Source organism: Pezoporus flaviventris, unplaced genomic scaffold (assembly GCF_033815535.1).
Source record: "Pezoporus flaviventris isolate CSIRO_AGI_PZ_B2104156 unplaced genomic scaffold, CSIRO_AGI_Pfla_v1 ptg000006l, whole genome shotgun sequence".
In the NCBI taxonomy this organism is placed as follows: domain Eukaryota; kingdom Metazoa; phylum Chordata; class Aves; order Psittaciformes; family Psittacidae; genus Pezoporus; species Pezoporus flaviventris.
In genome coordinates this window covers 13,977,651-14,110,842 of record NW_026892554.1, presented here as the reverse complement: position 1 = coordinate 14,110,842, position 133,192 = coordinate 13,977,651, and the positions used below count along the sequence as shown (strand labels likewise).

At 40.0% G+C, this 133,192-nt stretch overlaps 7 protein-coding genes across 22 annotated transcripts; 6 read left to right on the top strand and 1 right to left on the bottom strand.

Moving 5' to 3' along the window:
- Nucleotides 1-13,796: 13,796 nt before the first annotated feature.
- Nucleotides 13,797-29,032, top strand: PYGO1 (pygopus family PHD finger 1). Of its 2 annotated transcripts, XM_061447016.1 has the most exons (4): nucleotides 13,797-14,107; nucleotides 18,491-18,576; nucleotides 20,336-21,314; nucleotides 28,564-29,032. In XM_061447016.1, the coding sequence occupies exons 1-4, from the start codon at nucleotides 14,059-14,061 to the stop codon at nucleotides 28,629-28,631; spliced, it is 1,182 nt and encodes a 393-aa protein (XP_061303000.1). In that variant the 5' UTR covers nucleotides 13,797-14,058; the 3' UTR covers nucleotides 28,632-29,032. The 2 variants fall into 2 exon arrangements, with proteins under 2 accessions (XP_061303000.1, XP_061302998.1); XM_061447014.1 differs by lacking the exon at nucleotides 28,564-29,032 and having other exon boundaries at nucleotides 13,801-14,107; nucleotides 20,336-27,245.
- A 1,068-nt stretch (nucleotides 29,033-30,100) lies between these two features.
- DNAAF4 (dynein axonemal assembly factor 4) lies at nucleotides 30,101-38,743 on the top strand. 3 transcript variants are annotated; one of them, XM_061447012.1, is made up of 9 exons: nucleotides 30,101-30,293; nucleotides 31,534-31,681; nucleotides 32,076-32,209; nucleotides 33,221-33,461; nucleotides 34,222-34,367; nucleotides 35,014-35,123; nucleotides 35,657-35,810; nucleotides 36,686-36,791; nucleotides 38,099-38,743. In XM_061447012.1, exons 1-9 carry the CDS (start codon nucleotides 30,195-30,197, stop codon nucleotides 38,206-38,208), a joined length of 1,248 nt encoding a protein of 415 aa, XP_061302996.1. In that variant the 5' UTR covers nucleotides 30,101-30,194; the 3' UTR covers nucleotides 38,209-38,743. The 3 variants fall into 3 exon arrangements, with proteins under 3 accessions (XP_061302996.1, XP_061302997.1, XP_061302995.1); XM_061447013.1 differs by having other exon boundaries at nucleotides 30,177-30,293; nucleotides 31,562-31,681; XM_061447011.1 differs by lacking the exon at nucleotides 30,101-30,293 and adding an exon at nucleotides 30,810-30,965.
- Nucleotides 38,744-42,699: 3,956 nt separating this feature from the next.
- Nucleotides 42,700-67,168, top strand: CCPG1 (cell cycle progression 1). Of its 6 annotated transcripts, none has more exons than XM_061446997.1 (11): nucleotides 42,700-42,864; nucleotides 47,501-47,572; nucleotides 51,202-51,316; nucleotides 52,268-52,347; nucleotides 52,535-52,742; nucleotides 53,752-53,847; nucleotides 58,282-58,536; nucleotides 59,390-59,401; nucleotides 61,230-61,351; nucleotides 63,059-64,467; nucleotides 64,753-65,058. In XM_061446997.1, the coding sequence occupies exons 2-11, from the start codon at nucleotides 47,513-47,515 to the stop codon at nucleotides 64,847-64,849; spliced, it is 2,454 nt and encodes an 817-aa protein (XP_061302981.1). In that variant the 5' UTR covers nucleotides 42,700-42,864; nucleotides 47,501-47,512; the 3' UTR covers nucleotides 64,850-65,058. The 6 variants fall into 6 exon arrangements, with proteins under 6 accessions (XP_061302981.1, XP_061302978.1, XP_061302982.1 ...); XM_061446994.1 differs by lacking the exon at nucleotides 64,753-65,058 and adding an exon at nucleotides 66,421-67,168 and having other exon boundaries at nucleotides 42,701-42,864; XM_061446995.1 differs by lacking the exons at nucleotides 42,700-42,864; nucleotides 64,753-65,058 and adding exons at nucleotides 42,917-43,173; nucleotides 66,421-67,168.
- PIGB (phosphatidylinositol glycan anchor biosynthesis class B) lies at nucleotides 67,163-76,096 on the bottom strand. The gene is made up of 12 exons (XM_061447010.1): nucleotides 75,951-76,096; nucleotides 75,749-75,881; nucleotides 75,457-75,577; nucleotides 74,752-74,856; nucleotides 74,442-74,572; nucleotides 73,660-73,800; nucleotides 73,208-73,259; nucleotides 72,570-72,781; nucleotides 71,250-71,314; nucleotides 69,125-69,335; nucleotides 68,198-68,378; nucleotides 67,163-67,657 (listed from the first exon to the last, which is right to left on the bottom strand). The coding sequence occupies exons 1-12, from the start codon at nucleotides 76,066-76,068 to the stop codon at nucleotides 67,526-67,528; spliced, it is 1,602 nt and encodes a 533-aa protein (XP_061302994.1). The 5' UTR covers nucleotides 76,069-76,096; the 3' UTR covers nucleotides 67,163-67,525.
- Nucleotides 76,097-76,111: 15 nt separating this feature from the next.
- On the top strand, nucleotides 76,112-76,807 carry LOC133266001 (protein PIGBOS1-like). Its single transcript, XM_061447009.1, has one exon. It carries the CDS (start codon nucleotides 76,359-76,361, stop codon nucleotides 76,521-76,523), a length of 165 nt encoding a protein of 54 aa, XP_061302993.1. The 5' UTR covers nucleotides 76,112-76,358; the 3' UTR covers nucleotides 76,524-76,807.
- Nucleotides 76,686-111,221, top strand: RAB27A (RAB27A, member RAS oncogene family). Of its 8 annotated transcripts, XM_061447003.1 has the most exons (8): nucleotides 78,086-78,262; nucleotides 78,889-79,022; nucleotides 101,880-101,914; nucleotides 104,294-104,466; nucleotides 106,108-106,193; nucleotides 106,934-107,037; nucleotides 107,783-107,906; nucleotides 110,479-111,221. In XM_061447003.1, the coding sequence occupies exons 4-8, from the start codon at nucleotides 104,314-104,316 to the stop codon at nucleotides 110,675-110,677; spliced, it is 666 nt and encodes a 221-aa protein (XP_061302987.1). In that variant the 5' UTR covers nucleotides 78,086-78,262; nucleotides 78,889-79,022; nucleotides 101,880-101,914; nucleotides 104,294-104,313; the 3' UTR covers nucleotides 110,678-111,221. The 8 variants fall into 8 exon arrangements, with proteins under 8 accessions (XP_061302991.1, XP_061302987.1, XP_061302990.1 ...); XM_061447002.1 differs by lacking the exon at nucleotides 101,880-101,914 and having other exon boundaries at nucleotides 78,094-78,211; nucleotides 78,913-79,022; XM_061447000.1 differs by lacking the exon at nucleotides 101,880-101,914 and having other exon boundaries at nucleotides 78,115-78,262.
- A 5,408-nt stretch (nucleotides 111,222-116,629) lies between these two features.
- RSL24D1 (ribosomal L24 domain containing 1) lies at nucleotides 116,630-124,561 on the top strand. The gene is made up of 6 exons (XM_061446993.1): nucleotides 116,630-116,788; nucleotides 118,801-118,914; nucleotides 121,262-121,334; nucleotides 122,104-122,167; nucleotides 122,669-122,754; nucleotides 124,170-124,561. The coding sequence occupies exons 1-6, from the start codon at nucleotides 116,708-116,710 to the stop codon at nucleotides 124,241-124,243; spliced, it is 492 nt and encodes a 163-aa protein (XP_061302977.1). The 5' UTR covers nucleotides 116,630-116,707; the 3' UTR covers nucleotides 124,244-124,561.
- The last annotated feature ends 8,631 nt before the right edge of the window (nucleotides 124,562-133,192 follow it).

Here is a 133,192-nt window from a genome sequence, read left to right as displayed (position 1 = left end):
ATTTTTTTCTCCAGCACGTAGTTGAACAACATTACAGTATTAAACAAATTATTTTTGAACAGTTTTTTATCTACTTGCTGAAGAAAAGGAAAACCCTTTCACCAAAGATTTATTTTTGGTCTCGTCAGACAGAATGTTTAGTGTACAGCAGAGTACTGTTTCTAGTTAGGTAAAGTGTGAATTAATCAGAACTAGATTAAGAATGTGTAACTGTAGCATGAAGTTTCACACTTCATCTTTCAGAGTAGCCTCTTTTGTTAGTTTCATTCAGAAAGAGCCGATATGCAGAGATGGTAACTGCTTCTCCAAAGACTTGTTTGCTGGAAGTACTGATAATCAGATATAATTTTATGACCATCATTACAGGTAAATACTATAAATCTGAAACTTTTTCTTCCAGACACCCACTCTAGTTTAACCCATGGATAATTTGAGAGAAATAGACTCCATATAAAATCTGTCAACCCAATATAGATGCTCTAACAGTTTAAAATATCCAGTGTATTACAGCTCAGTGCATCCAGAACTTAAGGTTTTATTAAAGTACTTTTTATCAGCAAATAAAGAAAACCAAAGATATTTAAGGTTACCTCAGCATATAGGCAAGCTTAGTTAGACATTAATTATTCTGTCTTTTTCTTTACTTTTATGTTAACCAAATATAGTAAGTTTCTCCAGAACCCAGTCTACATTCATGTGCTTCCATCGTCACAGTCGTGATTACTACAGAACAAAAACAGGCTCTTCTCAAAATTCATGACATCAGTAGTCTATCACAAGATTTTGCACGAGAAAATTTGTCTGATGATTGAAAACTCCACCAGTGTAAGGGATCTCCAAAAAACTGTGTAGAAATGGATACTTTCTCTCTCGAACTCAATAGCAGAATCAATCTGTCATGATTGTAACAGTGCAAAATTGGGCTCAAAGTTGAAATACTTTGTATCGTTGAAGCCAGCACCTGTAATTGTAGATACAACGTTCCAGCTACTCATTTCCTTAAAAGTTTATACCTGTGGCCATGGAAATCAGTTTCTCGTGTGTGAACTTTGTTCACTGCATTTGCCTTGACAGAGCTGACAGAGCACAGCAGGCAGGATGGCTGCAGGTTTCCCTGTTTTTGTCTTGGTAATGTCTGTAGAAACTGGGTCCTGGAGGAAAAAGCCAATATAATTTTTCAATTATGAATATTACTTAATGCATTCTGGAAGATGAACAGGAATGTGGAATTTAGTGTTACACTATGTGGACTGATTTCGTTTAAGTGTTGTAAGAACTAAGGAGCCATGGCTGGTGTAATGAGTGTATATGCAACCCTTGTGCTTTAAAAAGAAAGCAAAAATGTTACAGTTGATGTCACTTGAAAAGCATCAAAACTTACAGAGGAAATCTTGAAACTGGCCTATTGTGCTAAAGTGTTTCCAAGGGAGGACTCTGCCCTGTAATTGCAACAGCAATGCCTATGCCTGTTCTGCAGGACCTTGGTCCAAACTGTGGCCTCAATCTGCCCACAATTACACTTGTGTACTTTCTTCATATTTAACAAACAAAAAAATATTCTTATCTTTCAGGAGTTACCCAGGAGAACTGGGAATCTGTGTGCTGTGTAGAACAGGGCCTATCATTTGGTTGTTTTGGTTTTTTTTTGATAGCTCTATTTCTGTAAGAGAAACTTGAAAAGTCAACATATCATTTTTAATAATTCCCTATATTAGCTGTGCATTTTCTATGTAACTTACGAGATTTTAGCAGAAAAGGGAGTACTGAGAGACTTCCTCACCTGCTTTTAGTTATTCTTCATAGTTCATTGTGTCTTTGGTTTTATTCCCTTGCTTGAGACTGTGAGCTAAATCTTGTTTCTTTATTCACATCAGGGTCCTGATCCTGTTTCTTTTAAAGTCATCGAGGGAATTAATTTTTATTCCAGTTTGCAGAGCCTGGACAGACAAAGTCAGCTTTTTGGGGGTGTTGGGTTTTTAAATCTTCACAGTATTACTCTTTCTAAAGGAAGAAATTCTTACATGGTTAAAACTCACACTGGCAAATGTGGTTTTGTAAGGTAACAAGATACCATGCATCAGAGGTACATCGGAGGTCCATTGTAACTCTCCATGCATCCAGCCTTAGCCTGTAGTAAATACTGAGTATTTCAGGTCAGTTTACTTCTTTTTCATTGCAAACTAAGTCAACTTGAATGACTTACCACTTGCTGCCACCTGCACGTACACAGGCATAGTTACCATGGATTGCTATGTCTCAGTAACATGTTACTTAGAACACACTTGTCAGCCCTAAGACCAGAAGCTCTGGCTCATTTTATTCATTACAGAATGAAGTTCATGCAGGGTAAAGTCCCTCTCCGAACATGGAGAATGTTTGTAGGCCCCTCCGTGTTTAGCCAGAAATCTCATTCCCACCAGCTGGGAGCTGCACAGGTGTAACTCTGGTGCTGTTTCACAGAAATGAATTGGTTTCTCTGGTAAAATTGAAAGCAGAATTACACCTAGTAATTGCTGAAGAGGTCGTTTCTAGTTTGAACTATTGTTACACTTAATAGTTGCTGCAACTGCAGCTCTGCTAATAGCAAGCCATTTCTGAAGTGGAAGAATTTGCAGGAAAAATGGAGCACCTTTCTATAATAACGTAAGTTTAAAACGTATTATTTATATAAGTGTGTATTTTGGAAGATGTGTTTCAAAAACTGCTATTCTTCAATACAACTCCAAAACCAATTTGCTTTCTGTTAATAGAGGCCCAGGTGAAAAGAACACAAATTCAGTTTTGCTCGAATGTGAGTTTCTTTCTTTGTAATTCCTCTAGATTTACACTGAGAGTGGTGCTCATCAACTGCAAAGGGCTGTAAACACGTGCTGTGTTGGCCCCTCTGGCTCCACTGCGAGCTGTGCTCCTTCTGGAAGTTTTCAGCTTTTCATGGTTGCATATACCCACACGGCACCCGCCTGGTGTGTTCTCAGTAAGGACTGACTGTATATGAAAAACGGACATATACAAATGTTGCTTTTTGATTGTTTGGCTTTTGGGTTTTTGTAAAGTTTGAATGAACTGCCAGTGTAGGAGCCAGGTATGTATCTCACATTGTGGTGTTCTGGGTCCTTTCACTCCGTGTGCCATTTTCTCCTAAGGGCAGCAGTGGCTGACTGGCTAATGGAGGATGGAGCTGAATTGTATTAATTCTATATTTGTCTCAGGGGATCAGCTCTGTGAATTCCATTGCATGAGGGAAGCTAATGTTTGCCCTGATTTGAATGTAACTTTTTAATGTCCTTTAAAAACTATTTTGTTTAATAATGTGGATTTCTTTTTCTAGCATTCTAGTAAATGTTACCTAGTGTGTTGGTTCATTTTTCCCCTCCAGGGTTGTTTATATACTACCCCAAGGTCATGCCAAAAAGTAATAGAAGTTTAAATGCCAAATGTTTATGAAACTGCTGTCTAAATACTGGTTGATTGCACAGTTGAAATAAAAGTTTTCCTTAGTAAAAGTGCTACTTGTTAAATATTTTATTTCCAGTGTGTCTGACAAGTGGCTAAAACCAAGGGAGATGTAAGTGCAGCACCTCATTGGAGGCTGAGCACCTAGGGAGGTGCTGGCACTTCAAATCATAAAAAGAACATGCGTTATCACTGAAATTCATAGAACTTCCCAAAACATGTGTTCATGTGTCATTTATATACCTGGAATTACTTCCCACCTAAAAACTCTGTCTGTGTCCCATCACAGTCAAACACCCACGTAAGATCTCTGTGTTGATTTGTATTGCTGGGTATGGAAGATGTGGTTCTCAGTGCAGTTGTTCTCAAGTCTGGCAAGCTGCAGTCCCGATTTTTTCCCAGCAGTTTCACATCTGCTAACTGTTGAACCGAGTATTCCAGTGCGTGACAAGACTATGAACGTGTCGTTGCTGTTGGTCAAAAGGCAAACTGCTATTTTTACGCAGGACTACGTTCTAGACAAGAGTCAGTCAAGTTAAATCAGCGAGGAAATGATGTCCTACGGGGATTAAAAGGTTTCTGTTGCTAGCAGGTTGATTACTGATTGCCACTTGAAAGCAACTGAAAAATTGGCCAGGTGGTTTAGAGAGTTATGTACAGAGCTGGATTTAGAGTGGTGCCCATGCAAATCCTGCACTACTGAAAATGAAAGCACAGCAATTACTGCTGTTATTTACAGGGTCTCTAGGGAGAATAAAGAAAAAACAGCAATGGAATTTGAACTCTTGCAATACTTCGGTAGGTTTGACTTTGCTTTTTCATCTGTATTGTTCCCTAAAAGATTAGAACTCTTCGCTGGCACTGACTATGCTTAATGGGAAAGAAAAGGTATTTCACAGGTATTTCAAAGCTTTGAATCACAGTATTGGGAATTGAAGATTGGAAATAAATGTTCACTAACTTTCTTCTATGTCCAGGAAATGACTGTTCCTGAATACATTTATTTTTACTTCCTATTCTAACCCTCTCTGAGAGGCACGTGTCCTGTCATTTACAGGTGCCCCTCAGAGAGAAGGTGCGCTGTGAGCACGAGGAGACAGCCTTTCTGCCCTGGCAGCATCTCACACTGATGGGTCAGGCTGCCCAGGTTCTACACTAGAACCATCATGTCTGTTTTTCCTTTTGAATTCTTGGGAAGCAAAGGAAATCCAAAAAGCCTCATCATACTTCTTTGTGAATCACAGCTGCTCTTACCTGCAGAGTCTATATAAAACAGTTCTGTGTGGTTGGGTAGCTTATATGACATTTATTGCTGGGGGTATTAGAGCACCAGCTGTGGTAACTATTTATAAAACAAACTCTAATCCAAAATTCTTTCCTCCTTATGTTCAAATTTAGGAACACTGAAATATGGTTACTCAGAGGTCATTGAGAAAATAAGACCAATGCTGAAAAAATAATGCAGTATTTTAACAGAGATACTGTAAAAAATGGATAAATCTTAACATGTTGTAAATGAATTAATTTTTAAAAGATAATAAAGAATTTTGAATAGGCAGGACGCACTCGGTCTTGGACTGTCCAGTGGTAAGAAAGCTCTACCAATGGAGTCCACCAGAGATGCTGCTCTCTCTCTCGGCGAGAACAGGAACCAGCTGCAGTTCCTGACTATGTTATTGCTGGTTGGTGTGGGTACATTTTACAGTCCAGTGTCCTCAATAGCAATAAATAAATACTGAAGTCTCATCCTCCAAGGAGTTATTATTGTAAAAGAAAGCTTCAAAACTGCCCTGGTTGGTGACCTGATGCTGTGCTACCTGCCTGCATTCTGACGCCAAGACGCACCAATTGAAATGACAGCATTGCTGTGTCTTTGTTTAGTTTATCAGTGACATCTTTCTACAGACCTTGCTTACCTGTTTTTTGGAGAAAAGGACCAATACCTTGGAACTGCACTACAGCAGGTGAGCAGCAGTTCTCTGTGGGTTAATTCCTCTCCCTGTCATCCTTTCACTCAGCAAGTAAAACTGGCATCTGTTAAGAAGGGAGTCTGTGCCTTAGTCTTGCTGCTAATAACGTGCAGAGCACCGCACATCAAAGGAACTGACCCCAGGGTCTAAACGGAATACGTGCATCTTGAAAACCAGCCCAGTTCTCCACCAAATCTGGAGCTGTGGTGACAGCAGATTTGCGATCTCCTTTGCACATAAAGCCAGACTTTGCGTTTTGTTACAAATGAAAACAGACATCTGCTCTTCTTTCCTTTATTCCTTATTTCATTTAATATTTACAAGTAAATCCAGTTGAAATTTGTGTTTGGGGGTGCATATGCATTTGTTATCAGTACGATTAACCTATGCTAACTTATTTGTCATTGTCATCTTGTCATGTTGTCATTGTGCAGCCCAGTGTGTGTCCCCTTTTTCATTCATCTGCAATCATGGTCTCAGGATTGGTGCTGGACTGTGGAGCATTTCCTCTGTCATTAAGAGAGAAGCTGTAGGTGCTAATGCTGTTGTTGTCCATGTTGCAGTGACCTGCTCTTTCTGTAATTAATGTATTAAGGCCTGGCTTCACCTCTTCTCCCCACACAGTGAAGAGGATGGATTTGAACCCTCCTCTCTGCAGATAACTGCATGCTAGAGCCCCAGCTAAAAGCTCAGATTTGACAAAGAGATACCATATTGTTTCTGCGTTAAAGTGGAGAGTAAGCTTTATTTAAAACTCATTTAAATCCTATTTACAGAGGAATGCCCCATTAAGACATACAGAAAATGCAAGAAATTCAGAATGAATGATACACCATGCCTGGATGTCCCTGGTCCATAGGATCTCCCTTGGCTGGGAACAGAGGTCGGGGGCTGGCAGATGTTTGGATGCCAGCTGCTCTTTCAGAGACTTCTGCCCTTACTGTCAGGTGGGTGAAAACCACCAGCCAAGGTGGTTTTCCAGCAGTGCTGCAAATTGGTCCAAGTTCTTCAGGGTTACTCTGGATTGATGCTGAGTATCACTGGAAGTTGATGAGCACTCCAGGTGGGTCCAGGGAAAGCTGGGTACTATAATAATCCACAGGTTTAGGGACGAAAATGTATTTCTGTGGGTGACTGAAGATGTGTTTCCCATTATACTGCTCCACAGGAAGTTTTAAATCAGTGCCCAAAACACTGGATTCTGCTTTAGCTGGAAATAGACTGGGGACTCCCCAGAGGTCATGTTAATAGAATGGTTTTGAATTCCCTTTTATCTGCATGGCAATACACTAGGAAAAAAAAATGCCCAACTATTTTAATGAGTAAAGCAGCAGATTTGTGGCTAGGCTGCCAGGCGGTCGCACCACATGAAAGCAGGAAAAGTGTTGCTCACACTACAGCTCGCTACAGCCTTTGACAATTTGCATTTTAGTGTGCTGGTCTAGGACATGAACCCCTCTGGTCTGCTGAAAGCTATCACCAGGGGATGAGTGAAAGAGCTTAATATATGCTGCCTCCTCACTTTTTGCGGTTTACATTCATATTATCTTAAACCAAGTCCACTGCACTACCTTGCTCTTAGCTTTCCCTACATTAGGTCATGCAATTGCATTTGGCAGTAACATAGTTTATAGCACAGACTGTAAAATAAAATAAAAAAAAAAATCATTGAAAATGATATCATTCATGTTAGCAACCGTCATGCTTTGGAATAGATCCTGAATATTTAAAAGTCAGTAACAGCTTGCTCATTCTCTACCAAATAAAACAATCTGGCTTTGCTTTACACAAAACCCACAGTCAAGGCAGAATGAATCCCTTGAGATCAAGATTGCCGACTTCAAAGGATAAGTTAACTCCAAGCTTGAGTTCTAAGTATTTCAATTAAAATTCTTTTGCAAAATCAAAAGCAAGACAACCTCTGGTTCATAATAGGAGAGAATTCTGATACTGGCTTTTACAACACTTCACAGAAAAATGACTACATTGAAGAGGAAGGCACCCTCTTATTTTTTACAGACAGCATTTCTAGCTTTGTGATCTACATATGGTAAGATAAAATCAGTGAAGATCAGCATGTCAGAAGCCATTGTAGCACAGTCCTGAATCACAGTCAATACCAAAGAGTCCACTTCTGCCATTGTAGAGGCTCTGAGCTTTGCATGAGCCTGGATTACCTCTAAGATTAGCTTTTGAGCACAGGCTAGAAAAGGGACAAGCACCCAGCAGAGAACGCTGGCTTGCACCATACCCTGTGATTTGGAAGTGTCAGCCTGAGTGACGAGGTTGCCATTTGTTGTTGGGTTGACTGGAAACAGCTTTTAATAGGAGCACTCCACAAGCTGGTTTCTCATTCGACTAGGTTTTAAGAGTTTGTGATGATGTTTCTGCTCTGCAGCTCAGATGGGCCAAAACTTGTAGCCCAGCCCTGCAGTTGCAGATAACGAAATGACAGGATTCCTGTAGGAACAGATGTAGAGCACCCTAAAATATCTGCCTGTAGATTTCCGATTTTGAATCATAGCCACCAGCCATAATGCATGTCAAGCAATTTAATCCAGTTTGGGGTTTGCAGACAGATAGTACATATGTTTAAAAAAATTAGTTCCACATTCTTTTCTTGAAATCCTGGATTTCATGTGAATTTTAGCCTGGGGATTAGGGAAGCTGCTCTCACATGCAGTGGGTGAGTGCAGCATCGATGTAACTAGGTCAGAGGGTACTTAGGCGTGTTTACTTACCTGTTCATGTGTTCTCTACTTTTGTTGCACAATAAACAAAAGAGGTCACTAAATTTGATTGAAAGGATGGCAGAATTCCAAGATTTCACAGTGGCATTTTTTAATGGTATTTTCTAACAACGGTGTGTTTGTGATTGCTTTTCTGTCATTTCAGTTTTTTCTTCTGCTTTAGTTGCATTTTCCTTTCATAGTCTACAAACCTCCAAATTCAGAATCTAGTTGTTTCCATGAAGATTCCCTCTAGTGCAAGCAGACGGATACACATGGGTCAGGAAGCTCTGTGCCTGTCCAGGGCTCTTTCTGAGGCACAGGGCTGACACAGCTTTGCAAGAGGCTCTGCTACCTCTCAATTCAGCATTACCACTGCTTTAGTTTTATGGCAAAGATTTCACTCTGGCAATTCCGTAATGTGGATCTCAGACAGATCTTTGCCTAAATTTAATTACTTACAAACACACCGATGCATGGGACAGACCGGGACAAAGGTTTCCCAGGTTTTTACAGCAGCTTTGTAACTTTGGCTCTCAGCAGAGTCATAGACTCTGGGTCTGGGTCTCACAGCACATTCATAACCCATTATTGCAAAGATCAGCATGGCCTTTGCAGGAAACTAGAAAGGGTTCTTGGAGAACTGAGTAACTGCAGGAATTAGATGCTTGCTTCTCTTTTCATCAAACCATGATAAACAGGAAAATATTAAGGATTCCATATGATAATCCAGACAGGGCAAGAAAATGCATTTCTTTCGTTTCCCCACTGAGTGTCCCCATTTCACTATTCATTGCTCAACAGGCAACCACTTCTTTGAGAGATGGTAGCCCATTCTGCAGAGGAGCTCACAAAGGTTTGTAAAAACATGTATTTGTCCCTTTTTAAAATCTATTATATTAATAATATTAATACTGCAAACTGAAAGTTCCCTTTTATTTACCATGAGGGCAAAGGGGAAAGAAATCTTGTTTCTTAGTGACTTGAGGATCAAATTACAGATTTTTAATGCATATATATAAACACACACTGATTTCTTGTCAAAACTCTTGTACTTTGGTATGTAAATAAATAAACCAGTAACACTCGAGTTCCTAGATGTCAGTGTCTGTCTTCATACATTAAATGTTCAGGTACTATACTTACTAGTTTTACGTATTTGCCATACAATTCTGTATTTTTAAAATGGTTGCCAAATTTTAGCTTTCTAAGTAATTTATGTTGTTGGAAAGAGTATGTAAGAGCATCAAAGTTGTGGGGTTTTCTTCCTGAAATACCTGAGCCTGGCTGTATTTTATCTGTGAGTTGGACAGGTAAGAGTGCACTCAAACAAAGACATCAGTCTCGGCAAGTTTCAGACCCATGAGTTTTTCTTCCAGTATAGATACGACACTGGAGTGCCCTTGTATACATTTCTGAGACATTTTTTGATCAGTTCTCTAATAACTTGTCTTACAAAGCTTAGAAAAATGTGTTTCATCAGCCAATGATTTGCTATGTTATTATACAAAGGCATGATCATTCTCAGGCTTTTTACTTGCTTTCAAGATGATCATATATCATACAAAAAAAAAACTAATGCAGTGGACTACAGAGAAAAACCTGATTTCTTTTAGGAACTAACACATAAAGCAATCTGTTCTGTGTTTTTTCCCTACACTTTTGTATTCACTTCAGATTAAAGTTGAAACAGAAACAGACAATTAATTAGTTTTCATTTTGTACCTTATATTATGTGGATGAATGGTTAATGCAGAAGTTTAGACAGTCTTAATGTTTGTTGATTAAACACAGAGACAAAACGGAGGTGGACTGCTGGGACCTGGTTTACATCACCATAACAGATGCAGCATTCACCAGTAGGCGAGCAATTTGCACTAAAATAGCCTCAATGACTTGAGCTCAAACTGTTTCAGTTACAGTTACGATCTCTGAGACTGGCAGAGAGATGCTCTACATCTCCCTACATCCAGACCCAGAAGGGACCTGGTAACACATTTTTCCAGAGCAATACCAACTGCACCAACAGCTAGACTAAAAAGGCATAAAAAGCACATCTCTGTGCTTTATGCAATTTATAAACACATTTAGGTTTACTACCCTCAAAAAGGGAGATGCGGAGGAGGAGAACAAATGAGTCTGAAGGAAGAGGTGTAACTAGCGTAACAAACCCAGATTTTTAGTGTTGTCTCAGGCCTTGATAAATAGTCCTATTTTTCGCAGTCATATTGTGAAACATGTACAGGTCTGTAGAACTAGCACTTTGTTTAACATGAAAAGGGGCCCTTTAGAACAATGAGTTACTGACTTTATATTTTCCCCTCACAGGAGGTGGGGGAATCAAATCTACTGATGCTGGAAGGCTCTTAGGAGCTAAGGCTATCACCATACAAATTTCCCCAATGTGTCCCTTTTCTCCAGCTCAATGCTTTCAGTCCAGGTTGCAAAGAGGCTACTGGTAGCTTGGCTTCTGCGTCCATGTGCCAGGAAGCCTACCTGCACAGGTGCTGCTGTGCACGTGCTATCCCTTGGCACTGCCATGCAGGCCCAACACAGTGTGCTCCTGCGGGAGCCGGCTGGACGCCAGGCCCGTGTCCATTGCACAGGGGTCCACTTCTGTTTTGCTGTATAAGAAATCTTCTGTGATGAGTTGATAAATTGCAGTAACTTGACAGGTGAAAGCTGTGTGTGCTTTATCTTAGAACATATATGGCTTACATGAGAGGGAAACTTTTCTATTTCCTCCATTACTGGAAGCAGCAGTTAGACAGCTCAGCCAGCTTCCAGGTTTTTTCCTTCTGGTGTCATGCTTTCTTTTTTCTTTCCTAATTTTATTGCTCTGGTATGAAATACTGGCCCCCATAAAATCAAACAGGACAGATCTTTCACTTCTTCTTTTTTAAATTCCTTAAACATCAGAAATTTTCTCTGAGGTGTTTAATTTTTTCCATTAGTACATTTGCATCTGTTCCTATGTTGCCAAAGCAGGCTGCTGTGCTACTCTGTGCTCCTGAGATATGCAGCAGTTAGATGTGAAAAGATGCGGTAAAAACCCTTTAAATGTTAATGCTCTGTCATGGATCCACGTCTCACTGACATTTCTCTCCTGACAGCGGAATGCAGCGTGGAATGTTCAGTCCTATGATGATTAGGAAAAGAACTTCCTTTACCTACTGTCGGTTGTACAGAAAAGCTCTTTCAGTCACCTCCTGAATTCAGGAGGAAAGGAACCTATGAAGTTCCCCAAACCACCTCTTCTATACTTAGTAACATTTTTAGGTGCTATGTCACATGTGATTGAAGTTACTGCTAACTCACCAAAGCACCTTTCAATCAGTCGGGGTGAGTTATAAAGTAGTACTTGTTCACAACTGAGTACAGGGAGCAAGAGCTTTCTCTGTGGTTGGTTACTGGTGAAGACAACCATTTCAGAATGACAGAATCGCTGCACTTTGAAGGCGGGTCCCACATCCCAAAGCAAGATTAACACTGAACTTGGGCCAGGCTAATCTGGGTTTTGCCCTGCTGGGACTTGAAAATCTCCCTGGATGGAGATCCTACAATTTCTTCAGTTTATTGTCCCAGTGCTTGCTTAGCCTCAAAACAACTTTTTTTGCCCCTTCGTAGCCAGTTGGAAGCTCCTTTCAAATAATACCCATAGAGTCTCATTTTCCTGTTACACACTTCAGTAAAGAGCCTGTCTCTTGTTGGTAACCTCCACTTCAGTGCTGGAGGGTTACTGCTAGGTACCCCTAACTTTCTTAATTAATGCCAGCGTCTGAGAGGAAGAAATGTTGGAATGATTTTAAGGACAACCAGTGAGCAGCGAGGCCATCAGGAGGTGAATGGTGTGTGATAATGAGAACTTTCATATACTTTTGGGGAATATTTGAGATGCTGGCGTAAGCACCTGAGCAAGTGAACTGACTCCCTTCAGATGCTGTGTCAGCCATTTCCAGTGTACGTTTAGAAGTGTAAAGTCAGTCCAACAGGATTCTCGCAGGCCACTCACTAAAGCCCAGAGTGCACTTTAGAGCTGAATTTGGATGAACAGCAAAACAGAGATAATTTTTTTGCAACTGGAGCACTGGGTTAAATCTGAATTCCCTGCTCCCATCTCCGATGCAGACATTCACCCCTAGGAACCTTTATTGACTCGGTGACATCAATCTGCGCATCCGTAATTACAGTCTACATGCTATTACAAGGCTCATGCAGTCCTGGGAGAATCATCTAGGCCTACAGCGAGCTCCACCGCAGAAAATGCAAATCTCTTCACAGATAAGACACATCTTCCTCCAAATAGAGACGAGCTCACACCCACCTTGTTAATACGAAGTTATACTGCAGCAAGATTACACAAAATTAACCAGCAGATCCCACAAGAGCACTGTCAATCTGCCATACTTGGAGGTACGTGCAATCTGCGACTGCTGCGAAGTAAAAGACTGCGGACAAATAAAAACGATGTCTAGGGAAGGGCAGAAATCAGCATAAAAAACCCTACTTTAGTTAGACTCGCAAAATGTAAATGCCAAACCGCAGCGATATTGATACCGTAACCTTTACGCAAATAACACCCAGAAAAAGTGTTCCAAATACTGGGAAAGTACCAACTATCCGTACAGCAGGATGCTATGTAAAGAAGTACCGCTGCCAGGTATTGTGAAATCAGGTATGTCAGCAAAGCCCATACTTTATGTTTTACATGGGCATTTTTATCCCAGTTACAGGAGAATAAACCCTTATCGGAAAGACGGTAATTTTTAATGCAGCTGATAAACAGCTCTGGTCAGGGAGGAGGCCCCGGGTGTGACACCTCTGGCATGCGGCCGCTTCAGGCCGTGGGGCTCTGTGGCAGAACGTGTTTCCACAGAACTGCACCAGCGGCAGCGGCTCCCGCACTCCTGTGTGCCCAGGGCTCAGCAGGGCTCCCCGCGCTGAGGGCCCGGCGGTTGTGTCCCCTTTGCAGTCCCCTCGGGCCAGAGACCGGGCCGCAGGCACGCAGGGCCCCGGCCCGCAGAGGGCGCTGCCGCCGGCACGGACCTACCGGAGAGCGACCCGCGGGGCGTCCGCGCTTCACGGAGGCACCGGAGCCGCCGCCTGAGGCGAGAGGAGCGCGCCAAGCACGTGCTGCGGGCGAGGAGCGCAGCGCGGGCCGAGGTGTGAGGGGCGGTCACCGAGCGGCGCGTGCCGCCCGCAGCCCGCGCTCCCGCCCTCCCGCGCACTAACGGCTCCGCGCGGCCGCCCCGAGCCCGGCGCGTCCCGGCGGCCGGGAGGAGCCCGCCCCGGCCCCGCGTCTTTGTTCCGAGCGGCGGCGCGGGCCGGGGGCGCGGCCGGGGCTGTCGGCTCCCCCCTCCTCCGCCCCTCGAGAAGGGCCGCGCCCCGCCGCGCTCATGGCGGGAGTGCGGGGAGCCCCGCCGCGGTGGGAGCCGCCTCCGGTGCCCCTGAGGGCCAGGGAGCCGGATGGCAACGGCGGCCGGGGTACGGCGAGGTGAGCGGCGCTGGTAGCCGGCAGGGGCGCTGTGCGGGGCCGCGGGGCCTGGCAGCCCCGGCAGCGGGCGCCGAGCGAGGCGGGCGCCCGCAGCCCGCGGGGACCCTGCCCGGCCCGGCTCGGCGCTCCGCGGGCTCCCGCGCAGCTCCCGGGCAGCGGCTCTCCGCTCGGCGGGGCCCGCCTCGCCCTGCCCTGGCCGCGGGCCGCCGCGGAGCCCTCCCGCGCCCAAACTTTGCAAAGTCTGCTCGCTCCGCTGCTGGGGCGGCAGCGGCGGCTACGACAGCAGCGGGCGGGGGCGGCGGCGGGGGAGGCGGGGGAGGAGGGGGCGGGCCGCGGGCCGGCGGCGGCGGCAGCAGCAGCATCAAAGAGCCTCGATTCCTGCTGCCCTGGGAGCCATGCGCTGCGGTCTGTAATGTCAGCGGAACAGGAGAAGGACCCCATCGCGCTGAAGAGATCCCGAGGTACGGGGGGACCCGGGCCGGGCATGGGGGGCGGCCGCTCCTGGGGCCTAACTCCCGTGAGGGGAGCCGGCAGGCACCGCGGGATGCGGGCATCGGCTGGACCGGACCGGACCGCCGCTGCCCAACGCGCTCCCGGGCCGGGCCGGGCCGGGCCGCCCGCGCCCCCGCCGCGGTGCCTCCCTGCGGCTGGCGGCGGGGCCGGGCGGCGCGGCAGCCGCGCTAAGTTTGCACGGTGGGGCCCGGCCGGGCGCCGCGGGCTCCCGCAGCCTCCGGGCCTTGAAATGCCAAACTCGGGCTCGCCCTGCGCGCAGCTGGGATCGCGCGGGGACGCGTGCGGTGCGTGGTCATGTCCCGTGTTTTCTTGGATGTGCTGCCCATTAGTATGCAGCGTGCATACTGCTGGTGCAAGGGAATACGTCGGCAGTGCCACATGTCCGAGTTAGTGTTGATGCAGAGCCCATAAATTACACTTGAGTGTTTGCTCTTCTGCCCCTGGTCTTGCTCTTGTGCTTGATTCTCGCTGAGGTTTTTGTTTTTCGGGAAATGAAAGATCTGTCGAAATATTGCTCTTTATCAATAGCACTGTTGTATGGCTCCAGTGAGGTTTGAAGTACGCGTTTCTTTGAAATGTATGAGGAGAAGGGTAGAAATACGGTATCTCTTCCGACTTGGTTGTGCAGCTGACTTTAATGGCAGTAGCACCTCGGTCTATGTAGCGGTAGTTGTGTCCTCATAGTCCTTAGAAGCAGAAATGCATTTCCGAATGAATTCATGAAAGACAGTGGGGTGACTGAGTTGGGTGAAAATCATAGCAAACCGATAAGATCTGCAATTTATTGCTTCTCTTTGCCTCGCCTCCAGTTTTGCCCCTGGAATTCTATTGTTCTTGATGTTTTAAGCTTTTTTTAATGGTTGGGTAAGTGGAGAAAGGTGTGGATTCAGCTAGGCACGTTGTCATTGATTTACATTCTGCTTCTCTGAAACTGTTCTAGTAACAGCTGGATTGCAGCCTTGAGAGCGAGAGAATGAAAATATGCAGCAGTGTTACAAAGGAGACTGGGATTTCTTAGAGTCCTTCACTCTCAAGCCCTGATTCTGCAAATATTTAAGCACATGCAGTTTCACATGCCTGAGTTACCCACCGAGTTCCATGTGATTACCACTTAATATCAAAACTGTTTACAGTATCAGGACCACAGAATAGGCTCAGCCAAATCTGGTCAGAATTAGACTCTTCTTAGTTTTCAGTCTCTAATGAAAAGTTTATTCAGCCATTTATGTTTCTTGGGAAAACATTCTTACAGAGATAAAGCACTGTTTGAGAAGACTTTGGCATCCTTCCTGTAAAAACCTAGACAGAGATTTGTCAGAATGAAAAAACTCCATAGTGTATTTGCAGCATGTTAAGTATGTCATAAATTGCATGTAAAGTCACAATCTCTTAATATGTAAACAAAACTACAGTTGCAGTTCTCATAAATAATGCTGAAAATCTCTTGTGTATGGATGAAATAAAAAAGAAGCTGGGACTTCTACTTTTCTAAATGTAAGTGAACAAAATACATTTCCCCTGTTATTTAATAAGGGAATAGTTCTCTGATGTGTATTTCTATCTCTAAATCCATTGCAGATATAATGCCCTAGTCAAAAGAATTGTGGTTTTTTTTCCTGGAAAAATAGTGTCAAACAATGAATATTTTTTTTTTTTAGTGCAATGTTCCTGAATTCTCAGTACACCTTTTAATGCAGGTCTGTGTGGTAGGTACCAAAAGTGACTTTCTGGAAAGTTTATCTTGGCTGCAGGAAAATGACCCTTATTCACTCATTTTTGGAGGTATGCTAGGACTAACATTCTGTTTCCTTTCATGTATAAATTAAAGCATTATAAAATCCACAGGGAAAATACAGATTTGTGGGGCTAAATTAAATCATTGGCCTCACACAGCGAGAACTGAGAATATAAAAAAGCTTTGTGCCTTTCCAGATGTAGGACTCTGTTCTGCAAACATAGGCTCGAGACTGGCTTCACCCATGGAAGTAATTCATGGAGAAATTGTGGAACTTGTCACTGGAATTCTAATATTCATAGGCTTGTGCTTTTGAAGAATGATATCCCAGAGAGAGAATTTATACGTCATTTTATAAAGTTTTAACTTACGCTACTGTAGGGCAGCGCTTGCATATGATCCTCAGTACTGTGCTTGACCACAAATTTACTAATACCTGCACTGCTAGTTGTTAAATTTATTAAAAGAAATCTGGATATTTGTAATGCTTTGCTACCAGTGGTTAATGTTATGTGTTATGAGTGCAGGACCACAAGGAACAGGAGTGCATTTTATGCAGTTGTGAGGAATGGTGTTCAGAGCAAAGTCTCCCAGTGAATTTATGATAAACCTATAGGAGTGCTGGAGAAGAAGCTAATGGAAAGGGCAGGGTCAGTTTTGAGTAAATATCAAGAATATTATTTTATAAAATTAAAGTATAAGGGAGATTTATCATCCTTTATGTAAAACTTTATGCTGTGATTAGTTAGTATCTGCAGTTAATGCAGTGGCAGTGCTTCACAAGCACACTAGGTATACACAGGATCTTGTATTCTAAATCAAGGCAAAAAGGACTCTCTTTTTAAAAGAAGTAATCCCTAGTTACTCTGATTGTAGGTTACAACAGCATAATTTTATTTTGAGAAGTTTATTGTGACTTCATGCCCTAGTCTTTGAAATTCAAACTTAAGTTTTGATAGGTGTGGCTCTCAGATGCTCACAGATTTGAACAGTGACAGCCAAAGCCAGAAGGAACTTAATTAAAGCAAAGGCAGAACTGGATTCTTACAGGGAATAGGACTGGTAAATTCCATGAAATTTCAAAAGAGGAGATGGGGAGGAAGGACGTGCTAGGAGTGAAATTTGTCAGCCCTCCCTTTGATCAGGGGTATTTGAAATAACTGTTGATATTTCAGTCTGTATACAGTAGGTCTACTTCTCTGAGAGAAGAGATTTTGCATTACTTTACTGAACAGTAAAAGTTGGTTTAGGTGTCTGCAGGGAATACCTCTTTAACATAGAGCAGTGCAATCTCATACGTTATGCTTCTTTCTATAATATTATTGATAATTCACAGTTATCCTCAGGTAACAGTACTTTGGTAATAGAGACAAACTGTGTGTTCAGCTGTATGCTTGCATCTTGGTTAAAGTTTGCCTTGTATTCTGAATATGAATTTTAAATGAGTAACAGCACATTTTTTGGGTTGGATTGCCCGCTTCTTACTGTTCTATAGTTACTATATATATATTAACCATATATATGTGTGTGTGTATATATATATATATACTTTGTTTTTAAAAGAGCAAATAAACTAATATCTTAATGGGCCTGGGTAAAATTAAATTAACTTACATTTTCTTAATGTAATGGTGTTAGTATCTTAACATTTGTTGCTCTCGTATCCCCCCAGAGTGATTTTCGTGCTTCAGCTCAGGGTTGTTTCGCATTTACATGAAGACAGGCCAACTGGGATAGTAAGGAATGTGTTAGGACTTTTTTTTTTTTCTTGTCTAGAAAGTTAACCAGAGTTTTAAAACTGAAAACCACAATTTATACAACTTTGAGAGCTGGTTCCGCTGTTAACGAAGGTGAGGAAGAATCCCAGGTGAAGTACAGATTTGGATTGCTCAGTCAAGCCTGATTCAGTGATCAATAAAATAAACATTCTTTATTTCTTTTTGTGCCAGAGCAGCCATGCTCAATTATTCTATGAAGTTTCTGCAGAGAAGGACAGGTTCACTTAGAGCCCCTCTCAGTGTTGGCAGGTATCGTTTTGTCTGATCGAATCTTGCATTTAGTGGAATTTAGATCTTATCAACTGCAGATCTGTTGAATCAACAGGACAGGTTTTCAGTGGGATTCAGTCATGGATCTACTTTTTGCCTTTCCTTTCACAACGTATTGTAATATATTGTTGTGTATTGGTACAGTGAGTTTGATAAATTCTATGTCTATATAAGGTGAATAGGAGGTGAATCTTACGCATGGTTTTAAGCAGTTCTGTTGACAGTTTTATGCATTACGTAAACAAGAAATACTTCTAACTGGTGCAGTGGAAATGCTAGAAACCAAGGGACAGATAAACATAAAATAAATGGAAATGTTTATTTCAACTCTGAGCATGAATTGGACATTAAAGTGGTACTAGAGTAAGATAGCGGTATACAAGGTATGCTTTTACCTCCAGATATTTGCTTCTTGCAATGTTAGCCACCAGAACTAGTGCAAGTTCAGTACTTGTAACAGATATCTGTTGCTATTACAAACAGAGGCAAACTTGAAACACAGTCTGTAAGAAAACTAATGCAGTACTGCACCGATTGAAATTTTGTAGGTGGTGACAGTGGATTGGATGGGTTAGGAGGACCGGGAGTACAACTTGGAAGCCCTGATAAGAAAAAGCGCAAAGCAAATACACAGGTAAATTCCCTTTGGTTCTTTTGATTTTGTAATAAATAGTGCACCCACATGTTGTTTGTGGTATCTCACATTGTCCAGAATATCAGTCTGTTCTCACAAATAGCAGTTACATACAGAATATTTCAGTTGTATTGTGAAGTTAGAATCTTCAGAATACTAGTTATTCTCACTGAAGTTATTTTAATCTCTGTAGGTTGCCGAAGACCTATAAAGAGACGAGCACAGTGAGACTGCAATAGCTTGTATTTTACCATATGGATTTGATTCTGAGACAGGCTTTCTTTCAATGACTTCGTAGCCATTGGTTGAAATCTGTACAGCATGGGTAGTTGCCATGAGACTACTTTTCTTCTTTCTTTTGTTCTTACATGTGTAGGTCTGTGGGCTAATGAATCAGTATGGTTTCTTAATGCTTTGACCAAACTCTTGGCATATTCCCCAAGTGATTTTCAAGCAAAAGCTGTGAGGCAGGTTCAGCTTCTTTCTAGTGAATCCCTGCAATCTGGCAATTCTATACAGTTTCCGTTTCCAGAAAAGGAAGCCTGAGTACAAAACATCTAAAGCAACTGGATATCTGTAGTGTAGAATTTTTCTTTGTGTGCTCATTCAGCTTTGAGTGATGAGAATATCTATTAATTCGGTACTGCCCAGTGAGAGTGATTTTATTTATTTAGCTTTCTGTTAGGACTATCCAGATTCCATTGAGATGTGGATCTGGTTTCTTAGTTTTAATTATTTCTAAAGTAGTCATAATGAAAGTTGCTCTGAGAAACATTCAGTCCATTTAAGGGTTTCAGACCTCTTTCTTGGAGCTTTCTTTGCATTGTGGAAAGGTGATAACTGCACTGGGAATGCTGATTAGTTTCGTCTCTTCTTATCAGGTTCAAAATCTGCAGCACAGCAGATTTATTTATTTTTTTATTATTATTAACTTTTTTGTGGGGTGGGGGGATGGAGGGGGAAAGTTTAATCTTAGTTTATTGGTATTTGGAGGAAATTCTGTGAGCACAGTGTGAGAGTGAACCAGGTAGATGTTCCCCTCAGGCTAGTCTAGTATGGAATTCAATTGTATGGCCACTCTGATAACATTTAAACAGCCTCTGGGCTCCATTAAACATTTAATTATGCTCTGTAACCAGAAATCCTTCTATCTTATACCTATTGACTGTGCTTTGCAGGCTGCCCCCAATCACTGAATGCTAGTACGAGGTACCTCTGTTTGGTATACAGAAAATTCCTATATGCAAACTCCTATATTCTATGTACTTTTTTTAGGGTTATAGTAACATTAGGTTTGTATATCCTCATAGAAATGGGGTTTCTTAAGAGACATATATTCAGTAAAATGAACCCAAAATGCAGCTAAAGTAAATGCTTCAAATCTGCTCTTGCAACCTTTGGAAATATTTGGGCATGTGTTTAAGTGACACATGGCTTTCTGTATTGTTGCTTTTCTTATGTAAAACATTAAGAAATAGAAGTTGCATATCAAGTAGTATTTTCAGAAGCGTGGTTGTGTAACTGCACAATTTTTAAACCACTGAGATTACTATAAATCACCATATTATCCAGAGCCCAAACTCCTCTCTTGCCTCTGTGCTGAAATTTCATACAGCCTGGCAAGGTATGGTGGGTAAGCTTTATGCAACAGCTGAACAGTTCTTTCAGCACTAGCACTAATCCACGACCTTCTGTGGTTGGCCTGTCTTGAAGGGAAATACTAAAACTAATTTAAATGTTCTATTTAAAATATTTTTAGGGATCATCATTTCCTCCTCCATCTGAATATGCTCCACCGCCGAATCCAAGCTCTGACCACCTTATAGCTGCAAATCCTTTTGATGACAACTATAATACTGTGTCTTATAAACCACTTCCTTCAGGAAATCCATATTTTAGTAATCCTGGTTATCCTGGCTTTGGAGGCTATAACACTTTCAGAATGCCACCTCACATGCTGCCCAGAGTGTCCTCACCATATGGTGGTTCTTACTCCCTCAGAAACCAGCCACATCCCCTTCCTCAAAACCCAGTGGGAATGGGTTTTAGTCGGCCCCACTCTTTCAGCTTTGGTCCACACGATAACCCAGGTTTTGGGAATCAACCACCTTATAGTAGTGGTCAGATAAATCAAAATGTCAGTATGCCTGGTCAGCATTTCAGACCAAATCCTGGTGAGAACTTTGGCCATTCTGGTCAGATACCTCACCCTGACGTGCCGTCTAACTTTGGTCCTGGAAACAATCCAAATTTCCCAAATCCTCAGCTAGAGTCAAACCATTCTTTTGTTCCTCCACCAAACACTTACAACCAGACAAAATCATCAGCACAAAAGCAAGACTTTAGTCAAGGTGCAAGCAAAGCATCCAACCAGAACACTACTGCTCATCAGCATCATCACAGGCCAGAGGACATTGTGAGTCAAGGTAACAGCGACCTAAAAAATGTTACTCGAAACAATGTGGTAAACCAGGATAATAGCCATTCTAATAGTGCTGATAACACTAATGCTGGTCACTCAAATGGGACGCAGAGTAAGTCCCGCCAGCCTCGAGGTGCTGCTGAAGCATGCAACTCTGAAAAGAGCAGCAAAACACCCCTTCATCCCAGTCGTCATGGTCACTCATCCTCTGAACCTGTCTATCCATGTGGAATTTGTACACATGAAGTCAATGATGACCAGGATGCCATCCTGTGTGAAGCCTCTTGTCAAAAATGGTTTCATCGGATCTGTACAGGTATGACTGAGTCAGCTTATGGCCTTCTTACAGCAGAAGCATCAGCAGTATGGGGTTGTGATACTTGCATGGCTGACAAAGATGTCCAGTTAATGCGTACAAGAGAGACTGCAGGGCCACCTGCACTGAACACGGATGGCTAACAGCGTGAATTGGCGGTAGTGGTTGAAATACTTGCTGTGAAGATTTGGTTACAAATTGGGTACTTCACTTTCTGCAGACAATCAGTTGTGTTTAATTGCTGTCATCTTACCTGTTTTCATTTATAAACTTCCATCTCGGCTTTAGTACTCTTAGTTTTCTGCGCGCAAATGTTTTACAGGATGGATTTTTTGTTTTGTTTCTGATTAAACTGTAAAGTATAACTGACAACTGATCATACGTAGGATGTGCATTGACAGTTTTATTGAAAGCAAAAGTGCTTGCATGAAGAGCCCCTAATTTGCTAGTGTTAATATGTTAACTAACACTGGCATTTAGTGCTCGGTTTTAATGGTACTATATTTGCAAGTACTCATTACATTTTTTTGGGGGGGAGTGAATGTCCATTACGGATGTTCTCGCTATCCTTCTTTGAATATAGTGGAGATGACGTGGAGGAATGTGCAGTATTAACAGTTTTTCGTTTGGGATAAATACAGAGATTTTCACATCAGCTTTTTCCTATTTTTGAAGTAATATAGTATTCAAAAACTGATGACTTCATGCTTAGTAACATAAGGAAACCCACTAACTCTCAAATACAAAGGTATTTGTATTTCCTTGAAAAGTCAATTGTTTCTCTGACTTCTCAGCAAATGCTTGCTGAAGACTCTTGCTAGGTCTTGTAGTATTTGGAAATAGTTACAAAATATGATGAGTACTTTGGAGAAAGAACCCGTCAAGTTTATGAAGTCCAGTGCTTTAAATCTAGAGAATACCAAAACTAGGGTGTCATATGTAATCTTAATTAATTTCTGTTAAGCACATACATTAGGATACAGTCTCTGCATCTGTCACGGTTGTGCAATCATGCATTTCTGTCATCCTTTCTTGTTGATGGTTCTACTCTCTGCCTCAGTGCTGCCTGAGAACTGTGAATGAACTAGCACAGGAAAAGCCCAACTCACCTTTAAGGACTTTCAGCTAGTGCCTGCTCAGTTGTCCTGAGCTTACACAGTCCACTTGACATAAATGGAGTGTGCTCAGCACGGGCTCTGCATTAAAAGGTAATGTGGCCAGCAAAGTAAAACAGAATTCCTGCCACTGCCTCAGCCAGCCTTGCAGTGAGGTGGTGAGGAAAAATAAAGCTTTTGCATTAGGTGAGTTTACCTTGTGTCAGGAGCAGGTAATCAGAGGTTTAGCTTCTTTGCTAAACTTTATATTCTACTGACAAGTATGAATGGCACTAGAGCTTCATGTGTGATACTAACACTAACAATTATATTTTAATATGGGTAATTTAATCTTATTCTTGATCTCAAAACCCTTTTTTTTTTTTTTTTTTCCCCATGTGGGGAAGCATCTAGCCTTGAAGATTTCAGCTTCAGCGGTGTGATACAGCTGCATATGCAACTGAAAATCAATGTTTCTGTAGAGATAAGTGGTATTTTAACTTAATAAAAGGTGGCACTGTAATAACAGACTCTGCTTGTAATACCCCTGTGCTGGAAACTTTAATTTTTTAAACAGTCAGCAGTTAAATCATATGTCAGGCACTACAGGTATTAGTCATGTTCTTTACTGTGATAAATTGTTCAGGTTTGTGGTGATGAGTGATGTAGGAGCCTCTGTAGAATAGTCATCTGTACAAAGAGGTAGGTTTTATGGTAAGCTATGCTAATGAGTGAAAAGTGAGTCCTGTTTGGTAGTTCACCATTGCATTTGATTTTTAAATGGGCTCTACTGTCATAGTTTCCTAGAAGATACCGTGCAGATCCATGTAACTGGCATTGTTTTACTTTAAAAGTGAAAAGTTTTATATACTCTTTTACCAGAGAAGTGCAGATTTCCCTCCTTTTTTGTCTTGCCTCTCATTAGGAAAAAGGCAATAATGTCTAAAGTGTAAACAACAGAATTCATACCTTGAGGATTTCCTGTATAGAGATATAAAGAAAGCGTAAGACAGACCCAGGGTTCCTGCTTTCATCACCATTTGCTTTATTTAGTACAGAGACTGAATTTTGTTGTTAGAGGTGGGATGTTTAAAAACAAACAACAAAAAACCAACAAGCATCTGCAAGCAACAATCTAACCTCTGTTAGGTTTATTCTTCAGTAGCTTTCCTAAGCTAACAGACTGACTGACTGTTAGAATTTACTTTTTGTACCTACAGTAGATACTAAACCAAACCTAGTTTAGATAGATTTGTTCCTCTGGGACTCAATTTAATCTTTGCAAAAAATTGCACTCTGAAAAGAGTGGAGCTGGTTTAGACCTACAGCAAGGTAAATGAAATAAAAACATTGCACTCAGTGAAAATTTAACACAAGCTCCAATGATGCTGTTGTTACCCAAGCGTGCTGTTTGCAATACCTTCCCCTCTCCCATACCCCATTCCCGTCGTGGGAAGGTGTTTGGAGCATTTGTTCTCAGAAGTCCAATTAATGTTGAAACATTTTTGGAGCAGACATTGTATTTAAAATAATCATGTATTTTGTAATCTCTTCCTGAACCCTACACGAAGTTAGGCAAGTGTTTTCTGTGGTAGGTAGCAAGACATTGGAATTTAAATGTAATGTTCTGACAAACTTAAAATCAACTGGAATATCATCTTAAAAGGCCTTAAATTGTGTATTTGTGAAACTTACTCTAACAGTTTATTTCAGTTTTTCTGAACTGGTACTATGTTGGGTTTGTAACCCAGTAAATTTTCTGTGTTTGTTAACCTGTAAATACAAGGCATTAGCGAATGCCAATTACACAAAATAAAAACAAATGAAAAACAAACCCAAACTTGTTACTACACTGATGACAGAGATATGACTGATCAGGATCTCTGAAAGTCATCCAGCCAATATGCTTGCCCTGCTCATGTGTGCTTGGCATACCTGGACTCTGTCTAGAGAGAGGATTATACTTTGTTTCTCTCTGCATGTATTTACTAGTAGTAGTTCAAGTATGCACAGGAAAAACAACAATCATGTTTTGTTAGTAAGGTACTAGGAAAATGTCAGCTGGTTAGAATTAGAAATTAGTTATAGAAGGGTGGGTGGGAGGGAGGGTGGATTAGAATAGGTGAGGTTTTTTGTAATACTCTACATGAAACAATTTGTATTGAGCTATCATGTGCTTCTTTCATTACTGGTGATTTAGACTGTACTGGTGCTGCACACCAAAAATATTGCAACGATTTTGTAAATCTTACAAACCTTAAAATTTGTATGGGAAATGCCTGTGTCCTTTTGAACAGCTCCTTGTCATGGCAAGAAACGAGCCCATACTGCCCAAAATGTTCTCCCCTCCCTCAGGCTGAAATGATCAGATACAAACTGTCCTCAATACTTAGGGTTTCTTTTTTTGCCAGAGAACAATTTTAAATGAGAAAATACATAATTTGCTCTTTAAAATACTTGTTTTATTGTTGCCAGGGTAAGTGACAGTAGTGTGTATAGGCTACAGGGTAGATGTCAAAAATCCTGTTTCTGGCTGTTTTACCAGTCCCTTCTACAGCTTGAGCCAAGCAGGTTGGTTGGTTGTACCTCAACTTCTGCCTTCAGAAGATTGGACTAATGCTTACTTGCCAAGGTTGTTTAGGGGCCTAGTTTTGTTTGAGACCTTCAGAGGAAAGAGACTAAAGTAATGAAGTTACTATTTAAAACAAAAACATAATTTTGGGGGCTGCTTATAGAAACACATTGTGACCTTGAAGTTTTTCATCTAAGAACCAGTTTTGTAATCACATTGTTCAGGCTTAACTTCTAGCATGTGAGAACTAACAGTCAGTGGAACTGCATGCGCGCATCAAGAACGTTTCAAAGTGTTTGCAGTTTGGGGCCTATATTTGCAAGTGAAATGCTTTGTATGGTTTGAGATTTTTACAAAATCAGTGGTATTCAAATGTAGCACCTTTTAAACATTTGTCTTTATTCCAACCTAATACAATAACACATCCGCATTAAATAGATCCCTTTCATTTTATAAATAAGCATTGCCTGGCAGTAAAAGTATTGGTGTAACATTTTCAAATAAGGAAGTCATGCTTTTTATCATGTTGTATGTGACTTAAATGACTGTTTCATATTAAAACTAATCTTTCCTTATGTACTGCTTAAATATACCTGTTTTAGGATATCAGTTCAGTACTTTTTATACAATCTTGAATGTGTTCCACATTGGTGACATGTATTTTTGCAACGACTTTTTTGTTTCAATTTTAAATTAGAGCATGTCTGAAGTAATACATGCATTAGTGCTGTGGTGTGTGGCAAAGTTAATGTATGTAATTCAAATTGGAAAAAAGTTTCCAGACTTTGTCCAACATTAACCCTGTGGCCAGGGATTAAATTACTATGTAATACAAATTATTTCATATCATGATGTGTTTTAAGCTACTCTATGAAGTATGTGAAACATTATTGTTTATGGATTGGTAGCTGGTGTGGTATCTTGCATAGAATGAGGTATGATAGATGGTAGCAATTCATGATAATAAAACTGACTACCTTTCAGAACACGCAGCACTTATGTGCATTGTCATCTTGTCGCCACAACTGTTACAATGAGTTTTGTATTATTATCCTCTGACAAATGGGTGAACATCTGGTCGTACGCTCATGGGTGTGAAAATTCTATTCTAACACGCTTTACTTGGTTTACAAAACATGCCATTTTTTATCTATTGGATGTGATTAGATGTATGCAGGAGGATGTAGAACTGGATGTATTTTAAAGTTATTCTGCAATTACTGAGTTTTGTCTGAAGCTTTCTATATTAGAATAGACTTCCTTAAAATTGGAAAATTAAGTGTACTTAGCAGAACTCTTGAGGCAATATAACTATCCTATACTACATCTTGAGTTATGCACATTCACTTCTTTGTATGGAACTCCTGATTTCTTGTGGGCTTAAATTTTACATGGAAATAAAGGATCCCATTAGCGCCCTAGTGTTGTGTGTCATCAGTTCTGAGGTGATGAATTCTAAATGGTGTTCAGCCCCTTAGAGGTGCTGCCTGTGGCTTAAAAGTATTCAATATTGCCCTTAGCTTCCAGGTTCAGAAATGGCTTACCCCAGCATCACAGGAAATACCTATTTTTGTATTGTTTGCCATACATGATTAATTTTCCTTCTCCTGTTCAAACAAACTGTCTGAACCCCACCTTTTTACTAAAAGGTCTGTGCACTGTAATTCAGGAATTGCTGTATTTGAGACAGCTTGGGATTGGAGTCATGAGAGATGTGTCTATTCCTAGGCACTCATCTTCTGAACTTCCATATAGTTTAAGGAGGGCAAGCTTTTCATAGATTCTTTTATGTTGTTGTTGTTCCTTTCTTGATAGGTTTGTTGTTTTGTTGTGTTTTTTTTTTTTTTTCTGAAATGTGAAATAATACAGAGTTGTTGAGGGATTTTTACTTAAAAGACAGTTTCTCCTCCAGGCTTTTATATATGGCTTTCAGAGCAGATGCTGTGTTCTTTAGGGCCTTTTGACTTGGAATTGTTTGTCCATATTCTCCTTTCAGTGTTAAAGATAAGTTGAAAAAGGCAAGTTACCAATCTACTGCCATTCAAACAATGCAAAGTATAAGCTGATTAAGACTGTTGACATTTAATTTTTTTTTTTTTGGCTAATAATGATGTGATACCTTTTAGAAGAATATGTATCAGAATCTGATTCAAGCGTTCTTGGATAATGTATATGGTACATTTTGTCCAACACAGTATGTAACTTTGTTGCTTTCTGTTGTCTGTTTTCGGTTTCTTTTAAAATAAAAGTAATTTTTGTGGGGAAGTTGCCTGTTGATTTTTATGAAGGTGATGCAGGCTCTTAGTACCACAGTTTAGTGGTGGATTTGGCAGTCCTAGGGTAAATGTTGGACTTGATGATCTTAAAGGTCTTTTCCATGTATTAACTCATAATATTTTGCCTGTGAGAATGCATTTGGATTAGGCATAATCCTGCAGGGCACAGTATGAGGTTGTATTGCTCAGAAAAGACAGCTCCTGCCTCTCTTGGAGAGGTTTGCTGTTCTGTAAAGTCATTAATCTGAAGTAACTTCAAGGGAGATTAGAATAGGTCTTGCACCGCAAGCCCCATTTCTTTCTTACAGGATGGCAGGGAAGGCTTCGGCACAATTTGGCTGAATATACCATTTTAAGAGCTTTCTGCACTTGGGATGAAATTATACAAAGACTTATTTATTTTAATTGTAAAAATTATTATTATGGTATTTCTGTTTGTTGGAATGACAGAACTAACTCATACCAAATCAGCAACTGATACAGGTGGTACGCCGCACATGCAAAACGGTTCATTTGAAAAATAGCATCTGATAAAATAATCCTGTTCCTCTTAAAAAAATATGGAGGGATGAGGGAAATGAGAATTTAGAAAGGATGGGAAGGGGTAAAGATTATTAAATTAAGAAAATTTAAACTATTTAAAGGATTTTTCCCCTCATACATTAAAGCTTCTGAAGTCATTAGAAGTGTAATAACCCCTGGAAGAGGTCTATGTCTGTATTGGCAACTGGAAGGTCAGAGTATTAGTAATATTACTAAGATTTGACTGGAGTATACATTTCCATCCTTTGTAGAACAGGACATGGGAATTTAATAAAAAAGCTTTCCAGAGGAAAAAAAAAGTCTTTTTTCACAACAGTTTCTTGCACCTTTGACTCATAACTTAGTGCAAACAGAAGAAATCCTGCATGGACCTTCCTCTTGGTTTACTTGGCAGAAATATCATAGTGAGAGATCACTTACTTGTCCAAGTAAGCTAGCAATGTGGAGTGCGTATGACATAGGTGGTGCTTCTGTGGATAGCATCACCATGAGACTTTTAGGGTAGATCCACAACCTTGCTCAGTCCCTTTTATGTTCTTTAGCAGCAAAATCTGCCACTTTGACTTGGAAATGTGTCAGTGACATTTAGTGTCTTCCGTGGGGGAAATGCATGGCTTTGCACTGGTGACCTAGTTTTTAAGTAAACAGACTTTTTTGTTAATGTATTGGACCTATTTTGTGTAACTTGAGAACAGCAAATACAGGTAATCATATCTATGTCTTGGCTTGTAAAGTGTGTGTACATAGTATGGTCTTTTTGGCAGGAATAAATAATAAGCTGCTACATTTCAGTATATTCTCTGTGGCTAAACTAAAAATGACTCCTGGATGACCAAGGCAGAAGACCAGCACTCAAGAAGTCCAAGACTTACTGCCCATGCATGGACTCTCCAAAACTGAAGAATGCATCCTGGATGACTACAGCTGCATTCTAGAGTGGTAGGAGATTTTGAGTTACTATTGCATTATAACCATTCTGGCCAATGCTGCTATTAGAACACCCTGATCTAAAACAAAACACTTACCCCTCCAATCCCCAACTCTTCCATTACTTCATGCAGGAAGTAGGCAAATAGGATTTTGATGACTGTGTGCAGCTGTGGCCTCTCTGGTTTCAATTTAGTAGAACTGGGAAAGCTTTGAAGGTCAGCAAGAAGACAAAGCTATGTAGAAGAAATGTAAGGCAAGGGGCCTTCTAAGAAAACATCTCTTTGAGTGAAGAAAGGTCTGTAAGAAACCTGAATGTCACTGAAGGGATGTTGAAAACTTGCTTGTTTCATCCCTTTCTGCATTTGCCTGAAATTTGTCTTGCAATACAAACAACTGATATTAAATGAAGGTAGCACGAGGCAGGTTTAAAACAAACAGGAGGAGGTTTGTTCTCACAGCAAGATTCTTCCATCAGCTTTTATTTTTTTTCTCTTGCAGCTTCTTAGGCTGATAGCAGTCTGTTTATGGAGACGCCCTGGTTTAGGTCTGGGTTCAGAAATGTAAGTGCCAGAAGTCTCATCTGCAGCTGACAGCAAGGCTCCTTTTTCCACAGTGCATGTCCTAACGTAAGTCTGAAAAGATGTAACCTGCAAGGTTTAAAATGTCACATGTGACAAAAATACCTTCAGTTAAATCTCTTCCCTCTTACACTTTTGAATGGTCTTTGAATGAGGAATTTAATTCAGTTCTCAGATACCAGTCTATACAAGCATTCACCCACATTATACTGATGTGGGTGAGGGTGGAGAACAACCCAGAAATAGTATCAATTATGATGGATTTCTTGCTCTGAAAAAGTTTTAAACCTCTGCGATATTTTATTTATATATATATATATATATATATATACACACACACACACACGACTTAACCACCACCATTTGAACATTGCTTTGGAATATAGATAGTAGAACATAAAAATTAAATCTTCAGTGATACACATCAAAAAGCTAGTGTGTGCAATGTTAAACTTGGCTATTCTTGGTCATATTTTGAAAGAAAAGGGGAAAACTTGACTTTTTGATTCTGGATGTTTTTTTTTCCCCAAATAGTTGTACGTAATTTATACTTCTGAGGAACTTAAACCATACCTGAATGTTTATCCGAGCATGTTTGGCTTGCCTTTCAACCCATATTCCCCAGACGAAGTTGCTTTCCATGTACTAGACTTTATTTTGGCAGATACAGTGTTACTGATTGTTTGAGAGGGGGTTGAGCAACAACGCGCAAATTATCTCCTGAGTGTTCGGCAAAGAGAGCAAAATAGACAGTATTGGGAGGCAATAGCATGAAGCTGTCGAGTACTTTAGAGGACATCTGGGAGTTTCAGTGTATTGCTAAATCAGTCCTCATCTTTTAATAGTTTTAACCAGGAATTCTCAAGCTAGTGACAGTTTGTCTCTTTATGGAAGCGCATTTGGATCATAAGAGCTGCATTCCTTCCTACTCCGCTGAGGTGCGAGTGATGAAAACCAGAACAGCGCCTTCCGTGCGCGGTGTCCGGGTAGGTCACGGGCCGGTGCCTGCAGTGGGGTCTCTCTCAGCCAATCTCGCCATGTTTCAGGGGTCCCAACCACCGTGCGCTGACTGAGCTTCCTGCTGCCCCGTCCAGTCCCGGGAACGGTGTTTGCTGTTTTGAACCGTGCTCGGGACTCGCAGGGAAGAGCCTTGTTGCCGCGGGTGTACCCGCCCTCGTTGCCCGTCACGGACGCCCTGCTGCGCGCCTGGGGTGGGGTGCGGAGCCTGGGCTGCCGCCGTTATCAGCCTGGCTGGCAGCGGCGGGCGCTCCCCGGCGGGGCTGCTCGTGTACACCCGGGCTCCCGCGGCACCGCAGGAGGGGAATGGAACCGTGGGGCCCCGGGGACCCCGCCAGAACCGCGGTGCCTCAACAGGGACCCGGCCAGGAGCTACTCCGGGCTCCGCCACCTCCACTGTTGGCTCGGCCGGCGCCTTCCGGGGCAGCGCTGAGGGACCCGGAAGTGCTCGTGGCGAGCATCGGTAGCTCTGTCTCCCGTAGTAACGGCGGCGGGGTGCCCGTAGCAACAGGGCCGCCATGCCGGTGTGGCTGCGGGAGTACAGCTGGCGGCAGACCGGCTCCGCCGTGTACCTCTCGCTGCCCTTGCGCGGCGTTCGGGTCACCCCCGCCAACATCTTCTGCACTGACCAGTACCTGAAGGTGGGGCGGCCTCGCTCCTTTCACGGGCCTTCTGTCGTGAAGTGTTGCTGCTTGAGATGTGTTACGGCCCATGGGCCTGTGCCTTGGTGTTACTTCATAGCGCTGTTAAAAAGAACACGCTTAACGCATCACGGCAGCGCTGTCAAATTTATAATCTTTTATAATTGTTAATCTATAATTTATTTTTTTTTTTTGCTGCAGACTGTTAAATATCTATCCTACAAATAGAATGGCTTTATCACTGATTGTGCCTCTCTGTACTAATGCTTTTGCTACTCAGTAGGCACCAGCTGCCTTTTCTCTCATAAATGGCCTGAGTTATACACATCTGCTTAAATTATGAATAATTGTAAATTTAAAATCATCTGTTGCAGAAGAACCATTTTTTTCAGTCTCTCTTACCTGATCTAATAAAATATATCACTGCCATACTGGACACTAAGCAAAGCAGTTCCGCCAATAGGATGTTTTTCTTGAGGTTTATTGTATGCTCATACTCAGTATTTTGAATATGTGAGATTTAATTAAAAATTGTAAATATCAGTACAAATTAATTATACTTTTATAGGTAAGCATCCCTCCCTTTTTATTTGAAGCCATTTTATACGCTCCTATTGATGAAACAAACAGCACAGCAAAGATTGGAAATGGAATCATTTTCTTCACTTTGTATAAAAAAGAAGAGGCCATGTGGGATTCCCTGACTATAGAAAATGGTAAGTTCTCTACTGTGAACAGTAGATTGTGTGTAAGAAACGGAAACTGTGCCAAGACTTTTTACACCATAATAAGCAATGTGAACTTCTGCTGCTAGATATCTGCTAAGTTAAACCTTGTTGTTCATTGTTAAAAACAGAAGGTATACGGAAACATAAAAAGAATATCCTCTGGGTCTAGTGTGCACAAAACAAAACAGTGCTTCTTGTAAAGCTTACATATTATGTGTACGTGACTCTTAGTTTTTCATTTTTAGAGATAGTGCTTTATGGAATTTGAACCAGGTTGCATTTTCCCAGACAAAGCAGCGAAAGGAATTCTGGGTTTATGAACACGATGCAGAACATTAGAACTTCAGGCCTAAATTATTGAAATAGTTTTTGTTTTTTTAAGATAACAAGGAGAAACTGCAGTATCTAAGAGAGAATGCTGTTCTAAAAGCCCATGAAAAGGCAAAAGAGGAAACAGAAGCAAAAAAAGTTGCAAAACAGGAACACAAAAAGTATGCTTTGGAGGCCACAATGAAGGTAAGCTTAGAAGGGAATCTGTGAGATACATCCATATAACTATTACCAAGTGATCTGGCGGCTGCTTGGTTAATCATACCTTAAAAAGATGAGAAGCACTCATTTTTATTACAGTGGTGGTGAACCTTGTTATTTCTTTGTACTTAAAACATAGGCATTAGCAAATATGAAAACGATACAGAAAAAATACTTAGGAGTTGTAGTTTTCCATTAGTAATACTAATGAAAACTTTTGGTGAGGAGATCAGACTTCTGTCAATCGAAGGAGACTGCAGTCATGCGGCAAAACTGTACTCTCTTGCGGCCTTTGCATAAACACAAGTGTTAAATCATTTAGTACTGTCAAAAATACTACTTATTTCTTTTAAATCTTACTTATTTATTGTTACATTTTATACCAGACTTGCTGTTTATTGCCTTTTGTGTTATGTATCTTTAGCGTTTTGTGTTTATGTGCATTTTAAGATACAGTCTTCACAATTTCAATGTACATAAAACGCCTGATCACGTCAGTTGTGTTTAAAAGGGTCTTTTTAAAGTATACAATGAAATTTTAACATTGCATATCCAACTTGGACCAAAATGAACTGCAATTAGGGACTTTCGTAGTAGCAATGTTGTACCTATTCTACCTATGTAATAATTTCAGATAGGAGAAAAAAGAAATAGTGTATTAAAATCAAACCATATATTTTATGTTTTGCATATTCCTGAGAGGTGCCTTGGAATATGGCTAGGATTTTCCCTGTTTACAAGTAAAACTTGTTTCTGAATGTTTCTGTGTCATACCTTCGTATTGGTAGTAACAGTTAAGAGATACAACTTCTAAAAACTAATCAGAGGTTTTTACTCTCCCAGTCACTTAGAGTGTCTTCCATAACTCTGCTTGTACAATCACATCAATGATGACACTGTGCTTAGGGTATGGATACTGCGAAAATAATGGTAACTTCTGCTTGGTCATCTTCTTATTAGCAGATGTTACATATCTCAGGTTTATCATTCAAACAGCTAGAAGAAGCAGAAAGAAAAAGAATTGAAGAGCTGAAAGAAAAGGAGAGACAGAAGGTCACAAAGGAGTTGGAGTTATGGAAAAAACAGCAAGAAGATGCTGAGAAACAAAAGAGGGTACAAAAAGGAGGGAAACTACATCAAGAAGCAGAGCAACTAAAGGAGAGGAAAAAGGAAAAGATGGACAAAACTAGGATTCTTAATGAAGGAACTTCTGAAACCAGACTCAAACCTACTAAAGGTTGTCATACTGAAGTGTATTTTATCGTTCTTTACAGTGTGGGTATAACTATATTCCTAGCTGTTTCTAATTCATCATTTATCTTTGTCTCCACCATACTGATCTAATTCTCTTAGTTTGCAGTTATTATGGTGTCTTCATTTTCAGGTAATTTATTGAGCTAAAGCATGTGAGTTCTTAGCTCTTGTTTAAGCCCTTGGAAATACAAGGGCAGGTTTTTTTCCAAGCTTTAGAAAAGCAAACCAGAAAGCCTTTCTTACAGTGTAATACAGGCTTTTGGAGGGTGTAATTCATGTTACCAAAAGTAACCTAACTGCAGATTTTCAAAGAAACATGCAATCTCCTTTCACTCTCTCTATCCCACAACTTGGCCCCACAGAGACCCATTTCAGGGAACTAAAACAACAGAAAGTATTTAATTTTTAGTTGTTTTGTTTGTTTTGGTAAGGTTAGTTTTAGCTCTTGCAGTTGCCCTGTCAGAGACTTATGCAAGTGACAGAGATAGTGGTGTAAGAGGAATTCGAGTTCGTTTGTGACAAACAACGCAGCCAGTAAATAGATGGCATTACACAGCAAGAACATACTTTTTTTTTTTTAACCTTCCTTTCAAAAGAGCAAGTCTAAACCTTTCTCAAGCTAATAGAAGTTTTGTTCTAATGCTCAGAATTTCTGAATTACGTGTACTTCAGACTTCGGAAGAAAACGAGAGAAACCTCTTTTGCTCCAATTTTCATTTCCAGTACTCCAATTCTTTTCACAGGTCGTGGTTCCTATAGTATGTTTTCAGAAAACTTAAAGGAGGAACAATTACCAGCTCCTCGATCTGCTGCTACAATTAAAATCAACTTTACATCACGAGTTTTCCCTACAGCTCTGCGAGAATCTCGTGTTGCAGAAGAGGAGGAGGTAAGGATTTCTCTCTGGTTTAGTACAATGCTTCTACTGTCTTCCAAGGTGAATTATTTACCATGTGTTCAGCAGGTTGACGAAGATGGTACCAGTGCCAATATTCTTATCTTCCAAGGAAGACTGTCTTTTTTAAATTAAGATTTAAAGAAACACTTTTGTATAAAAAGTGTTTTCACTAAGCATGTGATTGTGCAGATTAATAAATAGCATGTTCCCTTTTCTGGGAGGGCAAAAAAACCCAACACAGCAGTGTTAATTTAATTCCTTGAAATACAGCATTTGAAATGTCTCTCTATATACTTATATTTAATATTCTTCAAGTTCTGTCTTCTTAAAAAGAAGTTCACTGTTAGCTCTTTTGTGCTCTATTGAGTGAACACAAAGAGTCATTTTGGAGTTTCAAAACAAACAAGCAACAAAAATGTATTAGTGATTCAGTAATGTTGCTTCTTACATGGTAATAAAATATTTGGGGAAAATTGGAAGTTTTTTCATGTCTGACATTATAAAAGATTTCTCCCTGTCCAAATTATGTGGCCAATAGAATTCTTTTGATAGGACTGAGTTAAGAGATGAAAGCAAAATTCTTTTTTGGATTTGGATTTTGCTTCAGAAGTACTACTTGCACATTGTATATTTACAGTGGCTACATAAGCAAGCAGAAGCTCGAAGAACAATAAGTGCTGATTTGTCTGAGCTGGAAGATTTAGAAGAAGAGGAGAAGAATCCAGATTGGTTAAAGGACAAAGGAAAGTAAGCTAGATTTGAAGATATATTTAAATGAGTTACATAGTCTGTTACTTAGTTTTGATATTTTCTATTTATCCTAGACACAGGTGGTGAATGTCTGCACAGTAGAGAATTTATTAACAGCTTATGGGGTTTGAATCTGATAAAGTCATGAGACGAAATTGCTACAGCTCATGATAGACAAAATCATTGTGAACACACGGTGCATATTTTTGGTTTGATGTGCAAAGTCTGATAATCAGATACATGGCTTTCAGGATTAGTCCTGCCTCTACCTAGATGTGTCCGCCTCTTACTGGTCTTGCTGTTCTTCCATTGCCTCTGAGAAACGACTATTTGTGTATCTCTATGCTATAGTCAGCATCACATTTGAATTGCAGCTATGGTCTCAGAAAAGGCTATAAATGGCCATTTCCAAGGGAAAAGTGGTTAAAACCTCAAATATTTGAAAATGAATTTTAAGAATAAGTGGGTATTTATTTTGTGATTTATCGCCTTGTTTAAAGTGTATGTTTCACTTTTTGTTTTATACTTAGCAAAATGTTTGCAACGGGAAACTATCTTGCAGCTGTAAATGCCTATAACCTTGCAGTGAGGCTAAATAATAAGCTTCCCCTGTTGTACCTGAATCGTGCTGCCTGCCACCTTAAACTGAGAAATCTACATAAAGCTATTGAAGATTCCTCTAAGGTAAAAATACGCAGGTTCTCACACTGTCATCTTATACGTGGTTGTGATTTATTACCGTAATGGTTGTGTTTCAACCCCCCAAACCATGCTTCCAAACACTTGGGAAGAATGGCCTATGTTGACTCAATACATGTTTCTTTACAAGTAAAATATTTTAGGAATATATACACTTGAAAAAAAAAAAGGCAACTTTGAGCAGAAAAAAAAAGAAAATATAGAGAGATATCACTTGTGTTATGTTGTGGTGTTCTTCATTTTGTGGGAAGAAAATAAAAAAGGTGGTGGAGATGAGGAGGATAACTTAAAAAAAACCCAAACCAACCAGCCATTTTTAAAGAAGGGCTGCATTATCTTGATATTTTAGCAGCCATTATTTGGGTAATGAGAAAGGAGTGATCTTAAATGGCGCCTGAATAGTTTGGAGACAGTTTTCCTATAATTATTTTTTTTTAGGTTATTGTTGTCTTTTTAACTAATTTTGAACTTCTTGAGGCTTGTAACTTGGGGTTTTTCCTAGGAAATACTACTACTACAAAAAAAAGGCAGCTTTTCTAGGGCTGCCTTTTTTTCTTCTGGATATATAATATCATGTATGAAAATAGAATACATTATTTGTCTGTAATAAACGTTTAAGACAGTATTTGTCAGTTTTTAGCCACTGAAATGAAACTGTAGCAAACTGCTGGGTAACAGATACAAATCTTAATGACTAGATTCACAAGCCATGTAGTTAAATCTGAATAGTTATTTTCTATTTGAATAGTTATTATGTTACTGTATAATCATAGCAATTGAGAGGGGTGTGTGTAAATGAGAAAAAAACAAACTGAGGCAAAATCTCCCTCTAAATATTTTGTGTGTTTTCATTTGTAAAGGCACTAGAACTGTTGACACCACCTGTTCCTGATAATGAGAATGCTCGAGTAAAAGCATATGTGAGACGTGGAACAGCGTTTTGTCAGCTGGAATTATATACTGAAGGTAAGACCTCAATTTTGTGTAAATGTGCATGTGAATTTATAGTGACACATAAGTAATTAGCTCAGTGAGACTGCTCACACCTTTATTTTTTTTGGGAGAGTCGTTAAAGGAGGCCTGTACAAAGTAGGTCTCTTCATTATGAACCTTTATACAACATTCCTTATTTTTTTAATTTATATCAAAATATTTACTGGCTAATTGTAATTCCACTTGAAAAATCTTAACAGTTTTGAGAAAATTGATTGTACTCCTAATTTGAGGAGTACAAACTAGTTTTTGCATTGAGGAGTTTAGGGAGTTATGTATCCTCTGTTTGGTCTCTTGGTTCAGTCTTTCTGTGCATGATGGCCAACTATTGACCATAGCAGCTTGGCGGCCGTAGAAGGTATTAGTGAAGAATGAATGAGAGGTTGGAGATGAGATATTTGCACTGGGAGGCAGTGGAATGTAGGAGGCAAACTGATATGAAACTAGGTTGCACTAATTTTGCTATTCATGAAGCCACGTTTTATTGGTTTTGAGATTTTATTTACAGTATTTCCAACTATAGAACAAAGTAATCTAAATTAACCTGAAATATTTCTAAAATATTTGCTTGAGAAGTGCTTAGTAACATACCTTGGTAAAAATACGCATGGAATCCATACTGGTCAGCAAAATGTTTCATCAAGTATGTGTAATTTGTGTGAAAATACCTGAATTAAGTGTCCCTATTGAGCTCTCTAAGAGTATCAGTTTAATTTTGTAAGGCAAAAAGTTACAAAAATTGGAAGTTGTTAGAAAGTAGAAGGTGAAGAATATTCCAAATGTCAGGAGTGAAATACTAACCTTTTCCCACTGATTACTTTTTTCACCCTATGAATCACTTCTTCATTCCCTTACAGCTTCATTTGCACTTGGAAACCTTTATTTTACTTCCTGTACTTAAGGTTTGCTTTACCCCCGCTCAAGCTCTAGTATTCACAGTTCACGTCTTTTGTTTCTTGTTTTCATGCGCTTTCCATTTGTCGTTCATTGTTTTCTCTCTTCTGCAGAAGACTTTTGAACACTCCCCTCATGCACATGTGTATATGTATATATGGGAATGAAGAGGCTCTGTTTTCATGTTTCAGTACCTGAAAATGTTTACATAGTAGAGTGTTTCCACTAAAATGTTCTGCAAAAGAATATAAATAAAATACAAATTTATTTACTGACAAAAGTTAAACCTAGTGTCATTTCTGCTTGTGACTGGAGAGCACTTATTTCTGGTTAGTTGCTAAAGAGGATGCTCGTGTCATTGATTGACATTAACGTATCTGTATTAGGTCTCCAGGATTATGAAGCAGCTCTGAAGATTGATCCTAAAAATATAACTATAGAAAAAGATGCTGAGAAGATTAGACACCTGATTCAAGGAACAACACCAGATTCTTAATTTCAAAAACAAAAATCTTCTTGACAGAGGTATCTTTTAAGGGCATCAGAAAGAATCTTAGTTCTCTTAATATGTTGTTAGCTAGACATTTTTCTGTTTCATCCAGAACACCTACAGAATTGGTAAAAGATTGGATATATGAATTACTATTTTTTGAAAGTATAGTATTATAACAAATACAATTATATATATTCTATATAATTTTGATACAAAGTTGTCAGTTTTGCTTTCTGTGAAATACTGGTGGGTTGAATATTAAAACGTGCTTTTGGTACTTGATTTAAAGTTACTTATAACTAAATGAAATATTTGTCTGTAAATATCTACTGAATCTAGACAGTGAGTTTTGAAACAACTTCAGTAGCTCTGTATAGTCAACACCTGTTAACTTATCTTTCTCTTCTCCACCAAAGCTGAAACAGTTGTGTGTTTTATGGTTGTGGTTATGTGCTTTCCTCTTATTGTTCATGGTGTTTGGCACATCTGAAACTAAGACAGTGAATTTAGATATTCTGGAATCTAATTTGGCAAACCTCTACCTAAGACAGTGAATTTAGATATCCTGGAATCTAATTTGGCAAATCTCTACCTAAGACAGTGAGTTTAGATATTCTGGAATCTAATTTGGCAAACCTCTACCTGTAAGCATAGAGGTAGATTTTATGTAGTGCAGAACGTTCTTTTTAGCATTAAGCATTAATATACATTGAATATTTTCAGACTACTTGGAAAAATTTATTTGGACTGACCAGACAAGGTAAGTGGAACAATTATAAACCTGTGGCATTCTATTGTAGTGTAGCAGTAAATTGATCCTGTGATAAATGCTCCTATCAATGACTATGACTGACATCTTCCATCCTACTATGGTTAGTAAACTTATGGTGTAGCTGTAAAGAATATTCTAAATAAAACCATTGTTATTTGCATGAGAATGTATATTTTTCTTGAGCTATTATTTTAATTTGTATTCTGTTGACACTGGCCCATATCTCAGGAATACTGGTGTGATTAAAGGTTCTCAAAAATGGGACCATCCTGGTGAGGTTACACGTGCTATAAAATGACATGAAGTGTGACACTGTGCTTTAAAGTCCTGCACTTGTTTTGGACAGTGGAAGAATGTAATATAGAATTGTACTGTGTGTGTGTGTATGTGTATATATGTATGTTAGCATTTTTATTACTGTGATAGCCTGAAGCCCTGGGCTTGAGTGGTTCTGTTTTGTTAGGCATTCTATCCAAATTGTGACCATTTCAGCTACGCTCCTCCAGTAGCTGTTCTAGCAGACTTGTGAATTTTCCACATCAGTCTGTTTCCTGATGATCATGTGTGGCTGTTTTTTGTCCTTAGGAGAAAATATTTGTTATGCAGATATATGTTATTCTGTGCAGACTTTATGCTCTTGGATCAGGGAGGATTTGGCAGGCACTGCTTCCAGTTGCTTTACTTAGAGCCTTGAGAGGAGTGCTGAGGTGAGTCTGAAATGTCTGGGGTAGGTTCTGTTCCTTCTTTTCTGCAGGTATCTAATGCATTGCAATGGAAGGGGGTGAAAATTCTTTGTTTATAGTAGTTGGAAGGAGGGCAGTGCGGGAGCCTTAGTTGCCTCAGTTGAATGTAATGATTTACTCACCAAAATACAGCTTTTTTTCTTTTTATATATATAATTACTGAGAGGAGGTGGGGGCTGAGGAGGACAGACAGTGGCAATGGGAAAAAGAAAATGCAAAGAAGCAGACACTGGTTATAAGCTCCTGATTTTCTGTTTTGGTTCCAGAGCCTATTAGGACAATCTGTATGCATTAGTATAGGCCAGTTCTGTTGTAGTGGTTTGTTACAGCTACTCAAGGTTGTTTTTTTCCTGTAGGTAGGCAACTTTTTCTATTGCTATGAAATAGGAACAGTGCCTCCTTTAAAGGTTAGGGAAGCACATGTGCTTGGTGGCATTAACAATATCTGCCTGTTTCATCTGATGGCATTGGGATTGATGGGTGTTAAACTTCTGACTTCAATACGTGAGCTGATAAATGTGTACACCATGTCCAAGTCATGCTTTCTTTTGGTATTAGTGTCCTGAGATGTAGAAATGTGGAGAGTACTTTAAGTTTTGAAAACAGAAAATATTGTAATTAAAACAAATAAACCTTCAGGTCAATGACTCTTGTACTTAACTCTTTCTGAAAATTAGAGTTCCACATTTGTGATACCAGTTTTGAAAGTTTTATTTTTGTGGGTTTAGGTCAGATGGAAAGATGGGCTACATCCTTTTTGCTACATCTTATTCAACCCACATGCTGGTTGTGGCTGAGATTGTGTTAATTCACAGTAGCTGGTATGGGACTCTGCTTTGGAGCTGTGCTGAAAACAGTGCTGATAACAGGGATGTTTTAGTTACTGTCGAGCAGTGCTTGCACAGTGTCAAGGCTTTTCCTGCTTCTCGCCCCACCAGTGAGTAGGCTGGGGTGCACAAGAAGCTGGGAGGGGGACTTAGGGTATCCTGACTGACCCAGGGATATCCCATACCATAAGGCATCATGCTCAGCATACAAAGCTGGGAGAAGAAGGAAGGGGAAGGAGGGATGTTCAAAGTGATGATGTTTGCTATTCCAAGTAAACATCAGGGTATGGTATGCTGGAGCCCTGCTTTCCTGGACATGACTGAACACCTACCTGCCTGCCCATGGGAAGTGGTGAATGAATTCCTTATTTTGCTTTGCTTGTGTGCACGGCTTTTGCTTTACCTGTTAAATTGTCTTTATCTCAACCTATGAGTTTTCTCACTTTTACTGTTCTGATTCTCACCCCCATCCTATTGGGAAAGAGGGAGTGAGTGGCTCTGTGGGTCTGAGTTGCCAGCTGGGGTTAACCCATGACAACCCAGCAAAACCGAAGTAAATCAGATGCTGACAGTTATTCCTAGAATGACTGAAAGAAGATTTGTTTTCTTAAAGCTACATGTCTAAGTGTATGACAAAAAGGTGGAGATCCATTTTTACAGAGTATGCTGGAAATGGGGATAATCATATACCCTACTTCTGTCAATGGCAGTGTTTAAGTATCTTGAAATGACCCATAAGTAAGGGGTTTGAAGAGGTTTGATCCACCAGATCCACTGCAGGGTCCCACCATAGGTGGCACTACATTCACTTGCAGTTGTTTTAAACAGTAAAACCTGAGGTGTTCTAAGAGAACCATTGGTCATGTTTCAGGCTCCAGCACACATCAAAACACCATGAGGAGACTGGTTTTGCTCAGTGCTTGGACTTGATGGCAGTTTCTTGGCAGAAGTCATCTATTTGCCCCCATAAGGAGATGGATTTCAAATAACATGGCAAAGCATTTCAAATTTGTTAAGTGTTTGTGGTCAGAGCAAACATTGCTCAAGACGTGTATTGAAATACATTGGTGGGGGAGAGTGAGGAACTGACTTTTGACTTTATTTAGTAAACTGTGGACAGTGATAACTGGACTCATGTTGACAAGGAAGTGGATTAAAAATTAGAATTTGCATCTACCTGGATATGTGTGGCAGAAATAATTAGAATGGGTAATAAAAACATGAATAAGAGTAGAAGTATAGTGAGATGTTGTGAATGCTTTATTTTGGTTTTGACTCCTCTTTTTCTAACATACAGAAATGTGCATACTAAGCCTTAAGAAACATCTCAATGACTGTACTCCCTTGCCTTAGTTTGGCTGTGCAAGCCCAAACCCTGCTGTTGTTCAGAGGTGCAATGAAATCTTTTTTCCTGTGTTCCTCAGTCACAGGAAGGATGGCGAAAACATTTCAGTTGAGGTAAAACACTGGTAAGAAATTGTACTTTTCCTTTACTTTGTTTTGAGGCCTGTTTTTGTCTCCTGATCGTTTTTTGCTCCAGCACTGCTGGGGCTGTCTCTGGCCATTGGATGTACTCTGTGTGTTGTCCCCCAGGGGCAAGGACAGCTTCTCCTGAGCAGCGCAGGGTGCAGGCATCTTGTTCCAAGCCTGAGCTGGTGGGCCACTGTCCAAATCAGTTAATTCACAGGCATCCTCAGGTGCAAGGATCAAGTATTCCTAGTCCATATGCTGCACTGTTTTTTTTCTTTTTCCTGTGTGTGCCAGCGGATGTGCTTTGTTGGGGCCGTTTTGTTTCTTTTCTTTCCTTTAGCACCAGCGCTATCCGCACCTAAAGGAGCGCGTCCCTTCGTAGCCGGGTGTCGGCGGGGTTACCCTGTGACCACAACTGACACGCTCCCCGCGCTGCAGGCCCCTCTGAGCCCGCTCCCCCGGGACAAACACTGGCCCCGTCTTGCTGCCCCGCTCCTCGCGGGCTCACTCCGCGGACCCGCCACGCCGGCCCTGTCCCTGGCTCAGCCCGGCCCAGCCCAGCCCGGTGCCAGCGTGCGGGGCCGCGGCGCGGCGTTGCCATAGCAGCGGGAGGCGCGGTTGCCGGCGGGGCGGGCCGCCCGCCGCGGTGCACGCCGGTCGCTGTAGTTGTGGCTGCGCGAGAGCCGCTGGGCGGCGGCGGGGCGCGGACTACGCTCGCCAGGGTGCTGAGGCGCCGCCGCGCGCAGGCGCCGTCCCGCGCGGGCCGGGTGCTGTTTTTGACGGCGTCACCGGCGGTCGCGGCCCCGGCCCCTCGTCTGTGCCGGGCCCCGCTCGGGGCCGCGCTCAGGTAAGCGGCGGCGCGGCGGGACCTGACCGGCGCCGCGGGGAGCTGCGGCCTTCCGGCCTGGCCTGGAGTCGGTGCGCGGCTCCCCGGCTTGCGGAGGGGTTGCCTGGAGCGGGGCAAAGCCCGGGAGTGCTGGGGCCGGGCTGGGACAACCGGTGTTGGTCGCGGGGAGCGAGTAACCGGGTGCTGCGGGGCGGCCGAACTGGCTCCGCGGGCGGCGTTCAGCACCGCGCTGGCCCTGGCCCTGGCCGCTGGCATTTGCCAACTTCCTTCGCTTCCGTCATCTGTCTGTGTGCCTCCGGCTGATGCAAGGTGTTGTGTTTCGTAAACCTTGTTATTGTTGCTTTAACTGCGCCGGCAGCGCACCGCTTTCCGTCTCAGGTGTGATGCAGTAACACCTGTGCGAGGGAAGTAACGGTGAATAGGGGCTGGCTGCCCGGCTTTGGGGCGGGTTGCCTTTAGAAGCCACATTTGCTGGAGATCAGAGAGGAAATAGTCTTATGGGTTGCTAAATATGGTCGTGGAGGAGGAAAAGGTTACTTTGGGAAGAAATTATATTGCTCAGTAGAAATAAAAACTTGCATGAAAACCCCAAAGTGTAATACCACTATAACATGTTTATTTCTGCTGTGCAACAAAGAAGCCACTGTAGGAGAGAACTGAGTTTTTACTTGGAATGACAGCACAGCAAGCTCTAGAGAGCACCGATTCCTGTTACTGCCTTGTTATTCATCTTTGTCAGTGCTCACTGAAATTATTTTAGTCTAGGAAATCCTCTATTAAGATGGAAGAACTTAGGGATTTGTTTAGACTGGAATGCTTATTCTTTCTGCGACTGGTATTTATTCTGCTTCAGAATAGATAAGCAGGATGTGGTATCTCATATTTATTTTTATAGAGATATATGGGATAACATTATCGACAGTCCATATGGCTGTAAGCTTTTACATCTCATGCTTCTGGTTTGCATTTCAGTAAGGTTAGGAAAGTAGCTCTGATTCCCTTCTCCCTCCCCCAGCTACATAAAGGTTGAACTCTGAATGTAATGGGTATTTATTTTGCCTATAGAAATGTAAGAGGCCATGTCACTGATAGCGTAGGACATTCATGGGCCTAGGATCAGCTTTGCAGTTAAAACTGGGGTACAGAAGAACTTGAGCTGTCACTTTCTTTTGAAAAACAGTGGCAATGAAGGTATGTAGTGAGGAGCCAAACCAGTGGAGCTGTGTGAATGGGGGGGGGTGTGTGTGTGGTGTGTTTCTTTGCATTTCAATCTTTCCTTCTGGCTTGGCCTGATACACAGGAGATGTGGAATACCCTATTGTATCTTCCACTTATCCCTGCTGTCGTTGTACTACAACCCATTAGGATCATCTTGATTTGTTAGGAAGTTTGCAGGTTTGTGTCTTACTGATTCCTGCCTAAAGCTTTCTTTTTAAAGACAGTGCCAATGTATCCAGCACCTTTGGCTGATGGGAGAAGCACACAGGGTCTTGGTTGGTCTTTGTCATCTGGTGGTGGTGGTGAATACAAGCTGGTGAAGATTTTGTTCTGAGCTCAGTTTAGTCACTGGGTTCAGATTAGTCTTCTGTATTTCATTTTACTTAAGGGACTGGATGTGACCTCAGATTTAGTTCTGGCTCTGTGTGTGTTATTAATCTTTTGCAGAAATAAGCTGTTTAACTGATGATTGAAGTTTAGGAACACTGTACCTAGGTTTTTTCTTTTTTTTTTTTTTTATAAAAGCCTTTTAGGCTGTTTAACCCTTTTAGAGCTAATTATTTCTAATTAATAGAATGCTCTGCTTTTGGTAACTGTTTTACACATGTATATTTGCTTAATGTGCTTACAGGAATGTAGTGACCCTAGAGTTGCCAGTCAGTCTGATGCTGTGCTATCTATCTGTCAATAAATTTGGTAAATTTAGCAGTTCTCAATGTTTTTGTAATTATTCTTTTTTATTTCATTCCTGATATGAAAATCTTTTCTATTTTGGAGATTGGTCACCTGTATAAAGTTAGATATGCAGTATTAATGTAACATTCTGGTTGAATAAAAGATAAGTGACTTTTGAGGCAATTTATCAAGGCCAGCAAGTAAGGGAAAATTATCATTGTTTGTGTGTTCCTCTGGGTTTTTTTTATTTTCGTTATGCTGATGCCCACATAGTGAGGTCCTGAAGCTTTTGTTTGGGAAGGGAAGACAAATGTGCAATGCTTCATGAAGCCTGAGGCCAAGGTTGTATATTGAGTAGAATTGGTTTTAAGCAGTGCTAGGTTACTTGTCTGTCAGGCTGTGATCTGGATGGAGAGGGAGAACACGATAGCATTTATGTTGAGTTAGCCAGGGCCCGTGATGAAATGCTGAATTAGCTGGAGGAAGACTGACAGTGCAGTCTCCAGTGAAGGCTCTGCTGGTGAAACTTGCCCTTCCAAGATTTGCAAATGCAGTTGTATCAGCAGATTCATTTATTTATTTTCTGTTAAAGGATTTGCATTATGTGACTTCGTTGCTTTTCATCTAGCACTGAGATGCACCAAAACTGGAATTGCCATGTTATGAAGCCGCAGCCTGAATTTCTTCCCCAGTGGAGATCAGACTCGCTAGTAAGGGCTGGGGGGGACTGCCTGTACTGTGTTTGCCCCAAGCTGTGTTTTCTGTGGTTATGCAAAAGACTTGGTTTTCAGTGACAATAAATTTGGTGCTTTTATGATTGCTGTGTTCAGTGAACTGTAGAATAATTAAATGGGAATGTTTTTATACCAAAGAGAATTCTGCCAAGCTAATTTCAGATCAGCAGTGCAGTTTTGGCAATACAGCGAGCCATGTTTCTGATAGGTAGCAAATGCTGGTACTGGTTGTTGCCTTCCTCTGAAAGGAATGCTGCTGCTGAACACCTAGTCAAATGCAACATCATTTAATGACAGCAAGCAGATGTTATCATCTCATGGGAGCTCTGGAATGCAGTCTTTGCCGTTTGGGCACTTGTTATTTTGAAGATTGAAGAAGTATGATTAAAAAAAAAAAATAAAAATTGATGATTGAGTACAGTAGCTTTTTAAAAAAACCCAGAGCAAAGTGACACCCCCTTCCTGGTGTTCCCCAGCTGAGATTCCAGGAAAAGCACTAATGAAGGAAGAAAAAGATCTAAAGGAAAATGACAACCAAATTCGAAGTAGGCCTTTATAATGAATGGAAATGTAGTTTCTCTGATATTGGTACCTGTGTTGATTATTAGTGAATATTTTTGCTTTATAAACTGTTATGATTGTCATTTGCCTTTTTTTACAGAGGAACCCCAAATATATTAGTTGAAGTTGATGGGGAAAAAGTGTCATGTTAGGAAAACATACAATTAAGTAACATAATGTAAAGGCATGAGACAAATATTTACTGTGTTTTGTAAGAAACCTAAATGGAATTGGAAGTTTTATATTTTGTTGTGCAGGTTTCTAGCCACGTCAGCATATGTAGGTGTTCTTATCCAAGGGTTGTGTATGTTTTGTGTGTTAACAAACAAGATTGATAATGAAGTAGAGAGTACATAAATTTAAACAAATAGGTGCTTTTCTCTGTGTCCTCGCTAGAAGTAACGTGATGTGGGAAATAAAGCAGATGTCTGAAGATCTCAGAACAATCTGCTTTGTCAATATAATCATCATTTTATAGAAGCTTTATTGAACCACAATTTCTTTTGCTGTTTTTTGAAATAGGATGTATAGCATAACACACAATGGACTGGAAATTGTTCTATTTTTGAGAATTTCTTTTTCCCCAAGACAAATCCATAGTAAATTTTATTTAACAGTTCAATATATTTTAATTTTAATTATAGGAAATGCATTAAGTTTCTTTTTAAAGTCTTTCTGTTATTTAAGAACTTTAAAAAATGATCAGAACATATACCAATAGTGAATACTCTGTATTCCTGGTACAGGAGAAAAGAATAAACAAGCAGCTGCAGCCAGACAGCTCTCTTCTGAAAGTAACTAGCCAAGTCATGCAGTAGTATTGTAACAAGTGAAATTGGTTCTTCATTACTTTTTGTTCTGTTTTTGTACTCCCAAGGTACTCTCTGAATTTCCTTCAGAATCAGTAACTATGTTTGAGAGTACTTGAAAGAAGTGAAAGAAACATGAAACATTGTTTTGCCCAGTAGTTGAAGAGAATTGGTTCCAAAAATCCTATTTTGTGTCTCCTCAAAAAACCCCACTATGGTTTTCTTGACTAAGCTGTAGTTTTTGTGCACGTAACAGTTCAGAAATAACTGCACCTACTGAAACATGTCTTAAACAATGATGCTACAGACACATTTTAAATTTGATTATAGATTTTTTTGGCTAGCCTTGTATGTGTGGTTTCAGCTGGTCTAAGAGCTCTTTTGGCTGGCCAGAATAGGCATGTACCTAGCAAAGCCATAATTGCTCCCAATATAAAAAAGGTAACAGGAAACATGTACAAAAAAATATATTTTTCTTTCTTACCTTTCTTTTTTTTTTTTCAATTCCAGAGTAACAGTTTGTGAATCAGTGTGGTCCTGCTGTAATGTCATGATTTGGATTCTTCTGTTTCTCTTTTTTCCTTGAAAGCAGTGACATTGTATGTGTTGCATGTTAAAAAAATCTACTTTTACTTGCAGTGTGCTTTGAAAATGTCTGAAAATTCGAGTGACAGTGATTCGTCTTGTGGCTGGACTGTCATCAACCATGAGGTACCTGATTTGACATTAATTAATAAGTTCTGTCAGTTTAAGACTAGCCGTATGCAGTAAAATATTTCAACTATATAGATTTTACATATTAAGAGAGAGTATAGAAGAGAGGTTTATAAATAAGAAAACGACTGTTCAATAATGTGTATCCTTTATATAGCTGCTGTAAATTGTGTTATTGAAAAGAATTTTTTTCTACAAAGATTTTACTTTAAAGAACTGATAGAATTTTAGTGAGATGATCTCCTCTGTTCCATCTTTCCTGAAAACACTGTTGTTCTGTGTAGCTTGTCTGTTGCTGCTAATATATTTCTTTTCCATCCACCTTACCCCCCCAAAAAAAAACCCAGAAGTATTGGGAATAGCGCGCAGGAAAAATATCTTGTGCAGAAGGGAACTGATTCTATGGTTTCTTCAAGTCTTTTCTACCACTGACATATCTAGTCCTAGCTTCAACAGCTGCTGTTTAACAGCAGGCCTCTGTCTTTACATTCCATCTGTCCTATTAGTTAAAAATAGGATAAGGACAAGTTTATGCACAAGGGCTAGAATATTAGAAGGCAGCATTTTGAAGGCTCATGTGAATGCTATAGTTTGCACATAACCAACTGCTTTTGTTCCTGACTGCAACATTCTCCGTCTTTTAAGTTGAGTGTCTGAGGTCAGGAGACTGAGGACTGGCATAAAGACAACTGTGAGATGTGCTGCCTCTAATCTTTTGTGTTGCCTTACTCTGCTTGCAGAATGCTTATGCAGTCTGGAGAAATATGCACACAGACCTACTGGGTCTTACTTGCATGATTTCAAGCACTTCCATGTGTGGAATGCTCTTCTGCATTGAGAAAGAAAGATATGGGGAGTTTAGAGGGTCTGGGGTCTCCAGGAATTAATGGCATTGCAAAAACTGGTTGGCAATCCCTTAGAGAAGGTTATGTTACAGAGAGTATGTAATTATATATTCCATACCCACAATACTGGTTTTCCCAGGCTTTCTTGCCTTAGGTGGAGTCTGGTGGAAGCTACAGTGAGTGAAGGAATGCCAACGTTTCATTAGATTTATTGAGAAATGAAGGTGGTGGGAGGGCAGGGCAACTCTGCTCACATCTGTACTGTAAGGTCAGGAATGAGCCTTCTCAGAGCTTCAAATGCTGGTTGCTGAGGGTTTGCCATACTTATGCTTGAAGGGTCTTGAAAACTGTAACAGCCTGGAAGGCTTGGAGGTGGTAAGAGATTTTTTTTAAGAAGGACTGAGTTTTGAAGTGACTTTCTTTTGTGTTTTCCAGGGACTCACAGCAGCTTTTCGCACAAGTTCTTTGCAATTCATGTTGGAATTCTGGGTTTCCTTGGCCCTGTTATTCAGGCAGGAGAGCGCAAGGCATAAAATATGTAGAAATAACCTGGATGTTGGCACCTTGTGGAGGAGGAATTGATGTGGCAGTGCAGGAGTGAGCTAGTGGCAGCAGCTAAGGGAATGTTCTGGAGGTTTTTTTCCCCATTGGGCAAACGGTCACTGAAGAGGTATCTTTCATAATGAAACATACAAAAGCAATCTGATTACTGTGTAAAGAAGTTGTGATGGTAGATTGCGTGGCAGCAAGTGGAAAGAGCGAACAGACTCTGAAAGGCAAAAATCTGTTCTTGGTTCAAAATTCTTGTCTTTTTAAGACCTGTTCAATTCATGTGTGGACCTCTGTCAGATTTGTATGACTTCACTTGTGTTTCTGTCCATCTTTTGAGCTCTGCCATAGCTTCATTTATTAAGCATACTTTTATAAAGTCACTGTTGTTTCTGTATAGCCCTAATTTAATTTGAGTGTTTGTGTTTCCTACCTTCTGAAGTTTGACTAGTTGTATAAAGTGACAATGGCTTTATTAAAACAAAAGTAACTTTTAATTCCTAGTAGAATAAAGCTTGAGACAAGAGAAAAAAGTGAACAATTAAAGGTCTGTTGGGATGGGCTCTGTTGTTGCATAGATGTCTACAGGCGAGGTATGTGAATCTGATGGTGGTCTCTAAGTTTGCATTGTACAGATTAAATCAATACAGCCCATGGAGTCTAGAGAGCAGTAATTCTTCCGCTAAGATCAACACTTCCATTTGATGAAATGACTTGCTGTCTTGACTTTACTCACTGTATTGATTGTAAAGGTGCCTTCAACAATTTGCTCAGGTGTTCACCCTTGAAGTTAGATAAGATTAATGTTTTATCTTACTTTCCCCTAGCAGTGAGCAAGTCAGGCTGAAGTTGCTCAGGAGCTCTGAGAGGCCCCACCTCTTAGTGCGGACCTCCAATATACTTTTCCCCTGTAGTCCTGAGGATTCTTGCATCTCTACAGATCTGGGCTGAGGTGTGGGTGTAGTAAAATTTTTTTTTTTCTTTTTTTTCTTTTTTTTTTTCTTTCAGGTATTTAGCATTTAGTATTTAACTTTACATTTTCTTTCCTGAGATCTCAGTCAGATTTTAATATGTTACTTATTATTGAGTGGCAAATTTCTGCAGAACATTTGCAAATAAAATTGTGATATATAGCCAAACGATACAAAGTGTATTTCAGATTGCTAAAGCAATTAGCTTCTGAAGCCTTTTAAAAAGGCTTTAATGTGGTCGTAGAATATATCTTATGTAGCTTTTTGAGGTATCTGTTCTTCCTCAAGTACAGTCTCCTCTTAAAATCATACATGTTTACTTGAGTCCCGAAACTGATCTGGAAGTATTACTACTACTGTAATTTCACACCTGCTGTGGCAAAAATAACTCCCTCTGTTTACAGAAACAGCTCTAGTTATTTATGGATCAGAATGACTTTGTATTTTTCAGTTACATTTTGCACGTTTGTACTTTCCTACTAACTTGCTTGCCTTCCATCAGTTCTCTTAAACAAAAATTACAATATGAAAATTAAATATTTGGAGTTGCCAGCCATACTGGTTACCTTTAGTACCCTGCAGTCTCCAAGCATTGTGTATCTTCAGTGCCTGTTTTGCTCTGAGGTTGTTGCTGACTAGCAGCTGACTAATAGCTATGGCTCCTTTCTGGATTAAAGACAGAAATCCAACTTGGAGATTCTATAAATATTTGTTTTCCTGGTGTCAGAGATGTCCTGTTAAAACAGCCATTCAAATTTGCCAACAGGAACTGAGATGATTTTTCCTGGTAGTGGTACTTAGTAGAGTACATGGTGGCACTCTTGGAAGCCCCATTTTGGGGAAGGTGTGTGTGTTTCCGTACAATACATGGACATGTGTGCAAGAATTAGATCCCATATTCAAAATCTCCCATTTCTCTAAGTTCTATTTAATAAATAGATCTAATAAAGCTACTGGGAAATAGTTATTTAAAATACTCAGCATAGTTATTAACTGATGGCTAATTTTCCTCATTCCTCCCCCCCTCCCCCCCCCAATTGTTCTTCTCCACCTTTTTACAGTCATGGTCGTAACACACCAACAGTTGTTTCCCTCTAGCTAATTACTTGGTATTTCTCTTGTTTTCTTTGCTCAAAGTCTTCAGTTTTAAAAGATACTACTCTTCTGTTTTTATTATTAGAGTTCTGTTTTCTTTGTAAGCCTTTCCTTCTGCTTTACTGATGGAAATCTGTGATGTTTGTTTAAAACTCTTCAACTCCAGGGTTCTGACGTAGAGACAGTGACTTCAGAAAATGGAAGCACAAATGATAACCATGAGTTTGTTTCAGAAGAATACGTTTCTTTGCAAGAAGAGGAGCAACCGACTGATTTGCAAGGTGAGATACAAAAGAGGAGTAGTTCCAAAATATAGTTAAGTATCTGTTGTAGCATTGGCAAAAACCTGGCATTTTTAATAGGGTTTATAGGCCTCTGTCAGAGCACTTGCTTCATCGGAGGTATGGAAAATAATCAGTCATCAGCTCTATAAAAGTATTTTTTTTCTTGAAATAGATGAAATTAGTAGAATGTCTTTCATTTTGTCAATACTTTAGATGTGTTATAGAACAGTATGCACTGGTGTTGCTGGAAGATAGTTTATAGAAGTGCTGTTGATAAAAGAAATATTCCTTAATAATGTCATAGAGTATAATGTCAAATAAGAGTAATTTGGAAGGAGCCGTCAATGTTTTTACACCTAAAAAAAATGTGTTGTGTTAGCGTTTATTGAGTTGGAAGTCTAACCCTGGTGTGTATTAATAAAGTGAAAATCCTTCCACTTTAATTACTAAATTTGATACTAAATTTTTTAACGTTGGCATGAGAACACAGACGTGACAGGTTCAATGTGCAGTTGACTAAATTTGAGCTTGGCCATGTTTCCAGATTCATAATCTCTCCTTGTACAAATAGGACTAGACACTCAAACTCCAGTGACTGTCTGGAAAATATTTTTATTATCCTAGCATATGGATGTACTGTGGTGCCGCTTAGATACAGTGGTTTTTACCTAACTCTGCATTTCATTTAGAGGTTAGTTGCATTATGATCAGGATGAGCATTTGAATTCAAGTATCCTCCAAACCACTGTACTGTGTAATAACAAATTGGACTCTGATTTTTGTTAAGAGAGTTATTAAAAATGAGATTTAGTGTATTTGTAGAAAAAACTTCACTGATAATAGAAATCTGCCACAATTACACACGTTTTTATATTATATATGAGTGAGCATAATTTGTGGTTACTGGTTTTAATCCCATGTTTGCTTGTTTTTTTCCTTTTCATATAGCTCAGTGCAGCAATGATGAAGAGATACCAGTGGTAGATAACACTCTTTCTGCTTTTGAGGAAACTCAAATAGTTCCAGAGGTAAATTGCATTATGTTGTTAAAAAGCTTCTGTAAGCCCCATGTGACAATGCCAAGCAATGTTTTGAAGACATTAAAATAAAGATACAGATTTTCCTTTTTTTTTAAAGCATTGAGAATTCTTGCTATGTTTCAAGATTATTTTGTTGGATGTATCTGAATATTTTTTACATTGCCCATTTCCCTAGGGAAATAAAGAAAAAATCCCTGATGATGGCTCTGGCATTGGAACTATTAGCGATGATTCTGACATTGTTACACTTGAAGCTCCAAAATCAGAAGAAACTCAAAGTCAGGAGGAAGCTCCTGCTGATGGTGAAGAAGCTCGAAGTACAGATGATTTTAACATGGGTTCCTCCTCTAGCAGTCAGTATGCATTTTCCCATCTAGAAACTGGTAAGGACAATAAATTACTAAGCAACTGTGTGCAAAATATGTCACCAGGAAAAAAACAAACCAAAATAAAGCAGTTTTTGCTTAGGGAACCTTCTGTGTGTGGAGAGGTGGAAAGATAATCAGTCTTGTTGAGTACATGTCCAAGTATTTGCAGTGTCTAGAAGAACTTTAGGTACCTTAAATCTGAACCTTTGTCCAAAGGTATGTCTGCAGTCTGTTTGTTTGAAAGCATTCTCTCCCGATAAGTGCTTGCTATTTTAAATAGAAAGTAAATTGCTAGCATATTTTTGAGAATTAAAATTACTTTTAGTTCATAGAGTAATTGTAGGTTTTCTCTTGGCAATTTTAAAGGCTTCTACAGAACTGACATAAATAACTAGCAGCTGAGAGAGAATTGACTTTTTGGGGCCATGAGGACTAATAGCAGCATGACTACAAAAACTTTTTCTTACCTTCATAGCTACGAAGAGTGTATATATATTTTTTAAGATTCTCACAGTACTTGGCAGAAATACACAATGCATTGTGTTCAGGAGGAATGATAAGAATATTTGGCCAATTAAACCCAAGAAAAAACCCAACAAACCTAAACAAAAATACTTACTCTTGTGTTACCCTTCTCTAGTCTTCCTTTTTAATTCTGTTTTGCTGCTTATTTGTAGTCTTTTCTGTTCTCTTTATTCTCTATAATACTTTTGTGTTAGTGATCTTCGGTTTTCAAAGTGAGTTTATTACAAGAGCAGGACTCTTCTTAAAATACTGTTTTATTTTAGAAGTAGAATAGAGCATTGTTAAACATTTATCTGTCTGTATAGTATCCATTTGGATCAGAAAATGACAGCTTAGCATCTAAATACGATGAGTGATGATTCACAGCAAAGCTGTCACCTTCTTAAAGTCTTCTGCATGACTTAATTTTAAATATAAAATTTATTGACTTTTCTTTTAGAGCAGAGTTCTAAAATTGTTTTTTTTTTTACTTCCCCCCCCATGTTCTTGTACACAAAAGTCAGTTGGCTGGAGGAGCTGAGGAAGATTCCTGATTGTGTAAGGGGATGGGGAAATGAGGTGAAAGAGCATGTGTCTCGCAGTCTTCCTTTCCAAGGTGGTGTGATTAAATCAGATCAGCTTTTGTAAAGCTGATTGCTTATGGCTTGCATGAAGTGTTCTTAAAATTAACAGTAGCGATCTGACTTGATCTTGTAGTAGTGATATTCCAAACAGATGCTAAAAGCCAGTCCTCATTGAAGAATTTGGCTAAGCTGCCAGTGTTTTATTTGCTTTTTTGAAAATTGTTAAACTTACATGTAGATTTGGAATGGGCATCAGTAAGCTTTGTAATACATTTTAATATGTGTGCTTGACTGTTTTAAATGAATCGTTCTTGTTGGATTCCAAATCTGTGTGACTGGCAAAAAGAATTTCTTCCTCCTCACTGAAGCTGATTTCAGCATGGTCTTCTGTGCTGTGCATTTGATTGACCATGTATCACAGAAAATGTCTGGAGTACTTTTGCATTTATTTTAAATGTCAGAGTTTTAGCAGTCAAAGTTTTCATGCCACTTTTTTGGTGATGGGAATCTTTGCCATTCACTGCTTGTTGAGTTTTCTGTTGAGTTGGAAAAGGATGAGCTTCAGATTTTCCTTATATAGATACTAAAACTTTTAATTGCAAACCAATTCCTGGTCAGGCTGTCTTCACCGTGCAGACAGAAATGTTGTAATATTGCTTCGTGAATAAAGTTAACTAGAAGAAGCTTTCATATGCTGAAATAAACTGCATCTAGGCTTGAGTTGTGTCTGTACGGAAATGTCAGAAAGACAAACAGATCACTGACATTGTTACTTCATGTGGTTTCTAGTGTAGCTCTGACACTGCAAAGTCATAGCAGAAACTAGAATTTTTGGTCACACTTTGTTTCATTTATACCCCTTTTCATCCTGTGAATGTTAGAGGGTACAGCTTTGTACTGAATTCTTACAGCACCTGTAAGGCAGTGTCATTCTTGCCTGAAAGTGTAATGGTGTTGACAACTTGCCAGTAAGTGCTTCTGAATGGCCCTAAGTGTCTTACAGCTTTTTTTTCTTTGCTTTCTGATTGTCTGTTTTTTTTTTTTCCTCCTTTCCTATTCTTTGCTGTCCAGTGTATATCAAAAGATTTTTCCATTTGGCTAGAAGCAGCTTGTTCCTTAACCACTTTTGTATTCCATATGTGTAAGCTTCTGTGGTTGTTGAAAAAACCCTGAAAAACCCAAATAAGTGATGGTAACATCTTCACTTATTAAGTATGTCCTGCATAATCTTTTATAATGTCTGACCTCTGCATTCTAGTAAATTCTGAATGCTGCTCTCCTGACTAATTTCAGAATGCTTGTCTTCATTGTGCAGGGTTGAGGAAGTATGCATCTGCTTCAATGACTGATTCTAAAATACTGTCCTTTTCTGCCAAGCTATATAAATTCATTTAAATAATCTGCATGTCAATTAGTAGTTAAAGTGATCTGTCTTTATTGCAATGTCTGCTTGGTCAGTGTGGTTTGACTAATTGACTGAAGTGGATTATTTTCTTAGGAGGGGAAGTTATCTTTTGTTATGTGACATGTTTCTTGTCCATGGAGTCAGAAATCTGATGTGTATTCCAGATACTAATCGGTAATCTTTTCTGGGGTTGATGCAATCACATCAATTAAGTTGGAATTTATTTTAAGTGAAGGATCTGAGATGGTAATGCTTTTTATAGATAATGGCCAGCACTGTTTGGCATTCTTGTCTGTTCAGTGGTATGTGCATGGCTTCACTCAAACAAATGATTTTCAGTTGTGAAATGTTCAAGGACAGTAACTCTGTATTTATATTTCTGCATTTGAGTTATGATCTCTGGTATGAGGATGAACAGCCATACATCTAGAAGGGGCATTAGCATTGTGTAATTGTGGGCATCAAATTTAGTGTCTGAGCACGAGCACTTTGTCGTGTGCTGGAGGCTTCATTGATCACACTGAATCTATTTTGGGCATGTGAATTAGGTTCCTGAACATAGATATTTGAAAGCTGCTTTTTCACCCTGCTACTGCTTTCCCTTGGTATTTGCCTTACTCTTGAAAGTAATGCTTTCAAAGGAGAGAGGTTAAATAATCATTACTTACCTACTGGATTATATACATTTATTTACAGTACATGCAGCATGCATTTGTATCACTAAACAAGAAGCAATTACAGCTCTGTTATTATTTTCCCAGCTAGAATATATGGCTTTTGGGCTATAGGAATGTGATCATACAAATGGTATCATAAACAACATTTTAGAAAAATAATATAAAAGGGTTTTCTTATGGTTAGAATTGGGTCTTATCTTAAATCTTGGCCAGTTCAGTCTTCCAAAATTGGTAGGTAATGGAAGTGTTTTGGATTCAGACTGTTAGAATCATATCATAGCATCAGCTAGGTTGGAGAAGACCTTTAAGATCATGAAGTCCAACCTTTACCCCAAGACTGCCAAGTCACCACTAAACCATGTCACTCCTGCTATCACCACTAAACCATGTCACTAAGTGCCTCATCTCTACATGGTTTTTGAATACTTTAAGGTCAGTGATTCCACCATTTTTCTGAATATCCAGTCTAAATCTCCCCTGGTGCAGCTTGAGGCTGTTACCTTTTGTCCCATCACTTTTTACTTGGTGAAAAGAGACCAGCCACCTCCTTTCTCCTTGTTCTTTTCAGGTAGTTGTAGAGAGTGATACAAAGTCCCCCTGAGCCTTCTCTTCTCCAGGCTAAACAGCCCCTGTTACTTGAGCCGTTCCTTATCAGACTTTTGCTCCAGATCCTTCTCCAGCTTCTTTGTCCTTCTCTGGACCTGCTACAGCACCTCAATGTCTCTCTTGTAGTGAGGAGGTCAGAACTAGACTCAGGTTCTGAGGTGCGGCCTCACCAGTGCCAAGTAAACAGGGATGATCGCTTCCTTGGCCCTGCTGGGCACACTATTGCTGATACAGGCCAGAGTGTCATTGTCCATCTTGGTTGCCTGGGCACAAGCTGGCTCATGTTCAGCTCTGTCAGTCAGCACTCACAGGTCCTTTTCCATGAGCAGCTTTCCAGCTACTCTTCCCCAAGCCTGTAGCATTGCAAGGGGTAATTGTAGTCCAGGTGCAGGACCCAGCACTTTGCCTCGTTGAACCTCATGCCATTGGCCACAGCCCATGGATCCAGCCTGTCTGGCTTTACAGAGCCTTCGTATCCTCCAGCAGGTCAACACTCCTGATCTAATTAGTGTCATCTGCAAATTTACTGGGGTGCATTTGATCCCCTTGTCCAGATCATCAGTAAATACATTAAACAACACTGGCATTAACGCTGATCCCTGAGGGACACCACTAGTGACTGGGTGCCAACTAGATGTGACACCATTTATTACCACTCTTTGGGCTCTGCTATCCAGCCAGTTTTTAACCTAGCAAAGAACACAACTATGCTGAGGCCATGAGCAGCCACTTTCTCCTGGAGAATGTTGTAGGAGACAGTGTCAAATGCCTTACTGAAGTCCAAATAGACAATGTCCACAGCCTTTCCCTCATTAACCAGGTGGGACACCTTGTTGTAGAAGGAGAACAAGTTGGTCCAGCCCTTCATGAACCCGTACTGACTGGGCCTGATTTCCTGGTTTTCAAACCTCACATGCTGTGTGATCTCATTTAGGATGATCTTCCCCGTGACCTTCCTCAGCGCTTAGGTCAGGCTGACAGGCCTGAAGTTTTTGGGGTCTTCCCTCCTGCCCTTTTTGTAGAGAGATCTCACGCTGGCCAACCTCCAGTCCCCTGGGACCTGCCCACTAGACCAGGACTGCTGATAAATGATGGAGAGTGGCTTGGTGAGCTCCCCCCTTAGGAAGGGACAGACACAGAAGCACCTGTTTATAGGTAGTATATGGTAGATATTAAAGTAAACAAATTTACATATTTAAATAAATGTGCAATACAAACCTTTGGGTATTTATAATATCTGCATTAATGGAACTTTAATGGAATTTTGTCTGCAGCTGCATGTAGATCACAGAAGGAGTTTTTTTGAGAGACTATAAGAAAACCATGTCTATAGCTTCTTAGGAGGCTTTCTTTTAGCAAGCCCTTATGTTGCTCTTTCATTATTAAATAGTTCAGTCGCAATATCTGTAAGAAAAGGAAATCAGAATTCTTAACCTTTTTACTTCACGAGAATTTGCAGAGACAGCGTACGAGGCAGCATTATCTGAAAGAAACATTTTCTAATGAGTGAATGGTACAGTATGGGGAAGTACCACACAGGTTTTTGCTCATGATTTCTTGATTCTCTTTTCCTTTGAAAAAATGAATCTTTAATGGTGGACATCAAGCATTCCTTGCATAATATCCAGCGTAAAATATTACATGGACAATTTTTGTTTCATTAGCGTTTGCCAAGATAAATTCCAAATTGATGTTGCATAAATATGATGGGTTTTGGTACTCTGATTTTTAAAGCAACAATTAATGAATTTTGACGAGTGTTTTGTGCTGGTTTTCAGTTTTTTCATCTCAGGCTAGCAATGATGAATCAAGTAGTGATGAACCAAGCAATCAGTCCGGTCCCACAGTACGAAAACGTCGGGCTAAGAAGAGGCTGATCCCCAGCTCCGAGGGTGAGGGGGGGTCACCTGCTGAGCCAGAGTCTGAGCCTCCTGGGGAAGAGCAGCACAAACGCCAGTTCAGTAGTGGCCTTAACAGATGCATCATACTGGCTTTGGTGATTGCAATCAGCATGGGCTTTGGACACTTCTATGGTGAGTTTATAGACAACAAAATACACAGAATTAACATCTAACGTAAAAAATACCATTTTATTGTGACTCTGTTTTTTCAGTGTTCTCTGTTAACGGTCTAAGCCTAAAAAAGAGAAAAAGCAACTGCCAATGTATGGGTAATATAGAGGCCCTTCAGCAATGCAATTGTATTTAATATATGCTAATTTAAAATTAAAGTAAATAAGTCAATTTTGGTTGCCTTCCAGATGGAAATTCCTTACTGTCTCATGTTGCAGTGTGTACCCTTCATTTTTCCATCTTTCCTTTTGAAATAAATTTGGGGTAGTGCTTTACCATTTGTAACAGCATTCAGAGAGTTATTTCAGGCTTCTGCCCCATATGTACTCATTGGTAAATGTACCATAAAAAGCAAGGCATATTTTTTACGAGAGTCCATAGTATCACTGTTTTTCTCTCTCTGTTGGGGAAAAATATGCTGTAGTTGTCTTTGCAGTTCCAGAGTGGTTTAGGGAATTCTGGAGAGCAGCAATTTTTCTGTGTTCGGTGCGTTGCCTAAAGTTAAGCATTACACAGATTGTTACTACATTTAACAAAACAACAGAACTCGTTCCAGACCTAAATCTATGTAGTGGAATCCTGATCTTCTAAGATGCATCTGCAATGATAAAAATTTTAGAGGGCATTTATTTTCAACAGTATTTTTTCCTAAGTAGATTTATTTTTATATGGAAGTGTGCCTTCCTAAGACTTGTGATTCCGTTTGAAACTGGGAATATGATTGTAACTGCATTTGATTATGGCTGATTGTTAGGGGTCTAAATTTTGACATTTGAGATTTATACTAATTTTCACTTGGCACTTTTTTCCTTAGGTAAACCTGAAGGTAAGTCATGAGTGGATGCTGTGTTTGCGTTCAGAGTTACTTTATAAATAGTGTGTATGTGTACACATGCATCCATGTACGTATGCATACTTATATTAAAAAAATAAATAAATAAAGTCCTAGTAATTACAAGTATATGCAGGATTGTAGGAATGACTAATCCAGTCATGTAAAATACTATGTAGCAGCTGCAGCTAGTAGCTGATGTAAACACTAATGTCTATTGACATGCTAGAAGCAGAGGTAAATGGAAAAGCTAAAGTTAGGAAGCCCTTGCCAGAAAAATTTCTCCCTGTGGACAATAAGGTACTTCTTTTTCTGTTTAACCAAGATCTGAAAAAGGGAACATTGCTGTATTGCTGGGGATTTGGATAGATTACTTACAAAACCTAAAGGGTACTGTGACTTGGAGTACCAGCTGGGAACACAAACCAATTAGTGAAGGATGGTACCTCATTACATGCATTTTCAGTGTCTTTGATACTCTTTCTGTGTTGCCTAATGTCTTCTTTGCTTTAATGTCTTACTGTATCTACCAGTTATGATTATTGATAAGGAGAGAAACAGTTTCAAGTGTTTTTCTGTAATTCAGGCTCCTGTTAACATGAACTCTTTACACTAAAGGATTCTTCAGATGCAGTCTTCAGGTTCTTAGGATCTATGGAATTCTTCAGAGTTATCTATAAAACATGAATTCGGAAATCAAATTTACTGTCGGTATACTCAAATTCACTTACACAAAGATCTGTGCTCACAGAGTTTATTAGGACTGTGTAAACTTAAAAACATTGCTTTCCCTTAGCTGAACCAAGGTTCAGCTGGTTTAGTAGAGCATTGTCTATTTTTAAGGTCATACTTGACAATACATTAAATTGAAATTTAGAACACAAAAAATTCCTTGGCGTAATAGTAATTACAGAATTTCTTCTGTTTAATAATACACGCCCCTGCCTTTAAATACAGAAATAGAACTCTGCATATGCTGCACTGGTTTTGAAAGAAATACCTAAAACTTGCTGTTGCCATCTGCTCTGTAGGGTCAATTCAAGAGAATTTTTAAAGCAAAGAAATAGAAACTGCATCAGTGTTAAAAACTGATAGGTAAAAAAGTACCAGTAAATAAGTTTTACTTGATGGAAAAAATTGGAGGCTAGTACAATGAAGAGATCTTTTCCAAAAAACAGTGTGTCTCAGCCTCTATCTGACAATTGAAAAATATTTACTTACTCTTTAGCCTTCACTCATTACAAGAATGACAAAACAGGGCCTGCAAATACTTCCTGCCTTGTAAGCAGTGTGTAGTAACTGTGTTTCTGCATGGAAATTTAAATACTGTGCTAATATCCTCTCATTCACGTAACTTAACAGTAAATGTTGTAGTCCTGAAGTGGGTAATGCATGGACTAATGGTCTCCCTTTTATCCTGGTTGGCTTGCACGTTACTAAAAACTGACAGAAAAGTTGCATGTATCCTTTCCTACAATAACTTCTGTTGTGTTATATCTAACTTATTTCTATGTAGTGTTCCAAAATTCCTTCATTTGCTGTCATCGAAGAAAAGACACTGTAATAGTGGATTTTTTGGGTCTGTTTGAGAAATCGTTTATCTCTGGGAGAAATAGAATCAATACGTAACAATCTGTTTAACAATCTGGGTTTATAGTCTTTATTTTCTTGCAGCTAAACAGTTGCTAGTAAGTAAATGGGCAGAAATTGCAAAGTAAGAATGCTTTTGAACTTGCAGAGAAAATGAAGTTTGGGTTCAGTGGTTTCTTTTAACTGCTTAATGCAAGTCAGACTATCAAGAAAAGCTTTTTTATCTTTGTAGGTACAATACAGGTCCAGAAACGTCAGCAGCTGGTGACAAAGACACGTGAATTAAAAGATATGAAAGAGGACCTTTACCAGTGCCAACAAGAGCAAGGAGATAACGGGTATCATAAAGTGGGGGTAGGTATGAGTTTAACTGAAAGCTACAGGGTTATTCTGTCATGTCTGTATCTTACACTAAGTGAAATTAATTTGTCACACAAATCCATTACATATTTTTCTATAGCAAGTTCTTTCTGACAATGTAATTTTCCTTTCCCCTGAAATCTTGACAAAGATTTTTTTGTTTTTTTCAAATTTGTTGTTGGAATGTGTTTAAACATACTGGGTTTATGTATGTAGTCTGGGAGCTATTCAGACACAGAGGTTGTCTCTTTTCCAATGACATAATGCCAGGTTGTCATTAATGAAGACAGCTGAAGTAGAACAGGCTGGTAAAAACTATTACAAGTTTGTAATTTGTTTTTTAATTGTCAAAGTTTATTTATTTTTTTTAATACTTGACCTGTACTCTCTTAGATTTTTACTATTAGATTACCCAAAGAGAAGATTAGGGAGTGCTTTGTGTGTGTGTGTGTGTGTGTGTGTGTGTGTGTGTGTATGCGGTTCGAGTGTTTTTTCGTTTATGTTGTTGATAGCAGCATCCATATATAATTCAGTCTGTTTAGTTTGAGAGTTTGTCAAGGATGTCAAAGAGTCTGGGGAGAACTTTTTGAGTTAGGTGTTCATGTAACAATATTCTATCTTCAACAACAAATTTGATTCAAAATCGGTTCCTGAATTTCTGTCCCAATTGCTCAATGCCCTTGCTTCTGCTAATATAATTTGGTTTGTAATCTGTAAACCCAGTTTGCTGAACATAAATCAACAAAAATCAAACAGGCACATTTTCAGTTCCTTTTAAAATGTTACCATTCATATACCTACTTTACTATCCTTTACCTAGTTAAATCAATACAAGCGAGGGATGATGACCCCTGGTTAGAAGGGGAAGCCTCTCACACGGTCTTTGTTGCCAAGGAAGTGTTTGTGTGCATATCCAAGATAAACAAGCTAGCTCTGTTTTTGCATCTTGCTGCAACATGTGTCACTGCATCCAAAATGATGAGTAAACTCTGCCTGGGCTAGCTTGGTGTCATGGTTTAAACGAAACCAGAATTCAGCACCATGCAGTTCCACATCCCCACCCCTTCCCCATTCAGGCAGGATGGCGAGGAGAAAATCAAAGGAATGTAAACCCCACAGGTTGAGATAAGAACAGTCTAATAACGAAAGTATAATACAAAACTACTACTACTACTACTAATGATGATAAGGGAAATAACAAGGGAAGAGAATATGAAACTGTAAGGGAAAAGGAAAACAACAATAAACACGAGTGATGCACAGTACAATTGCTCACCACCTGCTGACTGATACACAGCCTGACCAGAGCAGTTATCTGCCCTTCCCCCAGATAACTCCCCCCCCCCCCCCCCCCCCCAGTTTATATACTGGGCATGATGTGGTGTGATATGGAATATCCCTTTGGCTAGTTTGGGTCAGGTGTCCTGTCTGCTTCCTCCCAGCTTCTTTGTACCCCTTTTTAATGGCAGAGCATGAGAGACTGAAAAGTCCTTGATCAGAGTAAGCATTACTGTAAGCAACAACTAAAACATTGGTGTGTTATCAGCATTAAAGCCAAAACACAGCACTGCACCAGCTACTAGGGAGGAGAAAAATACCTGTTACAGCTGAAACCAGGACACTTGGTCTTTCATCTTTCTACCTGAAATTGTAGTAATTCTAATTGGAGTATTTTTGCTTGTTTCTTTTCGCTTGTATTAGTCACTCAAGGGAGATTTTGCCACATGTTTGTCCTCTACTGAAGTGGAGAAGAAATCCTTTGAATCTCAAAAAAAAAGTCTTGCTGCAGAAAATCAGCACTTAAGAGAATCTCTAGAGAAGGAAGAAAAAGCTTTGGCCTCACTTCAGGAAGAATTAAGGAAGCTAAGACAACAAATTAGAAACTTGGAAGATAAAGGTACTAGCACGGAGTCTATTGTAATGGAAAATCAAAAACTAAGGGAACATTTAGAAGAGGAAAAGCAAAGAAACCACAACTTTCTTAGGCAAAAGGAAACTCTGTTTGCAGAGGCACAGATGTTAAGGAGAGAACTGGACAAAGAACGTCATGTTACGGAAGCTCTAAAAAAAGAACTGGAACAGTTAAGTTCTCGTCAAACACCTGACAATGCTAATGAAGATGACGATACATTAAGAGAAAATCAAGAAATAGAAGCTCTGCGAGGACGACTAGTAGAACTAGAAAAAAAACTAAACTTCGAGCAGCAACGCTCTGACTTATGGGAGAAGCTGTATGTTGAAGCCAAAGACCAAACTGAAAAACAAGAAATGTATGAAAAGGGACAAAAGAAAGGTGCTAAGGGGCAAAGTAAGGCTAAAAAGAAATCAAAGGAATCATTTTTTGGTTCAGTCAAGGAAACTTTTGATGCTATGAAAAATTCCACTAAAGAGTTTGTAAGACACCATAAAGAAAAGATTAAGCAGGCTAAAGAAGCAGTGAAAGAAAACCTAAAAAAATTCTCTGATTCCGTCAAGTCTACATTCAGACACTTCAAAGATAGCACAAAAAACATCTTTGATGAAAAAGAGAAGAAGTCAAATGATAGAAGATACGAGGCAAACAAGAAAGCTCGAACTTTTTATCGAGAACATACCTCTTATGAGAATCCGAAGCACGTGCATTACAGGGGACCTAACGTGGCAAAAGAATTCAGAGATGGAAGAAAACATCAGTTTACAACATTTGAAAAAGATGCAGATTCACAGAGATGTCTCAATGATCCTTTGTGCAATAGAAAACAACAGTTTGGCCTAAAGGGCTGCTCCGGTATTTTTGAATGTGCTCATCAAGAATTCATTAGTCTCTTTAACAGAGTATCGGATCCTATCAGGGTGGATGAATTTAATCGGCTAATGAAAAAGTATTTGCAACAAGTTGTACATAACTTCCATCACTGGAGAGAACTAGAAAACTTCATTGATAAGTTTTTTCATAATGGGGTATTTATACATGACCAGATGCTCTTCACTGATTTTGTTAATGATGTCAAGGATTACCTGGAAGATATGAAGGAATACCAAAATAATAATGAAAAGGTTTTTGAGGATTTGGACAAATACATCTACAGATACTACTTTCATTATGATAATTCACCTCAGTATGGACCCAGGTTTGTTTCCATGTTTCCTGAACTTAACACAAGTAGCCTTTGTAAAGTCAACTAGTGTCTCTTTCCTAATAGGCAGTCTTCTGGTGTGTATGTATCTTGTAGGTTGCATGTGTGTCTGTGTGCATACACACGCTAGAAGATTTTCTGAAGGGCTCAGTAGGAATACTAGATTGTGTTAAGTGGATCTGTAGTACCCTGTAAATCTTGTGTGTGGGATGTTAGTCTGGGAGGCACTACAGATTCACTGTATGCAACACAAGCTAGTATTTCTATTGAGGTTTTCAGAAAACCTTGTAACTGCAAGTGGGATTACTTTAGATTGAACAGCTATGATTGCTTGTCTGATGGATTGAATAACTATCTCAGGAGAAGCATTAACTAGGACTTCCTTGTTGTCCTTCATTGAATGACAAGGTTTTGGGATATATTTGAGTGGTCTCAAAGTCCCATTCTAGCAGGGATGTTCCTTGCTGGCTTTTGAGGAATTTTGCTACTCTGTTCTAGCTTACTGTAATAGTGAATCTGTGTGCTCAGAGCAGAGCTACTCAAATGGTAGACTTTTGTTCAGATTCTGACCCTAACTAAATTTTGTTCAGACTTGCTTACAAAGGTCCTTGCATGAATTGGTTCCTACATTACTTTGCCATATTTAATGGTATTCTCAGGGCTTCTACAGAGCAGTTGTGATGTGCTGCCTGACTGGCCCAATGGAGCTAGATGTGGTAGACTCTTTCTACTGCATCGACTTTGCTGAAAGAAAATTAAGCATGCATACTGTGTAGAACTTGCTCTTTCTAGAACACCTGCGTATGTTTTATGTGGCTTTTAATATCATTGCTATTACAAAATTGGCTATATAGTCTCTTGTGCTACTGTTTATTCTGATCAGGTAACTAATGTATAATACACAAGAAGTTGTCCTTGTAGACATAATAGGACTTTTCCCTGTGCTGGCATTCAGTGCAAAGCGTATTTAGTATTTAGATCGAGGTGCAGCTCCTGAGTCAGGTTTCTCTTCTGGACTTATTACTTCATGTGTTTATTGCAGCATAAAATGAACATTTAGCCACTTTGGGGTCACTAAGTGATTGTCAGGTAGTACTTGTCAAAAGTTCAACCATGAGGATGATACTCCTAATATCAGCTACCAAAGAGCCTTTTTAATATGCGGTTTTGGCAAACATATGGTGTAAGTTTTCTTTTTATTTATAGTCTGAATATTTTATCACTAAAATGAAGTTTGTTTTTAATTAATACTTAAATTTTAAGCATTTTAATTCAGTTTGCAGAAAAACAGAACTTACTCATTTCCTTATAGCATTATACAGATGTTTGTGTGATACTGAGGATGAAAATAGTCTTGATTTAGTTTAGCAGAAGGCTAGAGATACTGGTCATATGGTAACAGCATGTAGTATAATTGCACTGTTTACATCAAAAACTGCAACAGTGAGCATCAGTATTTTGTCAGTGCCCCCTCTCTCTGCATAAATGTAGTTATTGTATATGAAAATCCCTGAAGGGCCCATGGTGCATAAAGCATGCTTCCCTGAGGGTTTGTGAAGTTTTTCATTATTTTTATAGAGCAGAATAGAATAGAGCAACTGAAAAACAGATTGAGACCTTACTCAAGCATCACAGAAGGGGTAATCAAACAGCTGCTTACCTGGCTTTATTCTAAAAAGAACTTTGGGCAAGCAGCTGCAAAGCATTTTTCTTTCAAGAAAGGATTTTTTTAAATGTACCACCTTATTGATGATTTCAACAAACAAATACCACCCCCACCCCCCATTTTGCTTACAAGAGAAAGGACTACTTTGATACTAATTTTAGGGGGTTTTCAGTCATACTCAGCATGTTAAAAGCTGTTCTTGGCAATGTAACTGTGTTTGAAAATGCTTTTAGAGATGCCTTTTGTAAGACTGGTAATAAGCTTTTGTTTACTCCTTGCAGTCGACCTAAAAGGCCTTCTTATACACAAACTGAAAATTCCAGACATGAAAGACAAGCTCAGAAGTACCACCACCGTAATAAAAGAGAAGGTAAATGGCAAAAACATGGTCGCACTAATGGAAGACACATGGCAAATCTTGAAATAGAATTGGGGCAATTACCCTTTGATCCCAAATACTGAGTAATTTATGGTAAAAATGAAATCAGAATTCACATCCTCTCCAGCAACTAATTGTTTTTAAACAAAGCAGCAAGATGCAAGTTCTTTTCTCTAAATAATTTGATTTTTACAAATTTTTGTTAAAAGGCTGAAGTCAAGCTTTCCAGTTTGCATATTCTGTACTGTTGCTTTAACTGTTCTTTGGAAGCGATAGTTGGGTGCCAGCAGCATTGTTCCAGAAGTTAGGCATGCAGTGACTTGTGTGTGAAAAATACGCTTAATTGCATTCCATTAGTGTAGTTCAAGCTTGAGTCATGCATAATGTACCAATAATTAACTCCAATGTTTGATATACTAACTTCATCTCATCCTTCAAAAAATAGGTCTTCATTATGGCTACATTACGGTAATGTATTTGTTAGTGTTTTGTAATCTTACACTTGCTTCTTGTCTTTGGGGGGGGGTGTTCAAGAGCCTGTTGAATTGTGAAGAATTTGCTCTGCTGCATCCTAATCAGCTTGCTGATTTAAGCACTTGAAATGTCTTGCCTATCTGCATATTGTAGAACAAAATAAAGAGACATTGTGGGTAGAAGTGTTTATTTATAAAACAACCTAGCATAGCTGTACAGTGCTATAAAAATGGTCCAGTCTTGTCTGATTTTTTTATTGCTTAAATAGTCATATGGCAATTTCGGTCTTCCTAATGTTTTCCAGTGTTATAATGTAGGTCAGTAGCCCCACCCTGCCACACTACTACTGTAGTTGCCTTCAAGAACACGTTTATGTGTTTCCGGACAGGCAATGGCTGCCTGATCAGACTTCCCCATTTGACTTACCCAGTTTCAGACTCACTACGCGCTCCGTTCTGAAGTACAACATCTTCTAAGCATAGTACTGCTACACAAAACTGATCTCATTTGGTCTTAAGTCTAGAAACAGATCTTCAGGTGTGATTCACTTCAGTATTTTTCCTGTAGATGTAGATGTGGCTTCCAGTTCGTCCTTGAGGAATGTGAGTGTGAAAGACAGTGGCTGTTTTCTCATAGCCCTTTAAAGCTAGAAATGATGATATTTCCTGTAAATGAAAACACATTGGTTTCCACAGTCAGAAAGCACAGCTGGAAGCATCAGAATAGTATTCCAGACTCCTCTGAAATTATCAATTCAACTGTCCCCTGGAAGTTTTATCTTTATTTTAAGAAAGACTACTAGAAAAAAGAGGTACGAATCCTGATTGATCCTATCCAGTGTGGAAATTTAGACACCATTGAACTGAGGCAAAAAGGTAGTCTAACTGCAGGCATTTTTGCTTGCCACTGTTGCTTACTTAAAAGTGCATGGTTCTGGGAACAGACTGCATATTTGGTTTAATATGACTTGAGAAGAATTCTGTAAAACATTATGGCATCTAGACACAGCACAGAGGAGATTGCATACACGAATGTGAAGTATATATATCGCTGGAATGGTATCTGTATTACAGACTAGACGGTTTAGTTTTAATTTAAGCTGTTATAAAAAGTTATGGACAGCAATTTCCAAACTATAACTCCTCCTTAATTTATTTTGTATCTTCACCTTAAAACTAGTTTGTTTGATTTTGCAGTTTCCATACCTGTTCTAGCACACTGAAGAAGATCAAGTGACTGGGCAATAACGTATCATTGTAAAACTCCTTATTAAGCCAACCAAGTGGATCAGAGTAAAATACATCTGCTTCATCAATATAGCTCTCATTTCCAGTTAGGTCTGGGGGACACTGAAGGAATCTCATTTTTAGAGGACAGTGAACATGACTAGAGAGACAAACAAAACAAACATTTCGGAATAAACTGACCAGTATCTAAGATTTGAAGTGACTCATCACTTAAAGATACCTCAGTCAAAGCCAAAATCAAATACTTAGTTTTGGTTGTTTTTTTTTTTTTTTTACCCCCGAGTCCCATTTTCTTCCCTCTGTACTTCATATGAAAGCAAAAGTAGAACAAGTGGATTCACCTCCAAACTGTTGTGACTATGTTATTAGAAGTTCACAGAAAGCAGATTTATCTTAATAAAAATACCATCTGCATAACATCAGTTTCTTGAAAAGGTACTTTTCCAACCAACTTCACTGTTTGTATCTGCTTTAACATTTGTTTACTTGCCAAGATCTATTACAAACTTTTTGGAATAATGACCTTGGTCATTGCATGTTGTAATTACATTACTCTCTAGCAGCAGAAGTTAAAATTAACAGACTGATTCTAACAATTACTCTTTAGCTTTGCTACAGATAAAAGAAGTATGAATTACTTTCAGAAGTCATAAGACTAACTGTATATCCTCATACAAAGCTATTTTACAAAAGCTGAATAAAGCTTAGATACTAAATTTTATTCTGTGGTATAAGCATTTGGCCTATTTCCCCTATTCATTCTATATTAGCTGTATGAAAAATTAAAACTTCCTGTATAGGTCTATCCTTAGGAAAAAAAAACCACCTAAATTTCTGCTTAAATGTATGGATTTTAATATAGTACACCGTTAACTATTTTAATACCTGTAAAATGGAGTAGAGTGGCACGGCATCATGAAGAAGACAAAAGCTTGGGACTGGTAAGAGTTATTACAAAGTTGCTGTATGTGGCTCATAACATCAAGAGGGCCTCGCTGGTGAATCAAGCCTGTGTACAGGGCTGGGACTAAGTTTGATAAAAGCAGGAAACTTGCTGCAGATTTCTTCCATGCTTTCAAGTGTTTCAAGGAATATCCTATAGAAACATTTGAGAAGGTTTTAGAAAGAAAGACAGTTCCACACAATATTTTTGAAAGTATCATGACTTATTAAAACCCCATTACTTGGTTGGTAACAAAATACCTTGCTTTGAGGTAATTTAATAGTGTTCTTGGTCTTTGCTCTTTGAATGGGAATTCAAAGGTTAGACTTTGCCTTTATTAACTACTGTATTTAACAGTGTAAATGTTAAGCCCATACCTGTTTTTTGAAGTACAGAGGTATGATCTCAAAGCCAGTGCTTTGTCTCTTTAGAGCTTAAATTTCTTGTAGGGAAAAATAGTCCATTCAGTAGTTTGGATGAATGATATGTGTTGACTTATTGATGTGTTCTGATTCACTCTTGTGCAAGTAGAGCCAGAATAAATGGCAACTACACGTGCTTTGGTATGGCTGTGGTGGTCTTCCTTTGTTACTTGGTTTTAGGCTACTATCCTTAGGCTTACCCCTCTATCTTTTCCCATCTTTCATCCCTGCCCTTTCCTCCCCGCTTTTCTTGAAGGAGCCAATACCAGGGTGAGACATTTCTTCTGGTGGGAGATAGCTGTATAAACCTGTTTTTCACAACCACAACTTAGATGAATCTGGCACAGAAGGCAGCTTCATGTTGCAGCCAGTGTGGAAACACTCATCAAGTCATGTGCTTGTCAGTATTAGGAGATAAAAATATTGTATGCAGCCTAGCCCCGTGACCACCTTTAATGAATCACAGAAACAAGTTAGAATAGGCCTGTTTCAGAAGGCAGTAACAAGTAAGTTAAGTTAGCCTTCAGCTGGTCTGTTCTGACAAATTGCAGATCTTAATCTCAGGTGAAAACAAAGTCCCCTATTTAGTCTGTGATTTAAGCTCAAGTGGAAATATTGTATTATAGGCAGTTTTTTTACTACTTCTGTGAAACACTCTTAATTTAATTGTGCTTGGAAAAGACTCCAAAATTCATGTGGGTTGTTTTTTTTCCTGCTTTTATTTATAATGTTTTGAGCACTTTAAAGACTGCTTTGTAACCACTGAGTTACCAGAAATAACTTTAGTTACTTTTTTCTTTACTACAGGATCCAAATGTGATTAATTAGCTCTTGAGAAATTGTGCAGATCAGTGCCCTATAGACATGAAAGTTGAGGGATATTAACAAACAAATGTGGTCTGATTGGAATTTTTTCCGCATGTGAGGTAGAAATGGTTCATCTTAAATCTGCTCTTGAACTAAGCCAAGACATATTACGTATCTGAGCTCATCAGAGAGCAGGATTATTGAAGTAAGATTTACTTTTGTTTAGACTAGCCAAGCAGGTTAAAGAAAACTACAGATTTCATTGGTTCATCTGTTTTGAACTTGTATTTAAACTACAGCAATGCAGCTTCATGTTTCAGAAGTTTTAATCTTTCCTTTGTAACTTTTCAGCATCCTAGACTTTACGTCTTTACTTTTCCTATAGATACATTACTGTAGTTAATACCTAGTTTTCTTAAATATAAAATACTTCTGGCACCATCTACTAACACATCTGGATCTATCAGTGATAATTTTAAGTTTTGAATACTTGGTTTTAATCAATACTCAAAGGCATTTGTTGAGTGTATTTGAGAGACTTGGGTGGAAAAATACTACAAAGGAGACAGGGAACAAAATTCACTGCGAGGGTGTCATTGCTACAAAGTTAGAAGTCACTGAGGCAATTTCTGTATTATTTTATCCGTGCTAAGGATTCTCCATCTGTGCTTCTGTCACACTGTTCCTAATTTTTTTTAACTTTCTTTTCCTAGCTGTAAGAAAAGGTTGGGCTAGTTTTAAGAATCCTTGTCAAATACCTACATTGACTATTAATGGTCTCTCTTTAGGTAAAAATTCTATACAGGGAAGGTTGCAAGATATTTGAAAGGATGCTTACCACAAAAAAATATGCAAAATGGCAGTACTGGGTAGATGAACCTGAATTCTTTGTGGCTCAGTGTGCTGTAATAAAACATACCAACACTACAGTGAGAAAGTTACATGCGTCAGTTCTGTTGACAAAATGTGTTTTTTAGAGCATGGAGGGCTTGATGAAAAAGCACCTGCATGTACTAAAAAGCTTTTGGTATGGCAGCAGTTTAGAGTAAAAATCCAAATTGTCACTTTTTAAGAACATAATGAGTACATTCAGTTAAAGTGTTACTTTAAACCAAGCACTAATAAAATTACCTGGCTACTACTCTAGCAATTAAGTGGGCTGAATCTATGACTGCAAGATGCAACTTAGCTAGCACTTCACCAATTTGCTTTCTGTAATAAAACACAATAAAAAGTGTGGGTGAGAAGCTAAGATTCAAGTACACATATCTAACAAAGTAAAATTCACCTCTGCTAATACAACTTGACACAATTTCCCAAGCCAACTTAGGAGATACTTTGGGGATTACTGCAAGACTCATGTCAGGTAACTGAACAGGTTCTTGTAAAACTGAGGGAGTAAAAAAGGCCTAAATCCAATACAGCTACACCCAGTTCTGAGTCAGACAGTAAGAAGAGATGGCATTTGCGGCCTTCCTGCTGTTTTGCTGTATTCTGCTAATATGTAATCTAATATCATTTATCACTTTGTATTATTTGGTATTTATTAATTTGCTGTATCTTTTCTTGTCTTAGTGTCTCTCATTTAATTCAGATGCTTAGAAACAGTTTACCTTTTCTGTACTTCTCACCTTAAAATGAGATCTACAGTCAGTCATATGACAGATTTTAGCAGCTGTGTGTAGACTTCTGAATAGAGTAAGTTTTAGAGGCCTAAGAACACCTCATCTTACTGGGGAAGTATTAAAGAACCAAATGCAATGGTATTTTTGTTAACAGTAAATATATAGTTATCTAGTAAATACAGTTTCCTAACTAGTTCTATTATTGCTTAAACACCTGTTAAGTGCTTGGTTGTGTTTGTTAGGGTTTGGGTCGTGTGTCCCCCCCCTCCACTGTATCTGATGCAGAAGTACTTGATTCTGTAAGGGTCTAATCAATTCTAAAAATGCATGCTTGGTAGCAATACAAGAAATAGGATTACGTAAAATTCTAGACACTATTGAATAACTGGCTGCATTTCTTGGAGTGTTTGAATAGTTCAAAGTTTTCTATCACTTAACCTGAATGCCGTGCTTTTTGTGTTCTAGGGGTGACATTAGCTTTGAAAAGAACACAACCAGTGAAAGACAATAGTTACAGATTTAGGAGAAATTACCTGTACACCAACACTGTCCAAATCACTGCCACTAGGAAGATGCGATACCTTTTTGGTGCCAACACACAGCCATGAATAAAAAAAGGCAGATGGGTACCCAAGATGACTGGTAGTCCCTGAGTGAAGTACCAGTGCCAAGGATGAGATCCATAAAATGTTCCAAAATTTTGCAGCACGTTGAATTTCAAGAAGTTCAGCTGAACCAGTACCCACTGGGAGATTTGGGGGAAGGGGAGAAGTTAAATACAAATCCAGAATGAAAACCAGCAGCTAAATTGAATTACAGTTATCACTGGCCTTAAATGATACAGTATTTTCATTCATACTTACTTTCTACTAGGACTTGTCACACAGATTTCCTACATTTAGCAGTTAAACACAGGCATGTGTAAGTTTTGTAATTTGTGGGTAACTGTTGATTTATTGAGAGCTGAGCATATACCAACTTTAAGTAACAGTCCATCATTTAAAATAACTGAATAGTCAGTGTTTAAGGAGGTTTATGGCTTAAGATGTATTTAGAGGCGATAGGCCAAATATTCAGAGAAGTAACAAGTTAGAGAAGTCTGAAAAATCTGCCTGTGTTAAAATGCTAAAACCCAACCTTCTCCGTGTAAATCAAATTTAAAACAACTTACCTCACCAAAAAACACACGGTCAATTATTAAAGAGGTTCCTATTGTGACCAATCTGCAAAAATGGAAAGTTGGTTGCACTGATATTGGTTGGATTGCTTTTGCACCAGATTCTACTCTTCTCCAAATAGCTGTCAAAACTCCCTCATTCCTAATCCTTTTTGTGATTATCCATACTTGTGGCCATTGGCCATCACCTGGTATCCTTGGCACAATCCCAGATAAAGCTGGAATGGTGTTCGTGGCTTGCCCTCATGAAATCTCTTCTAGTGCTGTTTTGCAATGTATACATTAATTGAAAGGAAGCGTGCTCCTTCTTTCAGCTTTTGCAAAGGATCCTATTTTTGTCCTTGTTTATTGAATCAGATTTTTTTGGTTGTCTGCCTTTGCAGTAGTGAAATTAGTCTTAAAATACAGCTGTGCACAGTCCAAGTTTAAATTCAGAAAGAACTTACCCTACTGGAATGCAGCTGTGTAGGATAAAGTCTGCTTTCCTCTGTTCTTGCAAAAAATGACTGAAGACCAAAGGTATCCACGGGATAACAGCAGTGGGACGAATAATAATTGCAAGTGCTATCAAAGCTAAATATTTGCAGCTAGAATGAGGGAACATAAGAAAAACATACCTTTACCAAAAGACTTGGTCAGTTCTTTTACAGACGGTGAAGTCTCAACAACTTAAATATCATCATGTCTCTCACCAAAGTTTTTCATGCTGCAAATACCTCTTGATTCTCTCAGTGCAAATACTCTTGTATCTTGCAGATACAAGAGAAAAAAAGATAACTTTTCCTTGGAAGGCTTCCAACTACATAACTGCTTTATTTGCAGTGGATTTGCTAACTAGAAGCACATACTTGCTTAAAATAGATAGCTGGTAAGGAAAGTAATCGCTATGAATTCACCTGTATCTGAACCCAAGCAAGCTCTAGCTATCTTTTCCTGAGTTACCACAAATTCCAATCCTTTAAAGTCCACTTTAAAGTTTTCCATAAAGTAGTAATTTGCACAAGGGAACTGGATAATAGTTATTTTAAATACCAGCTCTATCATGGCTTCAATTTAGAGGAAATACAACTGCTCTTCCCCCCAGTGATCTACAGCTCTTGCTACAGGAATCAGGTGATTTTGATTGCCTTACATTTTAAGATAAAAGTTGGCATTTTAAACAGTGTCAGCAGATTAGTGTTATTCCAAGCCAAAAAATTATCAGTACTGTTAGTAGAAAGCTGCTCACCTGCTCCCCATCTTCGAACCTCTTATTGGATAGTATGAAAGTGCAAAAATGGTAAGAAGAGTTTCCATGGTGTTTGTTAGAGTTCTGGTACAGGAATACCATGTAAACCAGGAACACAGCTGGCAGAAGTACTGAAAATAATGATGAACAAACTTATGCACAGGGAGAAAAGTTAAATACTGTTGTTTAAATGAAGGTGATAATGCTTGTTCTGGAGATAATGATAAATGACTGTCATTTTGCTGTTGTTCACACTGCAGCAAACAGTGTTTATTAACATGCATAATTGTTTTTAAAAGCTGAGACTCACCACCCACTTGGCTGTTTCTGCATTTTCAAGGTGTCGTGCTAGTGAGTAAAGCTTCACATCAGCAAAAGCTGCCAGCACTGCCTGTGCAAGTCTAGGGACCCAGATCTGTGTCATCAGAGAGAAAGTTTCACTTGCAAAAAACCTGTTCACTTCCAAGTCTGAAGAGAGGGCTACTGAATTAGTGACTGACTGTTCAGATATGAAAATGGTCAATCAGTGAATATTCACTATAGCTTTTTCCCATTTATTTTAATAGTAAGATCCTTTGGTTAGAGTAGCATTTCTGCTAAAACAAAGGTACAGTTCAACTGAAAGTGTTTAGAAATTAGAAATAAAAATTTTTGCCATTTATCTCTAATGTAATCAAAAGGGGCTGTTTTTAGTGAGCTTAGTAGAAATATGTATTATTAAACACTTCAGAAAACTGAACCACTAATTATGATGCAGTGACAAACAGTATCAGTATGAAATTCAGGGAGAGATGGAGACCAAGAATGATGCTCTGCAGTCACAGGCATGACTGCTGTGATGGGAGACCTATGAAAGCGTTGTTTACTCATATGAAATGCTTCTGTGAGGTCTCTGTGCTCAGACATCTCTAACTGCCAGATTCAAGGCTTTGTCTTTTACCTGGGCAATGATAAACACACACTGAATTTTAAATGCAATGCTTTTAAATTTAATTGCAGTAGCAGATGCACTCACCAGCAGCTGAACATCATCGCGAGCCAGCAGCTGCAAAGCTTTGTAGATGCCTGCAAAGATAAGTGGGTACGAGTAGCTCCTTAAGCCATGTGCCCATTCCCAAGTGAGGTGGCCATAATTGTTAATGTTAAGGACAGACACGCACAACTACAGTTAAGCTTCATTCGAGCAGCGCTCTTCTCAGACCTGCCCGGGTGGAGGCGTCTACCTCTGTGCCTAAGAGCTGCGGGGTCCCGAGCGCTCCTGCCGCGCTCAGGCGGTGTGAGGAGCGGGGAGCGGGGAAGGATATTTGAAGACCACGCGATGCGCCACCTCCAGCGCCTGCCAGTACTCGTCCGGAACGAAGCTGGTCTGCACAAGGAAGCAGTTGAGCGTCCGCAGCGCCACCGCGAGAGCCAGCAGCCGCGCCGGCCCGCCCGCAGCGCCTGCAAGGGGAAAGGCTGTCAGTCACGGGTCCCGCTGGGGCCACCGCTCCGCCGCCTCGCCCCGCTTACCTGCTCCCGCCCGCCCGGCGGCTGCGCCGGGGTCGCTGTACAGCACCGACCGCCGCTTGCGGAGCCGCACCGCTTCCTTTCGCCGTCCCCGGTCCAGCAGCCCGCCAGCAGCAGCCATGGGCGGAGCGGGGCTGCGGCAGCTGCGCATGCACCGCCTCCGCACCGCCGCCACTTCCTTCCGGTCACTCTAGCGAGCGGGAGGCCTCGGCTCTGTGGTCTCCCTGCCTCCAGGTGAGGGGCGCCGGGGCTGCCACGGCGCTGCTTGGGGCCGTGGACCGAAGCGCTACCGGGCCGGGGCTCGCCGCGCTCCCTGCCGCGCTTCCCGCCTCGCCTGTCTCCGCCTGGGGGCGAAGGGCCCGGAGAGGCGTCGCGCGCGCGTGTGTGGGTGCCTCAGCGCCGCCTGGCGACATGTGGGGCCGGCTGCCGCTGCCGCAGGTGGCCCTGGCCGTGGCTCTCGGCGTAGTCAGCGGGCTCTACATCTACCGGCCCATCTTCCAGCCGCCCGGGCCGGAGCAGTCCCCTGACGGCACTGCGCGGTCGCCGGCGGTCGCCGCGCCGGAGAAGAGGCCCTGAGGGACTCGTGTGAACCGTGCCGCTGCCCTGGCGCCGCTCCCCGGTACCGCCTCCAGCGCAGGCCCGCGCCTCCCGCTGAAGGAAATGGCGCCCACGCCCCCCAGCAACTGGGAGTGTTCGTCGCCTGCAGGGGAGCGGCCCTGCTTCTGCGGGTGGCTTCCTCCGGGCTCGGCCCCGCTCTGAGGCGATCCGCCCTTTGAATGTGTCGCTGCGTACGTGTGCGTTTGGTACCAGCCTATAGGGACGTGAATGTCGAAATACACATAAAATTCTGAGTGTTCAAAGGTATGTCTTCACGTCTAAGTTTAAATAACCGCCGGGGAACTGGAAAAAGAAACTGACTGTTGTTCAGTTACACTTCACGGGGTTCTGGGATTGCCTCTGATCTGATCCTCCAAATGATTTACCTCCTTGTCACAGTTTCAGTTCTTAATACTTCATCTCCTTTGAAAATGCAGTTGTGACTGAAGAGGGAACTGCACCCAGCTTTGGTGTCTTTAGCTGGTACCTGTACACACGCACATACGCACATGTACCACGCACGTATCTTTCATTTCTGACAGAATGAGGTTAGGGTGGCTATTTTGTAGCTAAGGTTGCCTGAAAGGTTGCTCGTGGAGAGGTATTTCAGCGTGTAGCTCAGTAGGACACTGCTCATCTTGCAATAGGTTTGGATCAGTCTGACAACAGAATCTGCAACTCAGACTACTGAGATCAGTAGATACGAGAAGACTTTATAGTCTATCTAAAAAGAAACAAACTGCCGATCTTGGGAGGAACTTCTCTTAGATTATGGTTTTTAACACAGAATCTTGTTTCGGGCAGCATGAGGTAAGAAATCCTTTCCAGGATGTGCTTTCATTTAAAGCCAGGAAAGATGCAACAGCTGTAGGCAGACTTTACAGAAGCTGAGGTGAGAGGGCAGCAGCAGAAGGTGGACTGGGAGGTACAGTTGAGTGTGTGATAAATCCTGTTTGGACACAAGGAAATGTCAGAAGTCTGTGGTGAATGGAAACACACAACTGCAGTGGTGACTCCAGCAGCTTCCTCTGTTTACCAGACCAGTACGTATTGAGAAGGCTGTTTTAAAGAAGGTGTAACTGAAGCTCAGGAGGCACTTTCTTTGTAACCGTAATTGCTGGATGGCAGTTGATTTTGAAAAGTCCCAACAAACGGGCTGCCCGAACTGCTGCAGACAGAAAGGGTTATTGCTGCAGCGAGCTGCAGGCTCTGCTTGCCGGGTTCTGGAGACTGCCGGATGTAAAGTGTGCTAATGGAGTCGAGGAGGCGCTTTCCTCTTCCGAGGGCAGGCAGCCAGCAGGTGGCAGGAAGAACTCGCTGGATCCACGGTGAGGGACGGGAGCCTGGCAGCTCCCGTTTTCCTTTCTAAACCTGCTTTTCCTCCTGAGTTTTTCTTAGCGGCGCTTGACCTTTCAGAAAAGCGGGGGGAGTGCGGCTGGCGAGCAGCCTCCTTAACGTAAACCGGCCTTGGCGCAAGGCAAGCGGCGTGCAGCGCCGGCCTTGACGCTCAGAGGTAGCTCGCTCCGCTTCCTCGGGGCGGAGGGGCCGGGCCGGGGCGGTGCTGCCGGAGCTGCCCGCGGCCGGGAGGGGCCGTGCTCGCCCTGGGCCTCACGGGAAGTGATGTTGCCTTGACGGAAAAGTCACGCTTGCAGTCCAAAAAAGGGCAGGTGCGGTGGGACGCGGCGCTGCGCAGCCCCGGTGCCCGGGCAGGGGATCAGGTAGGAGGGCGGCGAGCGGAGCGGAGCGCAGGGTCTCGCCGCCCAGTCACCCTCCGTGGGGGCCGCTGCAGGAGGCGCGGGTTGGGGGTGGCTTCAGAGAAACATCGCTGCGAAACGGGTTAATAATGTCGGGATAAGTGGCTCGGGTAGGAAGCCCGAAATACTGGGGGAAAAGGGGGTTTCCCGGCGCTGCAGGGCGTGCAGGGGAGCGGGACAGTGTGGCAGGGTCCGGCGGCAGTGGGAACCAGCGGCGTGGGGGTTGGAACAGTGGGCCCTCGTTTGTGATATTAGGGGAAGAAGCCTTAAGCCTCGCTTTTCGGCTGCCCGTGCGAGTGCTTAACTTGGCAGCTGCTGCCATGAGCACGGGTGCACCAAGAACCCCTCTGAGGCCGCCGCAGGTAGCAGCTGTGGCACCTGCAAGTTTCCCACGGCTCGAGACGTGCATTTCTGATGTAAAAAAGTGGATAGCAGGTCTGATTTAAAAACCAACAAAGCCTTTTAAAAAGCTGAATTGCTAAGGGAGCTGTGCAAGTGTATTTTATGTGTTTACCCAGAGCTTAAAGCTTGTATTTGAGTGTCAACAGATCTGTTGCTTCTTTCTGAACACTGCATGTTTTGTCTGACAGAGTCTGCTTGCTGAGAGGGTTCAGGACGTCTCTTCAGCCTGAGTTGCAGTGCTTGGGATAAAGTAACGCTTTGATGATCTTGGATCTAAAGAAAGCTAAATTCATCAGAAATACGTCTTGTTTCTTCTAGCCCTGTAAGTAACTACATTATATTAATATGTAAGTGGTATTTTTAATGGTGCTAGCAAAGCATGAAGGATCACCCAACTTCAATTTTTATCTCTCCTTAGAGATGCATCAGATGTATTTTGAGCTTTCTGATCCTGTGACTCCTCAAACACTTTCCCTAATGATTAGTGCTTATGAGTTTTTCATCAGGATAACACATACACATGTTTGGATATAGGAGTTCTGCTAGGTGTTACTGACAAGCTGATTTTTCTCTATACTTAGAGTTTTTGCTGAAACTCTAGAAAATGTTTATTGATTTCCACACATAAAATGTGTTAGTGGCACTACTCGGTCTATTCTGCCTGCCTTTTCCTGGAAGTTTATTCTTACATAGACTTGTCTTCTCAGCCCTTCTTTTCATAGACTGCTGTTCTATGTGACTGTTTCAAGTATTTTCCAGCCAGGGAAAGGCATAGAATACAATATGCATTTCAAATGCTGATGCATAATTGTAGGAATAGTATTTGTGATGCTAAATGGATGTCTCAAAAGCATGGTTAAAAGGATGGAAAAGAGAACAACGTGTTCCTGTGTTTCTAGTTCAGGGTTCTAGTTTTATGTCTGCTTAATCTCTTTAACAAAGGAGCTCTGGGTGGGGAGAATATGCTACAACTTACACTGTTGTTTTTGCAGCTAATAAAATTTCTCATCTGCAACCAGATATTGAAAACCAGACTGTAAGTTTGTTTTCATGACTATCGTTAAACATGGGAACACATTGTTTTATCACTTGACTACACATTTCCTTTTCTTTCAAAGAGAAGATTGGTCAGACAAAAATATCTTCAAGTAGCTTTTGGCATTTACAGAAATAAGTATTATGAGCAGTAATCTTTTTGTGTCTTCTTTGGATTCTTGGTTGTTCTGCCAGGTACCTGCTGTGCTAGCATAATGACCATTGGTGAGTCTTTCAGTTTTCAGCATAACCCTGAGCTTGCAGGTCAATGCCTTTACTAAGCACAGTCTTAGTGAGCAGAGGGCTAGTAAAGATTGGATTTAGAAATAGGCAACACTGGCACTAGAGATGGAATATAAAGAATGACAACTCTCCCCTGTTAATGTCTCAGCAAATAATTATAAAAAAGTGCATTTAAAATGTATTAAACTTATGATTTAAATAGTTAATCATCAGATATGTTTTTCTGTAGTAAAGCTGTGTTACTGTACTCAACTGCACATGTGATCAGGTCCTGCAGATAGTCAACTTTGTTCTTCAGTAATTTCAAAAGATTACATATTGATAGGTAAGCACTTGCTGGGCTGGGCATGTTGAGTGCTCAAGGACTTGCTTTCGCTCCTCATGTCTTGCCGATGCCACTCATGGTGGAAATACAGTCATGTTTACAGAACTGACTTCACACATAGCATGATGTCGAAATACAGTGTGGTTTAGCAAGTACTTAACCCAAAGGCAGCTTTTTATAGCAGAAACACTTTGTTTTTCTTTTCTTCCCCTCCTCCCTTCCCTCCCTCCATCCCCTCCCCCTCTTCCCCCCAGTCTTCCTCTGGGAACAGCATCATTTTCTTTTTGGTCTTAGTCTGAAAACTGCATCCCTGTTAGGAATCAGGGCTAACTTGAACCATGCTAAATTAGCTGAGATCATATCCTTTTATCTCCAGTGGAGGTAAAACTATAGTGAATGAGAAATTCTAGCCCCGCTTTCTTTCCTGTAACATCCTTATATTGTTTTGTTTTCACACATAATACAGCAGAACTTACTTTTGATTATTGATCCTGCCCTTCTGCTCTCCTCTCGTGAGACCTCACTTGGAGTATTGTGCACAGTTCTGGTGTCCTCAACATAGAAAGGACATGGAACTGTCGGAACAAGTCCAGAGGAGATCCACGAGGATGATCAGGGGACTGGAGCACCTCCCGTATGAAGATAGGCTGAGAAAGTTGGGGCTGTTGAGCCTGTAGAAGAGAAGGCTGCGTGGAGACCTCATAGCAGCCTTCCAGTATCTGAAGGGGGGCTATAGGGATGCTGGGGATGGACTCTTCATTAGGGACTATAGTGACAGGACAAGGGGTAACAGGTTCAAACTTTAGCAGGGGAAGTTTAGATAGGATATAAGGAGGAAGTTCTTTACTGTGAGGGTGGTGAGGCACTGGAATGGCTGCCTAGGGAAGTTGTGAATGCTTCATCCCTGGCAGTCTTGAAGGCCAGGTTGGTCAGAGCCTTGGGTGACATGGTCTAGGGTGACATGTCTCTGCCCATGGCAGGGGGCTTGGAACTTGATGATCTTAAGGTCCTTTCCAACCCTAACTAGTCTATGATTTTATGACTGTAATTAGTAGTCTCAACATCTGTGATTTAGTTTCCAGTCTAGTAAGCTTTGAAGATTAATTTATGCAATATAGATTAAAATATGACATATAACCAGAATTTTTTCCTGTGATGATGTTGTGGCTTCAATGAGTTGAAAATACTGTGATGTATATATGATAGTTTTGGGTACTGGGTGTTGGAATCCTTTTCACGTACTGGCCAACACTTTGGAGTTGACATGACAAGTTCTTCAGTATTTAAAACTCCTGCAGGGGAAAAAGAAAAGGCAAATATCCTTGATTTTTATGGCTCTGAAGATAATATAGAAGTGTAAACCAATACAGTGTTATTTTCCTGAGTTAGCAAACCCATTTCCCATTGCTGTTCCCTTTCTCTGTCTGATCCTTTTAGTGATGAGAAATTGGTAAAAAAACCCCATATTAGATAAAGGCACGTCTGGAAGATGATGGCTGGAAGTAAGGTAGAAGAGTGGCAGAAAGCAATGAAGATAGAAGCTTAGGAGGAGGAGTACAGTTTTTGTAGAAATCTGTGGTTTTCAGTTGAAAAAAGGAGTTGGTAGATATATGAGCAGTGTTTTTGAATTAAAAGTTAAATTTGTGAGCTCTTGTAAAGTATTTTGAAAATCATGCTATGCTTCTGCAGTGATTTTTGTGTAAAAGAGTTCTGTGAATGAACAGACTGTAAGGATTGTACCCAAGTTGAAATATTTTATATGCAAATAAAATGCCCGATGGGTATAAGAACAGCTGCTGCACAAATCAAGTAGGTGATTCCAGATTAACTTCAGAGTTTGATTTCAGTTTTGCAACTGGCCATATTACTACTTGTGTGTGCACCTATTGGTTGAAAAGGTGATAAAAGGATAAAGGAATAAATAGCAAAATAGTTAAGCATTGCTCAAAATTCAGGTTTGGGTTTTTTTAATCCTTTCACTTAAGGTGGGTTCTATGGGCAGAAGTAATGCCTTCTATTAGACCAGCTTGTGTTTTTGGAAGGGGTAGGTGAGCTTTCAGGTAGGTGAGCCCCTTTCAGGTTTGAATTATAAACAACAGAATACAAAACAAAATTGAAAACAATTGATCAAGGATTTTTATAGTACTTCTGTTCATATTAACCCACCAGGCAGCATACATATGTCATTAGAAGGCGATGAAGGCGCTCTCACAGAAGTATTACTGTTCTAAAGGCATTTTCTAATTTAAGCATTTCAAAGTGGCAGTGCTGCTCTGCAGGCCTGAAAGTGAGCAGCATGTGCTCTTCAAAGTCAACCAAGTTTCACTTGGAGGACCTATCTCATTATTTCTGTAAGTGTTGGATATTTAATTTAGTCCTCTTGGCTGCTCAGTCAAAGAGCTATGAGGAAAAAGGTTGCTCTGTGAACTGAAAAGGAAGAAAATTCTTTCAATAACATCCTTGGGGAACAGGATTATTTGAACTAGACTGAAGGTTGCAAGTAATGATAAGGACTAATAAAACATGTATGTTGCGTAGGAGGAAAAGAAAAGTTGAATCTCTTTTTATGATAAAAAAATGCAAGATTTCTGGTTTTGTTGTGTGTGTCTGCCAGTTTTGTTAATGTAGTGTTTCAAATTAGTAGCTCCTGAGGAAAATTACGTTCCTCCTGGAAATACCTGTTGCTAATTGCATGACTAGCATGGAGTGTGGTACATTTTGAAAACTTCAGGTTATCACTCAGAGGTAGCAGCCGTGGGAGTTGCCTGTGCTCTGAAACTGTTTATGCAATGTTTGCATGAAAGATGAGAATTGCTGTTATAGTTACCGCCAATGGATGGTGCTTTCCAAGTCTACTTTGAAGTCTAACTACCATTCAGAATTAGAACAAAAACTAGGATAGGGTTTTGTTGTTCTTTAAATTGCAAATATTTATCATAATCCACCCTCCATTTGGTTCCAAACTTTATGCATGACTGAATGGGACCCAAAATACAGGTATCAGGTTAGGTTCTATCCCTGCTGGTATCATCCATTTGCAATACAGTGTTTCTTACCCAGCACTTCAAGATCCTGGGCACGTAACAGCACATGCTCCACTGACTTTCTTCTCCTAACAGTGATTCAACTTGACAAGTCTTTTCTGCTGGCGCATGAACTGTCTGGCTGTACTTAATTTTTCCATATCCTTTCTTGCATTAGAATGGTGTCAGGATAGACATCTCCTTACAGAGACGGTGCCATCCAAGTTTGAAGACAGTACTGTCTGAATTTGATTATTTCTACTGAATTTGATAGCAAAGCTCCCATAATGTCAATTTGGATAAATGTAGCCGTAAGTTGGTGTTATTAAAGTAGTAGTTTTTTTAATGGTGTTTGGTTGTGAAGTAGAAGAGGTGACTGTAAATCTTTACTTGATAGTTTTCTAGAATTGTTAGTTTGCACAGGACAGGGCCTGAGATCCTGCTGTGTGTTAGCAGAAGCTGAAGGGCAGACTTTGGAAGACCTATAGAAAGAATGTGCTGCAAAAGTAGAATTTGGCTATTAGGTTTTAAAACAAAACACAAACCCTCCAAATTGGTACTGTTAATAAAGTGAAACTCAACTGATTTTTATTGTTAATTTTTTATTTTTAATAATAATGTACTTAATTTGCTTTTAAATAGAAAATGTCTTTAAATGCAGACTGAGGTAAATGTAAAATTGAATGATTGCCGCAGAATGTGCTGTGGCTAGTCTGGAGCAGTGCATGTACAATTGGCCAGCTCATGGGTGCCTCTTACACGCCTGAGGAACTGTAAGAGCCAACTTTCAGTGGAGGCAGGCTTCTGACTCTCTCCTTTATCCAACGGCTAATTTTTCACCAAAGTGTATAGGAACTTCATATAGGAACTTCTTCCCCTTTTGTGAAGGAGTGTTAAAACTGATCAACAGACATGCTGGGGAGAAGGCAGAAATGACAAAAATTGTATGTCTCTGCCCCCCTCTCTCTAATAAGCTTTGTTTCCTTAGGAAACCAGGCTAAGAGGCATGTCCTCATTTCAGCTTTGTTTTATTTTTGCATTGCAAATTTGGAGCTTTGCTCCAAGAAGACCTCATTGTATTCATAATCTTCAGTGTGGTGTGTAGAGCCTTAGGGAATTTTTCTTCAGCCTAACATCCCGAGGGATAATGAGGAATGGGAGCAGTAAGATATTTTTATTTTTTTTTAACTGGGAGTTACACGGGGAGTGGAATAGCGCCAGTGAAACTGAAAGACTTGCTTTGGGAACATACTCCAGTATCACCACCCATACATGCCTTTTGCACACTCTGAAGGAAATGAGATCAGCCAGTTGGGTTAGTTATACTTAATGTGGGGAGTCACTGAATAAATGTGAAAATGAAGGAGTTCTGATGGTAATGATGTTGATGGTTTAAGAGATGGTAGAGGAGAAAAATAGGCATCACAATTGGTTAGTTAGGTTTCATATGCTTCATTGCAGGGAAGATCAAACAATAATATAAGAGGCATACTTCTGTATCTGTCAAATAGTGCTAATAACTACCCTTACCATTTTCCTCCTGAGAGCAAATGCAATGTGTAAAAAATGCTGTTGTCAGCTTATGAGCAGAATGAAGGACCACTTGCCTGGGTAAGTAGGTTTACAGAAGATGTGAACAGGGTCATCTTGTGCTGGAAAGAAAACCCAGCTGTGTCCAAATTGTAACTCTTTTGAGATCATGTTTGAAAAGCAGTCTTTTACTTGGCAGTGAGATACTGGATCACGTAGTGCAAAGAACAGATGCATATTACTAAAGCTTAAGCATGAATAAAAATATGAAAACAACTTTCAAAACTGTATTAGTATTAAGGGATTGTAAACCATTGAAAATCCTTTCTAGGATAGTGCATATGCTCCTTTACATTGGTGCCACAGCTTTCTGTAAAGCTACAGTTTTTTTTAATTAAAGAAATACACTTACTCATCAACCCTTTTAATGCATAGATAAAGATCGTTGATCTGAAATGAGATTTGTAACTCTTCTGTAGTTAGACTGTAGATAGAGACATCACATTATTAGCATCCTTCTACAGCATATTACCAGAACGCAGGGACACTTCTATCTGCAGGCATTGCTGTTCTAGGTGCTCTTTTCATGCAGGCACTCACTTATGTTTTACAAAACATGGGACCAGCATAAGCCTTGTAGAAGAGCTGTAGCATGTCGAATAATTCACACAAAAGGATCAAATTTATTCATTTCAGGCAAAATGAATAATCATGTTTGTTGTTACACTAACATATTTTATTGCCATGTTAAATACATAACTTTTTATTCACCATGTCTATGCATTGTATATGGATACTGTATTTTTTTTCTATTATTTTCTTTCTAATATTTCAGAACTAGAATAAGAGAGAGGGAGAACCTGGTTCAGGAACTAATCCCCTCCACTCCCTTTTTCATTCAGAGCCTGAGCAAGCACCTACATTCTTAGCTTTCCCTTAGGATAAACTGTGCCTATACTGACATGAATAGAAAGTGATGTGGAGGCAGGAAACTTGTAGTTCCACAGAACTGACAAATCTGTTAGATCTGCTTGTTTGTGATAATTTTACTAGTATTTTCTGAGATGCTCCCAGGTTCAAATATAAGCACATTTTATTTCAGGAAGCAGATTTTTGATGTTTTTCCTATGGAAAAGGTGACAGTTTGGTCTGAAGTTTTCCAAAGTGCTGATGTTGAGTGTTCAGTTGCTCAGAAGAATTTCTTTAGGTAGGTATGGTTCATGAAAACAAAATTGATGCTTTTAATATATCAATTATTTTAGTGTTAACTTTTTATTCTTGAACAGATCCTGGTAATTCTTGGAAGTTAATCATCTAGAACCTCTGGGGGGTGGGGGAACGGGATGGGACGGGGGCTATTTTTAGGCTCTTTTCTGTGTAAAACACTACTGACCTTAAACATAGAATCACAGAATGGTTTGGGTTGGAAAGGACCATCCAGTTCCAACCCCCTGCCATGTGCAGGGACACCTCACACTAGACCGTGTAGCCTAAGATTCTGTCTAGCCTGGCCTTGAACACTGTCAGGGATGGAGCATTCACCACTTCTTTGGCCAATGTACCAATACTGTATCTCTTGCAATGTTAATAAAAGCTCTGTCACCATCACTAGAAACTTCCTAGATAGGATTGTAGTTGAAAAAGAAGAAAAAACCCCAAAACATGAAAGCTTTCCTTTAATCTATAGTGTTACAAAATATTTAGCAGATGTGCCTTCTGGGCAGCAGGAAGGCATGCCTGACCTACTTTCATATTAATCACTGAAGGGGTATTTCATGATTTGATGCTGGCAAATATCAGCTGTTACATTTCTGGTGTAAAAGCTTATCTGAGTGTGAGTTGTCTTTCGTTTTTTCTTGGAAGAATATTGGTGAGAGGATAGCAGAAAAAAAAAGAATATAAAGAATTTTGTCTCCTCTTTTCAGGTCTTTTTAGTTCTGTCTTAAAGTATTGGTGTATTACTGCATTTGTGGGCTACTGCAGCAGTAAGTAGCAAGCTCATTCACATGACAGCCACTTTTCCTTTGCAGTGCAATCAGTCCCTCTAATTTTTTCCAGTGTCTTTTTGTAAGAAGCTGCCTTTTTTCCAAGGAAACAACTATTATTCTTTTTTACAGTTCTGGAATCTGCCTGTAACAGTTAATATGTTAATATTTTTCCCAATTACTTTATTCATCTCTTTGTATTTTGTAGGGTATTTTTCTCACTGAGAAATAATGGCTGTATAGTATGTAGTCTGGCTCCTCTTGAGTTTTACCACCATATATGTGCATCAGTTCATAGGCAGTGTGTCCCAGTGGTTGCTTTTCCCCCTCTGGCATTTTTTAAGAACTCTTTGACTGCCAGCAGAGGTTTTGTGGCACAGATAAGATTTGTGGATGCTAACAACACTGACCTTGGCTGCCTGCTGGCTGATTTTCATTCTGTAGACCTGAAGGTCATCTGTTGAATGCATGTGTGAAAATTATGGCTGTTGGTAAGAGCATGCTGAGTTTTTAGTGTGTGTTGGAAAATGCCATTAACTGCTGAGTGCTGAAGAGGAGACTGCAGCAGAGTTGGGTAACTGGGGAGTGGGGAGAATGGAGGCACTTGGCACTGATGCCTTGAAAACAGATGAGTTGTGTAGCATTATCTGAAATGGACACTTGCTTGCTGCTCTTGTTCCCCTGTTTCTGTCTCCAGTGCCAGATGTCTTAATTCCTTCAAGAGTCATGGTCAAACAGGTAACACTGCAGCATTTTCTTAGAGGAAACACCTGCTACAGGACAGTTTGCACACTTGCAAACACTCAAGAGCATGGAATGTGTGAAGGCAAATATTCTGATGCTAGTGATGAAGAATGCTCCACACTGCCCACTGTATTTACCTCTTCTCAAATTTCCTCCTACATTCCTAGGCCTCTATAAGTTAGATCATTTTTACAAGAAAGCCATAAATTCCATGCATGCAGGTCATCTTGTTCATACAATCTGTTCATAAAACTTGCTTGTGAAAACGTCAGGAAGATTTAATAACTAAAGAGGTGGCCATTCCTTTGTAGACCTCTAGCTTCAGAACTACATTTCAGTGTCAGGATTTCACTGGTGTTATTTTGATCCCCTCCATAAACTTAGAAGATGTCCAAGCTCTTCTGAACCCCTAAGATTTGGGTAGCAGCGAGAGGAAGGCTTACCTTGGGCTGGCTGCAGTGATTCCTGCTTCAGCTGCTGCTCTACCATTGGCTTCCTGCCACTGCAGTAGGGTTGGCTCAGCTGTTTGTTTGCTGGGAAGCTGCAAATGTGTTTGTTTAAAGTCAGAAACTTTAAGTAACCGAACATTGATGTTCTCCCAGTTTGTAAACTGAGGCCCTGTGTTTTGGTACTAACTCTGCAGTCTGAAATCAATATAACTTCACCCTCAGAAAATAAACTTTGTTTCAGCTGTACCTTCCTAGCAAATTCTTACTCTTTGGGATAAAACCTTTTGTTGGAAGAGGAAGGGGAAAATAGTTGGTATTCCTCCTACCAATTGGTAAGAGACAAGTTAAGCAGCTTTATTTTTGTTCCAAAATAAAAAGCTGAAGTCTGGGAATTATTTATGAATTCTTTTCCCCTTCGGGAAGTTGGAAATCTTACCATGTGGAAGAGTTTGAACTCCATTTCCATTGCTGGTTGAGACTTTAAGACAGGCAGTTTGTGCTCAGTGCGTGTAGCCGCCCTTCAGGGCTGTTTGCAACGTGGCACAAGAGTTGTTGCTTTATCTGTCAACACTTTTTACCCTGTTCCTCCTGCTCTCTGTAGCACTTACCAGAACTAACAGACTTGTGGTCTGAATATTTCTTCACAGTAAGCAGATGTGCTGGTATCGATCAGAGGAGCAGTTAAAGTTTAGAAATGTTTACACTGCTGACAATAGAACACAAACTTTTTAATTGCATGTGAGAGCAAAAAAGAGACTTCTGTATTCTTCTGAAACTGGTGAAATTTATAGATAATTGGAGTTGGTAGAGTTTTAAACATTATAACTGGTAAAAAATCGTCGAAGTTGGTTTTAGTAAAATCTGGATTAATGTTTAAGTTAGGGCATGAAAAGGTGTTCCAGCTCTACATAACAGAACTTGGATGTTCACTGGAGAAAGGGCAATAAAAATTGCCTTGATTTGCAGGAAAGGTGGTGGGAGAGTTGAGCACTGAAACAAGTGAATGAAGGAGCTTGTGGAGTTTAAGGATACGTTAAGTGTTGTAACAGGCTGTCTGCAGCACTTCTTAAGTGGTAAGACTGGAGAGTAGTCTTAGAAACCTTAATTTCCTTCTTTTATTTGTCTGCTCTTGAAACACTGTGAGGAAATAAACTGAGACAAGTAATGGTTGTGCAAGGGAGCCTTTCTTCTGTAAAAGCGTGCATCTGCTAAGTCTTACATGGTGAGTGCAAAATGCTTTGTCCACACCTTCCAGTCCTCTGCTGTTAGCATCTGCAACGTGAAGGGGGTTTGTGAGAGGGACGAGGCCTCATGGTGACTGAAGGCAGCTCTGTGGTTCCTTGGACCCAGCACAAGGTCTTTTGTCCAGCAAGTGCCTTGCTGCAGACATCAGCGTTGTAATGTGGCCAGGCACGTGACTCTTGCCCACTGAGTGCTGGTGTTAAGAGGCCTTGATGAATGGACTTCCCTGCTGAGGAGAGTTGGTTTACATGTTAAATCAGTAACTTTATTTCCTTCAGATTATTTAAATGTGTAAAATGTCTGCATGTATCTCTTAGGATTGGGACACACACACAGGGACACAGCCGTGCAGATTCAGCTGCAGTGGTTCAGAAACTTTCTGGCAACATCTTGGCTCTGGTCTTTTGCTGGAGCTTGTTGCCATCAGAAGCGGTTCAGCAGAAGGGGCTGGATGTGGATGCCCACAAAGCCCTGTAGGGCCACTTCCTCCCAAATCCTTCCAGCTCCTTCTCGCGTGGTTTCATTCGGGCATCTGTGCCTTTTTCCACCATCTGTAAAAATGTAAAATAAAACCATGCTCAAACCTGAAATTCTCCATTAGGTTTGGGGAGGTTTTGGTGTTTGCTGTGTTTCAGTATGTGCTTGCTGTATTTTACTTTATTTTTTTGTAATGGAACATCCTGCAACTTCTTCTCCCTGTGACAAGAAGGAGGAGGATTTGCACGCAGGCTCAGTGTCTGTTACCTGGTTCAGGAAGATCTAGTTAGGTATGTTGCTTAGTGCCAGAAGGAGGAAAAGAGATCACTTGATCCATCAACAAGACCACATGACAAGCAGCTGAATGTAATTAGGTGGGTAGGGTGGTGGTGTGGGGCTCAGAGCTTTGCATGTGAGTGTGAATGTCAAAGCTCTCAGTCTCAACTACACTGTTCTGGGTTTATTATTTTTCCTCTGCGGATGCTACCTGCAGATAAGAAATGGCTCCTTTTGCATGACTCTGGCATTCAAGAAATCTGAACAGGAAATTTGTCACTGAAGTACCCTTGGAAAGCTAGAGATCTGTTTGCAGTTCTTAAGCATAGGTATGAAACACTTTCTACTTTTTATTTATTGTCATAACATTTCTTACACTGTTTTCATTGAGCTGACAGTTGTTGTGTCCCAGCTGTTCCTCTGCTAAGAGTTTTGAAACAATGTTGCTGTACTTTTGACAAAATGCCTGAAATACTTTGATTTGGAGAGACGGTTCAGCATTGCTGCATCCTCATGTTCTAGGGGGAAAAGTAAACTTAAGACTGGGAAATAATACTGGCTTACGTAAAACCCAAATGTTTTGGGTTTAAATGGCATAACTGCAGCTTTTGGGTACATCTTTGGTCATTGCTTTTCACAAAGAAATCAGTCAGATTTAAAGAGAAACCTGGGTAAAATAAGATGAAAATAAATGACTGCAGTGACCTGTGATCAGGGGACAGAGATGCCCTTTCTGGTCCCACATCATCAGCCGACATTTCCTTCTGTGTTAAGTCAAACTTGGTTTACCATTAGAAGGTTGAATTAGACCTTTGATAATAAAGTGTACTGCATAAATAACATTTCATAATACAGAACAAAGTAACTCAGTATTTTTAAATGTTATACTTCTTGAACTTTTCCCCCCTCTATTTAGTCATGTGTTCTCATTAACGTATAAAAATAAGTCATACTTAATAAACACTCCTTTAGAATGGTAGGGGTTTTTAACTGGTTACACACCAATGTGTTTATTCTCATGTGTACTAAATGTATCGATCAAAGGCATAAAAAGGGCGTTTCACAGTCTGTTATTTTTAATTAGCAAAAGAAATTGGACTGCAAGGAACCATGAGAGCTCATCTAGTTCACATTCCTTATTCAATCATGTAGCAATGCTTTCAATCTTACAATTAATGATGGTGAAGGCAATATGAGGTGGGATGTTATTACTGTGTTTTGTATTGCCTTTGGAAGAAACTCAAAATGTATGTACCCATCCGACTGGGTCATTCCTTGCCACCCCAAGCATGAATCTGTAATCAGGCATCCTTTCTAGCCTGTGTCTTTGCTGGTGTTTTTCTACTCGTAGACCAAATCTCCAGTTTTTGTAGACTGTAAATAATCAAGGGGTGGTTGTTTAGAGAACAAAGAACAGTATTCTCTTGCACTTCTGTGGAAGGTCACAAGGCTTTCCCAGAGTTTTAATTAACGTCTACCATAGAGTATCATAAGATGATGTTTTCTAGTCCTGATCAACACTCCCGACATGTGTTTATGAGAAAGTAGTGGCAAATTCATAAATGTAGTTAAGTAAATATGTGTTCTTGCTGTTTCCTTATAGACATTCTAAGTGTATGAAAATACTTGCACAAAATAACTGGGAGGAAGGATTTTGTAAACAGTGATGCTTGACTTCGTAGTTTTCTTTCTGTGCTGTGATGGATGGATTGGTTGTTAAAATTGCTTCATGGTAATTTACTATTATATAATGATTTTCAATTACGGCATTACATGTGCATTTTGACTGTGTGTTCCAGAAACGATTTCTAGCACATTTTAGGGTACTGATTTCTACTAGCCTAAGTTATTTGAGGATTAAATTTTGATAATGTTGGGATTTTGTTGTATACAGCAAACCAGTATTCTAGCGTGTGGTACTGCCCTCCTTTCCCTCACCATATAATGGGTTTCAGTATATTTGCTTTTTTTCCAGCATGTCTTTTGTTCACAGCACTATCTTATACAAAACATCCTTAGTAATTAAACATGGTAAAGAAAAACTAGGAATCTGTTTTAGGTGTGATTCTTTAAACATGCTAAGAATGGCATCAAAGAGAAATTGTGATTTTATTTGCCTTTAAAAACATACAATGAAGAAAATAAAGATAAAAAATTCTGAAACTATGCAAAATTTGAAGAATGAACTAAAACCAAACCAAACCCTTAAAAGCAGTTAATGGAAAAAGACATGGTACAGATCATAGTACAATGAGGGAAATAAACTCTAGTCTAAGTGGAAAGAACTTTAAAGAGAAAAAGTTTAGAGTAACTTTTCTTTGGTCTAAATGTTTGACTTTGTAACTAGGAAACGATACAGCTCCTGCTTCTGAATTCTGTTTAAAAACTGTGTCATGGGAATAAGGTTTCTTTTAAAAAATTGAGTTTTGATGTATTATAGTACAACTGTTGGTGTAAAGAGAAGCAGAACTGGGATCTTGGTGAGGTGGGAATTCTCTGTGAGTGAGTAGGTTGGCATATGTTAGCATAGCTCCGCTAAAGGCACTGTGGCTGTATTGATTAATGCTGAGATTTTCTTTTTTCACATACTGAATTTGGTTTTACTGAAATCTCATTACCAGATTTTTATTTCCTTCTACAGGAAATCATATGCATTGGTTCAAAATCAAACCAAAGACTGTGAGCCAAAGTTAGTCTCTTACTAAAAGATGAAACACCAGCAGCTACTTTAATGAGTCTTATCAAATATAAACTCTTGTTGGACAGTACCATTGCATACTCAGAGTTTCTTGTGACTTGTGTACAGAAGTGTGTAGCTGAATAGATTCTTTCATATCTACTTACCCTTTATATCCCATTTTTCATTTCAGAGGTTTGCTGCCTTTCTCAATCGTAATGTAGGACTTTAAAAAATGCAGATTGTTCTGTGAAGTGGGTTTGTCAGTTTGCATGAGGCTTTCTGTAAGTATGCAGAGTTTCAGACTTAGTGTTAAGAAAGCACAGTCTGAATCCACTGTGGTATGAAAACTACACATATGTTTCCTTGACACAGTTTTCTACAGGGAACTTGCACTGCTTGGATCAATTGGAGCAGTCTGACTGGTGATTTATTTTCTTGGAAGAACTTTGTATATTTTTCCCTGAAACTTGGGCTGTAGAGGTGGTTGTTCTGTAAGCTCACTGCTGCTAAGCCATTTATTACCTATAGCAAAAGCATTCTGAATAATAATTTAAATTGAAGACTCTTCTATGGGGAGAGGTAGCAGATTACCTGTTACTGTAGGTCAGCTAAAGTGAAACTTGAAGGCACTATGTCTGCATAAAATGTTATGAAAGAATTCTGCAGGAAGGCGTCTACAGCATGAAAAGCTGGCAGATTTCAGCCAGGGGTGTTACGCTACAGCCATCTTGGTACCCTCCCTCAATCTGGGAATAACTAAAAAGAATAATATTGGCAAACTGGCATTAGGTTTGTGATTATTTTAGCTTTCCTTGCAGGGCTCATGCATACCCCAATGACAAGAATTAGTGTAAGAAATTCTAGTTTGCTGTGCTGTTTACCTGAGCAGTTGTCACTTATATCAGGATTTAACCATAATTCATGATGTAGTATGGGATTCTGATTAGAGCAGTAAGATAAATAGTGCTGGCAAGTCAGGTTGAAAACCAGCAGGCTTTTTTGAATGGAAGTGTTGTGCAGTTCAGCCTGCTTAATTGGTGCTTCTTTTGAACTATTCCTTCCCTGAGGCTCTAAAAAGGAAGCTGTGCAAGGATATAAATTGAAGCAAACATTTGGCCAAAGCACTGTCTGAATATTTTGGCAGACTGCAGAGCCTCGGCTTGGACAGTGTTAATACATGCTGCAGCTCTGGAGCTGTTCAAGGGGAAGATTCATTGGCTTGTTGAAATTTACAGGCTTATTTTCAATTCTGGTGAGGGAAAAAAATAAAAATAACCCCCCAAAAGACCTGTGGTTTTAGCTTTGCTTTGTTAGAAGAGTTTGAAAGTGGTATTTTTGAACCACAGCACAATCATAGCTTGGGTTGGAAGGGACTTTTAGGTCATTGCCTGTTGAATACTGCCTGGCTCTATTTCAGGCAGAAGTGGTAATCTGTTATGTAATAGACAAGTTAAATTATGCTTAGAGTATTCTCAGCAAGTTATTTCTACCCTTTTCAAAGCAGTTATGGAACATGGAAGCATCACATACACTTATCCTGCCCAGTACTGTTGAAGATCTCTTTCTTGGACTGTATCTGTTACATACTCTGAAATCAAAGGCTCAGTTCCTTTTTGAGACCTCGTAAGAGCAGATTTTTCGTGACTGACCTATCTCAATTTCTTCAAAGTGTCATGCTGCCAGCCTGCAGTGCTCTGACTACACTGCAGTGGTTGCCAGCACGATCGAACGTAGGCCCAGTGAATTCAGCACCTGCAAGGATGCTTCTGTCAAGGTTCTTTTAAAGTTTGGGAGAATTGAATGCTAGCTGTGAGCCTCAGTTTTATCAGTCTGCATACGTCCTTCTATCTCTGTCCATGTGCATCACTTCCCTGCTTAGCACCTCTGGGTTTCACATCCAGTCGCTTTGGATTTGAGATTAAGGAGTAAAAGGAATAGAATAACCTTTTCTAGTTACTGGATAGGGTTTTTCTTAGCTGGTGGTTTCTCTTGCTTTCCCGCAGGTAACTATAAATTTATTTTGCTCTTTTTGCTAGATCCGTTTAAGAAACTATTCTGATGAAATATATCCACAAGTAACTTCTTATTATTCCTAATGTCATGACCAATATTTATAGATAATAGGGATTTCCCAGCTCATTAGAAATGGATATTGATTAGTAGTTCAGTCAATAACTTTGATAACCAGTAAAATTTCTGAGGAGCAGGATGTTTGACTGGTGGCTGGAAGTGTGATCTGACACATCAGTCCTGCTCCAAAAGGCCAGGATGCCTTGTGGTTACCTGTTACTATTCAGCAGGTGTAGACAAACTAACTTCTGATGGACTTAATCTTTGGCTATATGCATGTCATCTAACTAATGAGAAAACCTTTAACTTCCTGAGGAATGAATAGCCAAAACAAAATGTAGGAAATGCTGTATACTATGTCCCTTATGAGTTATTGTTGAACTTGATCAAGTAACTTGCACCAAAAATAAGGACAGGTCACAATATTCTAGAAAAGCAATAATGCTAAAGAATGGTAGCAGCTGGGAAAAAAAAACGACCAAAAAACTAGTGACTTCTGTTGCATCTTCCAGTCAAAAACCAGTTAACAAGGAACAGAGTTAACTTCCTGTAGAAAACAGGAAGCAGGTATTTCCCAATCCAAAGGATGAAAAGGTGCAGTAAATTCTGCATGGAAGTTCTTTCCTGCCTCATCCCTTTGTATGCTTGTCCACATCATGTTAGATAAATGATGCAGTTTTACAGTCCTATTTGTATCATACTTGTGTGGGTTTCGCTTTTATCTAACAGTGACTACGAGGACCTTGAGGTTGTCAGTTGCCTGACCTTCTCTGTAGACTTTTAATTGACCTAATCATGATAATTTATTCTTCCAGACTGTTTCCCTCTAATGCAGCACGTATGTTCCTAAGCTTGGTGGTGTGACCTTTTGGAGACTCTATCTGTGTGTGTCCTACAGAACAAGGTGGGAGGCAGCCGAGAACTTTCCTGCCCTGGAGGAGATTAAAAAAATTAAAGTTTTTAAAGAAGCTGCAGATATTTTCCTCTGGCTGTTTACAGTGAGTGCTTTACCGGGCTTAAACAAAGAACCTGGCCTGACTAATGTGTATCACAGCCTACTGAATCACCCGTATTAGCAGAGCATAAAGTACAATACTTTCTTTATTATGAGTGCATGCACATGCTTTCCCTGAGGTGTCGCTTCACTTACTCTAACTGCAGCTAGGAAATTGATTCCTTTTTCAGTTTTTAGGGTTTTTTACCCTTTCTTCTTCCTTTTACTCTATTCTTTCATGTGTCTGCTTATTCTAGCTGTATTCTGGAGATTTTTATCTTGAGAAAACCAAACCATTCGTTAAAGAAATGCTCAACTCTGATGATCCTCTGTGATTCTTGTCATCTTCTCCTTTATCTTTCAGAGGTTATTTCTGAGAGCAGAAATAGAAGTGTACTCTTTTTCCTTTACCCTTCTGCAGTTGGAAGTGTTGCTGAATGAGTGGGTAGGCAAACCTCTGTGAGTATGACCAGCTGTGGAGGTGAAATTCTGGTGGTCCTGTGTTGGCTTGAAACAGTTGGAAACTGTTAATCTATGTGAGACTGTCATTTATAATTCCTAAACTCTGAGGTGGGTTCCAAAGGGGTCAGAATTGTCACATCAAGGAAGAATGCTGGGCATTGCTCTGAATTTCCTGTTTATAAGTTAGTGAAAGAGCATGGCATGTTAACTTGTAAGGCGTTGTGGCTTAAAGCATTTATTAGAGGAACAGTTGAATGGTTGAGGGAGCAGTAAGTAGTATGGAGCTGTTTAAAAAAAAATTCTTTATTTTTCTCAGTCTCCTCTGGAGTTCATTGACATGGCACAGATGTTTGCTTCAGTGCTACAGCTTGAAAGCAACTTCTGATGCAAGTACAAAGAGGTAACTTGGGAGGCAAAAGCTCTCTCAGGAGGGGGACGGATCCTCTGAGAGTGTTCAACTGTTTACATCAGAGAACATTGTGAATCTTTATTTATCTATGGTATTTTCTTATGATGAAGCATAAAAATGTTGGAAACTGGTGAGGGAATAGAAATGGCCTGGTGCTTTTGCAGAGAAGCTGAAACTGCACGGAGAGCCTTCTGTATGGGCGATGTTGGAGTATCACCCGCAACATTACTGGGTTTATTTTCCATTTTTTTTTCCAGTTCCATGCTGTCTTTCATTCCTTTATGTAACCAGGTCACGCTTTGAAATTCTGCCTCCTTTTCATTGGTTTATTTATGCTGAAATGCAGATGTAGTTGCAAAACTAAATTGTTTTCTTTCCTGGCTTCTCCATTCCCAGTTTCCCATGGCTTTCTGGAAACAAAATCCAGAATCTGCTGTTTCCTTGCCTGGCCCGTTGTGCAAGACTCTTGCCACATCTGCAAACCTGTTGCTTCACTTACCCTTTTTGTGTCCCGTTCTGGGTAGGATGACAATTTTATGCCTGGCATCTTCCATTATAGCTCATTCTCAGAGTGCTTTGTGTGCTTGTCAGTTCTTGCTCTGCCAAAATTCTGCTGTTCTAGCAAAGCTGACAGCTGGTGAAGTGTTCTACAGCACCTTCAGCTGGGACAGAAGTGACATCAGCATTTGGAAGCTAAAGCCTTGCAACCTATTTTGTTTCTGCATTTATTTTGGCAGGCTCCTTTCTGTTTCCTGAGCACCTTTAAAATCACTGAGCTCTTTCCAAGAAAGAGACAATCCTTAGACATCGATCCTACAATTCCTTAGAATTTGTCTGTAGTTGAAACTAAAAAGGTCATAATGGTAAGATGTCAAGTAAAGCAATTGAGAGTAACCAGGTCAGAGCAAGGGAAGTTCTTCCTCTCACTGGTCAGAGGAAGGGATATTTTCCTTCTTATTATTTATGTTCCAGTAAAGTCCCAGAGATTGCAGAAAGTGGCATTTTGGCCAAATTTAAAGCAAGCCAGGTCAGGTATTTTCTAAAAAAAATAAAAAATAGTGCAGCTCAGAATATTTCATTATTTCTTTATTAACACTCTTCTCCCTGTGTAACAGTTACTTGAGTTTATAAAGAATAGTTGTCACAATTTGTTTCTATTGCATACGTGCATATTTGGCAGCTCTTAGCCAAAGGCACTTCTAATGAGTTTAATTCAGTCCTTTGTTTCGACAGAGCTGGCAAGTGTCTGATGGTGACCAGTTCTGCAAGCACTGAGGTGCTACTGAAGCCTTAGAGCAGGGTGAGGCTGTTTGCTACACTTCACCCACGCTAGGCAAGAATGTGGCTATTGCATTGCTGTAGCGTGGAGGGAGTGCTGGTATGACAGGATTAGTGAACTTACACCTTTGAGGTCCATATCGCTTTCCTGATGCTTCTGCTGTAACAGATCAGGAGATGTATTAAACAGCTATTGAAGTTGTTTAAGCCTGTGTAGTGCCCAGGTGAGAAGCTTTTTTAGTATGCGTTTACTTGCACTTTCAGAGCGTACAAATATGTTATTACCTTTACAAATATGTTATTACCATGTACTTGTATTGACACAGTGGCCATCAAGAAACCTGGAGTACCTTCCCTTTCTGCCTGTTTGGGGTTTGGACTCCTCTTTCCCCAGTGGCCATGTCAACACTTCAGTCATAAGCATGCAGCCTCAACTGCTTTTTAAGAGTAAAGCCCTATTTAGGGAAACCTTCATTTGCAAAGCATTTTTTGAACCCTAAGTAGCACTGACTTTTTCATGGTATATTTACAAATACGGCTCAATTATGTATGAATACAGTGGAACCTTCTTAAGCTGACTCCCAGCTTTTTCACCTACTGCGTGCTCCTCTTGCTATGTTAGATGCCAAAGGATGTAGCCCCTTCAGCATGTCCCTCTGTCCACTGAGGACTGGATCTCTGTTGCAGGGGGAATATGCAGACTTCACTGTGGTTTGGCTTCTATGCATAGGATACAGCCTGGCTGACTGTCCCACTGTGCCACTGGGGTCTGGTTTTCCTGAGCAAAAAAGGCAAGGCCAAGACAGTTTGTAAGATCTGTCTGAAAGCTGATACTTGCAGAAGGTGGACACTATTAAAAGTTAACTATAAACCTTGAGTGTCTGCTGTCCATCCCCAAAAGGACAACGTGATGAAATACTTTGGTATCTTAAAATATGAATTATTGGTCTAATATCTGTGTTTTGGCAAATTGGAATTAGGATGTCTCTTTAGAGTTGTGTGGTGTCTCCTGCCTTGTTAGTCACTGGCTTTATGGCTGGCTACACAGCAGACTGAGAGCTGGGGTGATGTGAGTCATTTCACTTTGTATGAGGGGGAAAAGTGGGCTGAGTCATACAAATGTTTTTATTTGAGTAGTTTCATACAGAATAGTGGCTTTTTTGCTCTTGGGAGGGTTGGCTGGGTGGTGTAGTATGGGGAGGACAACTCCACCCCCCAAAAGCTTCCTCTGTTAAGCATGTATTGCTTCTGTGTGAAATGGGGTGGTGTTGCAAGTGTGATCTGAAGTTCTGTCAGCCATAATACCTTATGTTCAAGTCTTTGCCAAAGACTAATATTTCCCTTCTTTAGAAGTCTATGGTAAACATAGCTTTCACCATGGTACCCACTGAGCAGCACTGTGTCCTTTAGCCTGTACAAGAGAAAGAAACCAGCAGTTTGCATTAGACACTAGTGTATCCTCCTCACACCTGAGGGAGAAGGATGTAAAGCTGTGAACAGAACTGATCCATATATTCCATCATTAATACGTCTTTATATGAAACCACTTGTTAGGAACAATGTAATTTTACTAAGGCATGTGGGTGATTGAGTAGATCTGCTTTTAGGTATGTCATGCACAAATCTCTTCTGAAATGCTGTTTGCCTCTAGGAATAAATGGGACATGTGAACTGTGTAATTGCTTCCCAGCCATGCTGTCAGGCAGCGCCCTCCTTAGACATGGAGATGTGAGGCACACCTCTCTATCTCTGAGCACCCATCAACACGAATGCAAACAGGTGACACGTAGGCCTCTTGGCTGTGTGCTAAAGAGGTGGTGCTAGAAAAATACTCCTACTGGAAGTGCTCTCTCCACTGTGCCCTAACTACTCCTTTAGCAGAGTTTGGGGTAAGTGGTGTGCTTTGCTTTAAATTGATGTGCTTGAGGACTGTCTGATTAGGAGCATGTTCAGTTTTACAGGATTTTTCCCTGTACGTGTGTACACATTTTCATTTGCAGCTCAGTGCTTGTTGAGTCTTTTGGTTTGTTTTGATTTCTTTTTTTTGGCTTGTGTTTTCATTTACTCAACTCTTTGTGCCTGCTTCCTTTTTCCTTCTCCCCTTCATCAGCTCTGCAGCAGCACAGGAGTTGCATGTTTTGTGCAAGGCCAGTTCAGAAAGCATATTCCCTGTGCCCATGCTGCACAGGGGAAATCCTGCATGCCAAGTCAATTTCCTTGATTTATACAGCAGCAATACTGCCATAGTCTTAAATGCTTCATCACACAATAGGGATGTGATAGTAGTGTCCTGGAGGCAAAAATATGAACCTTCTAATGGTGATGCGTGTTAATGTGAAAGTATCTTGGACTAGGAAATCCAGTGAACAAGAGGACTGCTTGCTTTGCAGAGCATTCCTTCTTGGCAAGGCACAGTCTGGCTGTGTGTGTATGTGGAGCCTCCAGAGAGGCAGGTGTACAGGCACAGCTTAAGTGATGGCTGTGGGCATCCTGTCAGCAGTGGAAAAGACCAGAGGAATTTTCCCAGCGCTTGCTCATGACCCCTGTTTATCTGCATGCTACGCAAGTGCAAAGCCAGAGCTGAATGTGATTTAAGGAGGGGTCTACAAAAGGCAAAACCCTGTGGAGGGCTTGATGTGGAGCCTAAAACTGTGTCCATCAGTTGCTCCTAGAAGCAAGATTTGGGGAGGATCATTCTAAAATTAATTCACATTTTTTCTTTTGGTGACCTCATGAAGTTTAATTGTATCATAAATGTCCTCTGATTCTTTTCTACCTCCCACTTCCCTGATACATGAATTATAGAAATATGGAAGGAAAGACTGGAAGGTGTGAAGCTATGAAGTAATGGGACCATGACTTAAAAACTCTACAACAATTTTTGCTATGTTTTCACTTTGTTGTGAATATTTTCTTATTTGCTATGTGGAGCTGGATGTATCTGGGCACTTAAAACTGCAGGTCTCGGAAGTAGAGGGTGGAGATCACTTTCTAAATATTTGTACAAGGAGGAGGACAAGGCTTGAAACTGCTCTGAAAACAGCTCTTTGCATGTCTCCAAGGATAGGTTAAATGCACAGGGTTTCATAAGAACCACTCCCTGGAGATACCTGAATAATAGATTGACCCTGTGGGGTGCAGTGAAAAGTGTGTGCATTTCCAAAGCCAGAGAAGAAAATTTCCTTCTCGAGCAAATCCTTTAGAAGACGTTTCCTGTGAAGGGCTCCTAGTCCTCCATCAGTCATTTGCAAGTTATATTTGTTACCAGCCATAGGGAGAACTGAGGTTCAGGTGGTCCGAATGATGTGGTGTGTTTGTGCAAACTGATAACTCTACAAATCAGACATGACAGTAGGAATGCCTTTAGGCTTTGCTTCCCCAAGGTGCGACCTTTCTGTTTAAACTGGAGCTTTCACCCAGCTCTGGCCAGTGGAAGGGTGCAGCTGAACTGTAACAGTTTCTTACAGCTCCAAGTAAGCTGTAGCACCCTTTCTTCCTCTGTAAGGCCTTTGCACAGGGTGCATGATAAATTAGTTTTATTACAACATAGATAAGCGGTGATTAGGCAGCACTGTAATTGGTTTCTGTTATTATAAAAGTAAGTTCTATATATCAAAAGTATGTTCTATATACCTATAGCTAGCTAACAAAGTACCACTAAGACAAGACAAATACTTTTGTATAGGTGGGATGACACAGTAAAAGAAGCAAAGGTAGCTTGTGTTTGTATGATATACTCGCCCTAAGATTTCCATTAGAACCTTTTTAAGCAACAATTAATTAGGGGTATTGAAACTGAAAGAACATGTACTTGAGTGGGAGCTTACACAGCCTCTTACTCTTGGAGAACATGATAGAAAAAAAACCACCATACACGAGATGGAAGTCTAAATCAAATCCAGTCTTTAGTCAAATCCTCCTTGTTTGCTATTTAAAATACTTTTTCCTTTCTACTAGTGCATTTCAATGAAAAGACTTTGTAGAGCTACAAGGTAGACAGTCAGATTATACCTGGGTTTTTTCCTTCCCCAACAGGGGGTTTGATTTAAAAAACAAAACAAAACCCCCAAAAAACCTTTTGCTGGTATGTGTGAGTGTGTCTAATGGATCAGGGCTTTTAGTTTGTTCTAAAAATACTCTTATGTCAGCATGTGGCTGCCTTTTCAACTTGCTTACTTGAATATTCTGCTCTTTCAGACCTTCTGGTTGATGCAAGCATGCGGTTGTGGTGTATTTATATGAAACACTCACTGATAATTACTACTGCAGGCTTTTTTGTTTCAATCTTTTATTCTATTCATAGAATCATAGAATGGTTTGGGTTGGAAAGGACCTTAAGATCATCTAGTTCCAACCCCCCTTGCCATGGGCAGAGACACGTCACCCCAGACCATGTCACCCAAAGCCTCTGTCCAACCTGACCTTCAAGGCTGCCAGGGATGGGGCATTTACCAGTCCTTTGGGCAACCTGTTCCAGTGCTTCACCACCCTCACAGTAAAGAACTTCTTCCTGATAGCTAACCTGAACTTCCCCTGTTTAAGTTTGAACCCATTACCCCTTGTCCTATCACTACAGTCCCTGACGAAGACTGCCTCTCCAGTATCCTTGTAGGCCCCCTTTCGACATTGGAAGGCTGCTATGAGGTCTCTGCAGCTTTTCTCCAGGCTGAACAGCCCCAATTTTCTTTGCCTGTCTTCATATGGGAGGTGCTCCAGCCCCGATCATAGTTGCGGCCCGCCTCTGGATTTACTGCAGCAGGTCCCTGTCCTTCTAACGAAGTGAAGACACACTTTTATGTTGAGGACACCATTACTGAAAACTTGGTATTAAAACATACCAGTGGAAAAAAGTAAATTAGCAATCTGTGGTAAGGTGGTGTGAACTCTGTCACCTAAAACTCCTTTCCTGCAAGGTTTTACTGTCATGGAAGTCATAATGCAAAATGTGGGAAAGGGAGACTCAAAACTGGAAATTGCAAAAAAGCATCAGATGCTTTCCACTGACTTCAGTTGGAGGTATCTGGGCATAAATCTGACCACTGTGTGCAGTTGGTTGTGGTAAATCTAGTCATGGCTAAATCAACTAAGCACAGTTATGTCGTGTAACCAGGAGCATTACTAACATAAAGTTGAAGCTTTGAAGATAGTTATGGTTTTTAGCTTAGTGGTGGTGATTGCCACCCACACACTTGAGCTACTGAGTTTGTTCCAAACCTCAAGCTGTGAGTTTGTATTTAAGAAATTTATTGGTGTTTTTGCCATTGATGCAGACTACCGCAATGTTTGATTTGAATAAAGTCAAAGCTATTTCCAGCTACAAATAGTTCCAGTAATACTTACAAACAGTTAAACCACCATATTTTACTTTTTTAAATTCTTTTTTTTTTTCATCATCTATCGTATCTTTTATATCTGTTTCCCTCCTTGATAAGAGAATGCCAATTTTATGTTGCTTCTAAAATGGTTGTTTTAGGGTTATCTTTTCATGTTCATGTCTTTGAACACAACATAAGGCAGCTGTCTGCTGTTTATTTTGGGTAGCTACTCAACAGGAAAGTACTAGTGCACTTACATCATTCTTTCTAGCATATGGGATATTTGCCAGTGATTTTTGTTACACATTCTAGCTGTTATTGCTCTTCAATCAGGCTGTATTTAATATGGTTATTTTTCAAAGGCACAAAAAGAATAGAGAGAAAATGTGTGTAGGCCACAGGAAAACGTGTGTGTTGTTTTATGACGATTGATGATGAAGACTTAGCTTAAATGATTAGCTAGCATAATGATTAAAACTTTACAGGAGCAATTTCCACAGTTTTAAAACAACATAAATACCCCACAAAACCAACAACAAAACCAAAATCTAGCAGGGTTAATTTCCCTCTTTGTATGAAAAAATGAAAATCATTTTCAAGACTGAAAAGTAACTATTAATAGAAAATCATTGTCATTTTTATTTAATAATGTCACAGTGAAAGTGAGATCAGAGTTGCACTGCTGTTATGTTTAAGTAGCTTTTGTCAGCTTCCACACAGATTAAAGGCAGTTCTGCAGTTTGTGTTCTAGATGGCTTGAGTACTTTGACCTTGATTTTTCAGTCTTTCTGAAGAAGTTAAAATGTGTGTTGCTTTCTCTTTCTAGTAAGAGGAATATAATAAAATTAACTGTGCACTTTTTCAGCCACAGCTGAATTTGATATTGATAATGGGCATAACTGGGAGTTTAAGGTGAAATCAGTGTAAAAGAGTACAGAACTGAATTCACTGCTGGATGCTTGGTACCTCAAGTAGTGATTTGTATTTTAAACATTTGCCGAAATAAGCCTCGGCAGAGTTATTGACTGACTAATCCTTTTTGGTTTGCTTTTTAAGGTGTATCCTGAATTCTCACTATGTCTGATGGGGACTATGATTACCTCATAAAATTCCTAGCACTCGGTGATTCTGGAGTAGGAAAGACCAGCCTTCTTTACCAATATACAGATGGCAAGTTCAATTCCAAATTTATCACAACGGTGGGCATTGACTTTCGGGAAAAGAGAGTGGTGAGTTTTCACAAATGCTGTGCTGCTTTCAAGTAGTATTTGGTCTGGTGATGGGTAGAATCTGTTTGTTTTTAAATCTAACCTGCCAATCCTTACATGTAGTCATGCAGTCAGTAGTTACTGTGGACTTAATCTTGTGACAAGGAAATGATTTCATTTTACCTGGTTATTTTTGTTACCATGTGTTGTCCCTCCCATTTCCCCCAAAGTTGAAATAAGAAGAGCTGATGCTAAGCAGCAATTTCTTAGTGCTCAGCAAGTGTCAGTGAGTGTACCTACTCTCTGAGTTGTGCTTATAGTACCTGGAGTAGCACTTTTATTGTTGACCTCTATGAGGAAGGATTGAACTGTAGTAAAAGTGGTTTTGCTGCTTGTGAACTCGAATAGCTAGTGAACAAACACTGCAGTGTTGCTTTTTAAAACAGTTTTAAAACATGAATGAAATGGCATATCACGATACATGGAGCTGAACCGGGTTTCTAAGCAGCTACCAGAGAAGAATTGTGAAAAATCAGGTAGTAGGTAGTTTTTTTCTTTTAAAACTTCAGAATTTTTCAAACTAGGGAAGTGTACTTTTGATTATAAATTGAGCACTGCATTAAGATAACTAACTGGCTGTGAGTCCTTACTGCACTGAGAAATTGATTCAGCATAAGTGGTTTTCATTTGTATGTGGAAGTATTAAATGCCTTTCAGTGTAGTCTGATGATTTACTAAGTGTCCAGAAACCTGTAAAGAGCATTGTGCAGGCTGGCTTTTGATGGATGACATGCACCACAGTAGTGCAAGCAGTAACCATCTCAGTGAAATGCAAAACTAATCTCTTGAAGAAGTTAGTGCTCCTTTTGTGGGATACTGAACATGGTGTGTTTACTTGATCAGCGTATTTGATAACTCAGGCTAAGACTTAGGTTTCACAACCTGAATCATATAATCCACAAATTCAGCAAGTTTATATGTCTCTAAAGATAAGATAACAAGAGTTACAAACATGGGTACAACAGCAGTTGAAAGTAAAGAAGACCTAACAATGAGGTGTTCTAAACAAGAAATTACTCAGTTCTTATCTGATCCTTCCAAAGCTAACAGATGCCCTTATTTATATTTTCATGCTGAGTAAACACTTCAGCTTTTATTATTATTATCCATTTTCTGCTTTTTAAGCTATGATATGATAAGATCTACCCTCAGCTCTTTCTCAGCAATTTTTTGGCAGCTAAGATAAGATGTCATTGTCAGTAAATTCTGTTTGCTAATGAAGTTCTGTAGTGGTACAAGTATATTGCCTGGTTGCAGGATCCCATTGTTGCTTTCTTATATTTTAATTTCAACACAAGATGGAAGTAAAGCAATTTGATACAAGATAACAGTTAAATAGAAAACAAAAATAGTAAAATTAAGCTTGTGTAATGAAACTGCCAATTTCACTTTTACCCTTATTTTTAAATATTCAGTTTGATGCAGAATAAAGTGCATCCCATATTACTTTTGTCTTATAAAGCAGATGGATTGAGTTGCACTTGGGATCTTTGCATTGACAGTGCTAGTTTTGCTGCATTTAGCGACTTAAAATGTCAGTTATTTTGTGTTCTATAGGGGTTGGACCTCTAACATTCAGTCTTGCAAATTTACCTTTTACAGGTATATAGACCCAACGGGCCAGATGGCATTGGTGGCAGAGGACAGAGGATACATCTTCAGCTCTGGGATACTGCAGGGCAGGAAAGGTATGTTCCATCCCACATCTAGCAAGTAAGGCACGGGTCATCAAGCTAGTTGTGAATGGGACAGAGTGCATGAATTCTCTTTATTGATTGTTACATTTTAATTGTATGACTTGGGATGGGGAAGTGTGCTTACTTTCATTTTAACAGCAATAGAAAGTTTCCTATGAATACCCATTAAATTACAATTGTAATTTCCAACTGCAGAACATTAAAACTGTAATTGTTGCTTTTTGGCTTTTGGAAACTTTCAGTTTATTTTTTCATAATCAATACATAGAGATGCTTTTAAAGCTTTTTTTTCTATCAGTTTTCCTTAAATTTATGCAAGTATGTTGAGGTCTTGGGAAAGTCAGACAGATGAAATGGCCTCAAAAGATTCTTTTCTATTTGTCTATCAAAAGACTAGCAGTGTAGTGGTTGGTAGTCTTAAAATCAAGAACTGATGTGATTAGGGACCAAATTCCTGAATCTTGATCAAGTCATGCTTTATAGTAGAAGACTTTGTCTAAAGTCATTCTCATGTGAGAGCGAAGTGTCTCCTTGACTTCCTCAGGCCTTGATTAGACCATAGTAATGTTAGAAGTTCTTGTTATGCCGTCCCTACATCAGCAGAACAATTATGATTAATATTTCATTCCAGTTAACTCAGTCTTAAATTACCTCAGTTTTATGCCTCTATGCTATTATATTTTCAAAGTAAGTTGTCAGATGAACCAACGAATTTACTTTCACTGGTCTAGGTTTCGTAGCCTGACAACGGCTTTCTTCAGAGATGCCATGGGGTTTCTTCTGCTCTTTGATCTGACAAATGAGCAAAGCTTTCTGAATGTCAGGAACTGGATAAGTATGGCATTTCTTTTTTCTTTCTTTCTTAGCATGGGTGGGGAGAGGGTTGTGTTTTTATAAATACAGAGTCTCACTGAGAAATAGAGCTGGAAATACTGTTTCTTATAGCTTTCTCAGTAGAAGAAAGAAAATGTTGCATTCATAATTATAGTAGCTGCTAGCAGTGGCTTCTAGTGCTTACCTGAAATTCAGCCTTGCCAGCTGAACTTGAATCTTAACCTAGATGAAAGCAAGCTGAGAGAAAATCATATCCCTGGCTCTGATGATATTCAGTAATTTTAGTGTGTGGAAAGCCTATGCAAAACTCTGTTTTGACTCAACTTAAGCTTTGTCAGCTAAACTTAATGGAAGGCGAATGTTACTAGGCTGGTGCACCTAGACAGAGGAGTTCCCAGACTCCATCATCCTTCAGGAGAGGGAAGTATATCCTTTCCTGGCAGCTCACTGAAGATGCTTGGTGAGCATAACTCCTAAAGTTACAAATACACAGCTTCATGCTAGCTTTGTCAGGCTTCTGCTCCTCCGACTTTTTCACTGGGTATGTGATAGTGGATGGCCGCCTGTTTTCTGGCTCCTCAGAGCAATAGCAGAAGTCCTGTGAGGTACCAGAGAACACACTGTTTTCTGTCTTTCAAAGAGTCATTTTCCTGAAGGACTTTGTGTTCCCTGAAATATGGTAGTGTTCTTAGTGAGCTTCGTGTGTGATTGCAAATTGTGACCCCTATTCATGTTGTTGCTGTTAGGTCAGCTACAAATGCATGCATATTGTGAAAACCCTGACATTGTATTATGTGGAAACAAGAGTGATCTGGAAGACCAAAGAGTGGTGAAAGAAGAAGAAGCGAAGGAACTTGCAGGAAAATATGGGTAACTGACTTCCTTCCAGTTATTGCTGCGTTTAAAGCAGAATGAACCTTTTTAAATGCCTTTTCTGTATACTCAAACGTTATTGTGAGAATAGGCATTTTAGAGTGCTTAACTGGCCAGTACGGTAGCTTTTTTTCTGTCAAGAGATTAATGTTTTCTGCACTGCCTAAAAGTTCATACTTAGTGTTGCAGCAGTCTTGCACTGGAGATGGGTTAATCTCCTTGTCAGTGAAAAAAGTGAATTTTCACAAACATTCTGGAAAAGAGATATATCATTTAGCTGGAGATGCAGTTGAAAGAAGGGGGGGGGTGTGTGTCTAATTGTTTGATCTTGCATGTGCTGAGGCTTTCTGTGAGGCACAGAAAACCCTTGTCTCTTACAAAGTGAAATCCAAAAGAGTATTTGGTGATGTGATCAGTGTCGTATCAGATTGTAGGGAAAGCAAAAATAATACCAAGCAATGATTGACGAGGTGAGTTTTTTTACAGAAGTTCATTCTAAGGCAGCCATTGTCTGGCATGGCCATGGAGTGTCTTTGAGAGCCTTGGGGCACATTCACCAGTGTTTGGATGGCTCCCACAGAAGAGCAGTTCTGGTCTAGACCACTGTTTCCTCTGCCCAATCAATCTTCCCTCAACTGTTCAAGCAATTTTGTTAGGACTGTACCTTAGGTACATGCCTGGTGACTTATCTTCAGAGGGGTCAGTCATGGTTTCTTACAGGCCATCTGCATTCTCACAGACTCCCTGACTGAAAACCAAGTCAGACAGCAGGAAGACAGGGTAACCTTGCCCTTCCCCATGTCCTTAAAGGGACTACTTGAAATCTTTGTTCCTATCGAATACTAATTAATCCCATAGTACTTTTATACGCACTTAACTCTTCCATGGGATTTTTCTCTGGATTATGTTTGCATTTCAGTGTGGATCAGAAGTGCACTTTTGAAGCAAGTCTTCTGATGCATTTACTGTGATTTAATTCACACAGTGGAGCAGGTTTCTAGCATGTGAACTGGATTCCTTCTCAAGTGAAAACTAAACTAGACAATGTGCTCCGACTTGTAATCTGCATCCTGTCTGGAGGAGTAGATCAGAGCTGATCCAAAGTAAAGCCCGCAAAACATGCATTGTGTGAATACTAGTCCTCAGTGCTAACTGGCTTGCTCTTCAGGTCTAGTCCTGTTGTGCCATGCTATTTCTTATTACATAGCCACAAATTAGTTTTCCTTGACCTTGAAAACTCATGGGAGGCAGATCAGAAGCAATCTATTAGAGACAAATAGGTTTAGTGCAATATTACACTCTTTTCTTTTTCCTTCCCCTGTGAAAATGTTTGTTTGATGTCGATGTCACACAAACAGCAGCAAGTGTATATGGTACTTCAAGCAGCTGCTTGTGAAAGAGCAAAAACTTTTAAACAGTAGCAGATTGCATGTGGCCATTTCTTAAAGATTTGAAAGAGATCATTGTGTGTGACTTTGAAATAATTTCTGAAATGCTTCTCTTTGTGACTGAAAATGCCAACTTAATTTAGGAATAAAATCAGAGGTACAGATCATGTCCAATCTGTAGACAGTTACAAAGTTCTCTGCCCTGTAAAGGTAAGAAGGGATAGTTGCTAAGAGTCATTTATTCCTGAGGGGAAGCAAGGTAAATCCTGTTGCAGCAAAACCAGTTTTCTGGTAACTAAAGTGGGAGATAGTGATTACCCTCTTTCTGTGGAAAAGTCTTGTACTGGTAAGTGATGTATTCTGAAAATGGCTGCAGGAGGCCTTCACCCTGCAACAGTAAGATAATATTTTCACCATTCATCGAATCTTGCAAGTTAAGTAAGAAATAGTTAAAACTGAAGTGATTGTATTGGTCCCTTGGGGAGGAACACTAATGCAGCCGCTCTAGCACCACCATGTGGTGCTAGCCTCTGCACCCTCTGAGCGCAGAGGGTCAAAGCCATTGAAATTCCCTGTTCCACAATCATGAAAAGTAGCAATGTATTTTCAGTTCTTTGATTAACAAAGAAATAAGTGGTATGAGCACTGAGTTTTGTTGTTTTTTTTTTTTTTAAGGTAAGAGAGTTTATAGTTAAGGTGTCAACAGAAGAAACAGTCACCTTTTGTAGTAAGAATATTGCATTAGGAGCCTTTACTGCCTTGCCTGCAGGGGAATGTGCATTACAGCGTTACTCTCTTGCAATGACTCCCTACCTGATGTAGGTAGAAGTTGGTAAGGAGAACGCTTATGCACACAAGGTCACATAAAGTAATTGTATCTCTTGTGGGGAACAGGGCTGAAAAAAGCAGACATCAGGAGCATAACTTTGGGAACTCATACTGACCAATGCCTCTCTAGATTGTGGACTCCAGGATGTAAATTAAAGCTTTTCCTTCTGTCTTACCTACAGAGTTGATCATTTCATTAACTTATTTTGGGTTGCAGACCACTGATCATTTTATGTGTTTCTGCTATGCAATGACAGTGTTTATGTGATTTCTTGGTATATGGCAGTAATCATGTATTTTCTCCTATGAATACAAATTGTATGATGCAAGTTTGTGGTTTTTTTCTTCTGCAGAATACCGTATTTTGAAACCAGTGCAGCTAACGGGAATAATGTAAGCAAAGCTATTGAAACTCTGCTTGACCTCATTATGAAGCGCATGGAACGGTGTGTGGATAAATCCTGGATCCCAGAAGGGGTGGTACGCTCCAATGGGCACAGCTCTACAGAACAACTGAATGAGGAGCAAGAAAAAGGCAAATGTGGCTGTTAACTCAGTTACAATTAAGTTTATATCAAGTATAGTACAGTTGCAGCTTAACTGTTTAACTTATGGACAAATCACACTGTAGTTATTTAATGAGCTATGTTAGTCCTTGATATTAGTATTTGGTTTTTTCCTCTCAACATTCATCTTTGCTTGCAGTTTATTAGTGATGGGACAGAGGTTTAATTAGGTGTAGCACTGGATATTCCTCTAATTCTGTACTGTGGAAAGGGAGAGGAATTTTCATTGCCACTTGCAGAAACATCTTTCTGTATTGGCAATGAGAAAGGGTAGGCTTCTGAACTGAAGGATTTTCAGTTGCCCTTTGAAGCCTTCATGAACTACACAGAGGAGGCATTTAAATTAGGTACCGTGACAGCTCTTAGTCTCTAACAGAAAGCTTACCAACATGGTTCATGGTTTTGAACAGAAACATTTAGTCATTTCATCAGTCAGTAACAATCTGAAAGAGCAAATCCTGTGTTTTCCATAAAATCCTGCAAATAGCTTTTCCTTGCTCTCTCAAACCACCAGTTTTCAGTGATGAAAACCAAAGGAAAGCTATTCTATATTGAATAAAAATTACAGAGAAGCACAGAGGTGCATGTGTAGAGCACTTTGGGTATGTCATGAAATTGAACATGTAAACTACAACTGTACTATATAAAATATACCCAGCACAGATTATGAGGCCTCGTGACATCATTTGAATTTCTAGAACATGCATATCCATATGTTTATATATAAAAGGTATAATGCTACAGCTGTTGTTACTTTTCTTTTGTTACCACTTATGTTTTAACGGGAATGTAGGGCAACTTAGATGTCAGCAAAGTTTCATCAGAGCTAGTGCGTTGCACTGAATTTGTTTTACCAAACACAGATTTAGGAAGTTTCTTCAAATTTCAATTGAAAAATTATGATTGTCTGCTGGTGAGCTGCAGCTGCGACACCAGTTCTGTCTAGATCAGTATTTCTATAAATTTATTATGCCCATTTTATTCTGCCAACCTTTGTGTCCTGTACTTCATGTTTATCATATATTCATTTATGGTTTGTTCATTTCCTTTAGGTTGTATTTAAAAAAGAACAGACAGAATTTTCTCCCCCCTTTCCCCCACCTCGCCACCCCCAAATCACATAAATGTCAGTTTTGGTTTCAGTGGATCATGTTACTCTTTGATCATTTTAATTGTTCATATAACTAAGGAACAGTCAGTATTTTTTGGGTCTTTTTTCCAGACAGATTTATAAGATGTGCCTACCAAACTGTTTTCTACCCTGGCAGAGGTTGTATAACTGTAAGGTATTGCCAATTAAAGTAACATATGCCAAATTGAGTCTTGTTACAGACTTTCCTCAGCAGCCAGTTTACAGAACTCCGAAGCTATTACGTCTTCAGAAATCATGTTTTTATTTATTTAAATATTCTGACTATTGCAGTTTCAGGCTGGCATTGATACCAGTTGTGAACATGAATTGCAGCACAAGTTTTCTGAAGGACCAAAAATGTTTCTAGAATAGGAGTTAATAAAATATACTTTTTTTTTTTTTTTAATGTAGCCTCTGGTTATATTAGTAATACAAGAATTAGTGTTAAATCTTGGTTCTTAAAATATTTTACATTGCATTGTTCTTTAACAAACACAGTGTGTAAATACTAGATTTTATCACAGCCTACACAGAATATTTTATAAGTGCAATATAATTTGACTGCTCTGGGGCTAGGACAGAGATTAAACCAATTTATACTGAATAAATATAGGTGTGGGGTTGGTCTGGGTTTTTTTATACTGCACAATACCAAGATTCTAAAATGCTTGTGGACTGGAGTTACTGTAGTTTAATTCGGAGTGCCTTGTGAAGTTACCATCATGTTTCTTACCAGTAGAGTATCCGGCTCTGCGTAGGACACAACATATTTCAGTGTACTTCTGTGTCTGAATTTCTTCTAATGTAACTCTTTGCTTTTCAGAGGGTTGCAGTGGAACTTTGTCATGTATTAACTTTAATAGGAGTTTTTGTGCTTATAGCTCCATCCAGTTCCTGAAAACATTAAGGATTATTACAACCAACTACTGAGCTAAGTGACTACTGAAATGTTGTAAAAATATTTTCTTTTGAATACTTAGATTGGATATTAAATACAAAAGCTGTAATATTTTTGTCATGGATATTATATGTAACTATTTACTATATAAAAAGAGTCTACATAAAATTGCTTCGATGTCAGCCTTTGAAATGTGCCATAAGATTTATCTGTTTGAATTATTTTGTGTTAAAACTTTTGTTCCCTTTTTAACTCTCATGAGAGATCCTGGTAGATGTTCCTTAACAGTGAGTTATGCTACTGTTGCTGGTCTAGTCCTGGTTTTACAAAACAAACAAATAAGAATTCTCATGTGATGAGAAACTGTTATTTCTAGAAAAGCTGTCTCTATTCAGTATCAGACCAAAACATGGATCTGTAATGGAACAAAGTTTTGGAAATTATTATGATGCATTGTCCCAGGTTTTCTTCCCAATATAAAATAGTTAAACATTCTTGACCTGAATCTTGTCGGCATTTGTTGAATTGAATTGTAACATTTCCTGTTGTCTCAATTCAGTATCAGTCTGTGTCTTTCTTCATTGTCCCTATGTGTTGTGGGTTTTTCAGTTCTCTTCTGTGGCCTTGGTACTTCTTGATGCACTGACCAAACCAGTCAGATGGGGCCCTGATGCATCCTGGGTGGTGCCAGAAGGAGCTCAGACCCATAGAAGAAAATAAAGGCAACACTTCTGTATTCATAAAACATTCAAAAAGCTGCTAATGTGAGCATGTAGCATGTTCAGAGCAAAGGGAATCACACGGTACATCTTGTAAAATCTGTAGCTTCCACAAAGGTAAGGAGCCTGAGTTTTCACAATCAAGAGCAGCATGTATTACTAAGTAGGTTATGATATGCTGGAGGACACAGCTGCTATTCAGAGGTTCCTTGACAGGTGAGAGAAATGAGCTGAACCAAACCTCATTAATTTTAACAAGGGCAGGTATGACTGGGTATTCCAGTAATTGTAAGACCACATCTGGCATTCTGTTTTGGACACCCCAATGTACTCACACCGGTGCGAGTGCAGTGGATGCCTGTGGGATCAGAGAATTGGAGAACAAGGGATAAGAGGAGAGGGAACTGGGTTTGCTTAGCTTTAGAAGAGGAAACTAAGGGAGACCTTTCCTCTGTCTTGAACTATCCAATGGGAGGGTATACAGAAGTTGGAGCCAGACCCATCTCAGAGGGCATAGAATAGGGATAGGAGAGAGGCAGCAGAGAAAAGTTCTTGTTAGGAAAAGAATGTAACTATACAAGTAGTTAGAATCTGGAGCAGAAGCTAAGGAAAGTTATGGAATCTGCATCCTTGAAGACACCAAAATCTCAACTGGATGTGGCCCTGAGCCACCTGATGTTAATTTGCCCTGCTTTGAGCAGGATTTTGGTCTAGATGACCTGAGAAGTGTCTTTCAACTGACATGATTGTATGCTTTGTCCTACAAGTGCACATGCCTGACAGTTGTCAGTTCTTATATACGGTTGTACACAACAGTTTATATGAATGTTTACTTACATTAAGAAACTTGGACAAGTACCTAAATATTTGCAGACCAGACCTTTGCTATGAGTTTAACATATGAAGCTGAGATGTTTGGTGAAACAATTCTTGCTGTGGTAATCTGTGTCAGAAATTAAACAAGCTCAGTTTGCTGCAGAATCTCTTACAGTGAAGCTGTTTGTCAGCTGGATACCTAATTCTGTCTGTGAGTAACTTAATTGAGTAGAAGTACTTGTTCATTTTTTATAATTAAACTGGATTCTGGCTCCAGCAACCTTCAGTATAAATTGCTTTTAGATCAGGAATAAGCACTTGCAATCCACAGCACAATGGTTTGTACTTGAAGAGGAGGTTAGCGCCTTGGTGTGAAGAAAGGTGTTGAGGGGAGTCTAGTTACAAATGCTTGTAGTATCACTGTGCTCTCACATCCCATCTGTCTGCTGGAGGCGTTGGTGACAGTCTGTAATTGGCAGTGCTTAAATTGTAGAAGCCACCAAAGACTTCACAATACAGTACTCCGCCAGAAAAAGCTGTTTTCAGTGAAATAAATACAGCCCATAGGGGAAAATAAAGTCACATGAACAGGAAACTCAAAGTAATCAAACTGAAAAAGAGGATTGCAATTGCATATGCCAAAGCACAGCAGCCCTAGACCTAAGCAAACTTGTTTACTGTTTGGTTTTGCCTCTAGCTGTAAACTCAGTGTCTTCGTAGTTTCCCTCATAAAGTTGCTTTGTGTATGTGTGTCTACTATTGCCTCTTATCAGCCAGGTTGCCATCTTCTGTCACAGCCACAGAGCCTTCCCTCCGGCGTGCAGCGTGAGCCTAGCTAATATCCTGTACAGTCCTATCTTGCTTTCTGGCTCTGAGTCAGTTCAGAGCTGTTGTTCCTCAGGGCTGGGGGTGAGTGCTAGTCACAAGTCATATGCTCTAGCCTCTGTCTCCTGCAATAGGATGTGGCTGAGGTCTGGTTTGCAAATAGATTGGAGACAAGTTCTGTGCTGATAAGGTTAATGACTGAGCTAAGGCTATTCTTTTATTTTCTTCCATCTTTTCTTCATATAGCCCCAAGCTAACTGCCTTTTTCTGTCGTTCTAGAAACCAGAAAGCTAAAACTGCCCTTAGGGAACATGCAATTCAACACGTGGATTTTTTTTTTACCAAATACTCAGGTAATTTCTTTTAAATGGAGAAACAGGAATTATGGTTTTAAAGCCTTATGTGGTGAGGAAGATGTCAGACTCTAAAACTGCAGAGCTCCAACTGCAAACAGTTTAGGAAGGTACAGGGCCTAGGATTTAGAACCTTTCATGATAAACAGGTAACTTTGTAGGAGGGGACCAGAAGGAGCAACGGGTTCCTTAGGGTAATGCATGCAGAGCCATCACTTTTAGACAGTACTTCAAATTTTGCTTTAAAAGTTAATTCCCCTGTAGGAAGCTTGGATCTTACAAATATGGAAATGGAGCAGAAACTGATTTGTCTGAATTCCAGAGTAAATCAATTACAGGTTTAAAAATCTGTGTCTGACTCCCTTTCCATGGGCTACCGTCTTTATCCTTATATTAATACTGAGCTATTTCAGCTTCATTAATTTGTAACATAGCATTCATAATGAGAAGCCAGAAGGGATCAAACACAAGCTGATCACAAAATCTTTTCATTTGTATTTGATTTCCATACTAAGATACAAACGTGTTTCAGGGAAGCAGAGGGTCACTTGGGAAAGAGAAAAGTCAGCTTAGATTTGGAGATGCAGTATTGTCTGAGAGTTTACCCCAGCTTCATTTCTGTGTATGGGGTTCATTTCTGTTTTCCGGGGGTTCTGAGGTTTTATAATGCTTCCAGGGGCATGAGTATTTCCCAGCTCTCAACAGGATTCTCTCTAGTGCATTCAAAGGCTGGACCATGCTCTCGGTGTCATGACTGCACCTGGCATGTCTGGGGCTGATGGGTCTATCCGGTGAGTCAACATAACACGTCCGTGCTTTTTGGCGTTTTTACTGCTTTTCTCAGCCCTGCCCCCAGTACCTCTGTGCAGTGACTTAGCAACTGTGGCTCCAGTCAGCCAACGCGTGGGACTTTCCTATAGCTTCCCCCAGAGCACAGCAGTGAGAACTTCCTACAACCTGGCCCCAGCATTGTGCAGGGGCTGGCCCTGTGGCCCCTTCTCTCGCTTTCGGAGCAGTAATGCCTTCCCCCTTCCCCGTATGCCTGCCCTGCTTTACTTTCCGTAGCGATCCCGCTGTCGCTAAAACACCGTAGGTCTCTCTCCTTGCACAGCCGTGCACCTTTCCCAGCTCAAACCCAACCGCCCGCCCGGGCACGCTTCCACCGCCGCTTGGCGCCCCGCGGCCGGCAGGGGGTGCTGTGGCCTCTCTGCCGGGCGGCGCCGCTCCGCCTCCGGTCAGCTGAGCGCGCGGTTCCGGCGGGGCGCGCGGCGCGATGCGGATCGAGAAGTGCTACTTCTGCTCGGGGCCCATCTACCCGGGGCACGGCGTCATGTTCGTGCGCAACGACTGCAAGGTACTGACCGCCCGGCAGCGCCGGCTCCCGCTGCCTCTCACCGCCTGCCCGGCTGGGCCTGGCCCGGCAGCTGCGGGGAGGCCTCCCCTGTCACACGTGGGGCCCCGAAGGCAGCCGCGCTGCGGGAGCGGGCAGCGGCCTTATCCCCGTCCCCCGTGTGCGCTTCTCTCGCGGCTCGGTTACACCCCCCCGTGTTGCCGGGGTCCCCGCCCGGGGGCGCAGCGCTTCCCTCGTGCTGCCGGAGCCGCGGTGTCTCCGCCCAGCGCAGCCGTGCCGGGGTCGCGAGGTGTATGGGGCGGCCTCACCCACCGCGCGGCCCGCGCTGGCCGTTACGCGTGCTGTGGTGACCGATACCTCAGCGGGTACCTGGTGGGACTCACCCAGCTGGGGCCGTCGGCGGGACGAGCGCTGCACTGAGGGCTTTGCGAGGCGGCGACAGTCCTGTGTAAAACTGTGAGTGGTCTCCCGGCCGCTGCTGAGCTCATTACAGGGCACTGCAGGCCCCAGGGTGCAGCGAAGCTTACGGATAGCTTCCTTCCCGTGCTTGGGTGTCAAAGCCTGGGTCAGCTTCTGAGGTACAGTTTCTGGGAGTTTAGAGGTATATGTAGGCTGGCACAGTCCCATTTACTAGAAAATGGCCACAAGGTGTGTGTTGGAAAAAGTAGCACAATGGCAGGAGAGTTGTGAACTGATAACCTATGAAAGAGCTGAATGCAACGGCAGGTTTGATTGGGGTAAGCTGAAAAAACATGGTAGAAGCATTTAATAAAATACAGTTACTCGAAGCTGGTTCTCTTCTCTATAAGTTTCATATTTTCTATTCATTTTCTCTAGAAATGACTTTAGATGGGAAGGAGTGTGTGATTGAAGAAAATAGGGTTTTCAAAACCTCATTAATAACGAATTTAATTTTTAGTATTCTGAAGTCAAGTTCCAGCTCTGCTTTGGATACCAGCCAGGCCAGGATAGTTCAAGGGATGCGCAGATTTAAGGAATATTAAGAACTGCAGATAGGGGTATGATTATGTGTATTGCCTGTTCCCTCCTCCCCCCATGCCCTAACTGGCACCTTGCCGCGTACTGTTTTTGACTGGAAAATCTCTGTTGGATGTGCACAGTTTGCAGTAGAGGCTGTTCTCCAGCTTGGCTGTTAATTACATCATTGCAGTACCAGCAAAGGGGAAATTTAAATTATGAGTAGTGAAGTTTTTAATGCATCTTTAATGGGCCTGAAAACATCACCCAGATGAGCATAAGGTGCTTTGATGGCAGGCAGTGACAGGTACCTAAAATCAGTCTAGAATCTGTAGAAAAATGGAAAGGGCGTGTGTGAGAAAAAAGGTCAGTTAGAATGGTTTGGTATATGCTTTAAAATAGCTTTCACTAAATTCAATCCAGGACTTAACTGATGTGCTTAGGAGTCCTGCTGCAGGGTAATCTTTAAGGCTTAAAGCTACACTCCAGAAGATAGACTTTGTGTGTGTGTGTGTGTATTGCATTCAAAAATATTATGTGAGAGGTATGAGGATTTTTTGTTGTCAGGATGGTGCTGTGTCTAGAAAGTGCTGACAGGTATAGACAATTGTTTATTCATAGTACAGGTTTGGCTTTATAGTTATTTTTGCAGTTGATTCTCACAAGTCTGCTATATTTTATTTATAATCAGCTTAATTGTAAATATTTGAGAACTGTGAAAATGGCTGTAAATGAAAGAACGAGGATATGCTTGAAACCTCTTGTTAATAGCGGTATTTGAACTAAAAGTATTGACATTTGTGGGATGAATGTAATTTTTTATGAGCAATGTTGTTAGAGAAACTTCAGCGTTTGATATCATGCTTGCAGTGGGGCAGATATAACATGACCTAGGTGAAGATGTCCCTGCCCATTGAGGTGGGTTGGAACTAGACGACCGGTGAGGGTCCCTTCCAACCCAAACTATTCAAAGATTCTACGATTTGAATGTAAGCATTTGTTTTGTTTTGTTCCTCTTCCTCCGCATCTTCTTGAAGATATTTAGATTCTGCAAATCAAAGTGCCACAGAAACTTTAAAAGGAAGCGAAATCCCAGAAAGATGAGGTGGACCAAAGCATTCCGGAAGGCAGCTGGCAAAGAACTGACAGTGGTAAGAAGTTGTCGTGGTTTACACTTAACTCACTAAAATGGCAGAAATCCAGCCTCTTCAGTTGCAAACAGGTTAGGTCAGTCGGCTGAATGTGACAGACAGTAAGTGGAGAAAAGAGGGATTGTGGCAGTGACCTGAGAGTTTTCTCGAGTGAGCTGTTCATTCGTCTTGACTGTAACATGGAACTTCCTGTTTCAGCTTTGGTGTGGAAGCCAGTGTATCAGGTGTATCAGTAACACATGGTGCTTCCCACATCAGAGGCATTTTTTTTCTCTATATAAATGCTCTACCCTCTGTATATACCTATTTGGTAGTTGTATTTCTGCACAATCAGATAATCTGGGTTACTGGGTACTCCAGGAAGTCTCTCTGTGTAGACACAGTAAGATGGTTACCTTCTGAAGTATCTTTAAAATAATCAGCATATAGAGAAAGTCCTTGCAGAGGTAGGCATGTTTCAAAACCAGCATGTGAGATCTTAGAAACAATATCAAAACAAAAATTACTTCAGTGGTAAAAATACTGAATACTCATATTTCATGGGGCAGTTCTTAAACAATTCAAGAATTACTGTGACTGAGTGTTCTGTCAAAAAACAGATAATCAACAATTTAGTAAGTATTTTGACACTGATTTGCTGCCTTCTGTGGGTCTTCCAAGGGGAAGAATACGATTTTATTTTGTAATGTGACTCTGAGAAGCCATGATTAATTGGAACCTTCTGTAATTATATTTCTTGCTTTCAAGCTGTTTTGGGCTGAGTTAAGTTACCTTTTTTGAAAATAACGTAATTAAAAATTCTTTTATACATGTCTAAATAGGTGACAGTATGCTCCAGTTTTGAGATTATATGCTAAGAGTTAAATCAATATAGAAACACAGTGCTTTGTTGTAGTTCAGATGGTATCTGTTCTTTCAGGAGGCAGCTTTGGGGAAACTGTCTAAATAGGCTTGTGACAATGGGAAGTACTGTAGTTTGTAGGAAGGTGACAGTTCTTGCAGCTTTAAGCGGGTACATTGGAAGGGGTTAAATACATACTTGTTTTCATGGGTTTCAAGTGTTTTATGCCTTTTTGTTGTTTTTATATATATACATTTATTAAAAAAATTGAAGGAGGATATAATCCTATCAGGTATTTTTGGAAGACTGTCTTATTCTGTCACTCAGAATGAGGCAGAGTTGGTCAGTCTGTCCCCTCATACTTGGAATTGAAAAGATTCACTGGCCAGTATGAGGTAGCTGTAATTTATCTCTGTGGGTGTAGGTTAGAAGACGCTGGCACTTTGAACATCTGTACTCTTGTGGGACTTGTTTTTGCTGTTTGTGGTGTGTTCTCAGGATACAGAACAATATGTTATAAATATGTAGAAGCTGACTTGGGATAAACTGCGGTGAATTGATGTGGTGCTGTGTCATGCTTGGCTGAAAATGAATTTTAGGTTCTTTTTGACTATTTTTTTGGTAAGAGGTAGAGTGGCATGTAGATGTTAGTGTACGGTGTGCTCTGCAGCTCGTATGTGCTTAATGCTATCCCCTAGTGAAAACTAGCATTCATCTGCCAATAAAGCATGGCTTGTGAGTGCGTTTGTGCCATTTCTTGCTGTTCTGTGTAGTTTCTGTCTTTGGAACTGCTCAAGTAAAGGTCAGCAGCTGGTCTGATAACTCTGCTTCTCCACTACAAGAAAGAACCTTTGGGGAGGGAAAAGTCTTCAGATAAATTTGGATTAAAGCTAAGCATGCCTAACAAAAAAAAAGTGAGGAAATTATTTTTCCATCTTAAGCTCTTGGGGGAAAAAATCCTAAACAGCAAAAAGAAAAACCTCCAGCTGTCCCAACTCCACTGTCCTCGAAGGAAATATTCAACAATTTCAAATTAATTTGTATTGTGTCAATATTCTTAAAATGAAATAGTTTTGGGGTTTGGATTTTTTGGGTTTTTTTACCCTTTTCAAAATACAGGCTCTTGAGCAGAACTTACTTGACCTGGATTAAATGCTTCTTACTCTACATGCTTCCAATTTTGCCTTCCACCTGTCTAGTCTACTCTGTATTTCCCACTTCACATTGGTCTTCTCTGTTCCTTTTGACTCGCTAAAAGGAAAATAGCTGAGGGAATGTTTCTCTTCAGACAAATCACTGTGGCTTCTGACACTTTGAGGTCAAACTCTCTACTCTAACAACCTTTAGGGATTACTATAAAATAGAAGGAAATAGAGTACAGAAATTGAGATTCTGAAAGAGAGGAAAAATACCACGTGAAATACAAGTTATGTGAGTGCTATAGGAAGAATGTATTGATCTAAATATGCTTTGTATATGATCTGTATTTACTTTTTCTTAATACAGGATAATTCATTTGAGTTTGAAAAACGTAGGAATGAACCAGTGAAATACCAGAGAGAGTTATGGAACAAGACTGGTGAGTCACTGTAGAAAAAGACAAGAGGTGAACTTTGGGGAGTGAACACTCACTGTATATAAAAATGTTTTCAGAAGACTTCATAGATACACTTTGTATTAATTGTATGTGAAATTATTGGGATAATGACCAGATTCTTATATGTGGAGGAGGTTTGAGTTGTGAACAGATGTGGAGTTGCCCTTGTTTGGGGCTTTTTTGGGGGTGGGGATTTGGTTTCTTGGGCTTTTTTTTTTTCTTTGTTTCTTTGTGTTTTTTTTGTTTTCCCCCAAAACTGTTTTTTTTGAATGATCTTCAAAAAACCTTAGTGGTTCTCCAGCTTTTTAAGAGGCTTCCAGTGTACACCGTTATACTGATGCACTTGTTTCTTTCTTCCCACTCATTCCACTTCAGTTGGTTTAATAAATCAATTGCTATAAAGTAGAAGAATTACTTATGTCATGAACAAATGCCACATAGGAGAAAGTGGTAGCTTGCATCTGACCTCAAGGAGAGTAAGAGTCTTTTGTATTGATGGTTAATTGTAGAAAATATATGTAGACACAAAAGTGGAAGTATAAATAAGTTTGAAAATACAATCTACCATAGTTGCTACATGGAATATTCTCTGCACTGCTCTTCAGAGAAAGGAATAACTTCCTCTATGCTATGACAGTTGCTTCTGCTATAGAGGTATTATGGAATACTGTGTCTGTTGCTCCGCAAACTGGCATGTGTTTTCAACTGTAGGTATGTAAGCATACTTAAAACAACTTCTGCTTTATTTCAGTTGATGCAATGAAGAGAGTGGAGGAAATAAAGCAAAAACGTCAAGCTAGATTTATTATGAACAGGTGAGGAGAACTATTTATATTATGGGAGCTCTTACAAACCTGTTTAGTCAGTCAGTCTTTCCAGAGAAACGATTATTGAAAGTTGTAAATGGTTATTTGCTTTGTACAGACACAGTCATCCAAGCAATGGGGTGGAATAGTTTGAGTGGGCTCTACTATGCTACCAAACCACTATGCTTCATTGGCTATTCAGTGAAATGTAGTTTTGTACACCTGATAATAGTTATATTTCCTTGTTTGTAAAACAGTCTTAGATTTAAACAAATTTCTGGTAAAAGTTGGTGTAGTAGTGGCTTTTGTTGGGTTTTTGTTGATTTTTTTTTGTTTGTTTGTTTTCTTTTGTGTCCAGTATATGCTTGAATTCATTTTCAAATACTTTATTTCCTTATAATTATAGTTATTTACAGTTTCGTACCTTTAGCTAAAGATGTGTCTTGCAGTGGAACAAAAATACACATCTTCTCTTTGAAGGTAATGGAATTTAATTTCTCCCCTCCCCAGATTAAAGAAGAGCAAAGAGTTGCAGAAGGCAGAAGACATCAAAGAAGTCAAACAGAATATCCACCTTCTTCGTGCTCCACATGCAGGTAAGAACTTGCTTTACCTCGTTATCTTAGGTTAATTTATGTATACAATTTAATGATGATTTTTTTTTATATAACTAATTCTACAGATCAAAATCCTGTGCATTTTTCTTATAATTAATATGTCTATTGAATATAAGAATAGCTCTTGCCACTAAACATAAGCAGTGCCTTTGGTCTGAGTCACATGTAGCATTTTACTTAGCCAGTTCTGCATGCTGGGCTTTTCCTTATTTGAGTATTTTAAATTGCACTCAACATCTGATACTGTATGTACTGTGTGTTTGTTAACCCAATACATCTATTTAAGTCTTTCCTTTGAACTGGTTATTTGAACTCAACAGACTATACCATTGATTGATACAAAATTCAGTGGTTAAACTGCTTTTTGAATTTCTTAGCTAATTTTGAGAGTAGGTTTTATTGTAGTTCACTGTGTATAGTGAAACTTGCATGAAAATACTGTTTCTTCAGTGTAAGCCTAGCAGTATTTAAAATATCATGGAAATTTTGCAAACTTTCACCAAAATCTGTGCCTATTTCAGGTATAATAATGTGTATGCTTTGTTAGTGAACTGAGTTTTTCAGATGGAGAAATCTCTTTCTCCTAAATAATTTTTTGGTTTCTAAACTATTACAAGCACTGCCTTGTGTTAGAGGATGTTGATAAAATGGATTGTAAAGATGATGTCTTTTATAAAATACAGGTAATGAAGTAGTGTAATGGAGGGAAGTTTCCATTAGTTACTGTTTTATAAAAATAACCAGTGGTTTTGTCTCCGTGGTTTTTTGTGTCAAACAAGCTTTTGTTAGGATAAATTTAAACTTTGGTTTGAGGGAAGAAGGAGAAAATGTAAAAAGATCTGAATTCAGAAGAATAAACCTGGTTGTTTGCCTTTGCTTATGGTAACTGAATGATGCACAATAGTGTGCAGCACATCTGTCAAATTACAGCTACATTTTCAGTGCTTTGCAATTCCCGCTGGGCCTTCAGGAGAGCAGAATCAAATGTCAGCCCTGGATTTTATTATTTTTGATAGTATTATGGGGAGCTAACACAATTGTCATCCAAAACAGCATTCAGGAAGGCTTAAATCTTGGTATGAAAACTAATGGATGAAGGCCATTGATCTGTTAAAAGTAATGCATTTTTATAGTCCTTTGTAAGATTCTGCTAAGAGCTCTATCAAAGTTCATCATAGTACATGAAAATATATGCTTTTAGATTTTGCATAAAACCAGCATCAGCTCTTCTGTTGAAACCTTGAGTAATTTTAGGTGGTGATAGAGGTTAGCCATAAATATTTGTAAGCTTGATGGGTTACTCCTAAACTCCTAGAATAGACATTGTCCAGAGAACAACAGTTACTTGTGTTTAGAGAGACATGTTGAATTTAACTTTTTTCTTTGCTTTGAAGGCACACCAAAACAGCTGGAGGACAAAATGGTGCAGCAGCTACAAGAGGATGTGGCTATGGAAGAAGACTCTTAAAAGACTTTTATTTTCTATTTATATCTCTACAGCAGTTAACAGTTCTTTATTGCCTCTCATAGTATCATTCAAAACTATCCTTCTGGTTGAAGAAAAACACTTTTTAGTGAGTAGCTGGAATTTGCAGTTTGGTTTTATAAAAAAAAATTGTAAGAGGGATGCCTTTTTGGGCAGTGCTTGCAGTTCTGTAACTTGAGAACATATCAGCAGGATGGAGAATAAAGCATATTGTTTGAGATACTGTGTGCTCCTTGGAAAGTTACACTTTCTGCATAACTTTTCCATGATAATTCCAGGAATAAAAGATGTTGGCCCTGAGCTTTTCGTATTTTGTCTTATTTTATCTGTTCTTTCAAAGTGGTAAAAGTAGGTAAAAATCCGTCTTAATGGTTACAGGGTAGGGCAGGATGTATTGTTTTCTTCAGTTCAGTGCAGTCCGGACTTCTTTGCATTCTTGTCATTCTGATGTTTTTTTGCTTTGTTATGAATGCATATAGTATTTGTTTTATTTCCTTTTTTAGTCAGTTTCCCCAGGATTGCATTGCAGTTGACACTTAAGCCTGGCAAGGCTAACATTGGCATAGGACTTAGGGCTGTTTGGAAAACAGTCATGGTGATAACATTCGGTGTGAAGTTGGACCTGCCATCCTCGTGATATACCAAAATTCAAATGTGATGTGTAATCGGACTGATTGTGATGATCAGTAAATCACACTTTTGACTGTTTTATCTAGCATTTGAGCTTATTTTGATAGAAAAGATGATGATGTTAAAGTATTTTGCGGATTTTGGTGGTATTTATCTTTATTCAGTGTGTCATCAGTACTGAGATAAATACGCTTGCTTTTTTCAACTGTCAGCAGTTTATTTACAACGGTGTGATCAGAGAAGCCTTTCAAAGGCATTAAAGATAGTATTTACTTTCTTGTGAGTGCTAGTTATCCTGAAAAACAGTAATCTGTAGTTCTGTTCCAAGCTTGAATATGTGCTATCTCAAGCACTGGAAAACTTCTTACTACCACCTACATGTGTATTGTGTTATTCAGAAGAGAGTCATATTTGAACGTAGGAAAAAAGGCAATGGGTACGTGTGAAAGAAACAGTGATTGTACTCAGTTTTTCATCTCTTGGTTTATGAATTATGTTTAGAATGATACATTTTAGTGAGCTAAAATAATTGAATTCTAGTAATAAAAATATAATTCATATTTTCATAAAATTAAAAGTTTTGCTGTCATTTCAACTTGGCTGATAATGTGATACCTGAGAAGTATTTTGAATCTGTAATATTAGTATCTCTCCTGTAAACTGTAATATAAGTAACATCTGAAAAGCGTACGGTAAGTTGGCCAGAAGACATACGTCAGTGGGGTGAAATCACTAAGATGCTACAGTATAAATACAGTGTGTATATATATATATATATGCATGCTATATATACACTAAGATGCTTGCAAATAGTGAAGGGTGACTTTCACAAAATGTTAATTAGTGTGTTTATGTGTGACTATACAAATGAACTCAATATTTCAGCTTGGTAATTTATTTAAAAAATATTATTATAGTTTTTTTTTAATGAGCTTTTAAGATGTGATGTTCATTGAGTGCCAAGTTTTAATTTTCTGCAAAAATAATAAAGTAAATCTGCAGAGAAAGGTAGTGAATCCCATTGGATGTTGTGTCATATTTATATACAATCTTCATAGTTCGTTTTTTTAGCATTAAATTATTTATTGTACATAATATCTGTAGTTCTTCTGACCATGTATCTTTAAATGAGCTGCAATATTTAATTTGTTTGTGTGCTCTCTAAAAGTGTCTCTGTGGGATTGTTAACGCTTTCCTTGGAAGGTTTGTAACTGAAGCAGTCTTTGTGTGGCAGCTGAGAAGAGCTGTTTGGGGAGTACAGCCATAAATACTAAGCATCCTGCCAGTTGTATGAATTGCTTAACCTGTGTACCTCATTACAGCCTGCATAGTAGTATAATTGTAAGTATGGGCTTTGAAAATTAATACTGAAGAATAGCATGTGTGCTATTCTCCTGAGCAGCAGAGACTTGCAGCCTGCTGGGTATACCTTGTGAGTACATAGGTAGTTGAGATTAAAAATCTGTCATGAGCAACATGCTTACAGCACCTGCTCTGAAGGCACCCTTGTGTTTTGTGGGAGTGTTTGTATGTTAATTTGATTGCTATGATGTCCTCTTGTCTGTGTCAGCTGGAGCAGGATGCTGCTGAGGCAGCACATGGTGACAGGGGGAAGAACTGCATCTGGGCAACATGGGGCTAGTTACCCTCCATCCTGCCCATCCCTGCATAACCAGCTGCAGAGATCTTCCTGAGGAGCTGCTGAGCTGAGAAAGAGTCAGGGTTTTTCTTTTTAGCTGTCCAACCACATTTCTAACGGGAATTGTTCTTCAGAGACGTTTTGATGGAGAACTGTTGTTTTCTTAGCGTCCTGAGGATGAAAACTTTCAACTAAGCCAAAGCTGAAAATTCTTTCAGGTTTTGCATTTTGTTTATAAGGCTTGGAGAGAAAATGTCCCAGCTGAGCGGTATTCTGGTGGTCATGGAAAAACACTGCCAAATATCAGGAAGTAAACACATTTCTCATTCCACTTGAACAGCTTTAGCTCAGATGCTGCCTTGCGAAGGAGTGGGTGGTGTGCAGGTGATGTGCAAACAGGGAGCCTCTGTCCATTGCCTGCCCGTGGGGCTGATCAGTGCCCAGTCGTTTGGGGAAGCAGGACCTTCCATCAGTTCCCCCCAGAGCACATCAGAGAGATGGTATTTTATGAGCAGCACATCATTATTCATAGAGATCTCTATTGGTGACATATGTCCCCGTCACTGATCCTGTGTGTATTGAGATCTTGTAGGAATGGAGCACAAGATGCTGTGAGTACAGTCTGTTACAAGACTGATGATGATGATGTGTCCATTTGAGTCACCATTTAATCAGAGAAATCATGTATGAATAACAGGTAGTGCTTAATCCTAGTATACAGTCTGTCTTGCTTGGCATTTACTAGATCCAACAAATGCTGTTTCGTGTTTGTACTTGATGCCATTGGGAGCCCTTCAAAACAAAGTATCATGGGCTCAATCAGTACAAATGTGATACCCTAGTTTTAAGAAATGCTGTTTAGTTTCAGTTGCCGTCATCTTTTCTTGCAAAACAAAAACAGATGTGTTTTTCTGACTGTGCAAAACGTGGAAATGTGGATTTTAATGGTGATTTATTAACTGGCTTTTTCTCATATTTCCCCTTTTCCTTTTTAATCCATCACTTTAATGATTTCAAGTTAAATGCTGGCTTTGTTTTCAGGAGAAGCTTAACCTTGTAGTAGGCACAGTAACCTGGTGCCTACTGCCTCACTGCCTCTGACTGCAGGGCCCTGAGCAGGCCTGTGGCCCTGAGAGGTTGCAGCACTGCCCTGAGCCCTCAGAGGTGCCTTTGGGATCTTTTATCAAGTTTTACTCTTTTTTTTGGTATGTGATTGTCATCGTAACTCTCCAAAACCTGACTGCTCGGGGTGGTGTGTGCGGAACCATTTGTCACGCCCGGAAAGCGCGTGGGCCGTGCCGAATGGCGCCATTTTAGACCGTTTGGTTTACGTTTTGTGGGATGGCGAGTTAGGGAGGGAAAGAAGTGTTTATTTGTGTGTATGGAGCTGTGGATCAGGGGTGTGTGTGTGTGTGTGTGTGTACCGAAGGTGGAGCAGCAGCTATGTGGTGGGAGCGCCCAGGGAGCTGCCACCAAAGGCTGGTGGCAGGGCAGGCAGGGCAGGGCAGGGCCTCGCTCCTGAGGGGAAGAGGCCCTGAGGCTGCGCTGGGAGGAGCTGTGCCCACGAGAGCTCATGGACCTCACAGGCTCGCGGTTGTGCTCAGGCCGTTTCCGTGTCCTCAGACAGAGTAAGAGCTGGAGATACTTATTTTTGCCTTTGGTTATGGGTTGGTTTTGTAATCTTCCACTTGTTGCTTCAGTTGTCTGCGGAGTCTCTTGTTTTCTTGTCAGTTTTTAATCCTGAGAACAGTGAAGTGGTGGGTGGTGGTAGGGGCTGTTGTTTTGCTTGGGTTTGTTTCAAGAAAAAAGCAACAACCTTCCCAGGCTTCCCTTTCAGTCTTCCCTTTGCAAGTGCTGACTAATACTCTGTGGAAAAGGTGAAAATTACTGCTTTCTGTGTAATGAAGTTGTGCTGAACTGGTGCAGGTTTATTTTCTTCACAGGAAGCTGGGCCTTCCCGTAGTTTTGAAAGATCTGACTTTTCAGTCTGAGATATTCTTGAGGTACTCTTTAAGTAACAGCATGATGGAGCCCAGAACACGTACAAGATCTGTCCTTTTGCGACACAAAGAAATATAAATCAGTATGTTGACATGGTCATATGTGTCAATGGCTGGAAAAGCAATATAGACAGCTGCTAATAGGTCCAAAGGCTTATGTCCCTGGAGACGGTATTGCAGTCTCCAGGCTGTTCAATTCCTCAATTACTGTTCTGGGCTCAAAAATTCAATCTCCTTCACTGGCCTAAATTATTTATGGGTTGCACTGAACTGCGACCAGGGAGAGCAGAAAGCCAAAATAAATCAACCGCTGATAAAATTGTTGAGGTCTGCTTGTTGTCTGTCTATGTATTTTTAGATCTCAATTTTAAAGGCTGTATGCAGAGAAATGCCTAAGTTTGTTTGGTTTTATGATTTTTAACATTAGTATAACTAATAATTAGTCTTTGGTGGTTTTTGCTAAATACAAGGAAGGTGGTTTTTTTTTTTTCCTAACAGTGACCTAATTGGCCTGATTTTAGCCATAGTGTTTCGAACAAGCAGCGTGACTTGAGACCAGGTAGGAACAGAAGGAGAAATAAGGATCTGTGGAGGTAGCTGAGTTGGAAGACGTTCTTTGCTGGTTTTAGTTGTTTGGTGGGGTTTTTTTGGTTTATTTTGGATTTGGGGTTGGTTTGTTTTGTTTGTTTTTTTTTTTTTCCCCTTTTTGTTTTTTCTCACAAATGAAATAATACAACATCTCTTGTATTTCATATTACATTTGGTTTGGTAAAGACGCTTGTTTCTTAAACTGCTGTTGTTTCACCTTCAGAAAGTACTCAAGAGACCATTTTATCTTGCACACATATATACATGGTAGTAAAGGTATGTAATGGGTGAAGGGGGACATCAGCTCTAGCTCTACAATCATTGCGATTTATTAGTGACGTTGTTTCAGTACAGGGAACTGACTCCTGAATGGAAATAGATGTGATATTTACAAGCAAGAATATTGTGCACCCACAACTTACCACCTAGAATCAAGGCAGGGCTCTCTGTGTAATTGACAAGAAATTCTTGTTTACAGTTACATGAGCTGTTTTCTGTAAGACTCCACTGTGCACCAGGCTTGCTGATTAAGAGAATTGCTTTGGTGTAATCCTCTTTGACTGAAGTGATTGCTGAGTGGAGAATTTGAGAGATTTCTCAGTACTTGAGAAAATAAAAAGCTGTCTGAAATTCTTTCCTGTGTTGAAGCTAACATTGGTTACAGTATCTCTGTTTATGCAAGATGGTTCCTAAGGTAATGTAATTCTTTTAGCCTGGCTGCGGAAATTGTCTCTAGGACTGGGTAAGGTAAGATGTGGAAAGACCAAATAGGTTTTTTTCATACAGGGACTATTGCCTGACATTCCCAGCATTAAGCAAGTTCAGATTAGACTTCAAATCCCATGTATTCACGCTTTATGCATTTTAGACACAACACTCAGGGACAGAGTAGTAGAGGGCATACAGATTTAGCTTTATTCATAAAGGTGGCAGACCTGAACGCAGCAGTCTTAAAACTCAGCTGTGTGAAGACAGCTTTTTCTTCTAACAAGCCTAACAAACTGGTGATGGTTTGGAATCAGAAAGAACCAATGAGGCTGCCCCTCTGGGCTGCTTCTGCCTTCTCTGGTCAGTTGTGCCTGGGTACAGATGGGAAGCCATTCAAGGCTAATTTGATTAGCTCTACCCAGTTTGTGAATGATCTCTGGGGAAAATCTTTCCTTTGAAACAGAAGAACCATATATCATAATGTGATCCTAATTCCTGTGTGATATTTAGAAAGAAATAGTATTTATCCTTAAGCTAGGAATAAATTTAGAATGATCTGTGCACAAAACATGCTGTAATCCAGATTTCTTTAGGGCATGTCCTTGCTACTGCTTGAGCTGCCTCACAGAGAGGATCCCTGGGATATCTGGGGAATGTTGCTATGCTGCTTTTTAAGAACTTATGCTTTTTGTCCATAGATGTCTACCTCCAAGTCTTGTGTTGACCTGGGGGGAGATTGTGTGCCACATTTTGTCACTGGTGCTGTTAGAAAGTGGTGATACAAAGGTGACAGGAGGCATTCTTCAATTTTCACAGCTGATGTAGATTCATTTGTTTTGAAAGGGAAGGAGATTGCCCTCTGAAAATTGCTTTTGCTGGCTGTCGAAGGCTTTCTACAGCAGATATATAGAATTCAGGTTCTGCTTAAAAACACTGCTGTGAACACAGGACACATTCTTAGTTCAAACTAAAGATGACTGAGCAGGGTAAAATCCTGTAGGCCTCTAACAACAAATTTATCCACTTCCTCTGATTAAAGGAAAATAGTATCTGCAGGCAGCAATATTACAAGCTTTTCCAGTGATCATCAGGGTCTGCATTTCACTCAGTTCAGTTTACTTTCTTATTGTATCATGTGTAATGATCTACATGAACCTGGTCATATACGGAACATCTAAAAGTACTCTCTGTTTTCTAAGGATATGCCAACTTCTGCTGAACTACTTCTTCCAGAGTGTGGAGTTTTTTGGCATTCATTTATATCTCCCTTAATTGTATGAGTTTCATCTGTTTGTCCAAAATTTGCTAATAGTTTTTTCACTTTTTTATGACAGTCATATTGAATCCAGTTTAGAAACCTTTAAAGCCTTTAAACTGAAAATAGGAGAACTTTTGTGATGATTCGCATCTAGAGTTCATTTAACCTTGTACTACCAGCGGTGGCCAGTATGACAGATCCTTTCAGAGAAGTGCAACAACGCATGCGTCTGAGTGACCTTTTCCATGGTTTTCTTATAAATTCAAACAGTCATTTAGGGATTTCTTTGGAAATTGCTGGTGAACCAGCAATTACAATTTACTGTGACTGTATCTAACAATTTTTAACCCCTCTATACTTTAGTTTCTCAAATGTAATGTGGTGAGGAATACTCTGCTTAATTGCTTATTGTGAAGAAGAATGAACTTACGATTTGGGTTTGATACCATTAGGGTTTTTGTAGTTCTGGTCTTGCAAGAAGCTGAATAATCATTCTTGTCACCCCCTGCAGTGTTTGCAGTGTTGTGGACCTCCAGTTACATATTTTTGAAATCAAAGGGTCCTAATCTGTACCTGTCTGTAGGAAAACATACTCCTCTAGCATTTTTGTTGCTCTTTCTTACATCCACTCTTCTTGTATGGTATGTTGGGATAGAATGATGAGAAATTCTTGCAATATTCAAGATATGGATATGCCCTGGGTATCTACACTGTTTCTCCTTTGTTCTTTGTTTCTTTTCAACTGATACCCCTTGCTTTTTCCTGCATGTTTTGCAGGCAGAAAATAACTTTCACTGTTCACATTTCTTCTGATTTATAACTTCCCAGGTCATTTGCTATGTTTTCTCTTTCTAAATCTTTAGTTAACATACAGGTCCATGACTAGCTGAACGCATCGGTGTCATAGGTAACGGTTTGCTTTTAAGAGACAACATTATAAAAAAATAAACAGACATGCAAAAAAAGAACTGCAAAGGGCTTAAATTCTGTCAAAACAGATCTCAACAGATGGGCATCTGCTGCTCTTAACAACCCTAGAATATCACCTTAAAAGCACTTCATTCATGAGAAATTTGGTGCTGTTTTCTTAAATGATTAAGCATAGTTGATGATAGATGCAGGAAAGTGTTCACTGGTATGGAGTTTTATAATTCATCTACCTTTTTAGAAGGAAATTCTGACATCTTACATAGAATGCAGTTTTTATTTCTACTCATTACATGCAATAGCTGAGCGATGAGTAGACAGCTACAAGATAGCAGACCTGAATTTTATTCCTGTGTCTGCTTTCCTCAGTGATTTTATTCAAGTTGTTTAGCTTTTCTGAGTCCTGTCTAAAATGTTCTACCTAATCCCAAGGAGTGCATTCCTTCTCTTCCAATTTTGCCAAGCATAGTAAGGGACTAAAGTGAGACTTACCCCAGCAATTAATTTTATCTCGGAAGCCTACAGGACATTGTTAATCGAATGTCAATCTTACTTTCTCAGCTCTGATAGGTTTGTGTTGCTAACTGGGACCTCTAGGTCCAGGCTCAGTCATGAGGCAGTCTTACTTGACTGTTAATGTGTGTGCCTGATAGAAATCAGTATAATATGAATCATATTAATATGATGCCATTCAGTAATCACTGTTAGTCTGACCCCAAGCACCTGACTGGGAATAAAGAAGCTTCTATGCAAACAAGAAGTTGGCTGTTGTTTTACTAGGTGAATACTTAACGTGTGGGACATCTTACCTATTTCTGCTTTTGCTGAAGTTAAATGATTGGGAATTCTAGCAGTTGTTATATCTAGCAACACTTTGTATTCTGTATGATTTTCCCCTTTAGCAATGTTTCAGAAACTCTCTGCTTATGTAATTTAGAAATCCTAATTGACCAGCATAAGGCAATAAGCAACCAAATTTAGCACTGAAATATCTATTTTCACCAGGGAGACGGGAAAAAAGAGCTGAAATATTCCCAAACTAGTCACTTGATGACATAGTCACATGTATTTCCTGATTCCAGCATTGCAGATTTTATGATTTATAGCATGAAATGTAATCCAGCATTTTAAAATGTAATTACGAACTTTTCCCTTCGCCCTTGAGCTTATGAGGAATGTAT

What these genes read in the sequence shown, in the direction of transcription:
- DNAAF4 (XM_061447011.1), top strand. Translation starts at nt 30,843, where the DNA reads ATGCCGGTGTGGCTGCGGGAGTACAGCTGGCGGCAGACCGGCTCCGCC. An exon ending in GTGTTGCAGAAGAGGAGGAG is followed by an intron (nt 34,368 to 35,013) that starts GTAAGGATTTCT and finishes GTATATTTACAG; the next exon opens with TGGCTACATAAGCAAGCAGA. An exon ending in CTATTGAAGATTCCTCTAAG is followed by an intron (nt 35,811 to 36,685) that starts GTAAAAATACGC and finishes TCATTTGTAAAG; the next exon opens with GCACTAGAACTGTTGACACC.
- LOC133266001 (XM_061447009.1), top strand. Translation starts at nt 76,359, where the DNA reads ATGTGGGGCCGGCTGCCGCTGCCGCAGGTGGCCCTGGCCGTGGCTCTC.
- RAB27A (XM_061447007.1), top strand. Translation starts at nt 104,314, where the DNA reads ATGTCTGATGGGGACTATGATTACCTCATAAAATTCCTAGCACTCGGT. An exon ending in GATACTGCAGGGCAGGAAAG is followed by an intron (nt 106,194 to 106,933) that starts GTATGTTCCATC and finishes TCACTGGTCTAG; the next exon opens with GTTTCGTAGCCTGACAACGG. An exon ending in GAATGTCAGGAACTGGATAA is followed by an intron (nt 107,038 to 107,782) that starts GTATGGCATTTC and finishes TGTTGCTGTTAG; the next exon opens with GTCAGCTACAAATGCATGCA.
- PYGO1 (XM_061447014.1), top strand. Translation starts at nt 14,059, where the DNA reads ATGTCAGCGGAACAGGAGAAGGACCCCATCGCGCTGAAGAGATCCCGA. An exon ending in CGCGCTGAAGAGATCCCGAG is followed by an intron (nt 14,108 to 18,490) that starts GTACGGGGGGAC and finishes GAAATTTTGTAG; the next exon opens with GTGGTGACAGTGGATTGGAT. An exon ending in AGCGCAAAGCAAATACACAG is followed by an intron (nt 18,577 to 20,335) that starts GTAAATTCCCTT and finishes AAATATTTTTAG; the next exon opens with GGATCATCATTTCCTCCTCC.
- PIGB (XM_061447010.1), bottom strand. Translation starts at nt 76,068, where the DNA reads ATGGCTGCTGCTGGCGGGCTGCTGGACCGGGGACGGCGAAAGGAAGCG. An exon ending in CACTCTACTCCATTTTACAG is followed by an intron (nt 68,379 to 69,124) that starts GTATTAAAATAG and finishes TTGTCTCTCTAG; the next exon opens with TCATGTTCACTGTCCTCTAA. An exon ending in TCTTCAGTGTGCTAGAACAG is followed by an intron (nt 67,658 to 68,197) that starts GTATGGAAACTG and finishes TTTCATTTACAG; the next exon opens with GAAATATCATCATTTCTAGC.
- RSL24D1 (XM_061446993.1), top strand. Translation starts at nt 116,708, where the DNA reads ATGCGGATCGAGAAGTGCTACTTCTGCTCGGGGCCCATCTACCCGGGG. An exon ending in TCGTGCGCAACGACTGCAAG is followed by an intron (nt 116,789 to 118,800) that starts GTACTGACCGCC and finishes ATCTTCTTGAAG; the next exon opens with ATATTTAGATTCTGCAAATC. An exon ending in CTGGCAAAGAACTGACAGTG is followed by an intron (nt 118,915 to 121,261) that starts GTAAGAAGTTGT and finishes TTCTTAATACAG; the next exon opens with GATAATTCATTTGAGTTTGA.
- CCPG1 (XM_061446994.1), top strand. Translation starts at nt 47,513, where the DNA reads ATGTCTGAAAATTCGAGTGACAGTGATTCGTCTTGTGGCTGGACTGTC. An exon ending in GCAACCGACTGATTTGCAAG is followed by an intron (nt 51,317 to 52,267) that starts GTGAGATACAAA and finishes CTTTTCATATAG; the next exon opens with CTCAGTGCAGCAATGATGAA. An exon ending in AAACTCAAATAGTTCCAGAG is followed by an intron (nt 52,348 to 52,534) that starts GTAAATTGCATT and finishes CCATTTCCCTAG; the next exon opens with GGAAATAAAGAAAAAATCCC.